We start from the raw sequence: 144,179 nt of genomic DNA on the forward strand, positions 1-144,179 counted from the left end.
TTTACCTAGAACTTGCCGTCACTGGAGACAGAGAAGGTGAAGCTCAATCCGGGGTGCTTCTGCGTGAACCTGCTTTGCACTTTTATGATTCTGTCGCACTTTAAAGGGAAATTTTGGTTTATTTCAACCTGTCTCCTATCGTCCTAAATTTGTTTCAAGTGACTAGTGACGAAAAATAATAGTTAGCATGTTAGCCGTTAGCCTAGATACAGCCGGGGCGCATTAGTAGCGTCAGACCTGTTAAAACGTAAGTGAATGGGCATCCCTTCAAGTGCAAAGTTAGTCCACTAAACAAGCTTTTTTTCCACAAAGACCGCCTCATATCATTAGGATAAATGTCAGAGAACATATAGAAAACGACATGTAAACGTGTTGTCTTACCTTACCGGTGTGCTGCCCATTCCTGCACCGCCTCTACCCCTTGCCTCCTTCCTCTCCCTGGTCTTCCTCCTCTCCCTCTCCCTCTTCCTCATCTCTCGGTGTCCTGTGGAAGAACACTCTGGAAACACATATATTATAATCATACCAACCTATATTTGCCGCACTGTGCCGTGACTATCACATAAAACGTGTTTTTTTTTTAGCATTATTGTGCTATTAATGTTTGCTCGTGTTACCAAAACAATTAGAGATAAAACACTCCTGACATATATCTCACACATAACCTATATCTCACTGGTAAGCTATAACATATTGTAACATGGTTTAGATTCCTAAATAAATATTCACCTCGTCGGTAGATACTCCTGAAAAACTCGAAAAACTCTGCTGTCTGCGCAAGGCTTTTTGTCCGACGAGGCCACCATCAGTTACCCGGATACTGATATGATACTGGCCTGTTTTTCATTTAGCTGTAGGGAATCCTAGAACTACCACACTGTCCCCTTGCTGGTCCCTGAACCACAGCTTGAGAAACATTGTGACAGCTATCCCGAGGAGGCTCAGCCTCTGGCATCAATTAAACCCTGTGACCAGCAGGTGGTGATCTGCAAGCCATCTACAAATACCCAGAGCAAAATTACAAGCAGAATCAACTGCTTTCAAAATAAAAGCACAGAAGAAATAAAAATAAGTAAAAATGCAACAGTGTGAAGTTGTTTTTAATAATGCCCATACACTAAAAAAACAAAAGTAAAATTAGTCACAACCAAAATAAAGAGGATCTGTCTTTTTATGGGATTACAATAGTATTACTGAAAGAGAAATGTTTGTATTTCTTGGAAAGGTGATAAATCAAACTGAGAACAATTTGGATTCATTGTCTGAGTGATGACTGCTGAAACAAGACTGGTTTTATACCACTTTGTACTGCACCTTGGGACTATATCCCTCCACCAAGAGGAGAAAGCTGAAATTCCCTGTACAAAGGGAGGGAGTCTTCATTTATTATTAATTATTTATTATTCATCTATTTCTGATTCTGATTCTGATTAAAATCTAGCCAATGATCAACTGGAACTATCTGGTGTTCAGGGACAACGGGTCAAGCTGTGACTCTTGAATCAGCCGACTAGACCATTTAACAACCCGGAGAGTTTCTGTTCTTTAAAGACAAGTTTCCAGACCATGAGACCAAAGAAACAGCAAAAATCAATTCAGTCAAAGAATGACAGAATTAGGTCATTAGGTCAGCTGGTACCCCTTTTTGAATATGGCTTCGCAATTTGCTTCAAATTTAAATTTTGAGTCAATAATTGTTCTGAGATATTTGTGAGCTTGCACACATTCCACTGTCTGAGTGTCATTTGAATATGTGCTGTTTGGGTGTGGCATGGAGGTCTGGCAGCATGTTATATCTGTTATGTGTGCGTGGAGCACACACCGGGCCCAGGGGTGTGTCCCATGCCACTGACTGCATGTCTGCTACCCTGAATGAGAAAACACAGCACAAGTAGAGGAACCAAGCAGAGGAACCGCTACAGTTGCCATTTAGCTATTTTAATATGTTGTAGCCTAGTATATTTGCTATATTGTAGATTGCTTCTGTTTTTTAAATAAAAAAACAATAAAGTCTGAAAATATGAGTTTTATGTCTCAGAATACTACATTTGTAGGTCTATATTATTATTATTATTATTCTTTTCATTCAGCTGGCACAGCTCAGTCTGTACAATCTGCATTAATTCTCCCGGTTGACCGGAAGTCAGTGGTCAACAAACACGGACAGCTCCTGCTAGGTGTGAAATACCACTGGTGTTTGACCGAAAATCTTTTATTTTGAAAAGCGCAGCAGGAAGCCCGTGTGATGTTGCAGGTGAGTTGTCGCTGAGCTGTCAGCTCATAATAAAGCTGAGGGTGTGTGAAGGGAGGTGCAGAACAGAGGACCGCAGTGAGACTGTAACATCACAGAGACAAACACACGCTTTGGACTTTAGGAGATTTTTATCATCCTGATTGCAGATTTCAACTTTTTTTTCCTTTTTGTTCTTTTTTTTTTTTTTTTTTTTTTTTTACATATTTATTTTTTTATATCTTGTGTTTCACGTGTGATGGCTAATGTGTCATCGGCTGATGTGGGAGTTTTGTTTCTCATCGTGGTGACAGCATCTTTGGCAAATGGTGAGTAGTGTTGGACTACTGGTTGGTCTTTTTATTCTGGGGTTTCAATACATGATGTTCACACTGATAGAGAAGAAAAGCAATAACAGTAAAACAGTAACAGTAAAATTGTGAAAGTCTGTTCAGTGTAACTGCAATGTTCAAAACTGAATAATCATTTAGTCTTTAGAAAATGTATAGTAACTAATGTCATGTCAACAAGAGCCCAAAGTGCCAGATCAAAGATGCACAGGTAGGATAGCTCATTCACAATTTACAATATTTCAACACAGAGTAGCAGCAAAGTATCACAGTGACCTGTCTGGTATCTCTAATGGTTAGATTTATTTAGTCAAACTGTCATCAGATGTCAAACCAATCAGCTAAGCGCTTTGCCTCTGGCAGAAATTGCAGCCAGTGTTGATGTTACAGCTACTGAGGTTGGATTGCCACTAATAATCTTAATTTATACTTAAAATTAATCTCATTATAATAAAGATTTGGCCATAACCGAAAAAGGTAGTATAGATCAGGGACTGGTGTAGATCTCCAATTCCTCTGCACCACCTACATTTCTATAAGTAAATATCCAGTGTTGGAGTAGTAAGTGACGTAATTAAATTACAAAATAAATGTAATTGTAAACAGTTACAGCTCCTGAAAAATATGTAATTAAATAACAATGCAGGTCACGACAAAGAGGTTACACCCATAAATTATTTTTGGTTAAAAAAAAAAAAAAAAAAAAAAAGTAGAATATTTGCATCATTTTGTGCAGGGATGCCTTCTTTTGGCGCAGCCTATTTCTGAACATTTTCCTGCTTTATTGCCTAGTTTAAAACATTTGCCAGAAAAGTAATCAAAAAGCAGTCAAGTATATTAAATTACATTAGCAACTTTGATAAAGTGATTAAAGCAGTCACATTACTTATTACATTTTAAAAGGGTAACTAGTAATCTGTAACTATTACATTTCAGAAGTAACCTTCCAAACACTACAGATACCCTACAGCATGGTATAGTGAACCCAGTGACTCCACAGACACACAATATGTCCCCTCAGGGTACAGCAGACATGTAGTAATGCTATTTCAGGCCAAAGATATTACAGGAGGTCGTCGAACACTTCTCATATTGCTGTGATCCAGCAGGTTCCTCATCGAGTAAAGATGTGAGCCAGAGGAGGGAGGTGGAAGCAGTTAAGATGAATGGGCTCCTGCCCCGCGGTGTGGACGGCCTCACCGGTGTCGCCTCTCAGGGCGAAGCTCAGCCGTGCTCAGCCTGTGACCCACAGGCGGCCAGGAAGCGTTCAAAGAGATGCACGTGTTACACTTACAAAGACAAGGAGTGTGTGTATTATTGCCACCTGGACATCATCTGGATCAACACACCAGAGTAAGATCCTCATCCTCACTGTGTCTCTGTTATTATTAGATCCAGTTTGGCTGCAGTGCTGTTACATAACTATCGTGCTTCTATAGGGATTTACAGAGTGTCAGTGCATGTCATGAATTTACTGTAATACTCATGTACTTCACTGCAGCTTGTCTTGTCATGTCATGATCTGTCCATTATTCGCTGTACTCATAACTCTGAATCATAGTTTGTGAGTTCCTGTTGAGACTTTATGATTCAGTGTCTCTTATTATTTGAACATTGTATTTGCTGGAAAGTTGTCAGCACATACAGGTTTACTGTAGGAGACACAAATATGCGAGTTATGGAGAAAGAGAGCCCTAAACTTTGACTTAAAGGAATACTTTTCATTTTTTAATAACTGCGAGGATTTGAGGGAAGCCCAGCCCCTCTCGTACAGTATATCAGTATTTATTTAGAAAGATTTGATGTAATCCAAAGAGGTCTAGACCCTGAGCTGTCAGGTATTTTAATCCCTCTACGGATTTCTTACAGTGGCCAAGAGGCAGCGGGGGGGTCCACCATCTGAGATGTTTTGAATGTTACTGAGTAGCCTTTGAAATTTAGAAGGGGGGGATTGGGGGACATGGCCTCCTCAACATGTGAACATAAATATTTGCTCCCCCCACCCTCACCCACCCATTAATATAATGAAAGGAGCAGAGGACCAGTGGTGTTTTGGAGAGTACAGGTACGCAGGGGAAAATCACCTCTTTTTCTGGCCGTTTGGCTGTTAACAGTTTTCCCACCTATCAGCCGAAAAGCCAGTGGATTATACCCACTTGATCTTCGGTAAACCTACCCATCTACCCACCCACCTCATCAACTACCACTTTTGACAGAACAGAGAAAACAAGACATTTACACCTTGGACTGATGCAAAAAAAGGCACAATTGGTGCATACAAATTCAGCAGAATGCAGGAAACCCACAAATCCCCTTCATATACATCCCCCTCAGTGTTTAAAATGAAAACTATGCCTTTGTAGCCAAGGGCACAATTTTCCTTAATCACACATTCAGCATTGTTGTTCCTGTAATTGCTTTTATTTCACATCATCTTCCTAATCTGGAAATCAGGTTGGAAACTTTAGCCCCTTTGAAGAAAATCTGAATATCTGGCATGAAAAAGACAACATCAAAAGCTCACCTGCACTGGAAGATGCCAACTCTTGGGGTGGGGTGGGGATGATATCAAGTCATCCATCTCCAATCAGTTCTTTAATTACAAAGCTTTTGATTGAGGTGCCTGAGGTGTGGCCACTTTTCAGCCTGCAGAGAGCACTGCAGCAACTGTTATCTGCTCTGACAAGCATGTGCAGAACTTCATTGGAAAGACCTTAAAATGAAGTGCCGGGCCAATTTCACTCACAATTATAAGCCATTTAGACATGTCAGTGATGCATGCAGCACACTTTGGTGCTGATGCACTCTATAAAAACCTGCACGTGTTTAACCATGCAAATCTCGTAAAGATCAAAGACAGTGTGTCTTATTAGTAACACATTGCAGATAAAACTGAAAATTGTCCCGTCACGACCTTCATTTATCTTCCTGTGGTACCCAGGGGTTACACCATGTGGACTGAATGCAGGCAGAAGGTCTGTCGTCTGTAATTCAGTTGGTGTCCAAATGCGTCACAGATATTGATCACTAATGTCTTACAGAGGGTCCATAGGTCCTGCTTCAACTTAGCATCAAGATGACTACATTTTTTGCAAAGTTGAATGTTGTTAGCATGGTAGACGGGGGGACCCTGAGCAGTATGGCGCAGCCCTTACGTTTACTGCACCTGTTCATGTTCACCTTTTAACCTGTTTGAGGTCTCAGCTTTCATCTGAGCTAAAATCCATATTGACACATCCACTTGAACATTTTTTTTTAAACATATGGCCTCAGTAATCATCCTTTGACGATAGGATTTGAGCTATATTTTCAAATATATCATTGACGATTGTCTGCAACCAATACTTTAAAGTTCAGCCTGGATCTATGGGAACAGCTGTTGCTAGTGATTGGTGTTTCACATGGGAGCCTGTGTTTAAAAAACCTGAACATATTTGTTAAGACTACAATGAATTACTTGAGACTTTACGTATCTTAAGGGACAGCTTCTGAAATACCTGCAGATGTTACAGGAAGTTGACTTTAGTCTGACTATTGAAGTTTGCACGGAAAAAGACAACGTGTTTTGATTTTCCATCGCTCGGTGCATTCATTTAGATTGTACCATGCAAGATGTACTACAATAACTGGTTTAGATTTTGTTACTAATGTCACTATTTTCATCACTGCAAGAGGAAGTTTCATTATCTTCACATTTGTTTCTAGGGCAATATAAGGTTAGGGGTGGTAACTTCCACCTCAGTCTGAAAAGTAAAGATCAAAACAGATGCAGACATATCTCAGGCATGTAGCTTACCAGCAGATGCTGATTGCAAACCTTCAATTGTGATTTGATAGTGTTGTTCGTTTAGGATGAACTAAAAATGATTTAGATTTGCTGCAGTGAAGACTCACAGCGCAACTTCCCCGAATACATCACAGTAAAGTGGCTTCACTTTTGTACTCCAGACATATAGATGGTCAGAAAGATTCTTGCCATGTCTCATTTCCTCATTTACAGCAATAAATCAATTGGAACAATTTTGGCATTGATAGTTGTCTTTTTAAGAGTGAACCTGAACCCATTCACTGTTCAGTGGAGGTTGAATAAGCGCTTGGCATTGTGCCTTGTACTGTCTGTGCAAGATAAGTGGTTTCTAGACATATATGAGTCTGTAACACTTTGATGACATCACCAGAGTTATCTTCTCAGACTTCAGAAATCTCCTCCAGACCCTCAGGCTGAGTAGAGCTGACCTTCATCTGTAAAATTGAGTTACAAATTACAACAGTTTTCATTCATTCATTTATTTCCGTAACTGCTTACCCTCTTTAGGGTCACGGGGGGGCTGGAGCCTATCCCAGCTGCCATTGGGCGAGAGGCAGGGTACAGCCTGAACAGGTCGCCAGACTATTGTAGGGCTGACACATAGAGACAGACAACCATTCACACTCACATTCACACCTGTGGCCAATATAGAGTCACCGGTTAACCTGCATGTCTTTGGATTGTGGGAGGAAGCGGGAGTGCCTGGAGAGAACCCACGCTGACACGGGGAGAACATGCAAACTCCACACAGAAGGGCTCCCTCCTTGGTGCGAACCAGGAACCCTCTTGCTGTGAGGCAGTGCCACGCTGCCCGCTACAACAGTTTTGATATGTAATAATATATGATGTATTTAAGCCAAGTACAAGGTCAGACATCTCTGTATCAGTGTGAAAAATGTTGTTGTCCAATGGGAGTTCAGGAGTATCAACTGTCATGCTGGATAAACAAGACCAGAGCCTTTTTTGAACCTGCCTCTAAATCCTTTAAGCTGAGAAGAGAACACTATTGCAGTGCACTCAAAAGAGAGTACAAGAGCACAGTGCATTCTTATGCAGAAGCCAGAAGTGACCATATTTGGGAGAGGCTGGCACTGTGGAGGAACGAGGGCTGGATCTGACTGAGAAGCCGATGGAGGTTGCCGCCCATGGGAACTGGAGGGTGGGCATTACCTCCTGCAACGACGATGACATTCAGTGGTAACTGGCATATAAGCGCAGTCCAGAGCAGTGGTATTAGCTAGCCAGTGGGATATGCACACAGGGACTCACATGCACTAACATGGCCCAACCGCCTGTCATAACAAAGAACAGAAAAGCTCGTATTACAACACACACACACACACACACACACACACACACACACACACACACACACACACACACACAGGCAGATTGACAGCTCAAGATGCCATTACTCTACTATGTCTTGACATAGTTGGTTGCTGGCGGTTGCTTCAATATGCTGATACAATTCTGAACAGCTCTGTGGTGGGTTAGAGGAGGGTATTACATTTCACTTACTTTCTTTCTTCTTGATGTCTGATGTTGGTGCCTTCCTTATTGCTGCCTACTGCTGAACTTAGAGAGGAGTAATAGGTGGTACATTTGAGATGCAAAGTGTGTAGGTGGTGCAATTAAGGTGCAAAGTATGTGGTGTAGTACACCATCCTTTGGGAGCAGACTGTATCTTCTTCAGCAAATCTGAGATCATAGAATCAAGGATTTGAAAGAGGAAAGGGTCAGCGCTCTGCTGAGTCTGTTTGTCATCGTGGAAGGAGGTGAGGTTGGCATAGTGCAATCTGAAGATCCTCAAACTCAATCAGCCAATCAAGCAATCAATCCACCAATCAATTTATCAAATGAAATTATATAAAATACACTTTCAATGAAATGTATTCCTGTTAGTTCCATTAGTTTGTGCATAAAAAAGGGATTGCAATAGTGTTATAAGATTTGGCAGTCTAGGCAGTGTCTTCATTTAACATTTGAACATTGTATGTGCTGGTACGCTAATATCACATTCAAGTGTATTGTAGGAGGCAAAAATATTTGAGTTATAGGGAAAGAAAAGCCCTCAACTTGCTTAAGTAAAAGCAAAAACAAAAGCCCAGTGTGCAGGATTTAGAGGCATCTATTGGCAGAACTGGTAATGCTCATAACTATGTTTTCATTAGCTTATAATTACTCGAACTATGAATCATTGTGTTTTGGTTGCCTTAGAATGAGCTGTTTATGTCTACATACAGAGCAGGTACTCTTTCATGGAGTCTGCCATGTTGTTTCTATAGTAGCCGAGAACGGACAAAGCCACTGGCTCGATAAGGCCATTCGCATTTCTGCATCCGCCACCATAGTTCACCACTAGATGCCACTAGATCCCACACACTAGACCTTTAAGCCATGAAACGATTTAGGGGAAGCACGCTTTTTTCTCATATCAGTATTTATTGAAACGATTTGGTGTTACGGTCTAGACCCTGAGTTGTCAGGTATTAAATTCCTTTGAGGATTTTGTTCTGTTCTTTATTCTGTTTCCATAACTAACACCCTCAGGTGGATTTGACACATTCAGCATTGTTGATCCTGTCATTGCTTTTATTTCAGATCATCCTCATAATCTGCAAACCTGAAATCTCAAAATCTTGCACGCGATTTACCACAGGTTGGAAACTTTAGCCTCTTAGAAGTAAATTTTGATCTCTGGCATGAAAAAGACAACAACATCGGAAGACGCCAACTGATGCCTTTCTGCAGCATCAAGCAAATTAGTAAATAACTTTAGTGCATAAATGTTGGAGTGACAGTGAGAGTGGGGTGGGGGTGGGGGTGATATTGAGTCTATCTAATATCAGTTATCTTATGAAAAAGCTTTTGACTAAGGTGTCTGAGGTGTGGCCAGTTTTCAGCCTGCAGAGAGCACTGCAGCAACTGTTTTCTGCTCCGACAAGCATGTGCAGAACTTCATTGGAAAGACCTCAAAAGTGCAGGTCCAATGGCACTTACTACTATAAGCCATTTAAACATGTTTGTGTCCTATTAGTCATGCATTGCAGATAAAGCTGTAACTTGGTCAGTCATAATCTTCTACATTGTCTGCCTTTGGTACCCAGGGGTTACATCATGTGGAGTAAATCAAGCTGCAGGCAGAAGGCCTCTGTCACCTGGTACAGTAATGTATCGCAGATATTGATCGCTAATGTCTCACAGAGAGTTGATAGGTCCTGCTTCGAATTAGCATGGAGAGGAGTGTATTTTTCTACTAAACTATTTTAAAAAGTTGAAAATGTAGTTGTTTGCATGGTGGATGGAGGGACCCTGAGCAGTATAGTGCAGCTCTCACATTTACTGCACCTGCTCCTGTTCACCTTTTAACAGCTTTCCTTTGAGCCATAGTTTTATATTTACGTGAACTGAACAATTTTTTAAACACATGGTCTTTGACAATAGGATTAGGGCTATATTTTCAAACAGAGTTTAGCTGGATCTATTGGAACAGCTGCAGCTAGTGATTGGTGGCTCACGTGGGAGTGTGTGTGTGAAAAGGTGAAAATATTTGGTAAGACTAAAATGAATTACCTGGATCCTTGGGGACATCTTCTACAATCCCTGCAGCTGTTACAGGAAGTTGACTTTAAGCTATATAAGTTTTCATGGTCCCTGATGTTGATGTCTTCTTTTCCATGGATGTGGAGACCACCTGGGATTATCTTAGCCAAGAGAGGAGTGATAAATGGTGCAACTGAGATGCAACGTGTGTGGTGTAGCACACCATCATTTAGGAAGTCTGGAAGAAAGGGTCAGTGCCCTGCTGAGTCTGTTTGTCATAGTGGAAGGAAGTGGGGTTGATGTGGTGTTCAGGATCAGCCTCAAGATCCTCCAATACCATAAAGATTTATGTGCTCATGTTGTTCAAGAGGACCAGTGGTATACCCTAAAGGCAATAGGTAGTGCTAAATTGTTTGAGTTCACTTGGAAGTTGAGGCATTTTTCCCCAATTCGGCTAGCTTGTTCTTCGTAGCAATTTAAAGCCATGTGGAAAGAAGATAATAAGAATGAAGGGGAAGGGACTGTGTGATGAGCTCACCACATGCATGCTGTTAGTGCAGCAAAGCACACAAGCTGCATGTCTGAAATTAAAGAAAAACTGTGGTTTTTAAAACTCTGGTATTATTTTTGTGGTTTTTGCTGTCAGTCCCTCCAGAAATAACAGCACTATTCTCACCAAGCTATCTGCTGAGATCTGAGAAGTTACAGATACAGAGAAAAAGCAGCCAGCCATTTGGGTTGTTAACAAATTCCCAAGTTCACACTTATTTGGAAGATAAAAAGAAAGGGATTGATAACACTATTACCCAGACAGTCCACTATAAACATTCATCAGAGTTTACTGACTGACTCATTGGAACATCTTTGACTTACCGTACTCACACTTGTGTTCAATTTCACCTCTGAAGAAAGGAATTTAAATCATTTGGCTGAACTGTTGACTTGTTTCTGATCGTCTGACTTGTGTCGTGTAGCAATGTGTTCCCAGGACGTGTGTTAGCTAAGCAGCAACCTCTGAGGTTGAAAAAGGATAAAGCAGTGCCAGAAACTGCAGTTCAGTGAATGGCCACTTGAGGCTGGCTCCAAAACAGAACGAATCCCCACGGACCCGCATGTTAAAATGCCCAACTTTACAGCAGAAATCAACATGTTTACAACCTGGTACAAAAACAGTTTTGGTCTTTATAGCTAATTTCAACTTTCATGTTGAAAATGCCAAAGTCAAGGCTTCAAAACGGCAGTCCACACACCAATGGATGACATCATGGTGGCTACATCTATTATTTTGTACAGTCTATGGTGTTGGCACTAGAGATGCACCGTGCCAATCCGATATACATGCATGTGCTGAATGATGGTTCATGTTGCAAACAGTTGCACAGGCAGTAACTGACTATGGTCTGAGCTGCTGCAACCTGTTCTTTAAAGCTGTAATTCTTTACATGGGTGCTGCACATGGTTTGAAAGCTACTGTGTTAAGCTAACCAGCAGATGGCGGTATAACACGCAAAACTATATTAATCATGGTGACAAATAGCTCAGGATGTAGCATAAAAAAGCTAACACTATCCTCTATTTATTTTCACTGAGATTTTTGTGGACACGTAATAAGACACTCATCTTTGATATTATTTGCCAATTTTTACTATTTCGAGCCAAGTTTCCAGTGGCTTTAAAGTTCCAAACAAGTTTGTGTATGCTGCCAATAAGGTCTATATTTCTTAGAAAGAAAGAAAATCAGCTTTGGCCAAAATCGATATCCACAGGTCTGGCTTTTAAAAATCTGGACTCGACATTGGCCAAGAAAATTGCAATCGGTACATCTCTAGTTAGCACAAAAAGTATTAACATATCATAACAGGTGTTGATGGCCAGAAATATGCAAATTAGACCCAAGTTGCAATAAAGTGAAATTATCCTTTAACCTGTTCAATAATGTCTAATTCTAGTTGACGTATTTTCTTGCATAGTTGTTGCTATAAAAGGAATTCTTCAAATTTTTCTGGGGATAGAAAAGTTTAAACCAACAGAGGTACATTTTATTGTTGACAATTATTACCTTTGTTGAAATACTCTCTATTTATACATGAAATGATTTTTTATGCTTTATGTCATGTCATCAGCCTACACTGTGGTCACAATGATGGACTTGACCGAAGTATTTCCCAGCCCAGTCGCCAGAAGATGTTTGTGTTGTCTGAAAACCACAAATACTTTAAATTTGTACGTTTCAAACGTATCCTATCAGTGTTTCTAAAACGACAGACATAGTAAATGAGCTGAATTTGTCATTGGCACTATTTGAGACCAACAAACAAACCTGATTGCTTTTTATTGAGTTACTGTGTTGTTTCCAGCGTCTTTTTAGCGGCCAAACGTTTGTGGCGACTCGTCGTTTATTCACCAAGAATAGTACCAGGGAAAGAGGTCGTTTTTACTGAGACGTCACTGCATTTCCTGCTGGGATAATGTCACAAAAATATATACATACATATATATATATATATATATTTTTTTTTTTTTACAGAGACATTACTGCATTTTCAGCCAATACGTTACCATGAAAGAAGATTACATCTAGTCTCATATCACAATATAGATATAATATTATATCTTAACCAGCCCTACATTCTAAAAAAGCTTATGCTTAATTGTTGTAGCCACTTTTTTTTTTTTTTACAGTGGATAAATAAGGTCATTTTGGAGGTTGCATTCTGTGGTGATGATGCTGTACTGGATTGTATTATCCTGAAAGATGTTTTTTATATTCTGTCCCCATCTTGTATCCAAATGTCTAAAGACAAAATATTAAAAACACTGCTCAGTATAATGCAGTCCATTATAGCACCACCACAGACAACAGCTTTAAAATCCCTATACAGTTAAATCTATTTCTCTGACACAGCGCCACCGCTACATACATGTGCATCACACCCTTTGTGTTGGACATTACGCACTGGAGGGCACCAGAGTAGCTAAGGATCATTAATCATAATCATAATATGAAGTATTTAAACTTAATAAAGCACCATGAGACCATTATAGGCAATATGATACATAATTGCATGACATAATAAAATGAACTATGTGTCAGAGTCATTAGGTTAAAAAAAAACACATCCTTTTGTCTTTGCAGCTCTTTTGTTGTTATTTTGTGGATTGCAACAGTGAAAGCAGTAGAATTTGGGTACAAAGTTATGTTACAACCCCGGCAAGCAAACAAGACTGAAACCGAAGTGATGTGTCATGTCTGTCTCAAAGCAAATACACATAGGGCACCCAAATGGCAGCCGCAATAGGAAACATGAACATTACGAGCCTTGTAAAAAGCTACGCCTCTGCCTTAGGGCTGAAGTGTAATGTCAGGTTCCTATATGACTTGTCACTCAACTCACTGTTTATGATGTGTCTTTTTTTTAGGCACACTGTACCATACGGTATGTCCAGTTACCAGGGTTCCCTGCGTGTGAGGCGCTCCACTGGAACAAAACAGGGGAGGAAGTGGGCAGTGGCCCAGCGCTGTGTGTGTGCACAGCAGACTGACTCTCACTGCAGCAGCTTCTGCATGAACAGGTAAGAGTACTACAGGGGAAAAATGCAATGTTGAGTAGATATTTCGACAAAAAATAAAATTTGTTAGAAGTAGTATAAGAATATTCTCTCTCAGCAGTGAACATGTACTCTTTTAATACCATAGTAACTGAAAACACACATATTGAACTGACATGCAGGTGCTCGTCAAAATTAAACCAGACACTGAAAATGCTAGTCTAAATCATGTGTATTTACCTGTTGGTAACCATAGCAACAATGCCCATCCTCCATTTCCAGTTAAAAGACAGGTTACGATGCAATACTACAGAGCCACTAATGTCCTGAAAGGTTTTATATATACATATACATACATATATATATATATATATATATATATATATATATATATATATATATATATATATATATAATAAAATATAAGTTGTTCCACTTTAGGAAATGTTAAAAAGTATTGGAGGAAAAGCCTTTGGTTTATGGTGGTCTTTGAACTATGACTCAATAAGCAGTACCTGATCACATGTGGCTTTAAGTGTCTCTGTGTGTATCTTTCCCAGCAGGCAAAGGAGGCCACCCCCTGCAGCGCCTGAAGTAGACAAGAGGACAGCATCCCTGGACAGTGGGCCTGTCACAAAATGAACATATCAGTGACATGCTCATAACCTGAGAGGTGGACATGCGTTGTCTTTACATATGGCATCCCCATATATGGTGCCTTGTCATCAGACTGATGGATGAGTAACAGCGGAGCTGCTTGTACAAAAACAAAAGATAGCAAAACTAAAGGTGGGGGAGCCTGCAGGAAAGCTGACGGAGTGCGAGCTCACAGCGCTCTCTGCCTGTGTCTGTGCGACAGGTGTGGACAGTGTTTTTTATTATCTCGTTACAACTGAGGACAGTTTACTTGGCCAGCTCATGTTGACAGCGAAGGACTTTGGTAGAGCTCACACATGTCTGTGCCACGTGATGAAGAGGAGGATGAGGACTGTTAAAATTTCACCACAAGTAACTTATCGCACAGCCGTGTTTTCTCCGCAGGGACGTTATTTAATCACAGCCAGTAACTCAGCATATTTGTTTTTAGAAAATAACAATTTGTCACAGGCACTGAAATGTCGAAAATGTTACTTTTTGGGAACACTTCATAATAATCATCATTAATAAATGGTAAATTGATTGTTGAAATTTACTGCTGCAAACACAATATTTTATATACTACATTAAGTATTTGTTAATGGTTAATAATAAGTTGTTAACAGTCTATAAATGTGATTTGGGTGGCCATTTTAAAGTTGTAATGCTTATAGATGCACTATACAGTGTTTATTAGCCATTTAACAAGGTATTATAATCTAAATAATGTTTATAGACCATTTACAAACAAATTATTAACCATTAACACGAATGTAATACAATACATAAACTGTTAAAATGTGTACAACAGTAACTGTTGAATTCTAGCATTAGTTCCAGCAGTGATTATTGAAAGCATGCAGTTCTCAACATTTCAGTGAATTCCTTTACTTTTCTGTGGGATTTATGGAGGTAGAGGAACTCGAAACAAAAAAAAGAAGCAAAACTCATTTTGCAGTATGTTTTTTTACAAAGCTGTATCTAAGTCTTGTGTATATGAAATGTGTGTCACTATATATAGGCTATAAATTATATTTTCGTACAGTACCTACATGTACAATAAAGGTGTATTATAAGATGTTGTATATAGAATTATATATATGTGAATATATCAGCTTGCTGTCTGTGGTAAAGAACACAGTCAAGTCAAAGTTGCAGTGGACCATACTGCAAATTTATGGTACACATTATTTATCATCTGTTTTTTCTTGTATGAATTGTGCCTCCAACTAATTCCCCAATAAACCGGCCATCTGTCCAGTGAAGGTGTTGATAAGAACGACACTGAGAATTAGTGGTTTGTTCTAAATTGGACACCTTGACCTATCGAGGGTTTCCGCTGCCCATTATTCGGTTTTTAGTCCAACAAAAGGAGGGCAATGATTCCTTGCTTAATGTTTGAAATATTATGATACATATCTGGTTTTTATTTAAGCATATTTAAAATGGAATTGTATCTATTTAATGTGCCTGGAAGAATGATGTATCTGATCAATCATTGAGTTAGTTTGATCAGAAGCCCCCTTTACATCCATACTGAGTTCATATCAGGAGACACTGAATTAGACTACAGCTGGTACAGTAAACCATGCTTGTTGCATTGCACAGTTCTTTCAGGCACATTTTATCCATAATGTTATCCTGCATGTCAGTAATTGCATACACAGATATGCAAGATAACCCTAACGATCTATAGTTCATATATTAAATCTGCTTATGATTTATGTCTCTACACTACACAAGGATCATTGTGTCACATGTTGATGCCTGCCTGCCAAGTTAACGTAACCACAGTATAGTAAGCAGTGGTGGAAAAACAGAAACGGTACTAAAGTGAAATTATTGTTACTTTAAAATGATATGGACTCAAGTAAAAGTCCTCATAAAAATAACCGCTGGAGTAAGGATGAAAAGGGATCTCGTAAAACTGCTCAAGTCGTGTGTAACTTCACTGGATGCAATTCACAGTGTTTCAGTGAATTACATTCAGAGTGGTCCTCAACAGGTAATAAGATGTCCACTGTTTAGGACTGGCATAGTAGGCAGTGCCTAATGTGACTGTTTATGACAGGATCATTTCTTTAATAGTCTACATATAAACTAGAGAGGCCACATATATAAAGGGCTTGGAATCATCAGCCAGCAGCATACTGTAGATCATTAGCTCGAGCCCATAAGCCAGAATTATACCACTTCATTTACAACAGCATGTTTGGTGATACCAGCCCTGTCAATTAAGTCCATCATACTGAGCCAAGTTGCCCTGTGTGTAGCTACGTTCATAGTGGGCAGCGCATCATGATTTCTGGTTAATGGCACTGTTCACTACCAATGCAGGAAGTAGTATAGTCTCTATGTGCTTTTTTATGTGCTATATTTTATGTCACTGTAACCACAGTATTTTACTCATCTAACCCTGATTGCCATGCTGTGGAGGATAGGGTGGTAAATTGGCATTTGTATCTTCCCACAATCCAACACTAAATGTTTGTTTTTGAAGTGTACCCAGTCTTAAACGTAAAGAGACAGTTCACCCCCCACAAATACACATTTTCCCTGTAGTGCTGTTTATCAATCTAGATTGCTTTGGTTTGAGTTGCAGAGTGCTGGATATACTGTATTGGCCATGGAGATGTCTGCCTTCTCTTGAATATAATGGAACTAGATGGCACTCAGCTTGTGGTGCTCAAAGTGCCAAAAAGATACATTTGAAAAACTCAACAGCAATGTCTCTTTCCAGAAATCATGACCCGGTTACTCAAGATAACCCACAGACCTTGTTGGGAGTAAACTACACCCACCAACCGCATCACGGTGCAGAAGGAAGCATGAATCTAATGCTAGCTCACCTAGCACCACTGAGCTAGCTAACATTACAGCCAAGGATGACACCATTAATGTTTACACCTAGCACTATCATGAGCAATAGTTCCTACATTTAACTGCTCACACCAAGGTCTGTGGATTATCTTGAGTATCACAGTGATGATTTCTGGAAAGAGACATTGCTGTTGAGTTTCTTATTTATTTATTTGGCACTTTGAGCACCACAAGCTGAGTGCCATCTAGTTCCATTATATTGGAGAGAAGGCAGACATCTCTACAACCAGTATCCTTAACACTCAGCAGCTGACACCAAAACAATCTAGACTGATAAATTGCACTTACAGGTAAGAGGAAAAATATGTTCATTTGATTTGGGGGTGAACTGTCTCTTTAACCAAGTGTTTGGTTGCCTCATCTTAATCAGAATCATAACCATAATATTAGCCATACTGTGGTTGGCATGTGCAGATGTTGAAGAAATTAATTATTTTACATATTTTGGCATTCATTCATTTCCCGTAACCGCTTATCCTGTTGGGGGGGTGGGGGGGGCAGGCAACCATTCACACTCACATTCACACCTACGGCCAATTTAGAGTCACCAATTAACCTGCATGTCTTTGGACTGTGGGAGGAAGCGGGAGTACCCAGAGAAAACCCATGCTGACACGGGGAGAACGTGCAAACACAGATGGGTTCCCCGACTCCAGGTTTCAATCAGGAACCCCCTTGCTGTGAGGAGACACTTCTAACCACTGCACCACTGTGCTGCCCAATATTTTTGCAATGGACATTAAGAAAAAAAAAACAAAACAAAACATTGCATGTTAACATAATCCACGACTTTGCAGAATTGTTCACTCTCAACGTTCTGTCTGGTGAGAGGTTTGCTGTTGTGTTCGGAATGGCAGAGGCAGTCAGTCTCATTTTCTGTTAGTATCACCCTAGGACTGTGCCGATTCAAGAATGTTCCTCATAAATTCTCAAGTGCCCACTTTGCCCACAAGCAGTTTTAATGACATAGCAGAGATGTCAGAGTAACAATGATCCTGATATTCCTGATATTCACTGAGGAACATCTAAAACCACACAACATGTTAAGACACCTGGGAAAAATGCTAGAGACAGTCCTGGATCAAATTTAATCAAGTTGAGAATCCTTGATCCTTTTCATTATGTTTTCAACTTCTAATAAGACTTGGTATGAATGCTGCTTTTGAAGATATAATAAAAGTGGGATTGTTTGTTGCTATGGTATAAACACAGATGCGATGCTCTTCAGGAAGCTCGTGCTGGGAATTTAACCACAATTATTTTTCAGTACGGACCAAGTTGTGTTTCCAATTATTGCTATATTAAAAACTATAAAGAGCTTAAAGCTGGTATGTGGTGCTCTGTCTGATTCTTAGAAATTACCTCCGCCAAGGAGGTTATGTTTTCGCCTGTCTGTCTGTCTGTTTATCTGCAAAATAACTCTAAAAGTTCTGAACGGAATTTGATGAAATTTTCAGGAAAGGTTGATAATGGGACAAGGAACAGATGGTAAAATTTTGGTGGTGATCGGTTGAAACGAAGTGGATAAAATAATAAAATGGCGGGAAATCCGAGCTGCTTGGCGGAGGTCTGCACTCTCCGAGTGCTCTAGTTCTTTGATAAGATTGCCCGACTTTGGTCATTGTGTGGTCTTATACAGTACAGTTATTTTATGGTTGTTCTCATAAAGACAACCCTTGATGCATTCAAGAAGTTTTGCTTATTCAGTAAATTCTTTGGAAAAAGGCATTTATACTCATTACACATTGGATAATATCCTGTTGGGCCCCAGCTAATGTTGAACCAACTGTCATTTGCGGGTTTGCAGTTACATAACATATACAGTACGATGAGCCTCTTCCATCATCTGTCAGTGCTGTTGTTTTTGGCTGGACAAACAGTTTCCATCAAAGCAATGGGTGATGACTGGAAGCAGCTGTTGAGGGATTTAAGCTGTCCACACAAAATGCTTCACCTGGAAAAACTCACATTACTGTATGTTCTTAACATAATGTATAAGCAGCTTAGAAACACATATTTCATAACTGACTTGTTGGTGATGTTAGGCACACCAGGGAATGACAATCATTATTTTTATCTGACTGTTTGCATAGATTTTTAAACCGGACCTTCCTTAGGAAATGAGACGCATGTGAACTGATCAACACAAAATGTCACATCTGGATTTTCTATCACAGAAGACATGGACTTCTATGCTTTAACCCTGTCTTGTCGTAGGCTGTCTGGGCCTTTTCCTCTGCTACTACCAAGAGCTTAGGCAGTTTCTCATTTGCCTCTGCCTGCATAGTGACATCTCTTAGAGATACATGGAAGAAAAATTAGGAAAAATGTGTAAGCTGTGAAAAGCCAAATGTTAGCAGAGAAATTTCACTTTTCATTTCTTAGTTTGCTATCAAGCAGTTGAGAATATTTTTTTTTTACTGAATGTTAAAAAACCCCAAAACAAAATGACTTGTTTAAAGTCACTGTATACAACATTCAGAACATAAGTATAGCAGCAAACCACTTGCTATGTAAACTTAAAATGGAGTACTGCTGTCCGGAGCAGAGAATGAAGTCATGCTACCTCTATGTGTTGTAATCTGAGCTTCTCTGTGGGTTGTTGTAGTAGACGGTCTGACCGGTTCTGACTGTGTGTGTGTGTTGTAAATGTGTGTGATATGATTGCTAATCGTAGCTGCTCTTCACTACTCTTCACTCATAAGGCAGTTACCATTCATAACATTATCATGGAAGCCTAACGCCCACCGATTGTTGTCCCCAAAGGTTAACAATGTTAGCTCAGTAAACACTGTTGCTGTTGTTGTGGCTGTTTATGCAGTTAGCACTTTTACGCTGCTTGCCAGCTTAGCTACCTCCATGTTGAGAACCACGTGCAGACAATCCTGCCCCAGACTCTGAATTACATCAATGTATTCTCAACACATTCTCAATCAGACCTCATCACATATTGACATTTGGTCATGGACTTTCCACATCCAGATACGATGTGAAAGGTACCCTGCTTGCGTCCATTTTCACAAGAAATTTACTGTTTACATACAGTCTCTTTCAAAATAAACGCACCAAAAACATGTGGTTAGGTTTGTTCAATATTTTCTTATCTTTAGACAAAAAAGTGTAGGAGATGTTTATTTTACCCACTTGACAGTTTCAACTGTGACTCCAGTCTTCCCCAGAAGTGTCATCCGACGTTTTGCTGACGTGTCATTTATCAGCTGGCCAGCCCAACAGACCCATCAGAATCTGTCAGGCTGTGTTAAGAGGCAATCGAAATCAGGAAGTGGGTGAGCGGCACCATCAACCGGGACGAGGGGGCATACACCCTCTCGCACACCTGGGATTCCCTCCTCCAGAGACCATCCAATGACGGGGGGTGTGGCTGGCCAGCTGATAAATGACACGTCAGCAACATGTTGGATGACACTTCTGAGGAAGACTGTCACTGTCGAGTCACTGTCGAAACCGTCAAGTAGGTAAAAGAAACATCTCCTACACTTTTTTGTCTGGAGATAAGAAAATATTGAACAATTCTAAAAAGAAGACAAAATGAACCTAATCAATCTATGTGGATAGGTTTACGAAAAAAGAACAGGGTTTGGCTTTATAATCTTACCAGACCCGAATGCCACTCTCCTAGGTGAAAGTTGGTGTTTGTTGGCCCCATCCACCACCGCTCCCACCTGCCCTACTTGGACTTTTGCCGTCTTAACTTACGTTCTTGTCCCGCCACGTTGCTCCCTGATGCCGCCAAGTGCCGTTAAATTATAACGGTGATCGGCTATAATGCTGACATTAAAGGATTTTTCGTCAGTGTCTGACACTGCAAGTCACTGTCCAAGTGCTGGATTTTGACAACTTTCGAATGACGTTACAGCCTCAACATAATGTTACATACCTTAAAATAATTCAAAGTTTACACAGTTCTGTACACAGGTCTCCTGGTTAAAGTCCTGTGTAGTGTGACTCATCCACTGCCCCAAACTGCCACCAAAGGAGGCCGTTCACTTCCTTCTTTACTCCTGTCAGCGCATTGGTCATGTGATCACTGCCTTCCAAATATGCGGGCTATGCACAAATAATTGGCTTACCATTAGGATGGATATGTACAAATTTTGATGCATTACTATTTGTAAGAAACATGTATGAACACTGCACGAGAACAACCTGATATGCAGGATATGCTTTGAATGTCCCATTCAGCTCCTTTAAATGGGGACATGACTGAAAAATGAACAGATGTCCAACATCTGCCGTGACCATTTCTGTTTGGGGGCACTGCATGACATAAAGACATGCAAGTTTATATAAGTTCCATTTATAGTTAAGCTGGATCTCAAAAAATGAGATCCTCCCTGAGTAAAAACCTGCTCACAGTTAAAAAGTTTACGTTTGTGGAGGTCATTGTATTAAGAACTAACGGAAATTGGATACCAGCAAAAGAACAGATCAGGGACACGAAGGCTCATGTGACTGGGCTGAACAACATGTGTTTGGCCATCAACATAATTAATACTGACATATGTGTATTTGAATTTTATGAGATTTCACACAGAGATTCCTGCTGTTGTGTCTCTGTAGTTAAGAGTTAGATCATTAAAATGTTCTTTTTTCAATTTCCCGTTCATCCCTGTGTACACACACTAGTCAGCCTCGGGAAATGTTTCCAATTAAAGTCACCGCCTTGGAGACTTAAAACAGACCTGAGGGTAAGAGGAAGTAAGGTGACATTTATTCACACAGCCCTATTGTTTCCATATTTGCAGATGCCTATATAATTTTAATGGCATCCAGTCATTCCCACCATATGTCAAAAGTTCTAGCTGTAGGTGTCTCAGATCTATTTTTTCCTTCTGTGTGACACACATCTGAAAAAATCCCTCATCAGTTGCCATGTGACCGCAGTCTGACCTGTCTGTTTCATATTGTAAAATGAGCAAGTGATTATAGTCTGTGGTGGCTGACAGGAAAAAGAGACTCTGGGAATCTAGCCGTGAATGTGACAAAGTTCACATCAGAATCACAGTATTTCATCTGAACAAGGAGCACCAAGTCTATCCTGGAGATTCAAGAAACTGTTTGCACTGTGGGAAATCTACCTTTGGAGCAAATTGTAAATAAATCAAACTGAAACTTCTCTTACAACCTGTAGGCTACTTTTACTGCTGGATATTGTCAGTTTTTATTATTTCAAACGTGTTGTCACAGGTCGCTACAAAGAATCATCCTTATGGAAATACTCCAACATTTTTGATAAATAAGTTTGCTTGCTGCCTTTGTTAAACATTTTCTGTTTTGGCACGTTGCCTTTATTGAACAGGAAAGCTCTAGAGTGAAAGTGGGAGACACAGAGGGGATGCAGCAAAAGCCCATAAGTTGGAATCAAACTTACAGATGGGGACATGTTTGAAAAATATTATAATATATAATTTCATTTCTGAGTGAGAATGGATTCAGGATGTGTTTGGCCTAGCTTTTAGCATGAAGACTGGAAACAGAAGATCCTAGCATCCAGCACAGGAGGCAAAGTACGCCTTTCAGCAGCTCTGAAATGGTCTCGTTAACATGTTGTTATTCATTTCAAATGTGTAAAGAAAATCACCTGGATTTTGAACCTCAAACTCTTTTTTTCTATTTCTACTCATTTAAAACACACACATATACACACAATGTATAAATAAGAGACACTGCATTTGTTTAACTATTTTCTAGTTCATATTTCTTTTATAGATCAACTATTTTACATAGATTTTATTTTCCAAAATTATTCATAAGACAGCAGGATGCCGTTGAACCACGACCCTGACATGACTTTCCGCTTGTCTGTGAAGAATAGTGGCTCTCTCTGCATGTGGACGTCCCAGCAGATACCATCTCATAGAGCAGAGAGGACAAAGATGTCTCAGTTTTTGGAATAATCCCTTCTCCATCTCTATCAGCTTCAGACTGCCTAAGATGAAAAGTGGAAAATGAGCACTTACTCAGCTACATCTGAAACAGCTGAGCCAGGTTTTGGACTGAAAGACTCTGTGTGTGTTGTGTACTCCTCACACCCAAGAAAGCCAGAGAGCAGAGTGGGAAACAGCCTCTGAGTGAGTCAGTTTTAGGAGAAAAGTATATAAACCCTGGAAACCAGATTAGTCATTAAAATTTAAGTGACTATTTAGTTTAGCATACACATGTTTACCATTGGAGGGTTGTTCAAAAGGGTTGGTTAAATTTGTGTGAACCCACGTTGCAACTTTCACTATTGGAAAGATTTTTTTTTTTCCTTAAAACTGGGCTGTCAATGCAGTGGAAAGATGCAAATACTTTTAACATTGCTGCTATATGACCAGAGAAAACTGTGCCACTGGGCTGTGGCATTTATTTTTGCTCAAAACCTACAACTACCAGCATAAACTGCACCAAACTGGACCAAGAAGCGCCTCCACTGGTGGGTGATATACTATAATGCAAGTTTGGTTCTTTTTTCCACAGAAAACAATATGTCTGCCAACTGCTAACAAACAATCTTGAATTACAGTTAAACAGTAAGCTGACATGTTTCTGAAAACATTTTAGGTGAGAAATGAGCAATGCAGTAACAGAATCTTGGTTCACATTTGATCAACGCTTCCTAGTTACCCATTTGATCTCAGTATTTTCAGCGGTCTCCATTTTCACAATGCAGGTAACAGTATGGCGCCAGCTTCCAGTTCACAAATTCTCATATTACAGCCAAACAGTGCACTAAAATATGTTTCTGAAGGTATTTTAATTGAAAAAAAGGCAATACAGTAACAGTAAACAGTAGAGAAAGAGAGAGAGAAAGAAAGAAAGAAAGAAAGAAAGAAAGAAAGAAAGACAGAAAGAAGGGTGGGTCTCTCTCTTGATACAGTCAGTGTTAGAGTGCATTAAGCCAGTTTGAACTGGTGGTTTTTGGGATGGGATATGAAGGATGTTATGCTGTCAGACTATTGAATGTTTGAAGATAGGGAGTTCCAGGGCCTGAGGGCATTGCAGCTGAAAGCCCTGGCACCCATGGTGCTGAGGCATGACATGGGAATTGTCAGGAGACCAGCAGAGGAAGAGCGCAGGGAGCAGGAGGGGGAGGGGGGTGTACTCCTGGAATTGATCAGGGAGGTAAGTGGGGGCTGGGTTGTGGAGGGCTTTGATGGTGTGCAGAAGGTGTTTGTAGTCAGTGCGGCACTGAACAGGGAGCCAGTTTTGTTGGATGAGGGTTAATGAGTTTGGTGGGAAGGCCAGAGAGAACTGTGTTACAGTAGTCAGTACAGGATGCAACAAGTGCGTAAACCAAGACTTCAGTGCATTGCCCACATACTGCCCACATTGTGATACAAAGCTTGTTGAAAATCTCCAAAGTATACCTTTAAATATCACAGCTGGGATTTGTTTATTTTAGCTCATTCTTTTGTTATTTTGAATGAGTACAAATCCCATTTCCTTTGCAACATTTTTGGTGTTCAGTTTATCACACCTTTGCATTTTTGTGATATATGACATTTGTTTTAAACATCTTACAGTATTCAGTTATAAGGAGTGCAGACTTAAAGAAAAATGACTTGAGCTGTTGTTTAGACTTTTGTCTGGTGCTTTAAGACAACACAGCTTCAATGTGGCCTCCCTGATCTCGATCTTACACCCACATCAAAGACATTCTTTTTTGAGTAATTCCACAGAGAGAGCTAAGGAGCCTGTGAATCCACATGTATATGTGTCTGTGTGTGAGCACTGGGAATATTACATAATAATACAATGTATTGTGGCATTTACATTATAAAGCATTTTTCGAGTAGGGGATCTCTTATTTCCTGCAATTCCCACGAGTTTTCCCTGCAGTGCCTGGCTGATTGTGGCTTTGGTTTGAAAACTGTTTATTTTGCTGAGAGGCTGACCACATTGTTATGAGATTAAGTGTCCAGAGCAGATTCTTCCAAGTAACACCACAAATCTGTGTGATAAAATCTCACCACGACTGCAGATGTGTTAAAGCAGACCCCTTTAAAAGCTGCAGTGCTTGATCTTTTGCCTGGAGGCAGGAGGTGTATTATAAATCCTGCCCTTTTTCTCAGGAGCTGGTGAAATCCCGCGGAACACCTGTTGCTCATGTCGATGACACTGCATCTGGCCTTGGGCTGAGGTAGATACTATAGATTTCCACAGGTGTTGAAAAGGCAGATGTTCATGGAATTTTTCACCATGATATTCTCAATGTTCCTCAGCATAGAAAAGTCTCCTGGATAAATTAACACTACTGGAGGGTTATGCTATGGTAATATGGAGCTATATTTGTGTCTTTATTACATGCGACAAAATAAATGATATGAGAGAAAAAGAAATATTTGAGAGAAAAAGTTTTCACACTGATAGCACAAAATAATAATATTTGAGACTAAAAAAAGTTTTGAGAGAAAGTATTTTGTCATAGAATATAAAAAAATAATAATTTGAGATTTAAAAAATGATTTCCAAGAAAAAAACTCTCTCAAAAAACTTTTTTTTACTTTCAAATATTATTTTTTGCTATCAGTGTGAAAACATTTTCTCTCTCAAAAAAATTCTTTCTCTCAAAACATTTTTCTTCTCTCTCTCAAAACCTCAAAGTCTTTGCTGTCGTGTCAGGATTTTGCTCTCTCTGTGAAAATAATGTCATGGACAGGGCCACGTTCCTATTGGCCAGTCTCAATTGAATTGACAACTAGGTGAGGATCGTCTTGGGAGTCGAATTCAACTGAATCATTCATCCACCATGGTGGATTCACCGACATAGATGCGCTGCGTTATCTGGGAGCAGAGACTCCAATGTTTGGGTAAGATGGTGACACACACAATTGATGGGTAGCTAGTTGAGCAAGTTGGTTATCAAAATCATTCCTATAAAGAATCCCTTTTCTCACCTAATGTTATTTTACCACGATTGTGTTATTAACTGCACTAGCCAGCTAGTGTTAACTTTACATCTAGCTAGGTTATCCCATTAACGTTACTTACTACGGTGCTTTTCTCTTCCAACATTCCATGTGTGGCAGGGTGAGCGCTGCTACACCTCCGCCCTTAATTGGCATCAGCTGGGCCTAATTTCCAGTTGTCGGAGCCTAATTGCGCAGTGGTGGCACCTGCATTATTTGGTCTTCCCCTCACGGGCGTGCTCACTTCTACCTGGAGTTTACCTGGTGAGGGCTGTGTGTGGCGTGCTCCAGTTGGCGTGCTTTGTGTGTGTCGTGCTCCGGTTTCTGTACCCAAACTTGGGACTTATAAGATGGGTGCTGCAATGTTTGTGTACTGTTTAAATGTATTATGGTGTCACAGCTGCCGTGACTCTTCGTTTTACAGCGGTGTTGGCCGTTCCTGTTGTGTGCAGCTTCGGAGGGGACTTTGAAAAGTGTGGTGTCTGCTCTTCCTCAGTGCGAGATGGTGACTGGGTTTGAGCTGTGCGTTAAGCTCCCTTCGCTCCGGTAAGCTCGCTCTGTTTTTTTATTTCTACTTCTGCTAGTTCTGTTAACTTTATGCTAACAGGTTGTCCTGCTCTCTGTTCTGCTGTAGCTGAGGCCACAGCTTGTGGCTTCTTCTCCTCCCCTGTGCACTGTGTGGGGCTGTACTCCGTAGCCCGGTGACGCTGGGCATCCAGCTGGGCATCCAGCTGGGCATCCAGCTGGGCATCCTGAAGGACGGCTATCCACGGCCTCCAGCCCCTGTGCGGCCGCTCCGTTTCCCACTGCTGTTCTGCTGGTTTTCCACAGACTAATTAAAGCACACTGTAACACGGCTGTACATTCATACGGCTTTGGACCTCTGTGTTATATTTGAAAGTCTGTCTCCTGTCCCCATTTTTGCCAGTGTACAAATCTGTGTGACCTTCTGTTGTTAAGAGTAGTCTACAGGTTTGAGTGTATTCCCTGGGGTGCAATTCCACAGGTGGTGTTGTCGGTTCATTTCCCTCTCCTCTCCATCTGGCCACACATGCATAACGTTAATGTATGCATATCCGCTCCCAAATAACACAGTGCATCTATGCCGGTGAATCCACCATGGTGGATGAATGATTCAGTTGAACTCGACTCCCAAGACGATCCTCACCTAGCTGTCAATTCGATTGAGACTGGCCAATAGGAACGTGGCCCTGCCCATGACATTATTTTCACAGAGAGAGCAAAATCTTGACACGAGAGCAAAGACTTAGGTTTTGAGAGAGAGAAGAAAAATGTTTTGAGAGAAACTTTTTTTTGAGAGAGAGAAAATGTTTTCACACTGATAGCAAAAAATAATATTATATTATTTTATTAAAAATAAAATTATTTTTTTTATATATTCTATGACAAAATACTTTCTCTCAAAACTTTTTTTAGTCTCAAGTATTATTATTTTTTGCTATCAGTGTGAAAACTTTTTTTCATGCAACAACATTTTAAACACTGAATATTTTCTATCCAAATGCCTTTTCACAGCACCAGGATCAGCTAGTGTTGTGCTAGGTATAAGTTATATGTGTAAAACTCTATACTGTGTAACAATATGATAAACAACATGTATCATTCCATAAGTTGTGGATTCACAAAGTATGCAAATACAATATTTCCTCATCCAAAACTCAGAGGGCTCAGCAGAGACACAGTGGATTTGTTGTTGATTAAAATAATAGACTATGCAGAAATTTAACTTTAATAAGGATCAGAAAGTTTCTGTGATCCAACCAAACTTTTTCCACTTTTGCTTCAGGGAAGACGATTTTTCAAAGGCCTTTCTGAGGTTAAATAAATCAGATATAATCAAAATCAGTGACATGGATTTCATTTTCAGGAATTGTTCATGCTTTGATGTTTTAGTGCATAACATAAACATAGTAAAATCATTAAAAAATAAAAGTCAATATTGAAAAATAAATCAAAAACATGAAATATTTATATAAATATAAATATGTAATCAAATTAGATTACAATAAAAATATGGGGAAAAGAATACCGTAAAAAACAAAGTTTGTATAAGTGGTAGTTTTGGCAGAAATTGTCTAAGGAATCAGGAGAGGTTTGCAGCACAAAGCATAAAAAGAATATGCATCCCAAAGATGTGCATTAATGTAACGCATATAGATGTGAAGATGTTAAAGTGGAACGACGCCCATTTTTACAATTCATACATATCATTCCTATGGTCTAAGGCAGTCCAAAAGCATCAATAAACATGAGCAACTTTTCCCCAAATCCAAAAACTAGGGTGCCAAAGCACAAATTTGTGATGTCAAAAAATGTAAATTCTGGAGCTGCTACTTGGGTTGTGTTCGGAAATACTCACTCCGAGTGCTGGAGCGCACTCTGGCCCAAAGTGCACCATTTGTAAATTCAGAACGCTGTTTGAAGAGCTGTTTGTGAGAATGAGATTGGATTCACGAGCGCCCCATAGATAGTGAATTGGAAAGATGTTATAGAAGACACTGAGAGCACCTAGGAAAATGTTCTGAGTGTGTGGATATACCACATCCTGTGGTGGATGTGATGGTGACAGCCCCTACGGCCCTAGAACCAATCAGGATTGAGACTTCTGTTTAATGTTTTCTCCGTATTTACTCTTGGTAGGGACTGACAGTCAACAGACAGAAGCAGCAATGGAACAAACAAAGTAATGGTTGGGCCACATAAGGTTGATACAGTGGCGTCTTACTGCTTTCCTCCATCATTGTTGCTATGACTTGTTTGTGTTATTGTGGTGGCTACAAGCTTGTCCTTGAAGTGAAGAAGAAGTGGCCACTGTGAGGATAATGAAAACACAAACACACAGTGAACAGTTCAGTACAAAATGATTTACATTAGTCAAAGAGGAATTTACAGAAATTGCTCTGTGCTTATGTTTTGCAATTATTGCAATGTGCATACACTTTAGTTTGTTAAAAACACTGGACCCACAGGAATTTTCTGACCCTCAATATGGATTTACCTGCCAAGAGAAGTTAGGAACCTTTGGCAGCCCTGCCACTATAATTGAACATGCACAAATATATGGAAACCATTGCTTTTCTCATCTGTTTTTAGTGCTGAAACTCACCTCCATTACATGATTATCATTCTCTAGGCAGAACACTAGCCCAGAGGGACCACAGCCTCGTATCATACCACCATATCACATTATGTTGAGACACTTGAGGTTGTGACCCCGATGTCAGTATGCTCTGTCTTCAAATGTCATAAAAGGTGAGCAAAGGATCCTTTGTAACTCTTTGAAGTTGTGATAAATGTCTGCACTGCTGTTTCAAAGCATGTACACCTCAGTCAGTTAGTTTATTATATTCAATCCACACAGTGATGACAACACCAATAGCCTGTGCATTAGACAGGTGAACTGTTTGATTTTAACATAGTCTTATAATCACATTAAATGTGTGCAAACACCGAAGATTACATGTTAGGGACAGAAATTATGACTCTCAGCCCATGGCAAGTTAAGACAACTAAAATGTTGGTGGCTGTCAGACATCTGAGTCATTGGGCACTAGTTTCGCAGACCGGGCGAGGCGGGGGCGCAGCGCACCTGTGCTTCGCCAACTGGGTGTGGCCAGGCAGATTTTGCAAGTTTGGCACACTGTGCGCACTGGCGCAGCTACTCCTCTTTCCCACCTCCGTCCCTCCTACCTGCGCAAGTCAGAAAGAGGGAGGAGAGAAGGCGTGGAGTGGGTTTTACACACATCACACCAATCAAATGAGCCCCTCTCCTCACCCTTAAATGCGCTGCGCAAAGGCGTAATGAGAGTTTACTCAATTCGCCATGGCAGAAGAGAGCAGCAGCTTCAGATGGCCAGACTTCTCCCAGGAGGAAACTGATGTTTTGGTCCGGGAGGTCCAAGCTCGCAGTGTCCGAATATATGGAACTGCGAGCAGACCTCCACGGGCTGATGATGCAAAGGTAGCCTGGGAGGAGGTTTCTCTCGTGCGCGCGTGCTCTCTCTTTCTCTCTCACAGTCTCACTCTGTTTCTTTTCTTTTGACTTTTCTAAGATGACAGATGCTGAATATATACTCCCTATCTGATGCTGTGGCTGTTTGTGGTTGGCTGAGAGGGAGGTGAACTCATTAGTTTGTGTTAATCAAATCAGGTTGGGTTTCCATTATGCGTGCCTAACGTGCCAAGTGGTGCCAATCCCCTTTGATCTGACATCAGATGTGACGGGACAGTTAATATAGAGATACATTTATGTGCTGATTGCAGATAGTTGCATTGAATAGTGGTTTTTGTGGCTATTTATTGCATCGTTAATGTGCCTGACATTCTGGAAACCTGCCTGTGAGGTTTTGGTGATGTGTGCGCACTGTCCGCCGGACAGCCAAACTTCCACTGACACCGGCTGCGCTCCGCCTGCACTTGCAGTAGACCTGGTTTCAGCTGGCGAGCTTTTAGCGCACATTCGGCGAAGCCTTTTGGCACGAAACTGTCACTGCGCCAAGCTGGATCTGTTGACACCTCCCCCTGCTGCACCGCCACACCCATCTCAGCGCACCTCGGTCTGCCAAACTACCAAACTGAGTGTGCCTCGGGTTGTGCTGCTCGAAACTAGCTCGGATTTGCCACCCTGCGCCACCCTGCGCCACGCCGGGAAACTAGAGGCCATTAACTTAAACTTAGGCTGAGGACTTTAAAATAGTTCAATTTGAAAACATCTGGCTAAATGTTAAAATCACAGGCAGTAAACGTTGTCTTTGAAGAGTTTATCCCCATTCACCATCCTGACCTATTTCCATTCATCATCTGGACATCTGTGCCCTTATGTTGTTTACAAGGTATGTCTTTGTTAAACTATGACCTGTTCCTTGAGTCCTTCCTGCTCCATATCATCCTCCTATATTCTGACCGTGTAATGCTCCGTAAGTAAGAATGAGAATTTTGACTGGATCCTATACTCAACAGGGAGCCAGTGAAGGGATTTTAGTATAGGGGTAATATGAGAGCGTCTGTTTGATCTAGTTAGTAGTCTTGCAGCAGTGTTCTAGATTGTTTGTAGTTGAGCAATTTGGTCAGGTGCTTCACATGGGTATCAAATGATGTTGACTGATCAAATAGTACCCCCAGCTTACCAGATTTGAGTGATCAGCACAGGAAAGAGGCTCAATACTTTGCATAATAAGGGGGACAAACTTTTCTGGAGCAACAACCAGAACCTCCGTCTTATCAGCATTGAGCTGTAAAAAATGTCAGCGGTCCAGACCTTAATTGCATTAAGGTAGTCAAGGAACCTAAATAACATGAAAGACTCACTATGTTTGAATGAGAAGTGGAGCTGGATATCATCTGCGTATAAATGATATGCAATGTTATACTATATCTGTTTATTATTTATCCCAATGGCAGCAAATACAGAGAGAATAAGAGAGGCCCAAGAACCAAGCCCTGTGGGACACCACAACACAGTGGAGAGGAATCAGATTCAAAGTCACCAATAGAGATGGACAAAATCCCGTCAGAGAGATATGAAGCAAACCAGTCCAATGCTTTGCCTAATATACCAACGCAATTGCGGAACCTGTTATTGAGAATTTGATGGTCTATTTGCTGAAAGCAGAACTGAAGTCCAGAAGTACTAACACAGAACAGTCACCTCCATGAGAGGACATTAAAATATCTTTTCTGTCACAGGCTAGATGCTTTTCAAATGATAATTTACAGGAAAGTTTGAGTTTATTGCCCCAATTATTTTATATAACTGTCAGCAAATTTCATTTAGTCTGTATCCTGGGAAACAAAGAGAATTATTATGGTCCATAAAGCTCGAACAACAACCAAAAAACGTAATGAAAAAATGAGTTTGATTCAAGTAAAAATAACCAGCTGCTATTTCCTACCAAGACAGCGCAGATGGTGCATGGAAGGTGAATTTGATAGACCTCATGCTATCCTGTTTATTTCTCTCTAATTTGTTCTAGTCATTATCTGGTTGTTTTCACTGCATTTTTCAAAGCAAAGTCTAACAGAGGAGGTCTGTCTCAGTGCAGGGTCTGTGTTATGTTGATTAGTACTGTAGATGAGGTTTCATGACCTTTTGCTTGTTTTACATTGTCACAGAATCACCATGCAATTCTCATTCTGCCAGAGATACATAACCAATTTATTATTCATTCCATTCAATCAGTCAGCATTTCTGTGTTGTCTTAAAGTGATACACATTCCTGCTGCTGGCATGACTTAAAAGCATTAATAATACAATAAAAATTGCAACCAGAGTCTGTGACAGATTATTCCTCCTGTTTTCTGTGACTTTTTGTTTTGGGCCCTGAACAGGCTACACCACAGCTTTCCAATTAAAGGTCAAAGAGTCAGCGATTTTGGAGAGAGGTCGCAAATATTTGAACTCAGCACCCAAACAAATACACCTATCGTGTCAGGCCCTTCAGAAGCTTGGTTTTTATTGCCCCCTCTGCTCCCACTGCCTTTATCTTTGTACATCCATCGACATTCCCTCTGTCCTGTGCACCAGCATGAACGAGTAGTGTTGTGTGGCTCGAGCTAAGCCACTTTGTTTCCCATTCACAGAGCCTGGGCTGTGTATTACCACCAAATTTCTTTGACAGACACACAGAGCAGACAGCTAGTGGATTGTTTGGGATATGTTCACTTAACTTACAAAAAGCAGTCCTCAGACCCAGACAAGCTCATCAGTCGTTAATTCCTACCCCATTATTGTCTTACCTAAACAACAGAATAGGTTTTATATGATCGTTAACGGTCACAGTTCTAAACATGTGGTTAACGTTGTGAAACAGGCATAGTTGCACCAAAACTATTTCATTCGGTTTAGGAAACGAAAATATTTGGATGGGTTTAGAAAAAACATGGCCTGGGTTAAAATACATATGTTTGTTATTAACATATGATACAAAACTGTTGCTTTGAGGAACTGTCTTTTTTTCACCATTCTTGCATCCATGACTTTGCCCAGGAGACTGTGGTTTGACCCTGTCTGTTAGACGAATGAGTTCCTTTGGAGACCCAAAGCAGTCATTTGTCCAAACATAAGACTCAAAGTGGTCAGGTCTGGTTTCATCAGCCTCAAACATAACTTTATAAACAATCACAATGTGAGCAGCAGTTTTGGGCAGCATTATATTAATAACATTGCTTTTCCCAGAAATGAGAAGTGTAACAAATTACTAATAAAATTTCAGTAATAATGTTAGTTACCCCAAAACAAATAACTTATCATAACCTTACTTCTGTTGTCACCCCTATGTCAAAGAGAAGGGTTGTCTGACGGCAAGGTAAAGAGGTGAAGATATTCTCAATATAGGGTCCGTCCCAAGTCTCTTAAATTACTGCTAGTTATCTTACCTAGCTGACTTTGCTAGCTGTTTAGCCCCTCCCACCTAGGAAAAAATGCGAGGCGCTAGCGCTAGGAGCGATGAGCGAGCATTGTCGGTTTAAGAGACATGAGATATCCTTTCCACTGAAGCGTCACATGAAGCGACGTCCATTCATGATGACGGCGGCACTGCTAGATCTGCTCTGTAAAGCAGCCAGTGTCTGGCGTTACTATGGGTACATCCCAAGTCTCATTATATTCGCTGACCAAAACAGTAACCCCCACCCCCCACCGTCATGACTCTGGTCACACACTTTTGCATGTATTACCATTGTTACTGAGTCATTTGTCGAAGTTTGTGCAATTACAGAATGGTCTGTAGCCCTGCTATTCCACTGTCACTGTGATGAGCACTGTCATTCAATTAACTCACCATCATTCAACATAGTCAGCGATTCATTGCAAAGAATGCATGTAATGGGTACTTACTCTTGTACTGTTTCTCCACCATCTCGTTCAAATGAGCCAGATGTAGGGGGCAGGGATTTACACGTCATGGCATTCAGCTGAAAAACCCTTCCGGATAGGAAGCTCTCGACCATCCTAGCTCGTAGCTGCTTAAAGCTTGCCGCTAGCTCCTCGCTGCACAAATAAGAGACTTGGGACGGCCTAGAAGATGGTGGACCTCGAACGACTTCCGGTTCAAGCGAGGAGCTAGCAGTAGCACTTTAAAAATAAGAGACTTGGGACGGACTCCTAGAATCCACAGAGACTGATATTGATTTGGTTTGGTAGTTGACTGCCATCTTCTGTATGTAATACACTGACTATGGACGAGCCCCACTTCAAAAAATCCAAACTATCCCTTTTAAGGTGAGAAACATAATCTTAAAATCGACACAGTATTTAACAGGAAGCCAGTGAAGTTGCTGAAAGACAGGAGTGATATAATTCATGGAGGAAGTTCTAGTAATGATATGAGAACTGAATTCTGGACCAACTGAAGTTTATGGAGACCCCCAAAGTTAACAATGTTTCCAAAGTCAGGATGGCATAACTAGCAGTAATCACTCAATGCGCTGCCAGCTAGCTCCCACCAGACCCAGGTGATGTGAAGTGTGCAGCAAACTGAGAGGTTAAATTAACCTATAGACTGACATCCCATGCATAACAGGTGAGAAATATTCTCAGCAGTTAACCGATTAATGTTTAACTCCCCAGCAGTGGGTGTAACGGATCAAATGCTACCATAGCACTTACTGACAGCAAATTCGTGTTACCGGACCAGATTACTGGAACTCTATGTTTGAACAACTGCTCTGAGTCTCCAAAGGAACTCATTCGTCTAACCGACCATAAGCAAGCCACAGTCTCTTGGGCAAAGTGTTAAGTGTATGCTTTCTGTGCTTTAGATGTCAGTGGATTTATTTGTCTTTACATTCGAGATATGCAGTGGTTTTCCATATGGGAGGGTAAGCAAAAGGTCAGCACATGAGAGTCAGTGCATAGTGTGCATGTCATCAGTGCATTTATCCTCCCATTGAGGTGCTTTCAATGCATAATGGGAGCAATTCTAAATTTAAACATACTGAGGAAAACATCATCCCATATGTCGTTGAAACTAACCACCATCTGCCGTGAGTGAAAAGAAAATGTCTCATTAGGTACAAAAAGAATAAATAAGAATGTGAAAACAAGTTCAGCCTGGGACTGGAAAAATACACATTGGGTTAAGAAGGGAAAAAAATGGATGGGGAAGCCGAAGCCAGTGTGTGCCAGCATCCTCCCGACATGAACCACACACAACATAAGGAGAGAAGTCGAGATACAGTCACGTGTGTTTTGTGTCTTCATCAGGACTCTCTTCTCCATTATTTACAACTGTATCATCTGTCATCATGTATCATCATTCTATCAAGCTGAATACTGTATTGCGTGGCAGTGTCAGACATGTTACTTGAAAAATACAATCAATTACTCAAAAACTAATACACTATGCATCACTAAGGTCAGCTCTGTCAAATGTGCCTTTAACAAGTCGAAAGCCTCCTTGTTAACAAGTCAGATCTCTGTTATTTTGTGGTTTAAAGTCTGTGTTATGCTCACATTGTGAATGAATTTAAAATTATGTTTGAGGTTGATGAGGCCAGACCAGATTACTGGGACTCTATGTTTGGCCAAAAGACTGCTCTGGGTCTCCAAAGGAATCTCTTTGACTGACAGACCATCACATGTGCAGCAAGCCACAGTCTGCTGTTAAGTGTGTGTTTTCTGTGGTTTAGATGTCAGCGTAGTTGTTTTCCTTTACATTTGAGAAGGGCTGTGTTTTTCCATATGGGAGGGTGAGCAAAAGGTCAGCACAAAAAAGTCAATGCATATAGCGTGCACATGACCAGTGTGTATGTCCTCCCATCGAGGTGCTTTTCATGTTTAACGTGTGAAATGCTAAATGTTATCTGTGGTTTAGCTAAATTTGAGATAAACCACATTTCATATGACGTTGAAACTAACCAGCGTCCCCCATGAGCTGAAAGAAAATGTTGCATCAGGTACAAAAAGAATAAATACCAATGTGAGAAAAATTTTGTCAAGGATTTTTTTCTCCTTTTGTCCACACACGACTCAGATGTATGATTTGACAAGCTGCTTTCAAGTTAATGGTGTATGTGTGGAGGTGAATAATGCTTCTAATGCTTAAATTTGAAATGAAATTTAAAATGAACCTCCTGCTCCATCATCACCTATATATATCATCATTTTCACATTTTCACAATGCCACAAAGATCTTCTTGTTTTCATCGGTAAATAAATGCATGTGAGTTTTAAGCATAAAATGACAGAATATATTATGATGAAATCAAGCAAGACGTTTGACAGCTACTAAGCAACACCTCATGAGGTCACAAACTCTGACCAGTCTTTAAACAACTGCATGTTTATGTGGTGTAAAATGTAAATTGTTGTTATTACTATTACTATTATTATTATTATTATTATTATTTTATTCTTATTATTTGTAAATATAGACTTGGTCTGAATTTGATGCCTGCAATCTGCTCTGAAAAAGTTAGAACAGCTTCACATTTACCACTGTGTTACATCACCTTTAATTTTAACAACAGTCAGGAAGTGTTTGTGAACCGAGGACACTAATTGTTTAAGTTTTGAAAGTGAAATTCTTTCTGATTCTTGCTTGATATATGACTTAAGGGTCTCCATTGTCGTATTTTGTGCTTCATAATGCGCCACACATTTTTATAATGGCAGACAAATCTGGAGGTACTGGACTGAGAGGACTGCACCTGCACTCTTTTACTGTGAAGTCACACTTCTTACAGGTGCAGACTGTGTCTCATTGTCTTGTTGGAATAAGCAGGGATGTACCTGAAATAGACATCATCTGGATGGCAGCATATGTTGCTCCAAAACCTGTATGTGCCTTTCAGCATTCATGGTGCCTTCACAGATGTGAAGTTACCCATGATGCCATGGGCACTAACACACCCCCATACCATCACAGATGCTGGCTTTTATATTTGAGCTGGTAAAATTCTGGATGGTCCTTCTTCCTCTTCAGCCTGGAGGATATGATGTCTATGATTTCCAAAAACTATCTGAAGCGTGGACTCATCAGACCACAGCACACCTCTCCATTTTGTGTCAGTCCATCTCATATGAGCTCAGGCTAAGAGAAGTCAGCGATGTCTCTGGATGGCTTTCCAGAGAAAATGGCTTTCATTTTGCATGGAAGAGTCTTAACTTGCATTTGTAGATGCAGCAACACCTGACAATGGTTTTCCAAAGTGTTCCTGAGCCCCTTTTGGTTCTTAAAGCCCCTACAAGGAACTTTCATTTTGAGTTGATTTTGGCAACCCTGTGGACAGAAGCGGTAGTGTTTTGCCGGAATGAAGCCTACATTTCCCATGAGCTCTAGAGTGTATTGTCGTATAGACGCTTACCTGGCTCGCGCATGTGTTTGTTTTAGGGATGAATGAAACAACAAGACGGGAAAACTTTGCCCCCTCTCCTATCGGGGATCCCAGCTCATCTCTGCCGTGCTCCAGCTCCAACTCTCCGGTGTAAGCGCCACCGCTGCCAGGGTAAACGCAGCGGTTGGCTGGTAAGGATGAAAGCCTGTTTGGCGAGCACTTCCACGGCTTCTTGGAGTATGGAGCGGTGCCTCGCCTCTTTATTTCTCGGCACTCGCTGGACCCTGTCGACACCTGGCTGGTACCTGTCGTCGGCCCAGATGAGGTGTTCCAGCCCCGCGGCCCCGGCTCTCCTCGTCCCCGCTGGTGTGGGGTGAATCTGCGCAACCTGCGGCCTCTGTGTGTGGCTCCCCGGACAGCTAATGCTGTGGACCCTGCGGCTCCTGCCAGGATTGGGCTGGTAAATGCTGCATCGCTAGCGAACAAAGCGTTTATCCTGAAGGATTTCCTGACTTCCCGAGGATTGGGTTTTCTCTGTGTGACTGAGACGTGGCTGACTTTTACTCGATGATTGCTGCTATTTTAACTCCCCGCAGACATCGGGTCAAGGAGGAGGAATAGCGACTATTTATAAGAGTCACTATAAATGTAAGCAGCTAGGTAAGATGACATGTGCCGTCTGAGTGCTGTAAATCGCTTCGTCCTGGAAGCGACCTGGTGTGGACCCGGAGACAGTTTCCTAAAGGTATGGATATACACTATATAGATATAGCTTATCTTCACACCGATGGTCTCATTTGCTGTTGTAGGTCACGCACAGACATCAGCAGAAACAAGAGACTTTTGCATATCCAGTTAAAAGTTCCTTGTAGCGGCTTTAATGCAGTGCACCCTGAGGGGTCAAAGGTCATGGGCATTCAGGATTGGTTTTCAGCCCTGTCCATAAACACATCAAATAAAATTTCTCCAAACACGTTTCTTGTTATTTTAGGTAGTTATTATCATGCTAATGTATGTTCAAGTGTCCATTTCCCCCGATAAGTTGGTTTTAATTCGTTATTTGATTCTATAAACAGTCTGACCATCTCAAGCTTTTATTTTGGTACTTCCGGTGACCGGCAGTGTGAATTTGCATATTAGCGAAATATTTAGTTTCACCCAAAACATTTAGATTTAACATTTAGATTTAGATTTAGATTTAGATTTAATATTTAGATTTAACATTTATATTTATATTTATATTTAGCATTTAGATTTAACATTTAGATTTAGATTTAGATTTAGATTTAGCATTTAGATTTAGATTTAATATTTAGATTTAACATTTAGATTTAGATTTAGATTTAATATTTAGATTTAACATTTAACATTTAGGTGCCACATTTAATATTTAGATTTAACTATTTAATATATTTCTAAGTTAACAAATATTGCTGTAAATGTGGTAAAAGGTGACGTTAAAAAAATCACAATACTTTTTTAAACATTGTTTGAAGCTAAATGTGGCAAAATGTTGATGTTATTTTCAGCGTGAGACACTTTACAAACGGCACCCCATAATCAGCTCCTCTGCTGAGAATACAGTATTGTTATTTGTTGCTAGTTACAGTATCAATCGCAACTTCACCATTAACATGTAACAGACATCAATATCAATAAGGTTATGTTGAGCTTTTATTGAGTATTTTCATTTTAGGAGATCAATAAAATCAGATAAGAAGAAACTTTATCAACGTATCCTCATACAACAGTTAGTATATCCTGTGAATTAACATCCCATGAATGGGGTTATACACCCATCAGCCAAAACACTAAAACCACTGACAGGTGAAGTGAATAACTTTGATTATTTTGTTCCAGTGCATTGTTCTGCTGGGAAACCTTTGGTTCTGGCATTCATGTGGATACCACCTGACATGCTCCACCCACTCAAATCAACATCAACACAGACAGAAATGTCTATTTAGGAGCTTAATGTATATAAAAAAATACTTCTAAAAAACCTAAATTGATAAGAAAGACTGTTTTTCCCCTTAGAGCAACATAGGAGGCATAGTGACAGAAAATGTAGGTCTATACTTCACTCTACAAAACTTTTCTACATTATATCTGATGACCTGATTGACCTGATGTCAATTGACTGCTGTGTTAAGTATGGCATCTACTCATCAAAGAAGTAATTGACCTATGGCTAAGCCACACACCCCTCCACTCACTCGGACAAAATATCAACATTCAGTGACTGGCGCTATGGCAGGTGTCACAGTACGAGGCATTTTGCAGGAGGCAGTTGATGATTTTTGGGGACATAACGATCAGATGTCATTGAGAAGTAACCAAAAGGGCCTAAACTACACATTGGCGGGATATATTAATCATTTTAGTGTTGAGAAGGTCAATGACAAGCTTAAATTACAAGCCAAATTTTACAGGTCCCAGTGTAAGCTATGCATTATTTGTGAGCAAGCCTTTGGAAACTGGAAATTTTGGTGCATCAAAGTGCCACTGAAGTTAAGGTTTTTGGCTCAGAATATGAGTGTCTCTCCGTTAGTTTGGTGCTACAGTATTTACATTGAATCATTCAGCATAATGTTTGCCAACCTTTGTTATCTCTGCAATTACAGATAAGTTAACTCTATGAGCCCTAGGCCTTTTTGGGGTATTTTTACTGCCTTTTACTACTTTTAAGCTCATATCACAGTCATTCTAAATGCTACATACACATGCTATATCTTGTTTGGTTTTTTTTTCAAGACAATCTGGGCTAACCAGATTTGCCATCATTACATGTCCTCCTATGTGCCTGTATTTTATATTAATTTTTATATCAATGAAAAAAACAAATCTGTGTGACTAAATTCTTACATTTTTACATGTATCTCACCATAGCAAGTTGGAAAATGACATATTCTGCCATATCTGAAGAGGGGAGACTCTCTGGAATCTGGCAATATAAGAACCATGATGGTGGGACATTCTGTAACTTCACATTTGTCCAAAACATGTGGTTTGTGCAGGCGGACATGATTGCCAGTATTTTTTCATTATTGCAAGAAATTCCATTGACTCATTCACAAGTCAAAAATGTGTTTTATCTGAAAGAAAAATGCAATATTTACATCTAAGATCATAGAAAAATAGTCAACCAAGTGCAATGATGTTCTCCAAGATAATATTTGCTTTTCATTTTCAGTTATATATTGGGGGGACATTTTGGGCATTGGTGGGGGGGCACATGTCCCCCTCAATGTATACGGTGACTACGGCCCTGTCAGTATGCATAATTAGGCTACAGTTGTCTGGGTGCGCAAAGGTGAAGTGGCTGGTCTTGTCATACAAAGTTTGATGGAGTGTCAACTGGACAATATGGAGATAGTTGCATCTTGAAAGCCAGACTACAAATGTGGATAGACAGGGAGAAACACACACAAGCCTAAGACGTGGTAAGATACAATATTCCTCACTATATGAAGTGACTGATAACAAGATCTGTATAATGAGTTGTAAAGAAATTCGTCAGGTTTTTATTTTGTAGACAATTGATCTGTATTTATAGCGTGATGGGATGACAGCACAATGATGTGAGTGGTATCACATGAAAGCTCTGCTCCCGCACTTTCATGTGATATGCGTGGCATTTCTGTGCGAGTCTGCATTCGCGAGTAATCCATCCAAGAGTAATGTGTGTGCAGAGCTGTATGAAAGCTCTGTTATACATAATTTTAGTGTAACTTTATCATTTTTTTTTCGCTGTGAAAACATTGGACTACCGACAAGTAGTCTTGTCTTGGTCTTCTCGGAAAGCTACGATTCCACTGTTTCACGTGATATGCGTGGCTTCTCGCTATGATGAATGGTTGCGGAGAAAATCCATAGAGAAGAACAGGTGTGAATTTGGACACACTATGAGTTGTTCAGGCCCATAGGGTTAATGAAGCTAAGCTCCAGAAGTTAACGTTAGCTTAACTAGAGCCCTTTGGACAACAGCTAACAATGATGTACGATCACCAAAGTACAAAACTAGAACAAAATAGGCTAATGAACTCCCAGCAAACAAGGTGACATGATGAACGGGATCATCCCTATGATTCCAGGGTTCTATGTTTCCCAGGTTCTATGTTCCCCGCTTACACAAAAACAGTTCTATCTTTCCCGCATGGTTGAGCGGGCAACATAGAACCTTTTTTGTGTAAGCGGGGAACATAGAACCTTTTTTGCAGGGTGAAGTGGGGAACATAGAACCCGGGAAACATAGAACCCTGGAAACAAAGATACGCTCCAAGTTGATGTTGTGGTCTACCACACAACTTTATCCAAAGGAGACACTTTTCTCGGTTGAGATGTGGTTTAGGAAAGGGTAAAAGATACACCCCGTTGCCCAGCCTCTCAGGATACCTTGTGTCGGAGTTGCATGTACCCCATACACACCGTTTGACCATTTTAAACTTCAAATCTCAGAAAAAGCTCATAAAACCGAACAAAACCGACTTTCTGTAATGCATTTCAATGGACGTCCAGGCAGAGAATGTCCAAGTGTATGGGAATGGCTATACGCACTGTGATTGGCTCATCGCGTTTGAGGGCGGTGCTTAGCCATTGGTCAATTGCAAATGCCTTTAGGAGCACTATATGAGGAGGCAGGGGAACATAATTTTTATTTGCAGATCATCTTTTTATTTTTGTATTATAGTTATAGATTTTCCACCTTTTGAGCAAAAGTTAATGCCACAGCCTTTGTTTTCTCTGGTCACGTAGCACCAATTTCAGTAAGTACAGTATTTGCTTCTTTCTACTATAGCAGCCCAGATTTATGAAAAGACCATCTTTCCAGCAGTGAAATATATAAGGCTGACAATAACACCAACAACTGCTGTACATCAATTTACGTATGACATAAAAAATACACTTAAGTTATATCAGGAGATGATGACACTTACTATTGGATGAACTGAAGGAATTTACAGAAAGTGTCTCTGTGCCTTACATACACAAAATGTCTATTCTTTGTACAGCACTGGATGATATCCCCAGCTGAAGGACAGCTTTGAAAGAAAGAGCTTCCAAGATTGTCACTTCATTCCTTTGCTTTTAAACATCTTTATTCTGTAATCCTGGATCCTGAAATTGGTGCCTGCCTGCCTCCACCTTTTTCCTGTTTACCTTTGGACTTTCAATGGTGCACTTTAGTTTTGACCTTATACAGTACCCAGCCATTAGGCCGATGTATGTACGCCTTTTTAATGAATCCCTGGACTTTTTCTGTCTGCCTAGTCTGTCTGCGCTTGGACTCTCCTCCCTTTGTTGCCGGAATCCTCTGGACGTGACAGTTTGGGCAGGAAGTGTTATACAAAACAGCCTTGCATCATCTCATTCTAATTAGGTGTGTACATATTTGTCTAAATGTGTTGGAAACTGCCGAAAAGGTCACAGGGGTTAGTCAGAAACAGACTGAACCTAAAAGCTGTCTGCAAAAGAGAAAGAGACTTTAAAAGTCATAAGTGGGAGTGAGGGACTGTTACGGGACTGTTTCTGATTTACTCGTAACACCAGCAGTGTGGTTTTATCACAGCTGTCAAAAGCCTGCTGGGTTGCCAAAGAATGTGAAGCACCTACCACACACAGACAACACTGGCCTGAAGACAAGAAACTAATCTGACATAAATGTCAAATGTCATGAAGTTCAGCTACTTCCTGTATTAAACTGCTGTATCTGATAACACTGGCAAGTCTGATTCTGTCACATTAATTAGCCTTATCTACTAATTAAAAAATGTTATCAGGTCAGTTCCACATCACAATAGGACTGGAGTAAACTTTTCATAGTTCTAGGAACCCCCCTTTTTTTCTTCTTCTTTTCCTTAGTCTTTTGAGGGACTTTTTAACTCCTATTTCAGAGTACTCCCAACACAAGAGGAACCTTGAGTTATGGAAGTGTACGGCAATTGGTTTAACACATGAGCCAATGCAGCAACCACAATTTTTAAAAACCTGTCAACCGTGTAGACAACAGATAACAAAAAACGCAAACAACAGCTTGACACACTGCCATGCTTACATCGCTTCAGTGTTTTTTGGTGGTGCGTATGTTAACCCCCCCAAAAAATGCCTTTGAAGGTATGTAGTTCTCAGGGGAGCTCCCCAGTGGGCAGTTCTCGTCAGGGAATCCCCAGAACTGTTCAAAAACACTTCAAATACAGTGACGTCTGGTGATAACTGAAAGTCATGGGAAACTGTTTCCGAAAAAAGTCAGTGTCATTTTGAGTGAATGTCATTTTTCACAAACAGAATTCACCTCCATTGTACTGAGACGGTGGCAGAAGTAGGGCTAATGCGGTACCATGTTTTCCGGTCAATAACGACACAAAATTATCTTTGAGACCTTTTGACAAACCCTTTTTTGTTGTTTTCATTTTGCAGAACATGTCAAACTTATCTGGTACACAAGCAGACACACAATACCCTGAATAATACAATCCAAAGTTCTTTACCACAAGCTGAAATCACACATTATATCCTGATAAAGTTGATATGGTGAAACCTGTAAGCAAAGATTTGCCTGTTTACACATTCAGCAGACATGGATATTAGCATCTTATGATATTTAAGTCTAAATCTCTCCTTTTAACTCTGTTTTGGTTTCCACCAACTCCTAAGATAGCTAGTTAGCCGCTATATGCTTCACTATATTTACCAGCTACTCCCTGACCTTGCAGGCTGTTTGGTGCCAGGCAGGTAGTGTACAGCTTATCAGAATTTTTTTCACTGAAAACAGCTGCTGGGATCAAAGCTGTGACAGTGAGTGAGTGTGACCCAAACCGTCAAGCTGTGGGCCATACAACCACATTAACAAGCTGAATGATGCTGTAAAGCTCTACTACGAGTCACACCTTTAACATTACTCGTTCTTTTGATTAATTGTTCATAGACAAATATTGATAAGATCAGCTTCACAAATCACACACTTTTGATTAAAGTGACTATAATCAGTATTTTTTAATGTATACATGACAGTGTGGGGTCCTCGCTTTGATGAACTTACAGATGATTATAATTGTTTTATAGAGCTCTATTGTGAGTTCAGGCCATAGACTATAAAAATAATAGGCATAGCCACTGTGACGTCACCCATTGGTTTGTGGACTCCAATTCTGAAGCTTTAAGTTCAGCATTTCAGTTGTCTCCATCTTGTTTTTTGGAGCCAGAAGTGACCATATTTGGGTGAGAGGCTGGAGCTGTGGGGGAGAGAGGGATGGATCTGACTGAGAAGCCAAGGACACTATCCGCAGACAGCCCGTCACTCAGTGTGGCCACGCAGTTAATATGGATAGCTTTAAGCCTTAATAATATGTGAATAGGTGAGTGATAAAAAAATTCACAGGAAAATTAGCTATAGAGACCAAAACCGTTTTTTCTACCAGGCTGTAAACATGTTTGTTTTGGCTGTAAAGTTGGGGATTTTAACATGGTGGTCTATGGGGATTGGCTGGCTTCTGGAGTCAGCCTCAAGTGGCCATTAGAGGAACTACAGTTTTTGATACCTCTATGTTGGACTGATTTTTTTCAGCCCTGGAGGCTGCTTCTTGGTTTGGGCTCATTATTTAGCTGTCCAACCCACAACTTACTCTACTGTTTTGGCTCACTCCCACCGCTCTCATGGTGCCGTGTTGAACCACAAGCAGCAGTTTTCAGAGGAAAAGCTTTTAAAACCTTATATAAAACCAGCTGGTGAATGCACAGACATGTAGTAGTTAGCTGCTGGTGAACATAGTGGAACATTTAGCATAAGAGACAAATATTTTGCAGAGTTGGTAAAGACCAAAAACAGCATTAAAAGACAGTTATTATTGGTCTTTCATTGATCAGGTGGTGGAAATATGACTCCAGATGAAGGATAATGTTAATGCTTGTTAACTGCTGGATGTGTAAAAACAACTGTTTGCCAACAACTTTGCTATCTCAACTTGAAAGGCGATAATATGGTATGGTTGCGTTCACAATTACTTTCTGCTGACCCAAGTGGCCAAAAAAATCACTTACTGCAGGTTTAAAGAATATGCTAAGAGAAGTAAATGAATCTGGTCAAGCAGACAATATTTGTGCTACGTGCACATGCACCTGTGTGAGAGGAAATAACTCTCCATAGCAGCAAGTGGTGGTAGTCTGCATTTGTCATTCAAAAAGGGAAACCAGAAGAAGCGCTAGTGAACAATAACACAACAATAATGAACAGTTTTTGCGAAAGAGTTCAATCGCTAAATAAATCACCTTACCTAACAAAACAAGTTTGTTTGATCTCACTCCCTCTTGACTTCACTTGTTTGTTTGCCTCCTCACTTCTGTTTCTCATGTGTGCTAAGCTGAACTGTCAGTCAGTGACAGGCTCTGTTGTCTCCAATGCTGACTGCTGAATCGGTCAAAAAACGGCTGATGCAGATCGACGAGGGCTAAAGGTGCGGAACGTACCACAAAAACTAGGGCAACAGATGCTTACTAATGGCCCACCATTGACCATTAGCTTGGTGTGACAGGGAGTGTGAGCGGAAACATTTTTAGTTATTTGGATGGACCAACACTTCACCTGAACTGCTGAGAATTCAGACTGACATTATTGGGAGCAGCAAGAAATACAGCACTCCAGGACAAATTGTTTTAACCAGCTTTCTAACTTCACACCCTCTCACTAACTAATGAGAATGAATGTCTCCAGCCAAGTCTGTCAAAATAAGTATATCTGCCCCACACATGAAACTGATCCCCTGACTTATTTCATCAAGATCTGACTCCTCATTTACATCTGCAGCTCTGTGACAGCACATATTGTGAGGTTTCTGCACGCACTCACAAACAACTTCCAGTAAATCTAGTTCTGCAAATTACAATGACAGCTAAATTAGAGCTTTTTTTTTTCTAGGAAGCCAAAATACATTTCAGCCTCACAGCAGGAAGGAACATAGTCACACACACACTCTGCAAACATACCAAGAACTCAAAAGCCCTCCAAGCGAGTAGTTAAGAACTTTAGTAATTAATGCTCATAGATTTTCTCCCAGAGTGGCAGCTGTTGGATATGTTCAATAAATATCTTGGTAATACAACTGTTGCAGCTTTATAGAAAACATGCTGGTGACTGGCCTTCATGCTGTGATTAATGTCGGCAGTGTTTAAGCACACGTTTGGCCTTTGATACATATCCACGCTGTCAAACCCACTATAATTACTCATAGTTTATGGATTCATTTTTATTGCTCTTGTGTGAATAATTAGCTATTGTAGTCTAGCAGAGGCAAACATGTCTAATCAATCATCAGTGTGTACTTTCACAGGTGGGGGACAAATGCTGTGCATCAGTGAGTCATTTTCTTAACATAGCACTGTTGCGTGCCTTGTTGGGTATAATTGTCTAACAATTGAGATGATCAGCAGGTTCCCATCCTTTGACTCATAAATTCATCACTCTTAGACAGTTCCAGGTCTGAGAGCTGTGGCACGCAACCAAAGTCTGAGGAGAGAGTGAAACCAAACCACCACCACCTCCGCACACACAATCATACCTACACTGTGACTGCTGTTTCTTTCTCCCGTCACCCGAGGCTATCCGTGTCTTCTCATGCTCAACGGCCTGTCGGACAGGGGAATTACACGAAATACACAGGACAGCACACTGGTTGTTTATCACTCACGCTGTTTACTCAGTGTGTTTGGTATGTCTCAGTCAGAGAGAAAAAAAAAGAGAAAACAAAAACACATACTGAAGGCAAAGTGATTAACTGTGAGGTCTGAAAAATACAAATCATGCACAATCATTAACATATTGAATATATATATTTTTTTACATTGCTTTGCTCTATACTCAATTCCGGCTGATCAATTACTGTGTAGTACATTCGGTGACATCTGAATACGAGGTTTCTGACACTTTTTTTTTTATCTTAACAAATTCCACACATTTCTAGACTCAAAATTCCAGACTTCTCTGGAACTGATTTTTCAGATCATATTTGACATCTAAGCACAAATAGCTAGACTGTTTTTATGTGAATAAATGGTTTTAGAATCCAACTGTTATGTTACATGACTACACTCACCAGCCATTTTATGAGATACACCTTGCTAGTACTTGGTTGTACCCCTTCTGCCTTCAGAACTACCTTGATTTTTTGAGGCACAGATGCAACAAGGTGCTGGAAACATTCCTCGGAGATTTTGGTCCATATTGACATGATAGCATCACTCAGTTGCTGCAGATTTGTCAGCTGTGCATCCATGAAGTGAATCTCCCGTTCCATCAATAGATCTGGGGATCTGGTGACTGTGGAGGCCATTGGAGTACAGTGAACTCATTGTCATGTTCAAAAGACCAGTTTGAGATGATTTGAGTTTTGTGACATGACGCGTTATCCTGCTGGAGGTAGCCATCAGAAGATGGGTACACTGTGGTCATAAAGGGATGGACATGGTCAGCAACAATACTCAGGTAGGCTGTGGTGTTTAAACCATGCTCAGTTGGAACTAAGGGGCCCAAAGTGTGCCAAGTAAATATCCCCCACACCATTACACCACCACCAGCAGCCTGAACCTTTGATACAAGGCAGGACAGATCCATGCTTTCATGTTATTTACACCAAATTCTGACCCTACCATCTGAATGTTGCAGCAGAAATTGAGACTCATCACACCAGGCAGTGTTTTTACAATCTTCTATTGTCCAATTTTGGTGAGACCATATGAACTGTAGCCTCAGTTTCCTGTTGTTAGCTGACAGGAGTGGCGTCTAATGCTTCGACGTGTTGTTGGGTCAGAGATGGTCTTCTGCAGACCTTGGTTGTAACCAGTGGTTATTTGAGTTCCTGTTGCCTTTCTGTCATCTTGAACCAGTCTGGCCATTCACCTCTGACCTCTGGCATCAACAAGGCATTTTCACCCAGAGAACTCCTGCTCTCTGGATATTTTCTCTGTAAACCCTAGAGATGGTTGTGCGTGAAAATCCCAGTAGATCAGCAGTTTCTGAAATACTCAGACCAGCCCGTCTGGCACCAACAACCATGCTACATCCAAAGTCACTTAAATCACCTTTCCTCTCCATTCTGATGCTCAGTTTGAACTTCAGCGGGTCACCGATGTCCAGATTTGGTGCAATTACAAGGCACTCAGGGTGGAGGTGTTTTGCAGGATGACGTACAGGCGTAGAAGCCGCTCTGCAAAGGACTGTGTGTAGTTGCACATCATACCTCTTGCCTTGCTTTCGACAACAGCAAGCTCGCTCAGGCCAGCACGCTCTCACACAGTGTTTAACTCTTTGGCTGTGCTGCCTGCTCCAAACACCATGAAAAACACTCTGCTTATATGATTCATTTATTTTATTTTATTTTTTTTAGAAATTCTGAATTTCATATTAAAAAACAGAATAGGGGCAATAGTCTGAAAATACAAATATTCATACAATTCTTTTTTCCATAGTTATTCAGACCTTGAAATTAATTAAGTTTTCCATGCTGCATAGGAGCCCTGCGAATAGCAGACTGTTGCTATGGAAGCAGTTCTGACGATAGACAGGAAGCAGAAGCAACAAAAACTTTCAAATGAATATTTTGTCTCAAATGACTGATTTTTTAGTAATAAGCAAGGATATAACAAGTGGGTCATTACTGCAAAATAAACACCTTCATGGTGATAAAAGACCCCTCCTCCATCACCGTGGTGAGATTTTTTTTCACAATAATGACCTGCTCACTGTACAGTGTCCCTTACTTACTCATAGACAAGATGGTTAAGAAAGGACATAAAAAGTTAAACAATATGAAAACAAACATTTCACATTATGCATAGGTAAACACGCTGAAAAAAAAAAATCAAACTTCCAAGAACCAAGTCTGTGTTACATAGCCTTTTATACTGCAGTGCTGCATTAGTGCCGGGGTATCTGAAGGTTGGTTGTGAGGCTGGGGAGGCAGCATGTGAATCAAACCTCCGTCCTTCTGTTGTACACTTGCACCGCACTGCCACCTTGTGGCCATTTACCAACCACACTGGTTTTACTGAGTTCCTACTCAGACACTACAGGAGGTCATATCAAACAGTCCTTGTGTCCAATCTCACAGAACAATCTGCATTTATGTAATTACTAAAGATCGTTTAAAGGAGAGCTGTAGGTTATGACAACTTGGGTTTTATCTTCATACCACAGCCTCTGGGTAGAGGCGGTTTTAAAGCAGACAGCTCATCAAGGGGGCTGAAAAATGTCAGAGTGGAACTTTAACGAGAAAAAAGAGGGAAGGGCAAAATACACTTTCTGTCTTGACTTTGCTTTTTGAAGATTTAAGACCTAGAATGCAATGTTTGGCAAGAATTTCTAAAATGCCCTTAAGGTGGGTGATGAAGATGTCCTTTACATCCATGTCGTAAATCATCCAGTGGGCTAATGTGTCATCGGGTCATCCAGAAGTTAGCATGTTACAGTACCATCTGCTGTTGCAGGCAAGGCTCTTCAGCACCTTGTCAACATGTTGTCTTTGCACTTATGTCCTTACGAGTAGTTAGCAATTAGTAGATCTGATGTCATCTCTTTAAGAGGCTGTTAACAGCTTTGAGTTCATCAGTTGACAGTGGAGAAAGATTGTAGCCTCTCAGCTCAGGTTTCCCTGCAAACGAAAAAAAACACACATCACGCACACTGCTGGGAAGACATTTAGTGTGAGGCAGACCAGCTCTCACTTCAGCTATTATGAAGTCCTAAAGAGATATTGTTGTTGTTTTTTTAAAAGATTTTTTTGGGGGGCTTTTTGGCCTTTAATTGATAGGACAGACTAGTGTGAAAGGGGGAGAGAGAGAGGGAGTGACATGCAGCAAAAGGCCAAAGACTGGAGTCGAACCCAGGCCGCTGCGGCAACAGCCCTGTACATGGGGTGCCTGCTCTACCACTAAGCCACCACTGGGAGACAGTCAGAGTTCAAGGACATGTCAGCATCTATGAGAAATTGAACAGAAATTACTGGAGACATTCTGCCAGAGTGTGAGTGACTGCAGACATATTTTTAGAGATCATAACATATGTTTTCTATTTCTGTTTTCCTATAATAGTATTGCTGCCTATTAAAAGCTTTAATTAGAAGCATTTCCAAACAACTTCCCTCCAGATCTTACCTCATATCCCTTCTGTTGATTTGGGCCCTAATCAATTCATGTGCAGAGGTCCCATTAGCATATTACGAACTGTGCTCCCAATGCATTCCTGCATTTAGCTAACGGGTGCAGCCTTCGCCACCAGCATCAGTGGAAGTGAACTGACTTCTAACACAGCAAAGAATAAACAACAGTGTTGTAACAGAAACACCTTTACTAAGGATGCACCAAATATTCGGTAACCGAATATATTCGGCCAAATATCGCAAAAAAACACGCAATCAAACGGCGTGCCGTGACGGGCGGAATAAAATGTTGGTAGTGTGGCGGTCTGTCCGTCATGGCACTCGCATTTGCAACTAAAAATAGTTTTGAGCGAGCGAAATAGGCTTAAATCATTCAGCACGCTGTGTGAGCAGCCTACAGATTTCAACCAGCAGCAGAAACGAAAGGCGAATCCCATCGGTTGTGGGTTGAACAGGGGTCACAGACACAGACAGTAACGTTAATGTATTCCTGTCAAATACGGCGGCCGTCGGCTTACTGCAACGGAGAAGTTGGCTCCAATAATATCCTCTTCTTGGTGTCATGACTGCCCAGAAGTACCTGAACAGCCGAGCCAGCCGAACACAGGTATGTGACGTGTCAGAGGAGAAACGAGCCGCTCACGGCCCACAAACCTCACCGCACTTTAGGGACTGTTCTTTACTTATGAAGGGACTTGTCAGGGGAGGAGGGTGGCTGGTTGATTTTTATTTTATTTATTTATTTTATTTTGATCCCCCCTATGTTAATCACTTATTGATGCTGTTTTTGAAGTATGAATAAGTCAGTAAGTAATTTATTCTATTGAAATATCATTGATGTATTATGGAAAAGTGATTTATCTTTTTATAAATGACAAAAGGCACATCTGCCTCATTTTCGCTGTGGTATCGTGATACTACTCAGAACCATGATATTTTTATTGGTATCGCACAGTGGGTCCCAATTTTGGTACCGTGACAACACTAATCTGGAGGAGGTTCATCTGCAAAAACTAATAAAAAACTAAACAATGATATTCGGTATTCGGTACTCGGTATTCGGCCAAGTGTTTAATAATATTCGGCTTCGGCCACAAATTTTCATTTCAGTGCATCCCTAACCTTTACAACATATTATGGCCTAATTTAACCCCACAAACATCTACAGCCTTCAAAATGAATCAATGCCCCTCCGACAGTCTAACGAAAAGCTAAACATGTTCAAGAAGAAGCACTTACTGTAAAGCTGTGGGACTGCAGCAGACTGTACAGGTGTTCATGGTGTAATATAAAAGTAGCCTACTAACATTGGCTGTTACATTATAGCTTTGCACCCCAATCCTGAACCAAATAGTTTGATATTTGGGATACACTTTTTCACAGTTTATCCATATCTGTTTTTACACCGTCGATTAGTCCGTTCAGTAGTGACAGGCGGATATGATTGAAAAAATCTTTTTGAACAGCTCTTTTTAGTTTTAGACTCAAATTTCTGAGTGCTCATGAATCCCCAACTTTTGCCAAGCTTTTTGGTGAGTAACGAATAAACTAGATTTGAGTCCAAACAGCCTGGAAGCTACTCTTGGTCTGACAAGACCGAATCAAAGTGGGGCATCTGTTGCTTGTCCCTAAAAAGAACGACAGATTCTTGATCAGTAACATTTCTGTAACATTGTATTGAGCTTACATAGCCTACCTACGTGCAAGTGGGATGTGGAATCGATGCTTTAAAACTTATATTCTATTTTTATTTATTTAAGTTTGATGACTTTAGTGCACTGAAGAGACGTTTTATCAGGCAGGTGGCAACAGCTGTTGAACATGCATGTAATATAACAGAGTGTCGCGGGGAAACTGGCAACATATCTTTGCAGAAAGTATCAAAACTTGAAAAGTTCAATACATTTACATTTTATCAACTTGAAGGAACTGACACTGAAAACAACTGCTCCTCCCATTACTACTACTACCACTGTGCAGCGTCTCTGCTGGTTGCCCGACTGCATCACAGTGACAACACAGTGGCAGTGACTATGGGAAGCCACCGTGTCTGGTTGTTGTTGTTGTAGATGCTCCTTGCAACAGCTCACAAAATCACAGTGTTGTTTTCACATAGTAAATGTACAATAAAACAGAAAGATACAATTGGTAATGAGCTTCCAGTCTAATGCTTAACTAACTGCCTCCTCCTCCAACACACGAGTATCAATCTTCTCAGCAAGAAGCACAGAAGTGTATTTCCCAAAATGTCAAACTATCTCTTTAAATGAGCACGCTGCAGTGGTCCAACTGATCAACTGAAATGTTCTTCATACCTTGTATCTCATTTAGACGATTGACTTTTGCTTTCAGTCCTTTGCGAAGGTCGTTTATCTCCTTGTCCAGCTGCTCTTGATCTGCAGATGACAAAGTCACAGAGACAGAATGATCTCATATGCAGCTACAACATGTGTACAACAAATCTATTTATATTCAAATTTATGTTGAAAATATATCCAGTGAATTTAGATTTTATTAACTGGATTATTTTTTACCTTTCTGAATCATATCTCTTGTCTTCGATTTGGGAAATTTGATGAACATATTTCCGAAACAAACCTTAACTTTCTCTGCAAATGAGAACAGTGTTTAGTCAACAGCCTGTAGTACAACTACACACCATATGGCTCACACCCATTGTGAAATCACTGGGAGAATTGTTTTCACAATCTAAGCCAATGTGTCCATGGTGTTACTGTTTGAATGTCAGAGCCACGATGTGCATGAATACACTGACACTTCACATAACAAAGTCTTTTCTCTGAAAACATTCTGTCACGAGGGGTCACTCACCTGAATCTGGTATTTCATGTTTCAGTGCATTAAGTGCCTCTCTGTTCCTGTTTCTCTTTGTGTCCAGGTCCACTATCTGAAACATCAACAGAGAGAACATTCATTCTCAGCATTACACAGTAGGTAATGCTGCAACATCAATTTGGGTTTTAATTACGGAGTGTGGGGAAGTCAAAGCAAGCTAATATTAATCGTTAACTAGTGGACTTGAAGACTAAAACAGAATCAGAATCATAGTTGGTTATGTTGATTAGTTATACAGAGGTTTTGTATCATAAATATGCAATATCCTACAGTGTTTATGGGGGAGAAAATGACTGTAATACTGCCATGGGGCATTTGTCAGGTGCCATTATTTTAAATGTCTGTTACTGTTGTATTGCAATGTACTGAATAACCATCAAAACAGAAACTCATGTACTGTACATCACACACAGTACAACATTCCTGTTTTAAACACCACCGCAATTAAGCACTGTGTCGAGGTTTTAGGTTAGGTTTTTTTCTGCGACAGACAATGAACTGTAAATGTAGCTGCAGCTAAACAGAATGTGAACCAGGAGTTAGCCTAGCTGCTAACAGCTAGCTAGCTTCTCAGTAGCATTAGCTGATATATGGGTCCTCCAGATGGCCCCTCTCTGCTTATTATTATCAACAACTTATTGTTGCCATGTAATTATTTAGTTACCTGCTGTTTAGTGGTGAGAACATCCTCAGCTGCCTCCTCTACTTCTGTCAAATAATCCAAAACACGCTGAGATTCAGCGTCCATGGTGGCTGTCTCGCTATGAAAAATACTTTCGGTCTGAAACAACGACCGGAAATGGAAAGTTCCGCTTAAATAATCCCCTATGTTTCGTGTACCCTCCGTCCAAAGATGTTTTCAGCTTTTAATAACAGTTAATCTCATCTGTAATTACTTTACATCTTAGTTTAATAGGTTTTCCCTTTAGGTCATTACAATAAGCCTTGAATTGAGTAATGATGTAGTTACATCAACAGATAGATAGATAGATAGATTATTTATTTATTTATGTTCTGGATATGATGTTATAACTATTGGTGCTGCTATACATTTTGTACTGCTGCCTCTATCATTTGCTATGCATCACATGAAAAAAGTGAGATGACATCCTGTACTGACACACAGTAGGCTGATAGCACCATCTTCTGTTCATCTATGTTATTGTTCATCTGTCTTTGTACTGTACCCTCCAAGAAACACATCGGATTCTCACAATGAACAGTGTTAGTAGCCAGGGAAAAAAGACAGTGGGCAGGTAAGTGTATGCCATGATTTCAATAGTTTATTTATTCATTAATTAATCAGTTATTCAATCAATTTTATGCCTGTTGGCAGTCACAGTACATTCAATTTCTCATTTCATAACAGTGTAGACAAATCACACAAAATATCACATCTCATACAAAATCTAAACTTATCTTTTATAAAACATTTAGACATCTGTGGGGTTTTTTTTCTTTATTTTATTTTAAATACAGTATTCTATTTTTTTAACGGCATAAAACTCACTGAGAAAGATGAAAACATCTGTTAAAATACATATATATTATTTATTTTGTCATTACAGTATTTAAAATAGCTTCATTTACCACAACTAAATGCACAGTAATACTTCTGCCACTGAGGGAAAGAAGGGGGAGGATGGAAGAATAACATCCACAGCTATACATCCCTCTGAAGTCCCAGCAGGTTCACCCTATATTTCTCTCCTCACTGCCTTTACCTTTGCTTGTACTCAGTAACAGGTGAAAAGGGTTAAATGGTCACAACACAATTCTTCCATCAGCGTCATTCACTTTGAGAGGTAGAAAAATCTTTCAGGGGCCATTTAACTTTCACTGACATTCGTCACTTCACTCAAACACAAACTCTCGACTGCAATGGAGGGCTTTGGGGGTTCACTGCCTGGCTTACGAGCAATTTGGACGCACTCTGCTTTTGAGGGTCAAATCAACAACTCTCTGGTTACTGATTAGCTTCTCTACCTCTGTCTTCCTTAACAATATCAATGTATCATTCATCTGCTCAATTCTGTGGATTGGATTCTATCGTCTAGGGTGCAAAACCAAAGGCAACTGTAGACACGCGATATATTTCTTGAAGATATTTTAGCTCTTATCTGAAAGACTTCCTCAGTTCTGACAAACTTGTTGGGAGTGCCACACATTGAACCTCTGCTGGGGTTACAGTCTTCCTAATCTTATCAAAATCCAACCATGTTTTCTTTCTGTAAAAATGTGCTTATATTATCTAGTACCAACCAATTATATCATGACATCCACCCATCAACAATCTGCAAGATTACGTTAGCTAGCAAAAACGTGGTACATCAATGTGTCATTGTTTCACAAATAAAGTTTCTCCAAAAATGGTCATGGGGCCGCTGCTCTAGCATTTATTCACTCTGAGCGAGGTGGTATCTGTGACAGCTTTAGATTATGTGCAAAACATTTTAGAGTGGACTGCTTCAGCAAAGAACATTACACCGAGCAAACGATGGACTTCGTTTATCTCCCCCCGATGGATACTGCTATAAAATCGGCAGTACACCGTTGCAGCGTCACTGTTATGACACGCCTACTTTTCAACCATCAAGGCAATTCCTTCCAACATTATATTCCACCTGCCTATCCTGAAATATGTCACAGTACTGACACTAGATACTCTGGGAATGTTGTTTGAACTGGGCTTTAATTCAGGTCCCCAGGAAGTTGGCCAAGCTCTGAAGTAAATTATCCTAGTGGCCAAAAAGTGTAATTACAACTGTCGTCTGACGCTGCTATGTGGCCCATAAGACTTTTTTACGTTGATTTAAACGGCAAAGGAGATGACTATATACATTTTCTTGAGCATCACACACCCACAAAATGACTTGTTTGATTGGTACAATAACATTTGGAAGGTCTAGAGGAAACCCATGATAAATCACCTTATCTTTATTCAAGTTAGCTGATCCCTAACCTGGAAGTAGCTGACTTTGCAGGCATGGCTGCTCTTTAGACTGCACACAGTGGAATTAGTGCTGATCGTCTGGATAATTTTATATGCAGCAGTTGAACCTTTTTGGCTTCATACGCCACTGAGCAACCTTCATCGGAATGAAGTGAGCCGTGCCTCCAATGCTCTATCTCTTACTCTTTATACTCTTTATACTTTATACATACTTTGTAATTCTTCTTTGTATTCAAACATATATCAGAGGACAGTCTTTCCTCTGATATCCCCATTGGAACTATTATCGCATCTTTTCTCTCCCTATGACTGCACGCTACTTTTGAGTGTGGTTGTTCAGAATAGCTTTTGCCCTCAGATGTGGTTAGACAACATAACAACTGAAGCAGTTTGTTTCAACCTTACCCCCGACTTACTTCCCACAAGTCTGAACTGAGGAAGCATTTTAGATGGAAGACTAAATGCCTTCAAAGCCACTTCTGGATATCATATGACCTGGATGACTGAGAATATTCATAGATATACTGGGGATGGAGAGGGAGTAAAGGCAGATTACGGAGAGACAGAGAGCAGTTTAGCCACAAGTCCCCATCACTATTGTGTCTGCACATTGTTTTATCTTCTGTAGCATACAGTAAGCATAACCTCTGGGCTCAGTCACAAGGGAACTGTGAAGGACAATAAATATGTAAGATTTCACTTCTGCAGATACTTTCTATGCTTTCTAAGTTATACTGTAGCCTATGTGCTGTAATACACTGTCTATTATGGTCCAACAGCCGAAAGCTGCTTCCTGGCAATAGGTGTAGTAGAGCTGTGCAAAATATAAGGGGTAGTGGTGAGTTCTACTGAAAGTAGTTTGCTACCAGAAAGTACTTGTAGGACATACTTTCCCAGTTTAGGGTTAAGGGGTTTGGGTACAATATAGGGTCATATTTTGGAGCCATGTAAGGTAAGAAACAAAGGGAAGGGAGCAGGCTTCAGAGGACACTTCTGGTTTGTGCAAATAGGAGACTAAGAATACACACACTCATGGTGAGTTATTTACACACACAAAGCAACTGCCTCCTAACACGTTGGCTACACTAGATCAAATATAGATTCTTCACAAGCCGAAAATATCATGCACATTTTACTAAGGCAACTTCAAAAACTGGAGTGAAAGTCAGCTCTTAACACTGTTTGGAACAAAACCCCACACTGAGTTGAAACACAGGGGCACTGTAGCAAGGCAAACCTGTCGACATGAATTCATTTTACAACAGAGTTTTGTATGATGGAGTCAGATTTGATGGTACCTTCAATGTTTGCTTCATGTGAACAGAATTACTGCAAATGAACAGTGTGTTGCTACTTCTCCAGTGTTCAGACTACTTGTGTATGTACAACTTCAAGACTGCAGGGTGACATAGCACACACCTAGCTGCTATATTGGTGACTCTTTTGACAGGGATCTACTAATTTCATCACGGATAAATCCTTTAAATTGTTTAAATAATGTCAGTTTCTTAGCTAGCTGGCAGAGCCTGGTAGCTAGTGATTTGTTTGAAGAGAGATATTCGCACATCCAACTGTCTCAGTAGCAGGTGCGTTGGAAAATATCACTTGAGTCTTTGAACAGAAAATCCTGCACACTGCTCTTGCTCAGCTTCATAATTTATAAGTAACACTAACGTTTCGATCCTACTGGACCTTTGTCAAGAGCGTTCCTGGAAACTAACCATCATAACCTCCAGCTGGCAGCCTCATGATGTCCAAAATGTCCATCCCAATTGCCAGAATACATGCTGCAATTGTATGTTTCTGCAAACCACAAATATGTTCCATTTGTCTGTATTATGTAGTGGATACAATGAAAACTATGTTTTAACAACACTGTGGTTAACGTGTGGTTAGGTTTAGACACAAAAACCACTTTGTTATAGTTAGGAAAAGTATCACTGGCACAATCCTGGCTGGATACGCAGCTATATCCCTGTATATATCACTTTATCTTTATGCGGCACTATCCCCAATGGAAACACAGCGACAGGTTGCTAAAAATCAACCACATTTGGTGGCTAAAAAGCCACTGGAAACACAGCAATGAGTCGCTAAAAAAGGTTCTGTTGTTTGTTGGTCTCGAACAGTGGTCTGCAGCTTGGCAGGTGTCTCGCTGTGTCACACCATTCCCTGTACCCTCCAGCTCCCGATGACAAAGTCATATACTACGTCATTTTAGAAACATTGATATGATACAAATGAAATGTATAAATGTAACATATCAGTGGCTTGCAGAAACCTACAATGCCAACATTTTCTTTTGGTGACTGGGCTGACATTTTACTGCTTAAGTAGCCTGTTAACTCATTTATAGCTAACAAAGACATAAATTGTTTAAATGCTCACACTCTTTGTTATTTAGCATTCAAGGCCCTAGCCACCATTACCATGCTCCTTCTGTGAATTTGAAGGGTTACAGCAACCTGACGGAACTTTTGGCATTTTATAAGCTGGTATTGTGTGTTTAAATGTGCCCAAAATAATAGAATATTTAGCATTTCTCCCACTGAGTTTTGTCCTGGCATAACCTTTGAATCACCATTTAGACTTTAAGGTGAGGACACATATAGCACTACTTAACAGTTCATTGAGAAAAAAAAATAGAAACCTTTTCTTTGGTTTCTGGTCATATTTTTCTAAAGAGCTGCCATGGCTGCATTTGAAGAATTTATGACCTCAGAATTTCTTAAATTTTGAGCTGGGAGGACATTTTACAATTTGGAGGTGCCACAACAAAATCAGAGAGTGTACCTTTAAGCTACATTTTGGTGTAGAGACAAGCTTAAAATTTAGTAGCACAAACATTCAGCAAAATTTGGAAACAAGTTGACGTCATTAGACTTTACGACCTCCACTGACACCTCACCCCTTACGTCTGTACTCCTGTGATTATATTTAATGGTTCCACATATGGTAGCTACCTTAAATGGCTAGAGCCCTGGGTGTGCTCTGAATGGAAATTATACAAGTTTGCGTATATGTGTACATTATAGAAGAGCAGCTTTACTTAGGAGCCTAATGGTTGAGATCTTGGCTTGAAATGCCTGATGTTGTCAGCGGGATACTTACAAATCTCTGGTGTGTGCAGCTAAGTAATGGCAGCATGTTCAGTGTCGCTGATTGTGCAAATGTGTGCAAGCATGTACTGCATGCGTGTGGAGGAAGATTATATCTCATCTCAGTCATTTCAAGTGCAGTACAAGTTTGTATCCAGGAACCCTGTGTGTCTCCATGGTCAGCTGCCTTAGAAATGAGCGTGTGCACATGAGTTTGCGTGTACATGCAGGTGTGTGCACACAGGTGAGCATGCTTGTGAGTGTGCTGAGCTGTGGTCTGAAAAGGCAGCTCCTCTTCTCTGTCTCTCTCTGATCCTCCTCTGTGACCTCTAGAAGATGCTTTGTCTGCGGTTCTTTCCTCGACCTGAAGAGAGACAAATTGAGATTGTACACTTCAAATGATGATTATTCAGTGTTAACAGACACCAACTGCAACTGATGACACAGTAATGGGAAGCAGTGACTCATGCTTTTATCTCAAAGAGGCCTTTATGCTCATTTTCAAGTCCATACTTGTATTTAAAAGGGTGCTTCACCAATTTTCAACCAGCTTTGTATCAACAATGTGACTAGTATGTGTAAATGCACTATGGAAAGCTTCCCTCCACTGAACCTGGTTCTTCCTGCTTATCTTTCAACAAAACACAATTTTCATATTGCCCACCACCCATGCGTCCACCACGGACACAGAGTATAGAAGTGGGTCAAGAGACGGATGTTCCTTGGAAACATATTTAGTGCCCTGTTTATCTGTAATAGCAAGAGTTTGTGAACAGGAAGTGAACGCCATACTGTTTCCTGCACAGTATAAAACAAAGGCTGAAAAATGCGATCCCAAACGGTAAAACTGTCCTCAATTTTAAACCAAGATTCTCTTACTGTGTTGCCTTTTTCTTTACTCAAATGTTTTCATTGACATGTTTTAGCTTACTGTGTGACTGTAATACACCATAGTTTGTTACCAGCCAGCCACCATTGTGTCAATCTGATGAGCTGACATTACGTCAACCACCAGTACGGATGTTTATTGGTCCTGTGTCGGTCAGTGCACTCTGGTAGTTGCATGTTGTTGTTTTTTTACCTCTTGGGCAAAAGCAGTGTCCTTTTTCTCCTTTTTCCACAGTCTAGTTCTATAAAAAGCCTTTCTTTCCAGTGGTGAAATACTTCTCTAAGGTTTCTACTAGAATATGTTTACATGTTAACAAATCAAAACACTTTCTTTTCCTCAAACTGTCTGTGCTAGAACACCTGTATTCACCCTCTGCCTGAAACGCTCTTTTTTAGCGCCTTTTTCATAACCGTTAGCATGTAGCTTCATTTAGCAGTGATGGCTATGAAATGTAAACAGTCACAGTAGCATGCCTGGAGCAGATGACTATGTAACATCATGACATCATACTATAGCCTGAGTAGAAAAAACTGGTGGAAACAAGACAGACTACAGAGAAGCATAACAGGTCCCCTTTAAAAAACTTACTCTCAATGTCACCTTCATCAGTTGGATGCTACTTCCTAGCATAAGTTTAGAAGTTTGGTCTTAAAGAGTTATATGAGCCTAATTAGGGGAAAATCAAGTGAAACTTCTCAGGTAAGAGCTTATTAGAGTACATACATGGGTGACAGTACTCTGCATTAAATTTATGGACAACTCAACTGTTTATTTTCATTTTCTTTTCAGTTCCTCTGAGACTCTTCTCTGTGGTATTTTTATTTGTGTCACAATAAACAAAGTCAGCGAGCTGGCTTCTTACAGGGCTTTGCTAATTAGCAAAATACATCTACAGACACGTCAGTATTTCACATGATGTAGTCAGGAACAAAACAGAGCTGGATTTAGTTCTGTTTCTTTTAGACATTTCAGGAAACTTGCAGTGATAGTGTCTAAACCACAATTATTATTAAAGTCACAAAACTTTTAATTATAATGAGTTCTGTAAAACTATTGAATATAAGAATATAAGGAAAAACAAATGTGAATACTCAGCGTACTGCTGCAAACAACCTCCTGCACACTGTTTTACTTGCACAGACACTTTTATTTGCGACATATCGGTGCTACTGTTTTATCACCTTTATCACTGACCTTGACATTTGACCTTCAGTCAACAAATTCTAACCAGTTTATTTTTCAGTTTAAGTTGATGTTTGTGTCAGATTTGAAGAAATCCCCTGAAGGTGTTCTTGAGATATTGTGTTCACAAGAATGAGACAAACAAGGTCACAGTGACCTTGACCTTTGACCACCAAATTCTAATCAGTTCATTGTTGAGTCCAAGTGAACATTTCCGCCAAATACAAAGAAATTCCTTCAAGGTATTCTTGAGATATTGCATTCAAAAGAATGAGACAGACAAGGTCACAGTGACCCTGACCTTTGACCAGCAAAATCATATCAGTTCATCCTTGAGTCCAAGTGAACATTTGTGCTAAGTTTGAAAAAAAATTTCCATTGGGTGTTCCTGAGATATCACATTCATGAGAATGAGACAGATGAGGCCACAGTAACCTTAACCTTAGATCTTCGACCACCAAAAACTATTTAGTTCTTCGTCCAGTCCAAGTGGACATTTGTGCCAAATTTGAAGAAATTTCTTCCAGGCATTCTTGAGATATCGCATTCACAAGAATGGGATGGACGGATGGATATACCCGTAAACATAATGCCTCTGGCCATGGGTATCACTGGTGTGGAGGTATAAAAATGCACACAGAAAACAATGTACTGAAAATATAGAAAATATTCAACATAAGGGCTCACAAGAAAAAGTAATTCATCATTCAGTCCCTTAGGAGCCTACGTATGAAGAGTTTGAATCCAGTACACTTGACGCTGTTTGAATAGTTTGTTATGGTCACCACCCCTGGGTGGTTGGGTGACCTTTCAATACCTCAGACACTTCATGAGGAGATGTCATGGGAGCTATGGGATAATCCCAATCGTTTCTGTGTATTGTGTTTTTGTGCTCACTGATCCTTTGTTTCAGTTTTCTGGAGGTTTTCCCACAGGTACAGTGTGTGTGGATGCACAAGTAATGACTCTGTTGATGGGAAACATTTTACCTGTGTGGGGATGGCAGAAATGATTATGTTTTCATGGTGTTATTGCACTGCCACAGCAGTAGTTGCCCTTGGGAAGAGGGTGCGATGTTCAGTCCATCCACAAATGTAACCTGCTAACTATGTGCATTTCTCGAGTGAAACTACCTCCTGGGGCCTGTAGGATCTATTTATAGTGAGCTACTCAATTTAATGTATGCAGTCTTGATAGGTTAGAGGTAAATTTGATTATTGTTACTTAACATATGATGTAATGTTTGCCCACTGGAATTTTGTGCGGTATTTAGTATGAGGGTTTCTATTTATTTATTTATTTATTGCTACTGATTTTCACTTGCTATGTAAATGTATTGCTACAGGCTCATCTACACATGTAACCTGCATATTTGAGAATGGATCTTTTGAGAATGCAGTTTAGCCTTTGGGGGCTTTACACATTCATTTTATAGGAATCCACCCCTTTAATGTAACTACTCTGGGAAAAATTGTGTATGGAGTGCTTTACTTTTCAAGCTCCACGTATAATACTGGAGATGATCATAATAGTAAATTAATGTTTAGTATTTAAGGCTTCATATTGATGTGGGAATGTGATTTGCTGCAGACTTAAAGCCTATTTTAAGATGGCTTTTTATTGTCAGAAACCACTTGCCTGATGGAGGTCAAGCACTAAAACATCCAGATAAATATATTTTTGCAAGTTTGACAGTATGAGGGAATTAGTCAGATGTCTGTCTGATTAAATAGTTTAAAGAGAGCAAATTGCTCCTCTATTCTAATGCACTGCATACACTCAGGCAACGTATCCTCATAGAATGGTTCATATGAAGTTGAATCTGGCTTGTGACCTTTCTGCATGTCATCCTCCCACTCACTCCCTCTCTCTCCCTCTGCCCATATCACCCTGTCTCTGTCCATTGAAGGCAAAAAGCCCTGAAAAAAAAAACTTTAAAAAAAATTAGCACTTCTTCTTGTTAGATTTAAAAAAGGAATCATGGTTGGGCATCACGTTATGTACTTAATGTAAGGTTATGTACTTAATATAACGTGACAGCGTATTTTAAAATAACATAAAGTGACTTGGTTTTATACGGGACACAAACACCCATCTCCTGGGGGAATGTCTGTGTTTGAGTGACCCGTTCACCACCCCAACCTACCTCCTTGTGTGTACTTTCACTCTTATACTACTTTCTTCTACTATTTTTTTCACCCCTGTCAGCGTATTGGTCACATGATTGCAGCCTTCATGATTACGTGAGTTATACAAATTCTGATGCATGACTTTCTGTAGGTATACATATGAACACTGCATGAGAACAGCTTGATCCAGGATACGCATCTTGTGCACCACATTCTAGTGACCAGGTCTAAAGCTGTACCCACATCATGTGCAGAACATTCATAGCTCCCCACTATGTGGAGAAATGAATGGCATTCAGTAATGGTAGTACAGTCACACCATGTTGTGAGATTGTGTGGCAGGAACCTTACTTAAAGGCTGAAACACTGAGCTGCGATGGCCTGGGTCCTTCTGGAGCTGCACCTCCCTGAGGGAAAACACCGAAGCAGCTAAAAAAAGGGGGGAGAGAGAGAACAACTTAGAGGCATAGAAAAAAGATAGATAAACAAAATATCTGTAATTGAACAGAGATTGTTTCCCCCTGCTTTCTTCATGATTGCTAGTATTTTAATAGTAATACAAGAAAAGCACTCGGAGAGCGCAGACTTCCGCCAAGCAGCACGGATTTCCCACCATTTTATTATTTTATCCACTTCGCTTCAACTGATCAGCACCAAAATTTTATCATCTGTTCCTTGTCCCATTTCATCAAAATCCGTTCAGAACTTTTTGAGTTATTTTGCAGACAAACAGACAAACAGACCAACGCCGGCGAAAACATAACCTCCTTGCTGGAGGTAACTACATGCAGGCTGCATGCAAATTATGGGAACTTTTGAACACTTAAATAAGGCAAATAATTAGCCACATGCAAGGTTGTAAGGGCTGTCCATGCTGGCACAATATATAGTAAGAGCAGTGGTGAGATCAGCTCTTTAATTCATTACAAACAGTGATCAGTGTGTTCTAACCATTTCTGGGCCTTTTTCTTTGTTAGGAGTGTGCACATGTTGTGCAGTTTTTGACTTAAGTGTGCAAATTGCCCAGACATTACATGATTCAACTCTGGATTTTAGAAATGCATGGCTGAGATAGCTGAGTAGCACAGTTAGAGTATAAGTAAAGTGTGCTGTTCACAGCCACAGCTGCCAAAAGCTTTAGACCTAAAATACACCCAGGAGGCTTGTAAGGTGTGCTCACACTGTATGTGTGTGTGTATGTGTGTGTCTTAGGTTGCATTAACACCAAATCCGGTGTTGTAGTGACTAGCCACAGGGCTGTGTGGTGGTGTAAGAGTTACATTTAAATGGCCCATTTGTGGGGGAGTGAAGGAGTATTTTTTTCTCTAGTAACTTTGTTTGTGTTGACTTAAAAGATCTGTAGAATTCCTTTTGTAGTATCTTTACTGCCACAAAATACACATGTGCATGCATACAAAAACAAAGAGAGTGCTCTCCTTTGTAAGATAGGAGGACTTTGAACAACATAGTTTGTCCAGCCCCACTGCTACAGCCTAGATGCACTAGCCCCATTCAAATAAAAGGTAGGACGGTGTGAATGTGGCCTTACTGTCTGACAAATTGTGTATGTTATCCCCCAGACTCAGGAAGTAGGGATGATGTAGAGCGGCTTCGGAGGAGATTCTGCTCCTGGTGTCATACTGCGAACACAACACAAAAGCAGCATGTTAGACCGTCTCTGAAATCACTGTTCCATACTGTCTCATATCCAGGTATGTGAAGGTCATTGTACTGTGTTCTCATACCAGCAGCAGAGCAGACAGCAGGTCGATCCCCTCTGTGTCCAACCTGATGTAGAAAAAAAACCCATTTGTGTTATAACAAAATTGTTTAGGGAAAAATTACACACTGATACTGATAATAAAAGCAAATACAGAGGGTGTGCTTTGCTTTAATTGTTATTCTTTCTCAAATGACCCCCAATATGGTCTGCATTTTTTTAGTAAAAGCAATATTCAGTGTAACTGCTAATCTAAATGGAGCAGAAAACAGCTAATATTTCTCAGCTCTTTAATAGAACTGAATACAACTTAATGATCCCCCAGAATGGTAATTGGTCTCTAGTTCACCAAAACATAAAAGCGTCATTATAGCGTGCAACTTAATATACAAGATTTATGGCTCAGTTTTTTTTAGGTTTTAATATAAAATGTATATTTGGTTGCTGAAGGCAACTTATAGAGCCTCTATGTGTTAAATAAAAGCAGTGTCTGTCAGAGTGATCATTTATTTTATCTCTTGTTCTGAACATGTACATAAAATCTGGAGCTTTCAAATTATTATATCAACCATACCACGTATTCTAGGTAGCTTAATACGAAGTCTACAGTTCAGGTTACCAAACCATTATGAGAATTATAATGTTAAAACACTCTCAATCACAGGTTTGTAAACTATTTCTAAGACTGACTCACTAAATTTACAACGGTTGGGTGTCCTAAGAAGATAAAGCCATTGTGTGTAATACTGGAAAATAAACAGTTCTGAGCAGCCAATTGAGATTCTCTGAAAATACGAAGACCTTTGAAACTTTCAACAGTTTCAAGTAGGTCAGTCGGGCCAAATAGTCTGCTTCACTGTTTTTTAAAGAAGGCCAACTAAAGCCATGTCATCAGAACACTTTAACAACAGGTTTGCTCATTAATCATGATTCCATTTGTGTAGAAGTACAACAGCACAGGAAAACTAGAGACCATCTTATTTTTGGCACTCCAGGGCCTTGGTGGAGCACCAGTAACATCTTCTCACCTCAATTATTGCAACTCCCTATATTTTGGGATCATCCAGTCCGGTTAATCCTGTCTCCAGCTAGTTCAAAAAGGATCCCCTCCTACACTGGCTGAAAATCCTTATGTTTGTTTGCAAGGTGTTAAATGGTTTTGTTCCATCTTAAATTACATTACAGAGCTCCTGTAAGTGTTGTGGGGACAAGGCCTTCTCTATATCTGCACCAAAACTATGGAATTCTCTTCCTCCCACCATCCATTTCTCCCCGACTATTGAGAGCTTCAAGAGTAATCTTAAAACACACTTCGACTCATTATAATTTAACCATGCATAACTTAACAGTGTATCCTCAAACAACAGTTTATCATATCTAACAAATTAGCGCCCAATGAATAGTGTTGTCATGTTACGTATTTAGTGTACACTTACATAGGTTAGGTTTAGGCAAGCAAAGTTACATGGGCTAGGTTTAGGAAAAGAATCACAGTTGGGCATCATCACGTTAAGTACTTAACGTAAAGTTAAGTATTTAGTCAAGAGTTATGTGGGATAGATTTAGGAAAGGAAACATGATTGGGTGTCATCACTTTATGCACATAACATAAAGTTACCTATTAGCCCAGTGATACGTGGGATAGGTTAGAGAGAAGAAACATGATTGGGCAATGTTACTTTGCGTACTTAATGTCAAGTTACTTAGTTAGCCTAGAGTTATGTGGGTTATGTTTAGGAAAAGAAACATGATTGGGCATTGTCAATTTACGTACCTAATGTTATGTACTTAGCTTAGATTTAAGTGGGTTAGTTTCAGGAAAAGAATCATGTTTGGGCGTTGTCACTTTATGTACTTAATGTAAACTTACGTTGGGTAGGTTTAGGAAAAGAAACATGATTGTGCATTGTCACTTTGTGTACTTAAAGTAAAGTTATGTACTTCGTCTAGAGTTACATGGGTTAGGTTCAGGAAAAGAATCATGTTTGGGCGTTGTCACTTTACATACTTAACGTAAACTTACATAAGGTAGGGTTAGGAGAAGACACATGGTGGTAATCTACCTTGAAATAAATAAATTCACATGGGACATGAACACTAGTTTCCTGAGGAAAAGGTTTTTTTATTTTTTTTTTTTCCCATCCACCACCAAACCTGCGTCCATACACAAACTTTTGCTTTATAGAACTTCCTTCTTTACTCCTGTCAGCACATTGGTCATGTGATCACAACTTTCCCGATTACGTGGGTTATAAATTAATTGTGATGCATTATTTTCATAGATATATGTACAAACAGTACATGGGAACAGCTTGAAATGAACCAGCTCAGGTATTTCCCCTGAAGTCTCTGTAGGTCTGTGTTGTTACTATGGGCTCAGTGTTACCATGTGCTTTTACACTTGGGACCGACTTTGTTATGTGTAAAGTGGCATAAATAAAGCTGAGTTGAGTTAAACCTGTTGGTATTACCTGGGCACATGGTTGATGAGAGCTTGAGGTCTATATTGAGGAAAGAGGTAAGAGCGAAACTCGTCATTACTGCTGATACCAGGCCAAGTCTCTTCTGTTGCAGTGCCTGGAAGACAAAGAAACAAAGAAATGTATGGCTGCCCACTGTCACTATTCTTACTTAATATATTAGTGCTGTGTTACTATCTTACCCAGAAGCCTAAAAATTAAGTGTAGCTCCTCTTTCACTGTGGCGCCAGGAAACATGGGACGACCTGTTGCCATCTCATACAAGATACAACCCACACCCCTGGAAGAGGAGGGAGGAGATACAGTGACGACGAGCAAACAACAAAAGTCCTTAAACATTATGGAACTCTAGGTGCGGCCATGTTCAACACACACACACACACACACACACACACACACACACACACACACACACTTCAAAGAGCACTGATCAGAAGTGCAAACATGTGTAGAGTGAGTGGGCACAGTGCAGCCTTTTGTTCCACCCAGGGCGTCGTGTTGAAGAGGTGCCCAGTGGTCTGATAAGAGGACATGTAGCTAGGTGATGCTAGAGAGCCACATTTATTCTTCAGTGAATTGTGTGGGTTTTCTCACCATGGCAGACTGCTAATGAGCAAAAATACATAGGGAAAGTGAATTCTCATCTCCTGGCTAATAACCGGGGAGATTTTAATAGACATGTATTATTCATAGAAGTCCTGGACAATTCTAAAGTAAGACATTCATCTGATTCACCAAGTAAACAGCAGTGCTCAGTACCAGGGTTGACACCAGAGTCTTGGGGACATATAATATGCTTTGGGGTTCTCTGAAAGAGTTCAGCTTTGTTCAGATCCAGATCAAGGATGAGACGGCAGTCAGATTACACAAAAATATCCCAAACCAAGTAAAAATTGGTGTAGTTTACAGTATTTTTTGCTTTCAACCAATTTGGTCTTGGCGTTACTGGGTCAGATGAGATGATTAGTAGAGTCAAAAATGTCGAACTTCGACACATATGGATTTTAAGATCTTAGTTCTCAACTTGCAAACTAATATGGTATTACAAAAGCATCAGTATGACAGAGTAAGTCCTGCAATACAAAAATTATATTTGTGGCAACAATTAGCCCTGACCCTCATCACTAAGTGGCTGATAAAATCAGTAAATGGATTGTATTAAATACTGTTAAAATACAAACTCACAGGACGGTAGGGCAGTTTCTAAGACTTATAGAATTATACTCTCCAACCAAGAAAGTTTTCTTCTTTTGCACTGTTGATCAGCACACTGTGTTGGTAACAAGCTGCAGCCTCTAGAGCTGAAAAAATGAGGAAGTGCAGTTCCTTTACTGGCCACTTGGGGCTGATTCTAAAGGTGAGTCAATCCCCATAGACCCCCATGTTAAAATGCCCAACTTTACAGCAGAAATAAACGAAATGTTTTTGATGCAAAAAAAAAAAAAGGTTTTAGGAAATTTCCCTGTCATGGCAATTGTACAGTGGGTAAATTTATCTATAACTCACCCGTTTATATTTTAGGCTAATAGTTATGCATAATTAAGGGTGTGGTAGCTCTGAGCAACAAGCTGTCTGTGAGGCATCACCACAGTCTGAGTCAGATCCACCCCACACTCCTCCACAGCTCCACCCTGTCCAAATTTGGCCACTTCTCCAATAATCCAAAATGGCAACAGCCAAAATGCCAAACTCAAGGTATCGAAACATGAGTTTACAGACCAATGGGTGATGTCAAGGTGGCTATGTCTATTATTTTATACCGTCTATGGCTGGGAGGCAAGTACATACATATCTATATTGCACTACTCACCACATATCAATGGGTGTGGAGTATTCTGTTGAGCCCAGCAGCACGTCAGGGGGCCGATACCATAGGGTTACCACCTCATTGGAGTAGGTCTTAGTGGGGACAGACTTGGCCCTCGCCAGACCTGGACAACACAGCACAGTCGGGGTTCAATGATGTGAGACCTCAGTAACAACTGTTTTTCTCAGACTATTGAAGCAAGCCTGCTTTTTGTGGAAATATTGATTCTCTGTCACATTGATAGCGCCTTTGTACTGAAATTCCCTCAAAATAACAAGTATTGTGTGTCTCCACAGGTGTAATGTGACACAGTACGATGCAGTAAGTCACATATAGCAGGGTAAAACTGTATCAGAGCATCGGTCTCTTTTGAAGTTTGGTCAGTTACAAGCATCTTGGCTCTAACATTGTGTTCTCATAAAAACTTTAGAATAGCCCCTCTGTTACTTCATGTGCTGTCTATAGTTAAAATTATTAAAAATAGTCAGGGAATCCTTGTGGCGTTTTATACTCACTTCTAGCACAAAATTGAGAAAACTCAGAGAAAGGGGCACAGTTGCTAGGATACAGCAAGTAAGAATGCTAAAGTAATCAGGACAGAAGATCTCCAAGTGGCAGTAAAATATAATTGAAAAGCAATCGTGGCAGGAAACGTGCTATCTTATACCCAAGTGCTTGTGTCTTTACGACCACATTTGCATTTGTTGACATTCATGTATGCTGTATGTGAGCGTGCTGTTTTTCCTACCAAAGTCAGCCAGTTTGAGCTCGCCCTTGTCATTGATGAGCAGGTTCTGAGGTTTTAGGTCTCTGTGGAGGATTTTCCTCTTGTGACAGTAGGATAGACCGCGCAGCAGCTGGAACATGAAGATCTGTAGGAGAAAAATTAAAATAAGGAGGATTAAAAAATAGACATCTGTATGATAACAATGGAATATGGATCATAAAACTACTGCATGACCTTTACCAACATTCATCAAGAAATTAATATAATTTGCCTCCCCCTTTTCAAGTCTCTCCTCACTCCTCTAAAAGACTGTTCACAGAAAGAACCAAAGTGATGTGAGCATCCATACTGATGAGCAATATTGTTCTGTAAACAGTGGTGCTAAACACACACTGCATGCTCCAGCTGCTTAGGGAATGATTGGCTGTCAGGGTTTCTGTTGTTCATAAAATCACTCAGTGACTCTTCCAACCATTAGGATAGGAAAAAGTTTTTGACCAGGTTCTTATTTTTCAGGAAATCACATGCTTAGCTGTGTGACTAACAATTTGTAATACACATTAAACATTTGCTGTCAGATTTCTGCTCTGATTCTCTGAATAACTCCTCTGTTAAGAGTGTGAATTAATTTCATTGTTTCAATTCCAGGCCTCCATGGCTCCATACCACAAATAATTCTGATTAATTAGTTGCTTTTTGACTTGAAAACAAGCAGCTGCAAACCCTTAAGCTGCGTATGCATGGTGGAGCACTTGAGGATGTTTGTTATGTGAGTAAAACAGATGTATAATATGGGTTATTTTATGTATTTGTACAGATGTAAATTAATACAAGTCCCTCTCTAGTCAGTAGTGTTGTTGCTGCTGCTGCTGAGTCATTTTCATGCATCTGGCTCACCTTGACGTTATGCATGCTCATGAGATTCCCGCAGTTGTCCAGGTACTGTTTAAGGTCACTGTCCTGGAAGACACAACAGCCACAGAGTCAGATGTATCTAGGTCAACACCTTGTGAACATCTGCACGCTGAACTGTCAATGTACTCACTAGATACTCAAACACCAGAGTGAGGCAGCGGTCGGTGTGGATGATGTCGTGCAGCGTGACGATGTTGGCGTGTTTCAGGTTCTTCAGCAGAGAAACTGAGTTGAAAGAAGAAGGAGAGATGAGTTGTGCTGTTTTCTGCAGGAGCCTAAAATGTGACTCCAGCACAATGACAACAACAGTAGACACTAACAGCCTGGAGCTGCTGCTCTGACAATAGCTACGACTTCAGGTTAAATACAGCTTTAAATTTGTGTTGTCTGAGAAAAATAATCACCTGGTCTCTTAAACTTATAGTTGTGTCCTCAAGAAGCTGCAGTTTAAACTCTGTGGTTCAGTCTAAACTCAGGTGCTGTGTCCTGGAGAAATCACCTTACTGCCACTGGAGGTCACTGTTTCTGAGGTTGAACTTAATCCTATTGCAGATACTATGTCTCAATTTCACAGTATAGGCCTACTAACCCTGTACAGTATATACTAATCTTTATGGTACAGTCAATGTCAGAACATTGTATATTATTATACAGTGTGTAATAGCAACTGTGTAATTACATGTAAGAGGTGTCACATCTGCATAATTTGTGATTTTAGACAAAGGATTAACCATGTATTAATTAACGCAGCTCATAATGCAGCAGTAATTAAGCTATATCTGTGTGAAAATTGGAGATTAAATTATGATTCACTCACTTCCTTGTAGTAGGGCTTTACCTAAAATAGAATTATTATCCACCTGAGGGCAACCCACCTAAACTGGAAAATGTGTGTGTGTGTGTGTGTGTTTGTGTTTGCTGATGTGTCTGTACCCTCTCTGATAGCAGTGCAAGGTGCTCCCTCCTCGTGCTCCAGCCGAATCTCCTTTAATGCCACCAGGTTCTCCGTTAGTTTGCTTCGCCCTTTGAACACTGTGGCATACGTCCCCTATTAAAACACACACACACACACACACACACACACACTGCTATCACAGTCCAGTCGCTGATGTTGGCATTTTACATTTCTTGAAATCACGAATATGTTATATTTGTACATTTCATACATATCACATCAAATTTTTAACTAAGTAATGTATTTGTTTTTTTTAAGTGAGTCATCACTGCATTTTTTGTGTCTTTTTAAGCCACCATACGTGAGAGTGTTTTAGGGACCTGTTGATATTTTTTCACTGGGAAGAGTACCGCCAAAAGTGGTTGTTCTTTAATGAGACATCTCTGCGTTTCCTGGCAGTTTCAACATATCCCCTACATACTAACATACAAATGTAATGTATCCGCGGTGTGCACAAACATGCAATGCCAACATTTATTCTGGTGATTGGGTTGATTAGCAGCCTCAGATCATAACATGGATGCTTCTCAAACAGGCTTTGACTTAATCCATTAATTCAATGCTTATTTATTTCACTGAGGGCTGATAATTTCTAATTACTGACTATAACAGCTGAGGTGATTATCCTTCATATACCCTGCAGTAGCTTTTAACTGGTTAAAATCCTTCTATCATTATGCAGTTGACTGTAGGTGTCCTAATAACTACTAAGGGTGCAAAACTTTTCAGATATTAATAAAAGGAACAGCAGCAAATGACATACTTTTATGATGGCCAAATGTGGAAACCTTTCACTGCCTATAAACCAACCATGCCTTTGTGAATCACAAGTTATTTTAATTGACTACAAGAGCCGCTCTATTCAATCCCTCATCACTGCTGTTATCTGCTGCTGAGCCTTGTGACTGAGACTAAGGCAGACAGCTTCCGCCACTAATCATTCCTAACTCCTTCAGGCAATAGCCGTTCTCAGATAAATGGTGTGGGATTTAGGTGCACTGGCCATGTCATGCAATCTGTACAGTCCTCCTCAACCAAACGTGACACTACAGAGTACCATATATCTGAGTACATGGTAGGACTGCAGTTTTAATACTTGCCAGGCTGCGCCAGCCAAGCAGTTTTTCTTGTTCAGCAATATAAACCAACCTGTATGTGTTGTACCCACTTTGAGAGGCCCTTGGGGCTTGGGGCACAGCCTGCCTGATAACTATAATTAAGATTCGCAGACAACTTGTGGTCAGCGTGGTCGACATTATACACTAGAGAGATGGTCCATCGTGTTTGATAAATGTCTGTCTAGCTTCCAGTTATTGCTGCAGTAGGTGTAGCAGTCGTACACTCACCTCTCACTGGGCTGCATGTCAGCTGTTTCCATCAACCCTCTGAAAACTGTTCAAAGGTGAATGTGTGAGTAATTGGTAGAGACTTACCTCACCCAGTTTGCCGAGTTTCACGTATGTCTCCAATTTCCCAAAGCCTATATCAGACTGGAGGCAAGAAGAAAAAGGCAGACTGATCTCATAGTGTTCACTGTTATGATTCTCTCCTCTGATTAAACCACGGAGCTGTCAAAAGATCATATTTCCAAACACTGCTTAATTATTTCTAAAGTTAATTAAGTACAAATCCTTTCTTACTCTGTCAACTTGGTATGAAAAACAAACACCTCTTAATGGAGAACTGGAATGGGAAATAGCAAAGAAAATAAGAGACTAATTATGGTGACACTTTATTTGATTAGTCCGCCTGCAGATATTTGTAACATTAGTATTTGTAAAATTTCAACAGTTTATTGAGATTCAACAAGCTTTGTCTGTAGATGTGATAATTCATGTACAAAATCCAATAAAAAGATCCATCACAGTATGATATTAAATTGACTCTCAGATTCTCAGAATGACATTAATGCTCTTTGCAGATGACGTGGTTCTGTTGGCTTCATCACACTGTGACTTCCAGCATGCACCAGGGCGGTTTGCGGTTTGCAGTTTGAGTGCGAAATGGTTGGGATGAGAGTCAGTACCCTCAAGTCTGAGAGAGTTACTGCCGCAAGCTAAGGAATTCAAGTATCTCAGGTCTTGTTTCCGTGTGAGGGTAAAGTGGAGTGCGAGATGGATCGGTGGTTTGGCAAGGTGTCTGCAGTGATGTGCAGCATCCTTTACCTCACCTATGGTATGAGCTTTGGGTAGTGACTGAAAGAATGAGATTGCTGATACAAGCAGCCGAAATGAGTTTCCTCCATAGGGTGGCTGGGCTCAGCCCTAGAGACAGGGTGAGGAGCTCAGACATCCAGAGGGAGCTCGGAGTAAACTTGCTGCTGCTTTGCGTCGAAAGGGGCCAGTAGAGGTGGTTCTGGCATCTGTTTAGGATGATTCCTGGGGGCCTCCTGTTAGAGATGTTCCAGGTATGTCCAAATGGTAGAAGGCCCCGGAGCAGACCCAGAAAATGCTGCAGGGATTATATATCTTAATCTGGCCGGGGAACGCCTTGGCATGCCCCAGGAGGAGCTGGAAAGTGTCGCTGGGGAGAGGGACATTTAGAGTACTTTGCTTAGCTTGCTGCCCCTGTAATCCAGCCCCAAATAAGATGAAAATGGATGAATGCACAATGATACAGCTGACATCACAAAGTTTGCCATGATACAACTTTGATTCGATCTACTGACAAAGTGATACAGTTGAATTGTTGAATCTCAACTAATAAGCTGTTAAAATGTTACAGATACTCTTTAACCTACCTGTAGGTGGATTATTAAAATAAAGTGTTACCTAATAATACAGAAGGACCAAAATAATAATAATAGCAGAAAAGCAAGATAAGAGGACTAGTAATTTGTGGAGAGAAAATATGCTTTGAGACATTCACTGGTTCAAAGAGACCACAGATTTTAAAATAAACAAGGAGCCAATATGGTTGCTAAAATTAGATTTACAGTTAGTTAGATTAGATCAACAAACAGTCTTACAGTGGTTATTTGAATATTATAATATATTTTTGATAGATCGATAAGTATGGAGTAATAAAAAGCACTAACCAGTGAAGCACGTCGAGACATGCGACTGAGAGGTTTGCAGAGTGGTGAGTTTTCACTCTCCAGCTGCAGTTTCTTGAGAAACTCTGGGGGCAGGCGGATGTCCATGGGCAGAGACATGCGCTTACTGACGTCCTGCAGGATTGTGGGTGTAGAGTTTAGCCACCTTTACAGACTATACATCTCTAGACAACCAAATCATGACATATGGCCAAGAACTAGCTTTCCCTCTACATGCACATAAATACAGGTACTGACAGTCATTGACATGTCAGTGTACGCAGGCATCTGTTGGAACACATACGCTCCTATTTTAATCAATACAGCTGTTTGCAGTAACTGCTTGTGTTTCACTTTACAAGTCTTTCATTTCATGTCTGCACCTACTATGTTTGTGTAATGGGTTCTGAGCACTGCCAAAATGTGAATGACCTACACTAAACACAGTGCCTGGAGGCATCTTGCGTAGACACAGACTGTTCTACTAACAAGCTGCTTTCACTACCAAGCCTGTGCAGACATTGTGTTAAAGTCCAGCTAAAATCCCTTTAGGTAATTTCTCTTTGTAGTCAAAAATAAGGGCAGTCTTTAAAAATGTATTATTACCTGTTTTTGTATTATTAAAATGAAGACAAAAGGTATTTGAAGAAATAATCAGACATGCTCCTTTTTGTCTTAGCTGGCAACGCAGTCTCACTCCCAACTCGTCAAAAACTGATGCTTGGTCAGTGGTCCTCTGCATCTAAGACCGATGCACCAAGGCACCCTTTAGTGGTGGTATGAGATGCACCAGGTGGCAAGATCAGTTGCTTGGGCTCCAAGCAACTGGCATATTAAGAAAGTCCTCATGGAGCAGGCAGGCAGGATGGTGTATGGGTCAAACAAGCAGTGGACTTTCACCCGAAAGACCACTGTTGACACGCTGTCCATGATCATCCAAAACTGATGCAGTAGAGGTTCCTTAAGCATCATACCTTGACCTGTAGGGGCACTGACCGAGCGTTGGTATTTGACAAGTTGGTAGTAAGACTGTGTTGACATGTTAGCCTGGTTCCAGACCATAGACCCCGCCCACTCAACTGAGTAGACTTGCATCTCTGGTCTGGCATACTGCAATGAATTTGCGATTTATCTCGTCCAAACGATCAAAGGACCAATGAACGCTGGGGGTGGGGGCAGGTCTAGCGATTAGCCAATCAGCGCCACGCTGATGTCAAGCTGTGCGTTGGTGGGTAACTGGTGAGGACAGCAACAATAGCGACCGCTACAGATCCTACAGACCACATTAACGATGCTATCGAGGTATTTCGCCACTACTCGCGTTAATGGAGGACCAAATTAAGGAAGCTGCTAAATTGGATTTAACGGCGATGCAGCTGGGCATGCACAACGACGGAGACATTTTAAACGGGCAATACTTGCTTGTTTTCGGCACCCCGAGGCATGGATACTAATGACGTCAGATTCTGGGTGAGTCGTTGATCTCTACTGATTGGTTAGGGAAAAATCTAATTCCCTCCCCCTTGTAAATCACCTTCAATGGAGGTGAGCTTCAGTCTGACACTCAGGCTATTGACATGTGACAATCTGTTCACACCACAGTCTGGAAACGAGGCTAGTCAGTCAAAAGTGAAATCACCTGTGTGGGTGTACCATGGATGTGCAGGGCCTTTAAATGTTAAGGAGTCATTAATTAATGAAGGGCTCTTCCATTTGCCTAATAAGTCAAGTCTGGGCTTGTAAATGTTAATGAGTTAATAAACCCATTTTGGTCTTAATGCTCTGTGGCTCTTTTCCAGAAGATAAATGGTTGAACTGTCCATTGGAAAGGTCGTCCTGATGAATTAGCAAAAGCTCTAGCTGAAAAGACAACGTTATAAACACCAGCTTAAGAGATTTTTCACATCCTGGCAAGCATAAAATTGTCCTTATTAATGGATTACTGATTTGTAACACATAAATTAATCATACAGCTGTAGTTACAACTTGTAAACTCTTTAATAGAAAGAGGTACATACTGTACATATCCTATGCCTGCTGAATAAAGCCATCCAGATAGTCTAGCTCCCAGACCTCTCACTGTTGCAACATTATTTCTGTCATCACAGTACCACGTCCTTCCTGAGCACTCACTTCCCTCTGGCATAGCTTCACTTGACTGTCTGCTACGAGTTGTGTAGAGCATGAGACAGACTCGAAGTGAATCACACTCACTCCACAGGGACTTTTTCTGAAAAGGTGGAACTGTGAACTCTCTCACATTTCCAATAAAAAGTCTGGTGCTTTGGCGAGAGAACAAAAGCCTCGGAGGTTACTCATCTCATGGAGCTGGCAGAGGTGGAAATGAAGAAATGACTCCTGGGGAAGAGTTTAAACAGAAGAACAAACTACACAGGCCACTGCTGAGATCTATGTTAAACTTTCTTTTAATGCTTTAAATGTGCAGTTGAACCATGACAGTTTCTAATTAGTGCTTAATTGACAACACACAAATTACTGTGGAAGAAAAACTTGTCAGCATGTAACTCCAGCATGACCGAAAACCAAGGGGAACACTTCAGCTGTTAACCTGTTCATCTGTGATATAAACCCGTGTCCTCCTACAGTTGCTCCTTGAGCCTCTGCTACTTACCTCCATGGAGAAACGTCTGTGCTGGGCCTTGCTGTGGAAGTGGAGGTGGGACGGAGACTGAGCTCCCGGTGTTGTTGGCTCAGGGCTTGAAGGACTGGCATCATGAGATGGAGGGCCCAGCCTGTCTGGAGTCAGGCCTGACAGAGCAGAAACATTATCACTTAACATTTGCACATGTACAGATGGGTGACAAAGGTAAACCCACCTGTGTGTGTTCCAGAACAGCTAAAATAAACAGTAAATTTTCCCTGCAGAACACAGGAGCTGCTGGTCTACTGCTGCCTCAGTCAGTTAGTTAGCTTGTGTTATTGTGTGACTTTGTTGTTTTAAAGGGTTAGTTCAGATTCACGCTCAAGTCACACAATGGCTTGGCAGTGGTAGAACAGCGGCTCCCGTGGTCTACAAGGTAAAATTGTGTTTTTTGTCAATAGCATGTGGCTTTGAAGAGAGCGAAATGACGGTTTCAGTTAGATGCTCGAAAGGGCTATCTGACAGCAAGGTAAAGCCATGGAAATATTCTAAATATAGCATACACCTAAACTGATACAGATCTTCTTTTAGGTGGAACTTTTCTTTGATGGCTAAAATATGTTTTGCTGCATCTGTCCACACAACCCTGTCTCCTGGAAATTCTGTTTGCATGTTACTAAACTGCCTCCTTAATCATTTTCTTTTGGCTGAGTAATTTCTGCCTGGATTATGTTCAGAGACAAAGTTTCTTTCAGGTAATGAAACACTAGGTTAATGTGTCGTACAGGCATTTGAAAGAGGTTGTTGGGGAGAATGGCGGGCATAAAAGAGCACGACCTAAGCACCTGAACTACGTTTGTGTCCAGACTCATATCTTAGGTTTAGGCAAGAAAAGCACTTTGTTCAAGGCTAGGAAAGATAGTACTTTTGGTGAAATATTAAAAAATAATGCCGTGGTCACTACGAGTGGATACTGTATTGCTAGATTGCATTACACTTTTATTATTACATTATATTATTATATTATATTACATTAGATTACTCTTTATGTCAATAGGAAATTCTCTTGACATTACATCTCCCTTATAAATGTATTTGCTGTTTCAAATTAGTTGTATATAAACATAATTTTAGAGATAAGGGGCTCATCCACAATAGTACATTGCTTAGCTTCTGTGGTGGTACTCTGCCTGCTTCTCCGAACCGGCATTGCCTGACTGACATCTAGTGTATGTAATACACTGACTATGGATAAGTACCTCATGCAACCCTACTTCAAAAGATCCAAACCAACCCCTTATGGGGTAGCCTCTGTAGTTGACATGCCCCTTTTATAGAGACAATTACACTACATGTCTCCAGTAGAGCCACCTGGAGACTGCAAGAACTGTGACGGGTCAGTTTTGGCTGCATGCTTTTTTGTCTACAAAGTGCTGTTTGAGATTGCTGATTGTTGGAATGGACTTTGAGCTTCTTGTTTTCAGAGACGAGGTTCATCAAGACTATAGAGGAGATTATTGTTAAGCCAGCTGAAGCAAACATAACACACTATTATACTCTGTGAGCACACCAGCATTTCAGTGTGACAGCTATCCAGCCACTGTAATGGGAAGAATGGACTTTGATCCTCATAATACAGCACTGACTGTGATGTGTGTTTGATGCCTGGTCGGCGTCTTTTGAATGCTACCTGCTGTGAGGATTCAGCTGCAGTTTGATCTCCAGTTTCAATACTGAGTGTTGGCCGCCTCACCAGTACGGCAAGTGTGGGGTGTTAGGTGGACATGTGTCCCCAATTTATCGGCAGCTTTCAGGTGTGCATATGTCTGTGTTACAACTGTTCCCTGCTGGGGTGAAGCACAAAGCTCTTTAACTCCTTGTTTCCATGGGGATGATGGCTAACAAGGGAAGCGGGTCTCAGTGTTAAGGGGTAAATCTCCTATACTGTATCTCCGTAAAGCCCCCCCCCCCCATAATGCACACTTTTATTTATATACATGAACATGAATATTAACTGCATGACCTCCACACACATACATGTACAATACATAACCTATAACAAGCAATGACAAAAAAATATAAAGGAAGCAGACAAATAGAGGCCAAGGTGGCTGTCAGATTTTAAAATGCTTGGATGAGTTTAACAAGGCGTTTGTAACAGTGCTACAGAGAGGCTTCTAACAGGCCACTTGGCATGAGATTGATTGACAGTCTAAATGGGCTGGGAGGATGAGATGACAACCTGTTTGCTAGTCATTTGAATATCACAGCTACAGCACTCCTTTGATCTCCAGACGCTAATTAGGGTCAGTGAATGCGACACTGATATGAGCTTACACACACACAGTGTCTGATTGCTGAGATATGGATGAATGCCTGTTAGACATCTTATTAGGAGTAAAAAGCAATCCAATATCGTATGCGGCATGATGTTTTTGTAGCGTATCCATCTGGAGCTGTGGTCACAGGGAGCGGGAAACAGAGGTAGAGAGGACTCAGAAATAACTGTGGAATTGTGTTGGGAAATAACCTTCACAAATATTGGCAGAATTAACACCCAGTCTGTTTGAACCGACAAGCTGGTCAATGCCGTTAATGAGCCTTCGTCAAGGACAGACATTTTCCAAACACTATAAAACTCATGTTACAAACCTTGATGAAAAATCCTGAGAGTACTTAACAAGACTAGGAGTCTACAGCCATGCTACTGTGTCGCTCTGCCTGTACTGGAGTTTTTGGCTAAATGCTAACACTGGCATGCTAACAGGTTCACAACAACAATACTAACATGCTCATGTTTAGTGTGCCCATCCCCTAGTTGTCAAATACCCACGCTTTGTCACTACCTTTGGCGTGTGGTAAAGGCGCCAAAGGCACTCTAGCATATTTATGAGATGTGCAGGGCTTTCAGCTTATCCAGTGTAAACCCATCCACAGCCATATTTGACACTGTGACCAACTGACTCAGTATAAAGAGCACAGTAAAAGCAGCAGCACATTTACATCGTGTTATGTTATCGTTACGTAACAAACGTATCTTAACCAAAACATAATCTTTTTTCTACACCTTATCAAGTAGTTTTGTTGCCTAAATCTAACCGAGACCCTTTCACAACATTAACCCATGTTACAATGTGTTTCAGCTGTGCGTCACATAGAGACACTGGAGGGTGCCCTGTGTGTCGCTATCAGACGCTGAACGCCATGACAAAGCGTCAGCATCTGACGACTTGAGAATAAGGACATGTTAGTTTAGCTGGTGTAATGTTTACTATGATCACCACTGCAGTTTGGTGTGATAGCATGCTAACATTTGCTAATTAGCATTTAACACATAGAACAGCTGAGGGTGATGGGAAATTATTTGTAAACCAAAGTATTAGATACAATAAGGAGACTTTAATAAAACAAAAGGGATCACCAAAGTTACTTCCAAGTTAGTGACAAGCTAGTGAATGAAGTGGAGTATTTAGCTGCTAAAGAGATTTTTCAGGAGTTGGTAGAGACAAAAACAGAGCTAAAAAAAGATGATTGGACTTTGGACTGGATTGACCAGAAACAGGACTTCACATAAAAGCTAATTTTGATGTGTGTCTGCTGGATGTAGTCATCTGTTTGCTAACACTTTGACCATAACAGCTTTACAAGATGCATTGTATACTGCTTATATCTTGCTACGTTGCTCACATCTGACAAAGACAAAAAAAAAAAATAAAATAAATCTGATTATTCATAAGAAAACTCTGTAGAGTAGCTTTAACTGAGGCAAAGCTAAAACTGTCATGTGGTCAACAGGTTATGCGGTAGGTTTATGGGAACAGTAGCTAATGGTGTTTTTCCTGTAAAATCAAATGGCAGTGTGTTTTGGCCAACAGCCAGTCAACATAACCAAGATAAGAGAATCTCACCTGCTTGGTAATAAAGGTTATTTTTTCTGCCACTGTGTGCCAGAGGGTTCTATAATTTAAAATGGCTTAATGAAAACCAACAAAGTCAACACTGGTGCTACTTTTATTTAATTTAATTATCATTTGGCTATTTTATCCACTTATGTTGTTTAACTATATTGTATATGCTTAGCTTGTATATGTTTAACTGTATTGTGTGTATGTCTTTTTACCACGTTTTTAACTATTGCAGCATACATATTGAATTAATTCATAAAATATCAGGCAAAGGAACTGCCAATTAAACCCTAGCCTTTCAGCAAACAGGTGCATTTGTTTGAATGTCGATTAATCTACATTGTATCTTTTTAAATAAAACATAAATTAAATCGATTCAATTGAAGACTCAACCAACCCATTGTCACGTGTTAGCGATTCAAATCAACAGACTTTAATAACTGATTTGTTATCCCTTTAATCAGGATTTGTTTCTTCTCTGCAGAGAATTTTTGGTATCAACTGTGATGAAGAAAAATCTCTCATCAGAGCGCTGATGTGTCACCGTGGCATATGTGATTACTCTCATGTTCATATTGGAGCTCAGTAAAACAGCTTAATGGACTAATATATGGAAAGCAAACAAGGGGATTGAGCCTAATGTGAAATATTAGCAGTTAGTCAGGCAGGAAGTCCTGGCTACCTCTAACACGGACTGATACACAGACACACACACATTCACATATACACTTTGAAGCTAGAGCAGCTTATTTTTGTGTTCATGTGTCGCTGTATCTTACGTGTGTATCTCTGTGTGCCTAAGGGAATGCTCATTAGTTCATCGGGCTCATTGATCTGAGACTGATTGACTTTCTTTGTTTGTCAGCGTCTTCCAGCTGCTCGTGTTTTTAAATGTGAGAGATGATATGAGAGAATCCAGTAATCTGATGAGTGAAGTTAAAGTCACTCGAGCATGAGCTGCATATTTAATAAGATTTGTTTGCACAGTTGTGAACAATTTTCTGTAAAAGCAGGGGAAACAGGTAGCCTGGCTCAAAAATCAGCCTACCTGCCTCTCTAAAACTCGCTAACTAACACGTTGTATCTGGTTTGTTTAAGCCTCACACAAACAAAAATGTAAAGATGATTACCAACTCTCTGCAATCGGGAACTGCCCATTGGTTCGACATCCCATTGTTCCGACCACATTAAACTCATTGTTCCGAAGTCCGTTCCGAAATCATCATAATGCCCTGTGGTTAAGGTCTGGTTAGGTTTAGGCACAAAAACCACTTGGTTAGGGTCAGGAAAAGATCATGGTGTGGGTTAAAATGAAAAAGAAAGTGACAAACACATAAGCCGTGAGCCTGCTCTGCCTCAAGCCGGTCGCGGCGCACCATACGCCCGCCGCGAGCCGTTCAGCACCGCGGACGGTCGGACTAATGGGATGTCGAACCAATGGGCTGTCGAACCAATGACATGGACCCCTGCAATCAAGCCAATTAGCATATTTCCAGAAATGTCAAATGACAGCCTGTTCTCATTCCCAGGTTGTCAAACAGCAATTCTTTGTCTCGCCCCTTGGCGTTTGATATTGACACTATAGGCACACTTCAATCTTGATGAGACGCATTGGGTTGCAATTAACTCCACTGTAGACTTATCCATAGCAAATAGCTAATGCTGAGAGCAACCGACATAGTATAAGGAGCAAGAAAGTCTGTATAGCATGGGAGGGAGAGGAGGTGGATGGGTCAAACAAACCAGTATGTCACCCTGGAGACTGTAGTTCATGTCCCATGTGAAAGCAAAAGTCAGTGTTAATGGTGTACACATGCTCCAAATAATGCCTTTACCAAACATTAGCCTCAATATTCACTGGATCTGACAAAACATGCATGGACCACATGTTGTGTTCAGATCATTATATCCTTGCAAAAATGTCAGAGGATGTTTTCCATTTAAACAGCAGTATGATGTAAGCAGCATGATATAATCCCTCACATGGGACAGAAGAGTGCAAGACAGAAAAGAGAAATGAACAGGAAAAAGGTGAGTGTAAACATCAGCTGGATTTAGGTCAAATGCTCTGTCTTTCTTTGTGTCTCCTTAATGTCTCTTCACTCAGTTGTTTACCTCCATGTCTTTGTCCTCTTCCCCCCTTTCTCTCTCTCTCTCTGCCTGTCTGTCTGTCTCTGTCTGGTTACCTCTTTCCTGACCTTCAGGAGCAGACAGTGATGCAGACAGATGTACTCTGGGGGGTTAAACTACATATCCAGCTGCTTCTCTCTGCCAGGCAGCCGAATAACAGCCTCACTTTACAGAACTCTATGTTCACACAAGAGGCAGAGGCTTTAATTGCCTGATTATGATTCGTTGATGTGATAAACAAACAGGTCTGATGAAACCACAGTACATAGTGCTTACTTTAATGCTTGTGCGCTGGTCTTGGCATAAAATCTAATCGTTATTTTCCAGCTTAAAGCATTTAAAGAACAATGCACAGTGATGACATCATGCAAGATGAAGCGGTTAAACATCGTAGTAGCTCTGCAATCTAATGCTGCATATGTATTAATGCAATTCATTCATGTTATTCCATCTCATTGTACTATCTTCACAGTCAAACTTTGCATCATAAAGCAGAGACACTCAAAGAACCTAATTCTGAGTGCACTCAGTTCCTTTGCATTATCTACCACCACTTATCCCACCATAACCCTCATTTCCCTTTGAAGCCTGCTGATCCTCTGTAACTAAGCTTCGGTGGTGGTACCAGTCGTAGCTGGAAATACCCCAGTTAATCTGCGAGGGTCCGCTACAGACACGGAAGGAAGGGAGGCTTTTGTATTTGGCATTAAAAACCAGAATGAGATTGCAGTTGTGCGCTATTATTAGACATGAGCTGTTCATTCACACAGGGACCAAAAGACACAAGGAAATAGAGGAGCTCAGGGTTCAGGACTTTGAACATGCTTAATTAACCAATGGTTTATTGGTTACAAAATTGTTTTCTTAGCCACTGTGGCCAACCTGTCAAACACTGAAGTCCCTTTCACTGAAATGGAGTTACAAAAACATTTCTATATGGTATCCTACACAACCAAAATACCTGCAAACTGTAACAGGAGAGACATTCTGTGGGCTTAAAGGGATACTCTGTTGAATTTCAACCAGCTTTGTGTCATAATAATCTGGGTCATAAGTGTAAATGAACTGTTTCCTCTATCATGCCAGAGTCCCTATCTTTTTTTTTACTAATTTGGCAGCAAAAATCTGCCCGAAGACGGATTTTGCTTCACTCAGAAAATAAATAACTATATTCTGTCAAAGTTACAGTTTTAATTGAAGTTTAAATTCTGAATACAATTACTGTCTTTAAAAATACTTAAAGGGATGACTTTCTTTGTTCTGTTTCACTGGTTCTAACACCATGTCCTCACCGAATGCAACATGAGCGAGCATCAGTTTGATGACAATGTTTTCTACTGGAATGTTCTAACTGGCTGCAAGCGACACAGTGCTGCTGGTTTGAGCTGAACTTTTGTCGCCCTGTTTCTATTTATTCCTGTTGCCAGTTTTTAAAGCTCCACAGTGGATAAAGAATTTACGCAACATCTCCTCATTTAACTACAAAAACCTAAATGAGGTGGCAACAGACTGAACAAAGATCGCCAAAGAGCTGTAAATGACCAGTGCTAAGAACAACCTACTTACTGCTGGCTATATTGTTTGTCATTTCCAGTAAATCCCAATAGAAAAAGAGTCTTCTGTCCAAAAAGTGCAAATGTAGAGAGATAAAAAGCTCTCACTCTCCATTTCTATAGTCTTTGTGTCTGTGGTGACGGCAGGCATACAAAAATGAGTGAGAACAATCTATAGTTCAAGCAACAGCCCAGGTTTTAATTTAAACTTTAACTAGACCTTAACCATTGTACTAACAACCCAACACAGTTTAATGTCAAACTTTAAAAACAATTTGGAGGAATTTCTTTAAATTTGGGACCCACACAGTATATCATTAAGGTTACCAAGAGGTCCCCCATGGCTGAATGACACTTAAGTTAGTGACATGCAGGTTCTTACCCTGAGTGTGCTGTATGTTGAGCTGGTTTATCTGCTCAGTGAACTCATTCTCCTCAATGGTCTCAGTGCGAGGAACAGAAAGAGAAAAACGCCTCTTAAAGTTCTTCATCTTGTGCATGTTGCTGAGGAACAGACTCTGGGAGAAGACAGAGACAAAAAGAGTGACATTCATCAAAAGGTGTACTATTAATTCACCAATCCATCAATTCATGCAGCATATGCATCAAAACAGTCTTTGATGCTTTTCTCAAAGAAAAATATGAAAGGTGCAATATTTGTTTTATATATATATATATATATATATATATATATATATTTATACAACAGTTAGTTCCAGCCCTGCAATCTGATTGGTCGAGAGACAGTAAAACCGTGATGATATTGGAGTACAACATCACAGTTATTTCACTGTGTATGTATCACAGCTGATTACAATCAACCATCAAATCAAAACTGACGGTTAGTGTCAGTTAGGTCAGCAGTTGTGTTGTAGGCTAATTAATTCATCCACTGTCAAACAGCCAAAAATATGGATTTATTTCCTAAAATAAGTTTTGAATTCAACTATGAGTGGTCATCAGAGGAAGATGAGGGAGAGGAGAAGCTGAATCCATCTGAGCACACATCCAGGTTTATCAGTGTTTCATCAGCGGAGCTCAATGACTTGGAGAAAAGCAACATACTGTCAGATCAGAAGGCAGATTTGGCTGTGCCTGTGAAGCCACAGTCCACCATGCAGTCACCAGAGACTTACTTCACCGGCTGCACAATTAATGGAAACGTGCAGATAAATGTGTATAAAGAGTAAGTGCCTGGTGCACCATGTCTGCGTTACATAGCAACGGTGACAGCGGAGTCCTGAGGGAACTATTTTTGTTGGCGGAAGACAAATAAAATGCTTAAATTATCTATTTTGTCCACATTTTTCAACATTTCTTAATCAGCCTTGCTTATTTAACTGTTGAACTGTTGTATAAAAGCAATATCACAGTCGACCTCGTGATGTTGTACTGTGATAGAAGTCGATCTATCTGATGAAGTGTTTTGTCCAGCCTTCCCATCATCTGCACTGGAGCAAATGTTACGCTACATCGCTATAGATGTGTGTGGGAATGTACCACATTAGTGATACAATTATGCGCAGTACTTGCAATCTCGTACTTGGAAGGCAACATTTATTATTTATCAAGGCAAACATTTTCAGCCAGAGTGAAGGGAGCTGACTGGGTTGACATGCCAAAAATTTTAGTTTAAAAAAATCCCTAATTTACCCAGAATTCATTGCAAATCAGTCCTCCTTAAAAGAACTAGACAGCTTTGAACCACAGACGAATTAAGACATCTATCTGAAGTGTGACTGTAAGTTAGATAACAGGGAGGTTTCCTTTGTGGGAAATTGAACATTTTCTCACCATTGCATTTGTGATTCATCCAGTGTCAGGAAACAATAATAACCGTCAGTGTATTAAACCATGAGCTGTATTTTAAAATCCCATTACTTGACAATGCTGTATTATGTTTCCAGTTGTATTATGGAGTGGGTTGGAAGGTTACTGTCGCTAGTGGCAGCTACTGGGTATCGTTAGGATGGTTTATCATTGCAGATCTAGAGGCTGCACACAGACACTTTGCAGTATTTTGATTTCATTTGTTTCCACCCTGTATTTGTGCATACTGTATGTGTATGACATGTTCCTGATAGGGCTCAGGCAGCCATCTGACTTGCACTGTGCAGGTATCACCGCAGAAAGGGTCATCTGATATGAATACACTGGGATTGCTCAGACATAGTAATATCCTGATGGGTTATTGAGGCCTAAAAATAACAGTAGCGAATGTGCAGTCTTGCTGTAATTGAACCAACCACAGACATCTCTTCGGGCTTTCACAATAATGAGCAGAAGCACACACACATATGCACACATTTGTGTCAGTAACAGAATCATGGAGGCCCCGTGAAACCCCCCTTTGTATCAGACAGACCAGAGAAAAAGAGAACAAAAAGATGAGTTGGAAAAAGAGTGCAGTAGAATGATAACTGGCTGGCTGTCGTTATGTAACCTACTGGGGGGAGAGAGCATATTGATCAGCTGCTTTCCTGCTGTTTTCTGCCTCATTATCAGAAACACAAGACTGTCTTTGGTTAAGCTGCAAATAAAGGTCCATCACAGAGGCACAACATGGTCTGCAGCTCGTGTCATGTAGGCAGTGAACTGGGGAGTGTTTACACTTTAGTTTCTTTAATTTGTGGTGTATGCTCTGTACATGAGGAAAAGTTCAGAAGTATTTTTCTGAATGCTTCGCATACAGGATATATATATATGTATATATATATATATATATATATATATATATATATGTTTAAGCAATATCACACGAGAGGGAGTGATGTTGTACTGTGATATCGTCACGGCTGTGATTCGGTCGTAGCCACGAGGCTGCAGGGTGTCTTAATTTGTCTGTGGTACAAAGCTGTCTAGTTCTTTTAAGGAGGACTGATTTGCAAAAACTAAAATTTTTGGCATGTCAACCCAGTCAGCTCCCTTCACTCTGGCTGAAAATGTTTGCCTTGATAAATAATAAATGTTGCCTTCTAAGTACGAGATTGCAAGTACTGCGCATAATTGTAACACTTAAAATGTGGTACATTCCCACACACATCTATAGCGATGTAGCGTAACATTTGCTCCAGTGCAGATGATGGGAAGGCTGGACAAAACACTTCATCAGATAGATCGACTTCTGCCCTGGACAACACAACCAGCCCTCAGAAAGCGTGCCAAACTTAACATAGCCAGTTTGACATAGTGGTTAAATCATGTAACTACACCATCTAGGCCAGTCTTGTGATACCACTGGGCCCCAGAGGACTTTTTCCCATAGACTTAATTTGGGAAAGACATGTCTGTAAATTGCATTAATTTTGTGAGGGCCACAACCTCCAGGAAATTACTTGTTTTACTATCAAGGTTTGATCCATTTGGTCAAAGAACATTTTGAAAGTCTAGAAGAGACGCACAATTGAACTTTTTTTATCTCCATTCAAGTTAGCAGATCGCTAAACCTGAAGTTAGCCACTTAGCCAGTGGAAGTCTCTAGTGCGCTTGCTCTATGGGCCAAATGATTCAGAAGATCCAGGTCATTTTATATCTGGAAAGTCAAACTTTTTTGGCTTTAAACGCCACTGAGAAACTTTTGTATGAATGAATGGGGCCCCACCTCCAATGCTGTTCTCTTTATACATTCATGCAACACGCCTGGTGCGTCTCTCCCTCTCTCTGCAAGGCTACGTGCCCCCTCTGCTGTTGCAGCATCTCTTGCTAGCATATACAGATATGTGTCAATGGCATGAAGTCAAAGGCATGCAAGCCTGATGGCCACTGCAGGACTCAAAAGGACAGGTACAAATGGCAGTGTCAGTGATGTCAGTGCTGTCAGTGGTAATTCTAACGATCCTCAGACAGTAACATTACTAAAGCAAAGCAGCAGTCCAAAGACACGTCTCAGGCTAACTGGCTCAGAATATATCCATGACTGGAACTTAATGATGGTGAAATGAGCTGCTTGATTTGTGAATGTCCCCTGCTGCGCCTTTTACCAGCAGTTGTTACACAGTCAACTCTAGCTCACCACTCAGATGACTAAGGACAATGCTGCAGCTCAATGACATGAGGAGAAAAAGACAATAAATTGCAGTGCTGTAGAGAATCCTGAGGACAGTGACAACATGCAACCTAAAGTAAGAATAAGACAAGGTAGCAGTAAGTGCAGCACCTCAGCATGTATATGAAACATTTCTGGAATTCTCCCCCATTTTGAAAAACCAATTTCAGTCACTGAAGAGTTCACCAGTAACAAGGATAAATTACTGGGAAAATTCAGCAGGCGATGACAGTCAATATTCCCACAGACAGTTTCCTTAGGCAAACAGAGATGACTGACAGTGTCCTCACTGCTCCATATTTCCAAGGTCTCTCCCCTCATATTGCTTGCTTCACAACCCTATTACCAAGCCACAAATCATGAGACATATCTTCCTCTTTTTTTGTCATTTGGTGCCCCTGGTCAGCAGGTGTCACTTGCCGTTACCATGGAAGCAAGGCTCTTAGTTCAGAGTTAGCCTGGAGGTAGAGTGGCTAACTGTAGGCTTAAATAAGTCCTGCAAATCAGATATTTCTGTCCATGTGCTTGCTATTTTGAGTGCATAAGTGCATTTACACTTTGAAGTATAGCAAAATAAAGCGCATTCATAGACTATACAAATAATGGAAGTGATGTCATCTATTGGACTGCTGTTCTGAAGCACTGAGTTTGGGAATTCAGCCATGGCCATCTTGGTTTTCGGTGCCAGAATTGACCATATTTGGATGAGAGGGTGGAGCTGTTTTGGCAGTTTTTGGCTCTTCCACATAGGCTTCATTTTCAGCCTTGGAGGTTGCTGCTTGAATGATCAGAAAGTTGAATGTGGAACATAACACACTTCTCACCCTCAATGGTTGCCATTTTGCCTACGTCACAGAGGAAGCAAGACCATAAACCCATTTCAAACTTGTGAACTGTCGGCCAATGACCATGGACAACACTGTAGCATAGTGCAAATACATGTGTACTTTTTACTGCCACTATACTGTTCTCAGGTATAAAGCTATGTACTAATATTATATATTTGGAGACAGGACATCAGTCTGTTTATTGGGTTAATTCTGTAATAATTTGGTATCACAAAAAAAATTATACAAACGCTAACGCTAGCTTGCTATTTAGCTAATAGTGGCACATTTCTTGATCAGGCACTGACGTTACATGTGTTCTGGCGCAGGCAAAATGGGCATAGTGTGGTTTGGTGCTTAAGCATGTTAAATTGCAAGTGAAGATTTTAGTGTTAGATTATCATATACTGTCATAAACTTGGTAGATCATCTGGGGCCTCATTTATAAAAGAGTGCTTAGGATTCATACTAAAAGTTGATGTGCGCCCAAAAGCTGAAAATGGCATGCGCCAAAAAATAATCTGATTTATAAAACCGTGCGCACGCACACTTGCACGCAATGTTCTCTTTATAAATCACAGACCTCCTGGAGTTGTGCGCACCCAGATCCGCCTCATATTTTGCCCTCTACACGCCCTAGTTCAACCATAAATGGTCATGCAAATCACCTCATGAATGCGATCTGCATATAAATAAGCCGGCATGCGAGTGTTCTCTCGTTGTGTGAGTCAAGGCGATGAGTGAGAAACGAACCAAAAAATGGAATTTCTCTGAGACTGAGCTAGAGACCCTTTAACGAGAGGTGGAGGACTGAAGAAAGATTTTATTTGGTGGCCACAGCAGCGGGATCACTAATAAAAGAAAGCGGAAAAAAGTGGCAACACATCAATACTGCTGATGCTGTCAGCTGTGTCTGTGGGACTGCATGACAGTGACAGAACAAAAAAAAAGTGGTCTGATCTAAAGGTAGACCAAATATTTCTGCTCCTTTACCAACATGTAGCTAATGTGTTGCTTTTAAATTTGAGGATGTTTGACATTGATGTGCGACATAAAGAATCACATTTATTAAAGGTGGAGGCAAAAAGGAGTATGTGCCAGTGCCATCTTGCGCAATTACGCACGAGGGTCACCGCAGTATTTACTGTATATGTTCATGGCAATTAGTCTGAATTACAGCATGAACCAGTGGTATCCCTGTCCCAAAATACAACGTGTAATTTGAAATACAATTCAAAGATGAAAGTGTAATAGGCGAACACGTTTCTTCATGCCGGTTTTGTCATGAACAGCACGTCTAAGTAGGGCTGATGAAATGAGTGTAACGGTTGTGCTTAATGGCTGGATTTCGAGACATGATAAATGCACTGGAAATATTTAGCTAAATAAATAAATATATTCCATGCAGTCGCGCCGTCCTCTCCCCCTGCTGCACTGACAGAGTGGACAATGAGACGTTAGAGGCAGTGCGGATTAAATACGTATTTAGAAAGAATTTCAATTCAGGATTTGAGTTAGATTTTACAATGTTTTTATGAAACAATTATCACTCACTCCACTGACTCCACTTCTCCACCTCGCCGTCTGCGTCGCCACTTCCCAGTGTCTTCCAAAATGTGCGCACGTATGACTCAGAGTTTGCTTACAGGTGCGCACATTCTCCCGCCAAGTTTATTTTTATAAATCACAACCTTTGTGTGGTAAGTGGCGTGTGCCACTTTCAAGCCCCGTATTGTGTGTAAGCAAGCTTTATAAATGAGGCCCCTGGTGACAGAGCCAGCCAGTACAGGACATTCATAGACATAGAAACGTGCCATGAAGGCTTTTTAATTGTTAATACAATAATTTAATAAATAGACCTACAGAGGAAGTCCAGTGAGCACACAAGCAGATACAGCAAACACAGACTGCAAACAACCTGACTGAAATTTGCCAAGCACAAGAAAAAAGTCTTTTAAATCTTGTGATCATCATTTCCGTTATGCATCAGCCGTATTTAATTTGAGACAACACTACTCTATCAAAATCTATTTCTAGTGAACTGAGACAGTTTCCGTTTAAGCTAATAATACATTGTGGCATTGTGGCTGCAAGCACATCAATGAATTTGTAACCCTTCATTTGGAAAAAACATTTTTTTTTTTAACAGAAAAGAAGTGAATGAATAGCATGAGCTGGATGAAAGGAGGGAGTCAAACAGAGTCTGGATTAAAAAAGCAAAGGGAAAAGTTTTCAAAGTTATTGTTTTAATGGCTCTGAAACTAAGTAAGACAGCAATTTGATTTGCGGTCTCCTCAGCACAGCCGGTCAGCTCTGGTTGAATGATTCTGTGTCATTTTACAACCAAAGAGCTTTACAGGTTCCCTGTGGGAGGCCGAATCTCCAGTAGTCCTAAGGAGCGGTTTTTCTCTGAGTGGGTCCCCATTTTGTTTATCTCACGCACAGGATGCATATGCATGTAAGCGGCTGATGCAGTACACCATCCTGCCAATCGTTTCACACTACAGTATTTTACTGAACAGTGCTGGATTTAGAATACTCACAAACTGGCTTTGAAATGTCTTATGAGAAAGGAAAAACACTCAACGTCAAGGATACACACAGTGTGTTTTGGTGAGTAACACAGACTGTAATAACCCCACCTTTAATCAATGAAAGGTTTTGTTACAAAACCCTTTTAGATTTTACTACAGGTGGTTTAATTGAAAAGGTTAAATAATAGTGACTTATATTATGGAACCAAATTAATAATGCACTTTTATTTCTAGAGGTGAAATCTACATATATAAATGTGTTAGATATGCACAAAGGCCCGGGAGTTCAGGGAAAATACCAAAGGCATCCTCACAGTCAGAAAAGTGTGGGTGGCAGCCATAAATTGAACAGCGAGCGGAGGAGGCAGCTCAAAAGGCGATGGTGGAAGCAGATAATCCCCAGATCAGTACAGAGAAAAGGAGGATTTCTAATTCTGAAAAGGAGAAGCCTTTAGAGATCAATCAAATTCAGCTCATGTGATTCCTCAGTGGCAGGGAAACATGCTTTTGGTAGAAAAAAAGCAGCTGCTACACAACACTACTAAAAGTGTATGGCAACCTTTTAGTGTTGTTAATAACACACAATCATGGCCCAGTAATGACCAGTTTCATCCATCACGACAATAAAGGTACCGCTAACATTTATATCGAATATAAAGCTATCTTAACAGCAATAATTTACTGCAGCATGCAGTTTTCTTTCGGCTCACTGCGGATATTCTGGTAATGATACTATGTGATAAAAGCCAGAGTGAATATAAAAACCTGACCTCAGTTAACTGCGTCAGACAAAATATACAATATCAGCCTGTAAGTTTAGGGAACTGGTAGCCTAAAAAGCAATCAGATAAAGCAGAATTACACGTTGAGAATGGAGGAGGAAAGAGGCTTACTGTGCAGAGAGAAATCAATACTATTAGGCTGGCTAAAGGGCTGTTGTGTTTGTGGCTGATGTTTTTCCCTTTGAGAATGTCTCAGCTGGATATCGCTATACTGTAGGAAGGGGGTACTTCCAGCACACATTTAAGAGCTGAAATGAACAATAGTACACTGCATTTGACACCGGTCTAAAACAGACATGTAATCCACTCAAGCAAATTGGCTTCTGCATTGAAAAACGACAATACAAAGACCTCTTTGTGCCGCAAGCTGAGTAACAGTGCTGGGTCCTTTTACTATTTTGGTTTGTTGTGATCTGTTAGAGGAGGACTGTGTTTGTTATGGTGAGGATGAAAAGTGACCTCTACTCCTCTGTTCCAGCATCTTTTCACCAGTGCTGTGCTTTATTTTCTATTCAGTGCTCTCAGTCAAATAGCAGTTCTTGAATCTGAGGGTGCTTTTGCACCTGTAGTTTGGTTCATTTGGTCGCACCAGAGGGAAAAAATGACACATTGTTGCATTTCAGTTCTGGGCCTCTTCCTGTTAACGCTGATTTTATGCAAACAAACAAAGTTCTGACTCGGTAATTGGACAGTTTTGGTGCTTGTCATCCTGCATCATCAGGACCCACGTGGAGAAATCATGGCGACTGACAGTCATTTATGCAGCAGCACTTTAATAGTTCTTAAGTGTTTATATTTATGTTTGGTTTCACAAAGAGTTCATAGAGAAATAACTGATTGTAAGCATTATAGGCTATCATTAGACTGTAAATCAATCGCATGTTATGAATGATGACTAAAATAAAGAAAGGATGAAAAGGAGGCGTCTTGGACAGTAATGACTCAGGTCTTAACACTGTGGGATCACTGTCACACATGTTTGAATGGACTAAATGAACAGACAAAGTACACAAAGTCGGATACAATGATGGCAGCTTCAATAGCTTTTAAATCGGGGAAAATACCCTCACTGACGTGCATATGTGTTACCATGGTTACAGGTGCTGTAACCAGTCAAAAGTTTGGACACACTTTTTCATTCAAGTGAATGGGAAAGTGTGTCCAAACTTACGACTGGTACAGTACTGTATGCATTGGCATAAATACTGTAGGTTATGGGATGTACGAGACCTTTATCAGGATCAGTTATGAGATCATGGACAGATTTCTTATCAGCAGATGAATTTATAATCAGTGTGGCTCTGAAATCATGCTAAAATCACATATCTGCTATCATAAAATTCTGTGGTTGGTTTGTTTTCTTTCACACAACAAACAAACCACACCAGAATCCATTTGGAAGCTGGCCGAGACGTACCTTTTTGAGCGATAAAGGTTCGGTTGTTTGGTCCGCACCAGGGTTCAACTGACAGCTTTCACACCAGCCAGAACGAACTGCACTAACCACACAAATGGACCGGTTGAACCAAACAAGTTCAGGTGTGAAAGCACCCTGAGTTTATAATTTCATAGACAGCTGTAGATGTGTAAATGGCCATACCATGAAAGCTCTGTCAATGTGCAGAGCTAAGAAATCACATTGATATACTTTATCCTATTTAACAGATAATGTTGCTAATTATCTGATAAGCATAGACTAATATGGATACAGTAAACATCTGGAGTTCCACAACAATCTTGTTTTAATGTGGTAGGGATTCATTGTTCCTTAGAGAGGCTGGTCGTCCTTTTCTTTACAAAGACAACTATACAGCTTTATTTGGAAGGAGTACACTGATTGTGAGGACCACCACATTTACTGGAAACAAGTGTACTCAAGTTTAGGGGAGACTCGTGGCTACTGGAAGAACCCATTTTCATTAGAATATCTTGAGGTGAGGGTTCAAGGGAATTCTTTCAAAAAGGTCATGACAGTTATTCACACACCAAAATTTACCCTAAGTTTGGACCATTATTCAGCCCCCTTCACCACAAGCTATATCGACATGGTTGGTACCAATGGATGCCTTAGGTTGTCTGGTTTCAAAACACTGGACACTAACACTAAACACCTGATGATGAGAGGAGTCTGCCATCAGACAGCACTTGTGATTTTTGGACCCTGAAATGTATTTTGGATTTACACAGAGAAAAGATCACCACCAATTTATACTTTAACTTCATTAACAAATAATCCAGTGACAAATACAGTCAACCACAGGATTCACTATGGTTAACAAGGGATCTTTATAAAAGCACCACTGAAACATAGGGGTGTAGTGCTATTTGTTTAAGTGATGGAACGCACCTATGACAAACACATGGATGACTCAGTTTAAAGCTTATGTAACCACTGTTCCTACAGTGGCAAATATACAAACATAAGTCAGCTATAAACCTTAAAATGAAAGGATATTTTGCTGCTTTTTCATCTTTGCTAGTAAACAGTTGGCTGGTAATAGACTGAGATAAAGACATGATGTTGTGAATCATCAAACACACCTTAAATGTCAACAGCATATGCTTGAGTGATGATTGGATCTTCAAGCGCTTTTATAAAAAAAAGTCCACGGATTTCAACCGGATAATTTAAACTGTGACTATTCTATTTCCTCACTTGGAGAAAAAAGGTGGCAGAGCATCGTTCCGGTGTGCTCCTGCAGCACTACACCCCTGCTGAGAGTTTAGTACTAAACACTGAGACTAAATGCTTAAAAAAAAAAAGCAGCAATTTTTCATGCACTTATACACTTGGTTTCGCTAAAAGACAGCTGCATTAATATGGGAGAATAAGCAATAAAGCTTTCCTTGCAGCCTTGCATGAGTGCAGTGAAAACACAGGGCCTACTTGCATATCTAAAATAACTTCATTCCCAAATATTTGTCAGTCATGACTGAAAAATTACTTAAATGTAGCGACTTACAGTGTGCAGACAGTCCTTCCTGTTTACAGTTCATACTCAAGTCATGGCCAAGAATGTAATCCACACAGAGTCTTCCAAACCTATTCTTTCTTTTTAATAGATTAGTCCAACTGCACTCAGACCTGTAAACCACATGCAACATGTCAGCTGTTTGCAGTGTGTCACCCAGGAGAGAGACTACATTCTCTTTTTACACTGACTGTTTCCTAACTTGCTTTCTCTTCTCTCCTCTTCTCTCATCTGTCGCTCTGCTCTGGTGTTTGAAACAGGATCTAAAGTTCCTCTTTTCTAAATGGGATACAGAGAAATGCAGCAGCCCTCGCTCTGATTGGGAGCCTGTCTTTATTCACTTTGCCCTCTTGAACAACTTAATTGGTAGGGTCGTGAGTGAGGAAACTGATTGCAATAGACAGCGTGTGTGTGTGTAAAACTGGCGGTGTGATTCATTTATCTTGTAGACAACAGACTCCTCTGTTTGGAGGAGGGTGCGCTTTTACGGTCGAGATGCTCGCAAACAATTAGGAGTATTTGGCATCATTCTCAGAACTACTCTGTGAAAGGAGGGGAAGTTGGTCTTGGGTTGAGGGACACTGTCTGACCACACATAGAACACACACACACACACACACACACACACACACACACACACACAATCTCAAAAGTGCACTTAGGGACAGACTGGCAACAAAAAAGCAGCCTGGGAATTTGCTGTCAAGTGGCTCAAACTTGACAAACCAAATTTGAAGTGACACAACATGTTAGCAGGAAACTCATTAACAGGAAAAAGAAATCGATGTAATGATCACCTGACGCCTATTGTGACTTCAATTGAAAAACTGTGTTCAAACACAGAACTAAATTACAACGTGCAGACCTTACTCACAGGAGCACGCTATGCTCACACTGCATATTCACACACATCACACTTAATGTACACTGAGTATGTGTTTAACAATTCCCTTTTTTATTTTTTAAATGTTGCTCATGGTGTCTGTGAGTGCTTGGTCGCCTGCAGGGAACCAATGAATCGCCTGCAGGGCACGTTCTAAAAATAACTGCGGTCCAGCCGGCCGTCACTCACATCTTAGAGGTCAAATCAGTAGACGTTACAACTGTAGCCCACCACCCATATACTGACACTCATTGTAAATGCATTCGGCCCAGATCGAGCTGATGAGGAGAGCCAGTGACGGACTTGGCGAAGTTAGCGGAAGGATACACGTGGTTTATAAAACAGTGTGATAACACAGGATTTATAATGTCGAGGCTGGGGTTGAAGAAAGACCAGACCTCATATGACCTCACAAATTTTTGAACTTCTGGCCAGTTTGCGCCTGAACGCACTTCATGCTAATATAGTGCACACTCTCCTCTTTTTTTAAAATTGCTGTTCCTCTCTGGTCTCTGCTCGTCTTTCTCAGCTGTTATCATCTTCTCATGGATCATCATGAAGGTTAATATCTTTTATGTTTGTGGTTTCATAAATGTTGTTGGGATGTAACTTTCATTTCTTTTTTCCTAAATTTGAGACTACAACCCTCCAAAATAGTCAGTCGACAGTGGGCCATTCATGAGCCAATGTCGGTAATATCAGACGATGCATAGGCCTACAGTCTTTTTCAAAATAAACTTATAACTGTGTTAAAACACCTAATTTTCACCTTTATTTTTTTGTGCAACAAAAACATGTGGTTAGGTTTAGAAAAAAACAATATGGTTTGGGTCAACATTCATTACGCTTTTACCTGCGACATTTCAAACTGACATCGTCCAGGTGGTTTTACACACTGACGCCACCCTGTGGTGTATCATACTGGCATGAAAGGTGCCTTTTTGCTTCTGTCTGACACTGAAATCACTGACAAAGCAGCAGTATTTGACCAGTTAGGGCAGTGCATACCTGCAGCACAACCGACACTAATGTCATCCTCGGCCTCTCTGTAATTAGTCTCGCTCACTAGACCTTTCTCAAGAAAAGAAAGGTCTGGCTGGGCTGACCCTCACTTTAAGATTGGAGAAAAATACGCCCCGGCTTTTTTTATTTCTTTCAACCAATCATAATCATTGTTGGCGGTGCCACAGCAACGGTACGCTTGCAAAATTATTACTTATTGTTTTGTAATAAATGAAAGCACAGTCCCACCAAACTGTTTACATGTCCTGTAAACTTAATTGGCATGGTTACTAAAAGAAATCAGTATAAGCGGGGATATGTTTGTACATGCATTGCAGTGACCTAAGTATAAAGGGACTACACCCAGTGCAAATTGGTGAACTAATGTAGCTGGAGAGCTAACGACTAACACACTTGAAAGCCACATGCTAACGCTAGTCTGTCATCCCAATTTCCAAAGGAATCCCAATTTCTTTCCAGTTACTTTGTACTGCACCGTTTACTCCCCAATATTTTGTACTCTGACCTGTACATTTAATTAAATAAAGAGTTAGTAAAAGGGAAACATAAAGTTCTCAAAAACAAAAAGCAGCTCATTTGCTAACCATACAATACAATAAGTTCCCACAGACGATTCAAGAGATGTATTTGTACCATCAACTCCTGTCTTGTACATGTCTAAAACCCCCTTTTTAGGAGTTTACACGCCAGCAGAGGAGATTAAATAAAAGTGGATGGTGCAACACTTGCTAGTTTTCCTTCATTTTTGACTCTGGCTTTCTGTTCTTTCCAGGCGGTTAACTTAGCTTCGTATTAGTCAATGGAACAAACATGGTTGTTCTCATTAAGTGTTCATATGTTTTCCTATGAAAAGTAATGCACCTAAATGTGTACAAACCCTTTCTAATCATGTACCAGTAATTCTTGCATAACCCACGTTCTTTTGAAGGCTGTGATCACGTGACTGTTGCGCTGACGGAAGTAAACATGGAAGCAGATTTGGTCTCTCCCAAGGTTGACTCCATGGCTACAGCCTTGCAGGATACGCATGTTCGAAACTATGTGAAGTCTTTTTAAGGTACATTCCCAACAGTTTTCTTTTCCTAACCCAACCTCCATGACTTAAGGTTATGTAAATTTATGCTAAGGATGTAACGCAGTTCGTGAGGTGCAAATTCGTAGGATACAAACTGTTTTGTGTGCATTTTCATAGGATATCATAAGCTACTAAGCGTTGTCAAGCGTTACAAATGTTTGCTGATGTGACTTTAACTGTTCAGCCACTAAAACTGACTCATTTGGACTTACTATGATTGATTAGTTTGAGTTTTAGTCACATTCATTATTTAACTTAATCATTATGTCACAGCATTATTTTCCTGTCTTTGTCAAACACACACCAGGTTTCTCATTTCTGATGTAAAAGAAGTCATATTATTGCTGAAATCCAACAGTTACATAAGTACATGTAAACACAACTTAGAGCTGTTGCAGTGGGAGGAATGCTTAAAAACATGAGCTGTCCTATGCAAACAAAACATTGTCCTTTTGGCCAGTGACCAAACCCACTGGAGCAGTTCAGTGGCGGTTGCCTCTGAGGGGTGGAGGAGGAGTATGTTTGATTCAGCAAAAAGCCATATGTCATCAGTCCAGTGACCCATGCAGCTCCGGCTAAATGAATATACACAACTCCCCTCATGTGTACTCATTTAGAATGGGGCCAGCTGATGGAAGAGATGCGGGGCTTGTGTAGATGGGCTTCATTGTTTTATGCAGGTCAGTGGGCACAGTCATCAGAAAATATGACACACTCAACAATCTATTTGCATATAAGGCATACAGCACGGGCATGGGGATACACAACTGTGACTCACACTGGGTAATGAGTTCACACGTGCACATGCTCACATGTAAAACCACAGGCTTTCTCTTTCACTTTTTTTCCACCGTCCAGTTAGTTGAAACTGAATGAATGAATGACCCCGAGAGCCCATTAAAGAAAAGGAAGCTCTGGCACAGCGTCAGAGCAGACCATTAGCCCGCTAACAGTGAGACCACAGCTTCATCTGACCGCTGTGTTTCTCCAGTGAAACCTGGCACAGCTGCTTCCAGTTCTTGACAGTCCGACAGGCTGCCAACACAAGCTGTGATCTCTCGAAGGGTCAGGAGGGAGGGGGCAACGACAGAGATGCAGAGAGCAACTAAGGCCACATCCACACTAATATGCTTTCATTCTGAACCTGTGTTTTAAAATGATAATGACCCCCATGTACTTAGGAGTGTTTTTAGAAATAATCTCTCTCCATTCTAACATGCCTGAAAACACATATCACACGACCATTCACATAGGCTACACTGCATGCCTGTGCAGATGTAAACAGGAAGCAGTTTGTCTACTCTGCCATTAGTGTCCTGTTACTGAAAGTAACAAGTACAAGGCGGCCAAGCTGGCAGATTAGGGCTGCAACTAACCGTTATTTTCATTGTCAACTAATCTGTTGATTATTTCTTAGATTAGTCGACTAATCATTTTATTGAAAAATGTGTTAAAATGTTGAAAAATCTCGGTCTGTCTCTCCCAAACCCCAAAATTATGTCATCTAATGTCTTGTTTCGTACTCGCGCCATGGGAGAGTGTGTAAAGCTGCCAATATTTGAAAGCTGCAGTAAGAGAATTTTGGGGTACTTTTATAATACTTTTCTATGAAAAATGACTCAAACCGATTAGTCGGCTACTAAAATAGTCACCGATTATTTTAATAGTCGATTAGTCATCGATTCGTCGACTAATTGTTGCAGCTCTATGGCAGACAGAAATGGGAGCAGCTGCAAAGCAAATGTGGCAACATATTAGAGCAATACCGGTTACACTGTCCATTTTCAAAGTCTCATTAACAGCCCTTTTCCATCAAAATTTGCACGTGTATGTGGGTTGTTTAAACGCAGAGACACCAGCTTAAAATAGCTGATAGACTCATTTCTCATTGCCAGTAGACTAGAACCATGGACAGGGCTGTAGTCGAGGGATATGCCTTCTGTTTTTTTTGTTTTTGTGTTTTTTTTACTGATGTGTCATGTTAGACATCACGGATACACGGACGGGCTGGAAAACAGGTTAGTAAACAGTAAAGCAGCATTGAGACCAGTGAAAATGCTATGGTTACTCTTTTTTTTATATCGCTTACTTATTTACACACTATTTCAAACTCGGTGGCGACTAAATTTGGATAGAGTTTCGAGCACTGTTTGGCAGAGATTGACAATATTTTATGGCAGTGTCTCATTGCACCACACTGCTAAAGAGGCTAAAATTAGTGTGTCCACCCGGGTGTTGTATTCAGAGCTGGAGCTGATAAATACTGTGACTACGGCAGAGTCATTAAACCCAGGAGTGAATGCTGATTGTAACCTTTCCCATTAAATACAAAAGCCAGATGTTAGCGGTTGTTAATGTTTTTCTTTTGTGCAGTGGTAGAAGGGACATAGTAGTAAAAACCTTAAGGCACTTATATTGGTGATTTAAATGACATTTCAGTGGGACCTAGCATCACAGTATACTATAAAGTAAACTATAAAGTAACATTTTCACGATAGAAATGGATGGTTAGGCTATACTGTACCTACACAGAGACATGACGGAAGGAGGCAATACATCCAAATGTTACATGTGATAATCTTACTGCTGTTTTATGAGCAAATTGGCCTTCAGGAGATGAAAAATTAACCGAGAAGACAGACGGTGCTTCAGTTACATCACTCAGAAATTAATTCAACACAAATAATGTGAGAAAATCCCCCTGACATTGCTTTGTTTATTCATTTTTCTCATACCTTGCCACTTTTCCATACTGTTAGACAGTGTGTGTGTGTGTAGCAGAGAGAGATACAGAAGCACATGCACACATCTATGTGTGTCATCTGTGTATGTGTGCAATGGGTCATATGGGCTAAAACTGACCTTGGGCCTGAGGTTACATTACTGTGTGCTCCAGTAGTTCATGTAGACTGAAAATACAGCTGTGCTTGTACAACTGTGCGCATACACACATGCAAACACACATACACATACAGGCACACACACACACATTCTCCCTAAAGGAGATGAATGGTGGTGACAGTGCTCTTCACAGAAACCAGAGTGTAAGAGAGAATCACTGTTAAACAGCTGGTGTGTTTGGTCTGTAAGGCAACTAATCCAATTTTCGCTGCCATTATCCAGCCACGTTCCAATAACAACACGCACATACGATGGAAACAAGTCTTTGCACCAGTTTAGTGTTTGCAGAAATCCATTGCATAATGGGACCTTATATTATATATTGACATGGCCTGAATTCATACAGTATTTACACATTACATCAGCAGGTGAACTGTGAATCTAGAGCTGCCGTCCACCTGTTTCTGTGAGTGACTGAATAGTCTCACAGCTGTTTGAATTGTGAAGTACAAGGCTGAATTTGCATTTGCCCCAGATCTTTTAACAATTCTGTCTAAACGAAACTATTTAGTACATTAAAATCAAAAATACAGTTTAAAATCTGTTTACATTAGTGAAACCTGTTCCATAAAACTACTATCTAAGTTTCTACCTCATTGACAGTAAGACAAAAGTTTCATTGCCCTTTTCTCTGTTTTCAGATATAAAGGTTGTGGGGAAACTATTTTGGGAAATGTGCTGGCAAGATTAACTTAACATTAAGCTGAGAGGAAGGCGCTAATCAACCTAGGTGCAAACATAAACGTAAGCATGTACTTGGGGAAACATATGTGTATGTGGGAGTGGGAATATGTGAATATAATGAATGGAATAATGAATAGGAAGAAATTCTAATACTAAACCAGACCCATCCAGCAAAGTTTGCCTGAAATGCATTCATACCCAAATAGAACATGCCCTACATTTATTCACAGCTAGTACGTCCATACTGTCAGTATGTGCACACACTAGTTGGTGAAATGGATTAAAAAAAAGAGAGGCAGGAGCAAATACTTACTGGCGCTATGAAGTGTGTTTGTAAGTGAAATTTCAAGGTGCTGTTACCATTGGTCAGAGCCCGGCTGGCTGTTTCCCCTGCTTCCAGTTAAGCAAATGCTAGCTTCACACTTAATGCACAGACACCAGAGTTATATTGATTCTCTCATCTTGCTCTTTGCAAGAAAGTGAATAAGCCTATCTTCTAAACCTTTATGGCTAACCTGTTAGGAAACAATGTCCTATTTTAACATCCAACAGACTTGGTGCAACATTAGTATTCATATTGAGACATGTCTGGACACCTGATGAATTTAAAGACCAAGTGACCCTGCGTATTGATCATTTATCTGCTGTTATATGCCAAATAAATCTGTACATCAAAATCCACGTCTTACCTCTTTCTGTAAGGTTAACAGTTTGAAATGCTTGATCACTCATTCTGCACTCGGGGAATCAAATGAGACTTGATCAGCTAACTAGCCACACCGGTCTTATGAAGCCATACATCACCGGTTGTGGTTTGTAATGGTTAACAGAGCACTATGGTGAGAGGTAGGAAGAGATGTGTGTTTGGCAAAACCTTCCTTTTCATTTCCAAAACAATGAAGCAGACAGACTGTCTGCTGATAGTCTCCTCGGCTTCTCAGTCAGATCCACCCCTCGCTCCTCCACAGCTCCAGCCTCCCACCCAGACATGATCACGTCTGGCTCTAAAAAGCCAAGATGGCGATGGCCAAAATGCTAAACTCAAGGCCTCAAAACACCAGTCCACAAACCAATGGTTGCCGTCACAGTAACTACATCCATTGTTTTTACAGTCCATTGCTGTGTCTCAAATCGTGTACTTCTGTACTTACATTCAATATTTTGAGTGCATACGTGCATTCACACTGAGAAGTATGGACAAATGCAGTGCACTATGAGTACCCGGATGGTGCACTCAAAACGGTCAAGAAGTTGAGTGTGGAACTATGGACACTTCTCGCCCTCAATGGTCGCCATCTTGGCTATGGAGCGGAAGGGGAGGGACCACTTTTCAAACTGGAAATAGTGGCCGAGGACTGTGCGACCGTGAACATCGCTGCATTGTACAAATTGTGTTTTTGCACTAAGCACCACTATACTGTTGTCGGGTATAATCCAGCAGTATGTTTATTGGGTTAATTAAGCAGTCTGTAATGATTTGGAACCGAGAACGATAACGTGAATGCTAATGCTAGTCTGCTAACTAGCTAATTTGCAGTCGTCATTTCCGGTGAGCGCACAATGGCCATGTTTGGTTTGAGACAACACTACCCTGTCGAAATTCGCACACTACGCCAATAAGTACATAGTGCACATAGTATACTACATAGAAGTATACTAACGGAAGTATACGATTTGAGACACAGCATACGACTCTACTGAAGCTCCATATTGCGCTAAACTCCAAGCTTGCCCATATTTAAGTAGTCCAATCAAATGTGAAGGGTTTGATTTAAATCCCTCTTGTAACTGTACATTGCTCAAATATTCCATTTCACTGGGAAATATGTCACAGTACAGATGCTAAAGATGCTTTAACTACTGTTTCACTGGGACTCAGTGTTCAGTTTTCTTTTAGCTCTGTTTTGGTCAATACCAACTCCTGAGAAAAATATCTGTCTGTTAGCTGCTAAATGCTCCACTGTGTTCAACAGCTAGTTTCTAAATGTGCCTTTTTGCTGTTTGGTGATGGGCAGGTAGTGTAGAGCAGGTGAATCTGAGCTTTTTCTCTGAGAACAGCTGCCTGCACCTGCTGGTTGATGGCAGCAGCAACTCCCCCAGCTCTATAGACCCTTTTAGCAAGGGATGCTAAAAGGGTCTGTAGAGCTGGGGGAAACTGCAGGGTGGGGTGATAATTACATGTGAGTTTGTCACTCCAAGCAACACCTTTCACATCACACATCATCGTCTGGAAGCAATCATTTTCTTCATTAGACAGGATTTTTGTGCAGGAGAGGTCATCGAAACTTAAGACCCATAAAGCCTGAGTATTAGCCGAGTCTGTGGATGATCATATCTGGGTGTAGTCCATAATACACAGAGCTTGGTGTAGCCTGCTCAGATCAACAGATTATATTCTCATGAACTCCAAACAAAGCTTGAAGAGAGACTCTGCTTTCAACAGAGCCATTGTTGCCTGAAACAACCTTGTCTGACGTAATAGGACGTTGAGATAGACTAAAGCCAGTTTTGGGCTCCTTGCCTTTACTTCCTAACAAGCTGCAGTGAGCGCCAGTTTCACCCTCACCACTACTCTTAAAATGCATGTTACAGACTTGGCTTCAGCCCTGTCTGCAACAAGTGCGATGATTTAAGAGATAAAAGAAACCCAAAGGATTTTCTCCATGTTGTCCCACAGTGATAGTCACCTCTGCCAGACATCTCTCTCTGTGCAGTGTTGTGGAGGAAAACGTTAAGCCTTGACAGACAGTAACAAACTTTAAGCTTGCGTCCATGTCCCTCTAATCAATTATGAAAAATCCAGCATACTTGACATCTTTTTGTCACACAGAGCATGCAGTCAGAAAGATGATGTCACGTTCTCCTCTTTCTCTCTTTGTGTCCTGCTGTAGCTGTAAGATGACCTTTTGTTTCCTTCCATCCCATCTTTTTTTGGAGTCAGGCCCCGCTAGACAACAATCACTACGTTATTTGCTCTGTTATATGGCCATACATCACACTCGGCTTTTCTCTGCCTGGCATTTTTCTTCTCTTGTTTATCTCTTATTGTACTTGGCTCCTCGTCCGACTCATTTCTCCTCAGAATTTTGCTCAGAATAGTTTCAGAGAGGTGCCTGTAATGGAGCTGTCACTAGCAGAAAAATTGAGTGTTGACAATAACAATAAAACCCTCTGTCTTCCGCTCTGTGTCTGTCTGCATGTCACCCCATGCCCCCATGGAAACAGTAGGACTAGTGTGTCCAGTGGCTCTGAGTGAATAACAACAGTGCTGGGGTCAACATCAGACTGGCCTGTTGTATCACAGGCCACCATGGTTTGTGCAACAGGCCATACATGACGTGGTGGTTCTTTTGTTGGAAGATCCACAGACATTTATACACATCTTTAGTAAGAAATTGTCCCATGTGCTTGACACATGATGAATCCCAATTATCCATTCATGCATCTGTTTACTGCTACTTCTAAGGGTCTGGATTAAACCCAGAACCCCAGAGAAAATGTTGGCATTGTCTCTTTATGCAAACCACGGATACAGATACATAACATGTTTTTACCTCCCTATGACAGTCAGCTCAATTACTACATCACCTTAGAAATGTTAACATGATACATATGTTGTATTAAAAGCAAAAATGTAACATATTCATGGTTTGATAAAACATGCAATGCCAGAATTTTCTTTTGGCAACTGGACTGGACCAGACACAGCTTGGCATTAAAAATGCAAGGGACTGTATTAGTTGGAACTGGTAGGTGCTTTAAGTACTGGTGAGATAATGAAAACCAGTTTCAGTAATACATCTTATCAGACACCAAACCATTGCATATTTTATGATATTAAGATGGAGAATGTCAGTGCTCTGGAAGGATATGACTCTTCTTCTGCTTGGGGTAAACAGTAGAAATATGGCTTTCATGTTACAAAGTAATCTACCAGGAATGTGCAGTTGCACTGGATGATGTCTCCTCACATTCCAGCAAAAGTTGAGCCAGGCTCAAGATTTTCTGGACTAACCTGCTTTTATTTTGCCAGGTACCAATGCTGTTGACTATCTGCACAGGACCACAGGAGGTATCCCAGAGATCCTTCTCCTTAGCTATTTCCTGTTTAGACTTTTTTCTTCCAACCACCATGCCCAACATCCCCAACCACCACTGCCTGTGGGTACCACACTCTCCAAACCTTGGAGGTTTTATCAGTGCAAACTGGAAACAGAATCAGTGACTTGACAGAACCCTGGAGAGACCCAACACCCACTGAAAATGGACGCATATCACAATCTGGTTATATAAAAATGGCTTGTAGTGACAACCCCCGCACTGCCATTACAAGCCCCCTCACACGACCAATTAGTTCTGCGACCAAAAAGATCCACAACCTGACCAAATTTAGCTATGCAGCACAATTAAAGTGATCATTTCATTGGGACATTTCATACATGTGGAACTACATTTTAAAGTCAAGGTAATTCATGAAATGCAATATATGCTAATATTATTTGCTCTCACCTAAAGTCAGCAGTCACAGGATTAAAACTATACAGCAGTCATTTAAATTACTATTACATTCATTTTATTTGAATATATTTATTATCCAACACCTGCATTCCAACCCACATGTACTTTATTTAACCCAGAGACCTGAACCCAGAAATAAAACAAACAAAATACCACCCGCAAATCAACTGTGTAGCAGGTCACACACCGGATACCAAACCCGATGCAGGACTTGGTGGTCATAAACCTGCATGTCCACAAAGCACATGTAGACTGGCACTCTAACCAAAGGTCTAAAACTCAACACAAAGCTCCTGTACAATTACAAGGACAAAGTCTAGATAGTATCTGTGACCCTGCAATATGTCTGTTTGGAGAAGTATAAGTAGAGATAGGTGGGACAGAAGTACAACTGTGTAATAGCATGAGCAGCAAAAGCCTGAAAAATCAGAGGGACTGACATGTATGATGAGTGCAGTGAAAAAATACCACACACACATTGGTACTTATCAGGAAACATGAAGAATAAGAGAATCTTGCCTGACAGGTTGCTAACATTTCATTGGTGTTGCCACACATATTTTTGCCTGGGTATCTGCTGCATCCACACACATCTTGCAAGTATGTCCATAAAGTGGGAGTTTTATGTGGGTATGTGTGTACTTCCATGTTTGTACTATATAGGGCCTAAACATATAAAGGCATAAAAAAATCTAAGATGAGAGTTTTCTGGTGACAGCTGAAGCAGTCTTAAGCATGTTCTGAAAATAGAGCACCTGCAGAGCTCTACGCTCCATGGTGAAGCTTGAAACTGGGCTGACTAGTACATGTTCAGGCAGACACATTAACAGGATAAGTTGTCTAATCCATTTTACAAATAAAGAAAATGCAGTGTGTTTGAATGTTTGCTGATGCTTTGGTTTACTCACTCAGGGGCGAGACAGGATGCTAGCGCTCAGATATGTTACCACACCATGTGAGGCATGTCTCAGTTTAAAAAACGTCTCTGCTGATGATTAAGCTGCCAAATAAAACTAGACACAAAAAAAGCTAATTGTTCTCACTGGGATGAGAAGAGCAGGGGTGGAAGAGGGAAAAGGTTCAGGGATGAAGGAGAAGAGAAGAAAGGGAATAAAAGAGAGGGAGTGAGCAGACACAAAAAGAAAGAGATTGAGGGGGATTTATTTATTTATTTTGGAGGAGATAGCAGCAACACAGATGGTTATCATCCCCAGACAGGCTCAGTCTAATGGATGGCCATTGTGACTGAAAGCATGAAATTGCTTGAGCGAGGCCAAAAGGCCAAACTGTAAAATTAGATTGGGGAACTTCCTGCTGACAGAAAGAAATATTAAGTTCAGCCAGAGCTTTCTGAACTTATTCTAGAACAGTTTTAACTTTCTTCGTCGGAAACACCGAATATTAGAAGCATCTGTTTTTGTGGACTTAACCAAGGGCTTAGCAGTCAGACCAGCCATGTACAACTCTTGATAATATCACTTCCTGCTAACTCACCTCTTCCCTGATATATATCAAGGCAGCCACATTAGTGCTTTAGAGGCATTCATGTGTGTTCCATTTATTCACATCTCTTCCCCTTTCAGGCAAATTGATAAATATCTAGACACATGGTTCACATTCAGGTACAGTAAGTACAACATCAGAAACGCCCCCAGATAAAGGCTGTCGCACCAACATTCAGTGATGATTAACTTTCTATACTAAGGCGGATTCATTTTTCCACTAAAATGTTGCAACTTGAAATATTAACTTCCATAAATGTCATATTTTCAATGTTACATGGTTACTTGTCCTTGGAAATAAACAAGCTCAAGGCCTCAGATATTGCCATCAACTTGTTGGAGTCTGGGCTTTGGAGGAAGTGTTAGCAGTTATTGTTAGCATTAGATGTCTTGGACTGATTTCTCCTGCTGGAAAGGTTACCATCAGCGAGCATTACAGCATCCTAAAATAGCAGCAGGGCTTGTGGTTATTTTGCAGGCTGTAAATATAATGTAATTGCAGACCATCCTCCCACATGTGAACAAAAAAAACAAAAAACAAATCTTTTTACTATTAAAAATGCGTACAATCTTGTTTTATTGTAGAGCTGAGTGCAGCTGTCCTCACCCTGCTGTCTCTCTTCCTATCTCTGTTTATCATGAGACTGTGCTGCAGGAGTGTGAGCTCCGAGCCGGGACAGTTGGTGAGAGACTGCCTGAGCACACACACAGTGACGTAGCTGACTGTTAGCATCACACAGCTAACGTTACCTAACGGTCAATAACTAGTTTGAGTTTGTTGGAACTGTTAAGCATCTTTGTGTCAGATGTTAGCTGGTGTTGCTGTGTTAGCATGTGCTAACCAGACAGATGTTAAACTGATCAGCATCTAAGAGACGGTCCTTCAGCACTGTGTCTAGCCTATGTGACGGCAGCAACAGAAAGTTGGCTGATTTTTCTTATGTTAAATTTGAATTTATGGATCAATAGGCTGGTTGTTCAATGAGTAAATTTCAAATTGCACTTGTTTTCCATTGTTGGCCAATTTACGTTCCTATTCATACGTCGCATTGTTTTGTTTGTTTGTTTGTTTGAGAGTACCCATATACTGAAATTGAATGCAGGTACTCACTCAGAAACATAAATTAAAAAGCCTACCCCACATTTCTTTACAAAGTGGGTGGCATGATAAGGTGTCTGTGGTTATGTATTTATGGAGATCTTCACAACCTTTATGTGTTGCAAACACAAACAGTACACCTGCACAAGATTTACTATATGAAGCTAACACCTGAGTGGTTGGGAGATGTTTCATTTATTTGTGTCTTAGAGATGACGATAGACATTTACCAGTGAAGTCCTATTACTGACCTGTCTGGGTGCTGACATCCTTTGTCTTCATTCGCCAGTCCCATTACTGATCATTAGGTCTTTGTTACATGGTTATTTACTTAAAAATATATTAAATAACCCCTCAGAATTACACATTAATTATTTAAGTAAGCAGACAACACAAACCTTGACCATGGAATTAGTTACACATGACTTAATAGCAGATAAAAATCTCTTTCAGTTTAATGTCAGAAATGTGCGTCAGAGTTTTAGACCTTTGCATCTGTCAGATCGCTTTACGTCACATTATGTGTGTGTGATTATTCTGATGTGTTAGTTGTTTGGACTTTTCCTTCAGGTTTTGGCTTGCGGTCCTGTCTCTGACAGGAGCAGCTCTGTGACTCACAGCTTACCTTACACCACTTGCACACAACACATTATACATTTCCCAAGGTGGCTTCTGCCTGTGTCAGTGTGTGAGCCAACTTCTAATAAGCCATCACAGCTGCAGTGCTAGACTAGCAACTTGGGAGGAAGAGGGCTGTAATTATGTAAAGCGCCTAAACACAGCCCTCAGCCCAACGGTTAAAAGAACACACTGGCTACCCTCCTGCTCAGAGACTTGAATCTTTGACTTCAGGATGCTCAACCAATCAGCAAACAGCTTCTCTCCTCCAGAGACAGTGCCTGTCACAACATTTGTGTCCATCCTGTGCTCCCTAAAAACAACATCACTTTACAATATAAAGTAACCACAGAGAGGGTGGATGTTTTTAAATTAGCTGGATGGCTCTGCTGTGAGTACACTGCCCTCCCACCTGTGAAGAGCTTTTGAAGCGGAATGGGCGTGAGTGAGGAGAGCATGCCCAGCAACACTTTAGGCCCTTTAGATCTTTTTTAGTAATTCAATGTGACCCTGGCAGCAGCATTGGCACAGGATGGAGTATGTGGCTTCTGCATACAGAGACAGTATCCAATCATGTTCTGGTGCTTTAGCTGAAACTTGACCATGACAAACAATGTATTACATGTACCAATGGTGAGTCCTTGTGATGTTCCATTGCTATGATGTGACCACTGAAATTCTCCATTCTCTGAATAAACACTGTGAGATGGGGCTGAAAGCTGTAATAGGTGGTAAGCTGACATTGAGAAAAGTGAACTTTGTTACTTATTTCTATGATCCTTTCTCAGAAAAATTATAGAAATGCCAACACAAGCATCATGCTTTAAGCATATCAGTTCAAACCTTTAAGGCCATATAGCATCTGATGTGTTGGATTTTGGTAATCACATAAAAAGCTAGCGAGAAACTCAATACTAACATGCTATTTAGTATGGCCCTGGGGATGTCTGTCGGTCACTCCACCACTTTGATCCAGACTGAAATATCTCAAAAACTATTTGGCTGGTGTGCCATGAAATTGGGTACACACATAAGCATTAAACCTGCTAAACATCAGCTGTTGGCATAAAAAAAAAACTCAAGAGGTCCATCATGCTTGCAGATGCCGGTGGAGTTGTAGTTGGCAATGATTACCATGGTTATGTCTTCCAGTCGGCAGGGAGGCTCTCAGCAAGTGGCTTGGTATATAGCTCAGTGCATCAGAAAAGACATGCTACTGTTTATGTGCACAAAAGTATGCTGATATATATATATTGACTATGAAGTACCTAGACTGCGATTTTGGACACAGCAATGTTCTGCTCAGATTTTGCGACTTTCTTTATGTTCACTTGTATTAATGTTCTCCCAGATATCTAAACACTGATCTTCTGCAGTAGCTATGACATTCACTGTAAAGCACCCCTGTTTAAAGGTATCCTTTAGATAGTTTTGAGTTTCAGCTACCAGTGGCACTATGGATAGTATTTTCATTTGTGGTTCCCTGTTTTGTTTCTACCAGGTATGTGCACCGGGATACACATGCAGAAACATTCAGATTGCCACAGGTCTTATGCATCCCGCTGATCAACAGTTGGCTGTACTAACGTGCAAAGAAGTGCAGCAATGAGCTGACAAGGACAGGGAAGAAAGCTGCAAACTAATAAACCATGCAGCATTCAAGATTGGCTTTGCAAATATGTTATGAGGAAAGATCAGCATTCACACTCAGAGTGTTAACTGAATGTAAATATAACTTTGTATATTTACAAGAAAAGTCTTCAGGGCATCCTGTAAGACTGAAGAGTGTGTGCCAGTTTGTTTCGACTGAGTTGTGTGCACATACCACTTTATCAATGTTTACTGAACTTCACTGAGTTTATTCAACTGTAAATTACCTGTGAAGTATTATCCAATGAAAACAGAACAGTAATGTAATGACATAGCTAATGTGCTTCTTTTGTTTTGCAAATAAAGAGTAGAGAGTTGAAAGTAACAAGAGCACACTGTTCCTTCCTTTCCTCCTGCTGGAAATACAACATGCTGGCATCTCAAAATGGCAACAATAAGAGAAACACTGCTTCACCTAGACACTCTGTAGTGTCAGTGACCTGCAAATAGCACACTACCCACTCAGTTCACTCTTCACAGAAAAACACTAAAGTGGTGAGTGAGCCGAGATATCTCATGTTAGTGATCTTTGAGTTGTTTGGGAAACAGGCTCCGCTACTTGAATACAGCCAGGCCAGTATCATTTAGACACACTGGAACCATGGAGTCTCTGGTGTTAGATTTACTTTTATGAAAGGTGCTTGCCTTCTGAAGCATTTAACCTTTCACTGTGTTTCATCACAGTAGCCGGTAGACTTGTTGTTGTGTGAAAGAAGAACTGCCCTCCATTTGCTGTGTTTGACCAAATGTTTGCATGTGTTTGTTCATGTGTGAGTGGGGTTTAGTGCTGGTGCCTGGGCTATTGTTAAATATGGTAGGGTCTATCTTCACATTATCATGGCTGAGTGGGCCCAGGGCTGCGCGATGAATCAGGGACTCAATAATAAGCTGCTTATGTAAACATCACCATTGTGCTTCAGCTGCAGCATGTTAAGACAAAAAATTGCTACTTTGGACTTAAATTACAGTATCAACTTTACTCAGAGGCAAAAGGCTGACTGTTCAGGAACATAACTGTATTATTATCATCATGTGAGGCAGGTACATGTAGACACTGCTGGTGTCATAAGGATAACTGGAATTATGGTTATGACCAATTTGAAAAACCAATAAATACAGAGGGCAGCCAAAGACTGACAGAATACTAAAAAGGACAGGGAAAATGTGTATTAACATTATGGCTATGTTTGGCATGTTACATTCATTTCGTATTAATCCTAAGGCATGTAGATGAGGCCAAATTCACTGATCTGCAACTTGCTCAACTTGCAGCACCAGTTAGGAAACACAACATTTGAAAGAAACCCAATCACAGTCACTCCTTTATTTTGGAAACTACAAATTTCAAAGTTTGTTTTGTTCAATTTACTAACAAATTTTGCTTCGCCACATTCCATCTTTTCAGCCTTCAGCTCCTAAGTCGTGTTCCACTCACTGTCACTACACCTGGCAAACTATGCATTCAATTTTGAAATTTTGAAATAGTGGGTTCTTGATTTTAGGTGAAGTAAACAAAAACAGCATGTTGTTTTTCAGAGCAAACCAATGACTTTGGAAAAAGTAATTCTATCTCAGATGATGAGTTTGGCGAAGGTTGAAGTTAGAGCAAAACTTTGCCAAATCCAGCAAAGAGGAGAACAGAGCTACTTACGTTTGCCTAAACTCTGTTGCAGCCATACTGGCTACCACACAGGAAAAATGTAAGTCTTGAATTTTTGGTCAGCAACAAGAATTTTAGCACTGATATGTTGGTCTTGAATTTTTCGGGTGGTAACCTCCAGGGCTGAAAAGTGAAGCCAACATGGAAGTACCAAATACTGCAGTTCCTTGAATGGCCAGTTGAGGCTGGCTCCAAGAGTGACTTAATCCCTATAGATCCTCATGTTGAAATGCCCAACTTTACTGCAGAAATAAACATGTTTACAGCCTGGTGCAAAAAACGGTTTTCATCTCTATAGCTTATTTCAACCATCATGACAACTGTACAGGGGGGACTTTTTATACAATTCACCCAATTACATTTTATCATTGCTTAAAGTTATGCATATTTAGGGGTGGGGCCACTTGAGTGACAGGCTGTCTGCCTTAAAGTCAGATCTACCCCTCACTCCTCCACAGCTCCACCCGCTTGTCCAAATATGGTCACATCAAGCTCCAAATAACCAAGATGGCGATGGCTGAAATGCCAGACTCAAGGCTTCTAAACAGGAGTCCACAAACCAATAGGTGACATCATGGTAGCTACGTCCATTATATGTCCAGTCTATGGAATCTTTTTTGATGTAACCTGTAGTCCCACAAAATAGTAGTTAGCCATTGCTTTGGACACAATCGTAGGTTACTACTGTAGGCAGTAAGGTTGTTAGCAATTTATGCTTACCTTAACTCTTTGTGCCAGGGCAGATAAAACACGCTGTTCAATCCATTCCTTATAACTTTGCTTGTTTAGATCACGGAAAGGTGAGAAAAATTGCCACAACCCTACAAACACCTTAGATACTGGATATTACTCTTATAAAGCCTTATGCACACTGCTCCAGCATGTTCAGAAGGCTAAAGCTTGACAGACCTACAATGCTTAGTTATTTGCTATGTCATGACCAGACAATTGCTTTTTGGAAGAGTCATTTATCAAATGGTCAATTTAAGAATCTGCCAATGTAACTAACAAATGCCATAACTGCATTATAGAAGAACTTAAGTCAAAATAAACCGGCATGCTGTAACAAGAAAAACTACAATAATATCTCCAATAGGGAATATTGATGCTTTTGAAGACCCTAAAACATTATTAAAATAATGACTTCATACATTAATACAGTTTTGCTTGTGTGCACTTTCAACCCTAAGAGCATTTTCTTAGTAATATGTTAGATTCAGTTATTTTTGTGATAGCTGCAAAAAAGGTCCAGTCTAAACTCTGCATGATTCACCATCGCATGGCAATCATGTGGAAAAAGGAACCAGTTTTGCTTGTGCGCACACGCACGCGCACACACACACACACACACACACACACACACACACACCAGACACCCAATTCCAAACACCCACAGGCCCTTATAGGTAAACAGTGCTGTGTGCACATTGGATATGGACAGTCTTCTGTTTATTTGAGTGGCTGCTTCTACATTACTACTGTTAAGAGTCGGTTTACATGTAAGTACTAATACATGAGGCTCATCAGAGAGACAAGAGGTGGATGAGTGAGTGGATGAGTGAGTGGGTGGGTGGGTGGCTGTGTTGGTTTCAGATATCCTGAGATGTTCTTATGGCACAGGAGCAACAGTTACATTTCAAACACGTCAAATTAAGACACTAAAGGACGACCGCCTCATTCTAATCATGTACCACACTCTTGAACTGTACAGTGTGTACTGTTATTACAAGCAACAAGTTTTAACTACAGCGTGACCATATGTTTGTGGTTCCCTTCAGTCACAGAACTAATAGTTTTGCATGGAACAACATGTGCTGTCTCCATTAAAAGGCAACAGTGTGATACAATTTACATCCGTTTGATAATTTATACAGCAACCTAACCTTGGAATTTCATCACACACTGACTGCCATTAAAGTTGTAACTAAAGACAGAGTTTCAGACCAAGGAGAGTTAGTAACCAATTAGTAACCAATTAGTAGACCCGAGTGAAGCGCAGGAAGCCCCCCTGAGATGTCCAGTGAGCTAATGAGGAAATCATTATAGAAAAATAATGAACAAAAGCACAAGTTCAGCCTCAAATCAGCAACATGTACACCTGTCTCTTCCTCCCCTGACCCCTGACCCATGCTGTACGGTCAATATGTCTGAATGACAAACATGAGTGGATGTGGCTGCGGCAGAGCTACTTACAGAGGTGCACAGGTCATCCACACACACAGGAGGGACGGAGGGGGAAAGCAGACTCCTGCCTATCCACTCAGGGCTCCCTTGCCTTCCCAGGTGTCACTCACACTGAGATAAATCCACAAAATGCAGGCAGCTCTATCAGTGTGATGGACAGATGGCTCAGCAGGAAGACAGGGAAAATGGACAGACCTGTCCACTGCTCCTTCTGACAGCTCACCCTTCCACCCTCCCTCTGTCCTCCGCACAGACTGCGAGCTGTCTCACTGGCCAGACAACACGACAGACTAAATAAAGCCGGTTACACTGGAGACAGCTCAGGAGAAGAGAAAGTGTTGCTCAGATGGCTTTTATAATCAGCCTACAGCTCCTCCCTCACAAGTCTCTAACCTGGCCCTCCCTCGTTGCTATGGCAATGACCAATCACCACTCAGCATAGCAGAAGCCTCCTCCTCTCCCCTCTCCTCCTCCTCTACTTCAGCCAGCCTCTGCTGTTGACAGGATTGTCACACACCAGGGAGAACTATGAAAGCATATGTGTATGTTTGTGCATGTGACAGAGTGTGTATAAAATGTTTAGGTGAGTGTCTGTGCACATTTCAGCACGTGTATCTGTATAAGTGTGTGCATATAATTGTGTGTATGTGTATTCTGTGTATGTGTGTGTTTGTGCATTAAGTGTGAGGACGTTCTTGCACATATGGTACTAGTGTATGTGTGAGTTTGTGTATATGCTCGTGTGTCCTTAATTAGCACTACCGCATTTCTCCATCTGTTGTATATACCTTGTGTGATATGAGTGTTCCTGTTGGTCATTCCATTAGCATGAGTAAGTGCAAAAGTCTGATAGCATGAAATACATAAAGATAAGTTGGAGTAGCAGTGTAGGACATGCAGCCAATTCATGTCCGGCTAAATATTATGTTGTACAAAAGATCCTGGACATCAAATGCACATAGCAGCAGCACAGCAACAGTTCTGGGAATTAACACTTTTTGTTTTGCTTGATAGGGTAGCAGTTTGAGCCATTTCTATTTTATTTTATTTATTTATTTTTTTTTTTGAGGGTGGGATGACAGCAAAAGTTCTAAAGTTTGACTGTGTAGGATTTTACCGACACCCAGCTATTACCTTCACCTGCTGTCGTAGCACCACACCAGAACTACATGGATGTGTCATGCATTATTCGTACACTGTTTATTCAGTATTAACCTGACAATTAGACTGAAAGTTGCTAAAATATGCAGACATATGAGATGTTATTTCTACTAGACTCAGATGTTGCAGGCAGTGATGGCGTAGCAGAAGATGGAGGGTCCATTCTGTGATTCCTTTCCCCAGCAGCAGAGTCGCTGGGCTGTGCAGTGTTAGGCTGTGGCTGTCCCACATATTCTCTAAAGGCATCTAGAAAATTATGTAATCAATAGATCTTTGCCAAAATAAGCATAAATGCATGCATATACACTAGACGCCCACAAACACTGGCTGCCTGCACAACATATTCCTATAATATCTCACAGTATATAACCATAGTGTGGTCTGTGCACGAGATGATGTCCTTTGCTAAGGAGAGAGTCAAACCGATAATACCAGCATCTCACTATGCTAGCTTAGTTATTATATTTCTTCACACTGTGACTGTGACTGAAGCAGCAACCTGCCGCAGCTGCTGCAACCTGGCCCAAGGTAGACATCTGCTTGGCTGCGATGGGTTATTGGCTGCCCGCGGTATGAGGCAGGTTATTAGCTACCTACTAGCTGAGCTTTAATAGCTAATGTTAGCTTTGCTTATAAATGATAATGGTGCCATTACACTTATCCTAACTCTGTTTTTTGCCTTTTTTTCATCGTCTCTCTTCTTCTGCTTTCTCCCTGTTTACTGCTTCATCATCAATAAATAAGAAGAAAAGAATAACGTAGGAATTCTGTTGATACGACCGCTTATCTTATAGTTCAAACAAAGATGATTTGAACTGTCTCTGCATGGCTCAAAGTTTTAGTGGATCTGCAGACGGGGGCACCCATAATTATAAAGTTTCTTGGTGGCGTGGCGCCCCTCCACATGTTGGCTCCCTAGGCAGCTGCCTACATTGCCTATGCTAAGAACCAGTCTTGATTGGCCAAAGGGGGCAGCTACCATTAGAGGTCAATGCGATGAGGATGTCTGCATCAGTTGTGGGGATTTGCATATTAACTTTATAAAGGTTTAACTGGAGTCTAACATGAGCAGTATTTTTTCTAGGTTTGCACTTTTAATTGTGACTCATGGGTGAATTTGGAGGCTAATTGGTAGGGCAGCCTTGGGCCCCAGGATTTTTGTGGGGTATTTTTACTGCCTTTACTTTTAAACTCATATCACAGTCATTATAAAGGCTACATACACATGCTATATCTTATATTCAGGATCAGAAAAATATGGGCTATCCAGATTTGCCATCCTTCCATGTCCTTCTATGTGTCTGTATTTTATATTAATTTTTATATCAATGAAAAAAATATGAATGACATATTCTGCCATATATGAAGAGGGGAGACTCTCTGGAATCTGGCAATATAAGAACCATGATGGTGGGACATCCTATGCCAGGCGGACATGATTGCCCGTATTTTTTCATTATTGCAAGAAATTCCATTGACTCATTCACAAGTCAAAAATATGTTTTATTTGAAAGAAACATTTACATCTAAGATCATAGAAAAATAGTAATAATATTATTCTTCACGATATGAAGTGACTGATAACAAGATCTGTATAATGGATTGTAAAAAAATTCGTCAGGTTATTTTGTAGACAATTGATCTACAGTACAGGCCAAAAGTTTGGACACACCTTCTCATTCAATGCATTTTCTTTATTTTCATGACTATTTACATTGTAGATTCTCACTGAAGGCATCAAAACTATGAATGAACACATGTGGAGTTATGTACTTAACAAAAAAAGGTGAAATAACTGAAAACATGTTTTATATTCTAGTTTCTTCAAAATAGCCACCCTTTGCTCTGATTACTGCTTTGCACACTCTTGGCATTCTCTCCATGAGCTTCAAGAGGTAGTCACCTGAAATGGTTTCCACTTCACAGGTGTGCCTTATCAGGGTTAATTAGTGGAATTTCTTGCTTTATCAATGGGGTTGGGACCATCAGTTGTGTTGTGCAGAAGTCAGGTTAATACACAGCCAACAGCCCTATTGGACAACTGTTAAAATTCATATTATGGCAAGAACCAATCAGCTAACTAAAGAAAAACGAGTGGCCATCATTACTTTAAGAAATGAAGGTCAGTCAGTCCGGAAAATTGCAAAAACTTTAAATGTGTCCCCAAGTGGAGTCGCAAAAACCATCAAGCGCTACAACGAAACTGGCACACATGAGGACCGATCCAGGAAAGGAAGACCAAGAGTCACCTCTGCTTCTGAGGATAAGTTCATCCGAGTCACCAGCCTCAGAAATCGCAAGTTAACAGCAGCTCAGATCAGGGACCAGATGAATGCCACACAGAGTTCTAGCAGCAGACCCATCTCTAGAACAACTGTTAAGAGGAGACTGCGCGAATCAGGCCTTCATGGTCAAATAGCTGCTAGGAAACCACTGCTAAGGAGAAGCAACAAGCAGAAGAGATTTGTTTGGGCCAAGAAACACAAGGAATGGACATTAGACCAGTGGAAATCTGTGCTTTGGTCTGATGAGTCCAAATTTGAGATCTTTGGTTCCAACCGCCGTGTCTTTGTGAGACGCAGAAAAGGTGAACGGATGGATTCCACATGCCTGGTTCCCACTGTGAAGCATGGAGGAGGAGGTGTGATGGTGTGGGGGTGTTTTGCTGGTGACACTGTTGGGGATTTATTCAAAATTGAAGGCACACTGAGCCAGCATGGCTACCACAGCATCCTGCAGCGACATGCCATCCCATCCGGTTTGCGTTTAGTTGGACGATCATTTATTTTTCAACAGGACAATGACCCCAAACACACCTCCAGGCTGTGTAAGGGCTATTTGACCAAGAAGGAGAGTGCTGTGGCAGATGACCTGGCCTCCACAGTCACCGGACCTGAACCCAATGGAGATGGTTTGGGGTGAGCTGGACCGCAGAGTGAAGGCAAAGGGGCCAACAAGTGCTAAACACCTCTGGGAACTCCTTCAAGACTGTTGGAAAACCATTTCAGGTGACTACCTCTTGAAGCTCATGGAGAGAATGCCAAGAGTGTGCAAAGCAGTAATCAGAGCAAAGGGTGGCTATTTTGAAGAAACTAGAATATAAAACATGTTTTCAGTTATTTCACCTTTTTTTGTTAAGTACATAACTCCACATGTGTTCATTCATAGTTGTGATGCCTTCAGTGAGAATCTACAATGTAAATAGTCATGAAAATAAAGAAAACGCATTGAATGAGAAGGTGTGTCCAAACTTTTGGCCTGTACTGTATATTTATATCATGATGGGATGACAGCACAATGATGTGTTTGGTATCATCGGAAAGCTCTGTTCCTGCGCTTTCATGTGATATGCGTGGCATTTCTGTGCGAGCCTGCATTCGCAAGTAATCCATCCAAGAGTAATGTGTGTGCAAAGCTGTATGAAAGCTCTGTTATACATCATTTTAGTGTAAATTCATCTTTTTTTTCATTGTGAAATCACTGGACTACCGACAAGTACTTGGTGTTGTTGGAAAGTTGCGGTTCCGCCACTGATGGACTCAGAAGGGGGTCACCCCCCCTTGTGCCGCCTCGGTTGAAAACACCACACTAAAGTGTCCTCTTGAGCGGCGAAAATGAGAGGATGTGCCCTATCAGCTGCCCTCTTGAATGATGAAAACGAGCGGATGTGCCCTTTTGGCTGCCCTCTTGTCCCCATGTCATGCAGTAGGTGCCCTTTTTTCCTTTTCACCCCTGCCCTTCAAACATCCTGAGTCCGTCACTGGGTTCCGCTGTTTCACGTGATATGAGTGGCTTCTCGCTATGATGAACTTTTGCGGAGGTAATCCATAGAGAAGAACAGGTATGAATTTGGACGCACTTTGCGTCGTTCGGGCCCATAGGGTTAATCCAGATGGTGGTAGCTAGTTTTGTGTTTTATTCATAAGGCCAGTTTAACTACCACCAGCAGATAATTTGAGGAGGGGCACCATCTCCTTTGTTAACCTGCCATTCCTCTCCATCCCCAGGTCACAGATGTCTTCATATCTGGACCCAGACATATACAGAAACATTATTAAGAATTATTACATTTTGATGGAGTGCATTTGTAGCGCTGGTTAGCGGACCACAGCACGCATTAAATCATCTCATGTGATTCTACTCAGCCAATCAAATCTGTGCTTTCCAATAAGCTTTGCGACTCAAGCCTGTGAGATACATGTACACACAGGGGAAAAACAACAGTCAGGGAAATAAGGGAGTCAGAGATAAATCATATTATATAACATGTTCCACAAAGAGAGAGTAGATGGCAAAAAGAGAGCTCTGACATGTCCCATAGGTAGTTCACCTGTACCTCTCATTTTATGTTCCGAGACCATGGCAATTATTAAAAGAAGAAAACAAGTCCATAAAAAGAAGAATAAACAAAGCACTGTGATCATTTCTAGTTTGTCTTATAATTGCAGATTTAAGATTAGTCCGTCAGACAACTGTGTGGTTTGAAAAAACTAGGAAAATATGTGTATGTAAAGTAGAAAAACTCCTAACTCTTCTGGGTCTATGGTAAATTGAAGCAAAAGGAAAAACTGTTTAGCAATTAAATAGATCTGTCAGCTGAGGTTCACTGAGGTCACATGTATGCCTGTTAAAGTACAGATACCAAATAAGATTAAACGTCTTCTTCACTAATGAACTGATGTTTTTATTGCTGTAACATCAGCAAAGCTCCAGTCAACATAAAACATTACATGTCAGTTAAAACTTATCTTTAATATGTGGGTAAGTAAAAGCACAGTCTTTTTTTAACCTTTGACAGAATGTTCTTCTGCACTCAGTTACCAGTTTATTAGGCACACCTGGCTAAAACAAAAGCAGTCTAATGCAACAGTCTTACTTTCAAAAATGTAGAAGATGTGGTCATGGATCTGTGGGGTGGTTTACAGTTGGTTTAAGGTTAGACTGCGTTGGAGTCACCACTCACCTGCACACCTGCCAACTATCAGCAATCAAGCCATCTCCACTCCACTCTGTATGAACACCCCAGTCCAGTTCACATCTCTTCAGCAGATTGTCTGCTTACTTGCGTGGTAGCGTGCTTTGGCTCATAGTTCTTTGTCTTTTGAACTTTAGCTCTCTGGATTTTGACTGTCTGCCTCTTAGATTGTTCCTGTCTTGCTGCACTCAGCCTCAGCCAGCCTCATACCACCACAGCCATACCCACCTGGATCCTTCTGGACATTCTCTGGACTCCTCAGACTCTGTAACCCCCCCGCTCCAGCTCCGCCCCTCTGTATTTACAATAAAAAAAACTTTCTTCATCTACCAGCAGCTTTTCTGAGTCTTATGATACTACCTTGTAGACGAGCCATGTGTCAAAATCTAGTTTTAAGACTTTTGCTTCATTTTAGATTGAGCTCACATGGTGCATATTCCTCAATTCAGTTATTTAATCATCTTGCTGAGTGACAGTGACTGACACACATTAGGAGTATTAATAGCTGGGTCTCTGTGTACACTGACAAGCAGAACAGTGAACAGCAAAGTTTATTTGGTCAAAAAACAAGGCAGAGGCAACCAAGACCAAAAGAGCATAAGCAAGCAGGCCAAAAAGGCAGGCAGTGGATCAACAAGACTAGATGGAAACCTAGTCTATGGCTGGACCTTGTATAGTCAGTGTGCTAACCCTTCTAGGTCTGCACCCTTTGCACTCTGTGCAGCAATAAAAGCTAAACAAGCTTGACACCTCATTCAACTTTATACTCTTTCCTATATGTGCTAGGCTCCTCTGTGTTGAAAAGAAAACCACATTTTAAAGATGGTTAAAAGATTTCACTGGGGGACTGTCACAGTCTTCATGGACACATTACATATACATATTCAGGGGTGCACATACATTTTTTAGTGAGTTACTCAGGTGAGTAACTCACTAGATATGTGGTACTCACCCCATACATAACGAGGTCTTAATAAGTGCAGTCCCCCTCCGTGTCTCCTTCACTGTCCTCTACTTCAGCTTACCACATGGTAGATGATAAGGATGCTGCAGATGCATGTCTCTGTCCTGGTTGAGCCCCCTATTAGCTGACTCCATCCACAAATCAACTGCTGGCTTTGGATCAAATGTCTCTGTAGTCGTCCTTGACAGGTAAGTATGCATCAAGGCTGAGAGACGAGCATGTGACAGACGAGATCTGTATTCGTTTGAGATGTGAGAATCCCCTCTCACATGTAATAAGTGACCATTTAACCATTTTGATAATGTTGGCGTAAGCATCTGGATAGCTTGTATTTATTATTTGGACCAAGTCATACACTGAAGAGGCTGCCAAGCATTTTTCTGCTTGCTTTAAGAGCATCCATTCTCTCAGAGTGGCATCTTTGTCAAAATGCAAGATGGCCTCATATTTCTTGAGAATGGCGCAGTGTTGTGTTGCCAAAATGGTGGAGGTCTTGTATTTCCTGAGGCCAAGTTGAAGGATCAAACACTAAGAAAGGATCACATGACTTAATGGAGTCATATCTGATTTCAAACTCCTCAGTTAACCTCCTGAGTAAGATTGTCTTGTCCTGGTCAGCATCAGCATTAGAAACAGTGTGTGTCCTGTGATGACCTTCAGCATCAAGCAGAAGTGTGAACTGTCCATTTGCCACCATGAGTTCATCCTTACATTCTCCAATAGTCAACTTTTCCCTCTGAAGAGCAATAGGTGTTGTCTTTAAAAGAAATTCATGTTATCGTAAAAATATGACAACATATTTTTACGATTACATGAATTTTTGTTAGCCAGAGAGAAGATCAAAACTAACAATGTGTCCTAAGTGTGACTGTCAGACTGTCGCCCCGCATTGCATTACATCGGATGCTCTCTGTCCACTACCGTATGGAACTCCATCACATCAGGTAAACAAACTACTTACCTAGCAGCTGTGCGCTCAGTAACCACTGAAAAAATGGATTACATACTTCCTTGTTATTTATACTACTAAGCTAGCTTGCTAGCATCACACGCAGTTCTTACCTGAAATGTCATCTTCCTGACAATCTCCCTCCAGCCAGATGCCAACTTATTTAGGTTTGTGGTGAAATAAGGAGGTATCCTCTAGGTAACTCCTCATTTAAACCTTGTGAATCAGCCGTTCCTCGTCCTTTCAAAGCGCATTGCATCGCATGATGTTGCATCAATTGCGAGCAGGTAGGCCAGTCTACTACAAAATAAAATACAATCAAACTGATTTTGTTGTTGACGCTCCAGTATCATGCTCCTTTGTTTAACTTATCTCTACAATGCCACATACCACCCCAAAGTAACTAACGTAACTTTCTGTAGTATAGAGAGACTAGCGTTAGGTCAGTACCATTGTCTGTTGTTAGAAATAGCATGTATTGTAATAACAGTACTACATGCATTGGAAATAAAATGGACAACCACCGTTCCTTGCCTCAACAATTTCCAACGTGATATCAGGAACTGTAATACCATCTGATCCACCAAAACTTGGTTACATCCTGGACTGCGCATTTCAAACAGTTAAATCTTTTTCTATATGCAAATCCAACAGAGCAGAAGACTCTGGAAGAGAAAGAGAGGAGGCGCATGCTATATGGTGAATAAGGACTGGTGTGATAATGGGAATATGAGATACTGTCCCAGTCCTGCTGTGGGTCACTGCCATACACCATTCAAAGTTGGCTGCAGAGCAATGCCGCGCTTGGCAATAAGCAACCATGCAGCCATCCTGTTGGGGTCAGGATGCATGGACGGGTAAATTATTCCACAACCAGAAGCTATGGATTACCAGAACCATCCAGAAACATGGAAAATAATTACACAGCAGTCAAAAATGTAAGAAGACAAAAAAAAGGACAAAATTACAGTTCACAAGTTAAAGGAGTTGAAAAGATCACATTTCGGGGTGTTGGTAGTGTGATGGATAGTGCTGGCGCCCCATGTACAGAGGTGATGCCTCATTGCAGTGGTCACAAGTTAGATTCCAGCTTGTAACCCTTTTCTGCATGTCATCCCCCCACTCTCTCTCTCTCTCTCTCTCTCTCTCCCCATTCCAGACTGTCCTGTCAATTAAAGGCAAAAAGCCCAAAAAATAATCTTTTTAAAAAAAAAAGAAAGATCACATTTCACTGGAGTTGTATATTGTATAATTCATGACAAATAAATAATTGTTTGATTGATAATAAATACAAGGCATACTTTATTGATCCGCAGAAGAGGAAAACAGGACACGCAGGCCTACCCCGATGTTGACTAAGTCTAACCGGAGATCTAATAAACAGCATCCAGCTAAGCAGAGCGGCCATCACCATGTTTCTTTTTGTCAAGCTTGTTCAACTTAGCAACAGTAACTAAGGAGGCCAGGACTTAGGATCTGTCAACTGTGGCTATAAAAGCCACCTGAGAACATTACTAAGGACCGTTTGTGCCTATTTTGTTTGAGAGCCCATTGTCCAACACTCAACTGATCAATGGTGTAACATCAACTCACTCAGTGAGTCAGTGACAGACTTTTGTGTTTATTGCGCCAGCCCTGCTTTGCTGTCAGCCGAACACACAGAACAACAAGGCGAGAAGTTGATGAGGGTATTGGGAGCAGGTGTGCTGGTGGCATTGAGATCAGGTGATGGTGAAAGGAGAGAATACCCTGGGGACTACTGCAGGAAAAAAAGGGAACTGCATTCTCAACTGACTGGAGAGGTAAGTTACAGGTAGACTGGTAACAGTGCTAATAAGGTGAAAAGGTCACCATGGCACACAAACCTGAAGTGCGAGATAAGATGGTGGGTAGAAGGGGAGTTCGTAGGGATTCAATAACAATTTTTTGACCCTAGGCAGGTTTACAGGCTAATCTGGTCGCTGTTATGCCTCAGCACCAACAATAGCTGTGGCCAGAGGCAATATGTTTTCGGATTGTCTGTCTGTTCGTCTATCCCCCCTTCCCTCTGTCCCTCCCATTCTCATAAGCGAGAGGTCTCAAAAACATCTTCAGGAAATTTCTTCTACTTTGGCACAAATGTCAACTTGGACTCAAACAAAAACATATTAGATATTGGTGGTCATAGGTCAAAGTTCAATCTGTCTCATTCTTGTGAAAGCAATATCTCAAGAATACCATGAGGGATGTTTTTCAAATTTGGTACACACGTTCCCTCGGACTCAAGGATCAACTGAATAGACTTTGGTGGTCAAAGGGCAAAAGTCAAGGTCAACGTGACCTTGCATCTACCTCATTCTTGTGAACAAGGTATCTCAATAACACTTTGGCACAACTTTGGCACAAACATCTGTTTGGATTCAGGGTTGAACTGATAGGACTTTGGTGGTCGAAGGTCACTGTGACCTTGCATCAGTCACCTTCTCATTTTGTGAATTTCATGATATCTCAAGAAGGCCTTGAGAGAAATTCCTCAAATCTGACACAAACTCAACTCCATAACTCAGGAACAGCAGGAAAGATATTTGATCCGATACTGTGTTGGTCACACTAATCTTTTGTATCCAAGATGCTGACTGTATAAATCCTCTGTGCTGCCCGGGGCAAGATGTGTGAGAAATATCAATATTTGCACAGTCATGTATGTAAACTGTAAATGCAACTTGACAGGTTTGCAGAGGCATACAACCACAAAGTGGTAATTCTAGTTCACACTGATTTTTTACAAACCATTCATGTAGGCTGACCAAATGTCCTCTTTTGCTTGGAGATGTCCACTTTTCACGTCCTGTCCGGGACATTCAGGGGGTGTTTATAAATTGATGATAATGTCCGGTTTTCCTTGTGTGTGTGTGTGTGTGTGTGTGTGTGTGTGTGTGTGTGTGCGTAATCCCCGAGAGGCTGCCTTATCGGCGGATCTCCAACACTCACAATGAGGAAGCAGCAGACACCGGCGGCACAGCATTATTCTAAGCTTCCAAGATGCCGAAGCGCAAGTGCTGCTTTATAGATGAACTGCAGAAAAAAATCCCAACTTACGGTCCCGACCCGGTCAGGATATATGGGAGGCTGAGTGCACCGTGTGCAAAGCTGGCACATATGATTCTGTGTCTAATAAAGGTGCCGGGGAGCTCAAAGTTGGATTGTCTAATACAGAAGAGGTATTATTTAGAACATTATTTCATATTATTTATTTATTATTTGTCCAGTAAGACTTGAAAAGATAGCTATTATTTTACAAGTTGATTTTTCTAATACAGAAGAGACATTATTTCTATCATTATTTCATTCCAGAGATTTTACATTTATTTTACATTTATATTTATTTTTGTACAATTGAAACTTGTAAAAAGATTATTATTTTAGGCATAATAAAAGCAAGTTGAGTAACCTCTCAGAAGCCTATCTGAATTTCTGACTTTGTGAGATATTATTTTATTATATAACTGAATTTTCTATCCATACATATAAACTTTAAATATATTAAAATTATAAGGCATCTTTGAGTAAACTACGAGTATCATTTAAGTAGTAAGTCTCGTGGCCAGGGCGAGTGTCCTCTTTTTTGGAAATCTAAATATGGTCACCCTAATTCATGAGTTCTGACCATGAAGTTACATGGGCTGTCATGTAAGCATTTATTGGACCGTGTTAGTGACCCAAACAAAAGGGAAAAATCAATCATGTTTTTAATGTGATTACCAACAAAGTCATGCAGCACCTCAGTGCACAGATAGACTTATTTATCTTCTCTTGTGGTCTTGATAAGCTCACAAAACTCACAAAAAGTTGATAAGAGGAGAATAGACTGCATCAGCCAAATAATATTGACATTTCACATGAAGTCTGATATTGTGATGACAGTGTCACGTTTTCCCTGTGCTGCAATGAGAAACTGCACCAGAGTTCACCTCAGTGGACCTTTCAGGTGTTGATATCACCACCTAATAGCTGGGAAGTGTTGCTTTGGGTATGACTGTGATATTTGAGTGAAATATTTCACTTGACAGAATATAGCAGCAACAACTGTAATGATATGCACAGGAAAATTAGAAACTACAAATCACTTCCCCTCTCTCTTTTTTTTTTCTTTTAGCAAGAAAACAAGTTAACACACACACACACACACACACACACACACACCACTTAATATACAACAATGAACAGGGTACGCCTGGCCAAGAACATTCTTCAGTGTGATTAGATTGCCCTTGCCCTTCAGTACAGGGCAAGTCCAAATCCACCCCCTCTCTCTCACACACACATGCACGCACACACTGAGGGACACAGTGTACAAGCATTACTGAAAATTAAAATCTATCCTGGGGAGCTGCTGGCACCAAGGAGGCTGTTTCATATTTGATGAGCGAACACGGAGCTCTCTCTCTCAGTCTGTCTCTGAAAGGTATTAAACATCACATCATTTTTGCTGTTTTACCAAAGACATCTGAGCTGGACAGTCTTCAAAAAAGCAGTTAACTGAATCTGAAAAGCATTAGTGATGAAACTTACTTTTCGGTGTCGCATGGAAACTGAAAACATCGGAAATGATCTCTACAGGAGGGAGAATGCAGACTACTGTTACCCTCTGTTGAATAATTTTCTTCTCTGAAACACATCCAACTAATTAGTGAAGCAAAATGAGACACTGTTACAGAGATACAGCAGGTAACTAACATCCTCACATTGGAGAGATGTATGCCTCAGGTATAACACATGGCTATGGTTGTTTCTGCATGCAGTAATGAGTGTGTTTTTTTGAACGTGTTTTTCATTTTTCATGTTTCATTTACTCAGTTCTTTCGGCACAGAAGCAAACCTTCAGAGTGAGGAAAAATAAATGAGTATGATTTGTAAATACTGTAAATTTTGGTGAACACAAAATATTGCGGCTTCCAAAACAGACCTTTTAGCCGCTGAGAGTGTGAGGTTGGGTCTTCAGATTTGCAGATTTGTGACGTGCTAGGATATGGGGTGCCGTTTGTAAAGTGTCTCACGCTGAAAATAACATCAACATTTTGCCACATTTGGCTTCAAACAATGTTTAAAAAAGTATTGTGAATTTTTTAACGTCACCTTTTACCACATTTACAGCAATATTTGTTAACTTAGAAATATATTAAATAGTTAAATCTAAATATTAAATGTGGCACCTAAATGTTAAATGTTAAATGTAAATATTAAATCTAAATCTAAATGCTAAATCTAAATTTAAATGTAAATGTTAAATCTAAATATTAAATCTAAATCTAAATCTAAATGTTAAATCTAAATGCTAAATAAAAAAATAAATATAAATGTTAAATCTAAATATTAAATCTAAATCTAAATCTAAATGTTAAATCTAAATGTTCTGGGTGAAACTAAATATTTAGCTAATATGCAAATTCACACTGCCGGTCACCGGAAGTACCAAAATAAAAGCTCGAGATGGTCAGACTTTATAGAATCAAATAACGAATTAAAACCAACTTATCAGGGGAAATGAACACTTGAACATACATTAGCGTGATAATAACTACCTAAAATAACAAGAAACGTGTTTGGAGAAATTTTATTTGACGTGTACTTTGAGTTGTTAGTGTCCCTTCGGAGGGATTAACAACCTAAGCTAAACTAACAACCGTCAGCTCTTAGCCCCGTTAGCAGTGTCTGTAATGACTCATTAACTCTTAAACGGTCCGTGAAAAAAATATTTTTTCCAGCGGATGTCTTAGTTACAACATGATTGATCTAGCAAAGCAGTTTTGTGTTGCGATGTGTGGTATTTATTCAGTTTTGGGAAATCACGATGTCTAGAAAGCATCAGTGGCTGCAGCAGCAGCAGCAAAGCTATCAGGACGTCATCTGTTAAATGTCTCCCGTTGTCGGATACGACATGAAACTACTCCAGTTAGCTCAATCATGTTGTAACTAAGACATCCGCTGGAAAAAATATTTTCTTCACGGACCGTTTAGAGTTAATGAGTCATTACAGACACCACTAACGTGGCTAACAGCTAACAGTTAGCCCCGCTAATCTACGATAACCATGTTATTAATTTCAGAACGTGATAGTAATGTTTGTTCAATCATTGTGTTTATAGACTTTACAAACACCAGATTAGTCTAAACGGTGATACAGTGACGTGAAAAACGTGAGATGTGCATATATATATGTTGCTAAACTCCGCTGGTTTTCTACCCGGAAGTATTTGTAAACAACAAGGTGATTCCCTCCGAAGGGACACTAACAACTCAAAGTACACATCAAATAAAATTTCTCCAAACACGTTTCTTGTTATTTTAGGTAGTTATTATCACGCTAATGTATGTTCAAGTGTTCATTTCCCCTGATAAGTTGGTTTTAATTCGTTATTTGATTCTATAAACAGTCTGACCATCTCGAGCTTTTATTTTGGTACTTCCGGTGACCGGCAGTGTAAATTTGCATATTAGCTAAATATTTCGTTTCACCCAAAACATTTAGATTTAACATTTAGATTTAGATTTAATATTTAGATTTAACATTTATATTTATATTTATATTTAGCATTTAGATTTAACATTTAGATTTAGATTTAATATTTAGATTTAGATTTAGCATTTAGATTTAGATTTAATATTTAGATTTAACATTTAACATTTAGGTGCCACATTTAATATTTAGATTTAGCATTTAGATTTAGATTTAATATTTAGATTTAACATTTAACATTTAGGTGCCACATTTAATATTTAGATTTAGCATTTAGATTTAGATTTAATATTTAGATTTAACATTTAACATTTAGGTGCCACATTTAATATTTAGATTTAACTATTTAATATATTTCTAAGTTAACAAATATTGCTGTAAATGTGGTAAAAGGTGACATTAAAAAAATCACAATACTTTTTTAAACATTGTTTGAAGCTAAATGTGGCAAAATGTTGATGTTATTTTCAGCGTGAGACACTTTACAAATGGCACCCCATACTAGGACGCTATGATGACAGATACACTGAGATCCAAAGATGCTTTTGGCGCATTTATTATGAAGAAACTGCGCAGAGCTGTCACAGCGTAGCAAAGATGGATGAATGGACAAATGAAAACCAATGGATTAAACAGATAAAAAAGTAATGAATGAATGAATGGGTAGCGGTCAACAAAAATTACGGCTATCCAACCCTGACTCTCTCATCTGTATCACAGGTGAGTGCGCACCTTTACACACACACTTCCGCACGTGACCACGCCTACTCCCACGTGAACCACCACCTCTGCAACACACACACACACACACACACACACACACTCAAGCACACCGTGCTCCTCATCCTCAACCTGTATGTCTCCTACACACCAGCCCCTAATTATTAGATCTCGCATAATAATTCACATTTCAAAACACAATAGGAGACACAATAAATCGTCATATCAATTTCAAAATGCAAAAATAAATTGCTCAAGTCCATGAATAAACCATTACACGAATATTCCTTCTTCTGGTCATCTCTGTGACCGACTAGTGCAAAGTCCAGCTCAAGTCTGGAACAACAAAGTCCCTACGGAGGTCAGCAACGTCCTCATGTTGCCTCCTCTTTCTTCAGCAACAAACACACCTTGGATATGGGTCTGTCCAAGCAACTGGTTCTAGTCTTAATCCGAATTTGACGAACAAATCCCTTGCGATCCAGAAAGGTTCGCAAGACATGTCCCATAATCCAGGAATTACGAGGTGTGGTACTGTCCATAAGCAAAACTAGATCTCCTGCGACAAGGTTTCTCTGGACCCCAGTCCATCTCTGTCGTTCCTGTAACAGAGGCAGGTACTCCTTCGTCCAGCGTTTCCAGAAAAGATCAGATATATACTGAACCTGTCTCCATCTTCCCCTCTTCTCCGTGCGTACAGGTCTGCTGCTTGGAACTCTCCAGGTGGTAATGAAGGCTGGTTTTTAAGCAGTAACAGATGGTTCGGTGTCAGTGCTTCCAGGTTGTTAGGATCCGTGGAGGCCTTGGTGATGGGCATGCTGTTAATAATGGCTTCCACTTCACAGAGAAGTCCCTCCTCATCCAAGCATTGTACCTTGAGGGTGGAGTTCAGGACTTTCCTCACCGATCTGATCAGCCTTTCCCATGCTCCTCCATGATGTGATCCAGCAGGGGGATTGAACGTCCACTTGATGCCCTTTTGGAGTAACACATCACGCACCTGTGCCTGGTTCCACTGCGCAATTGCTGTTTTTAGCTCACGTTCTGCTCCCACAAAATCCGTCCCATTGTCAGAGCGCAGCTCGCGGACCTGTCCTCTTCTGGATACAAAACGCCGCAGTGCATTTATGAAGGAGTCAGTATCAAGAGAAGGTGCCACCTCAATATGAATAGCTCTCAATACAAGACAGGTAAATATGACACCATACCTTTTCATTGTACTCCTCCTGCTCCTCACTTCCAAGGGTCCAAAATAGTCAACTACCACATAGGTGAATGGAGGTTCATCAGGCTTGAGTCGTTCAGTGGGCAGATCTGCCATCTGCTGGTAAACTGGAGTGCCGTTAAGTCTTCTGCAAATGGTGCACTTAGACAGAACTCTCCTAATGGCAGTGCTCACTCCTGTCATCCAGTATTTCTCCCTGAGCTCGGACAACATGTGGTTGCGGCCGCTGTGTCCAACCTTTTGATGTATATTTCTCAGCAGCAGGGTAGAAATATGAAGGTCTTTTGACAGAATGATAGGATGCTTAGACTCCAAGGCCAGTGCTGCTTTACTGAGCCGTCCTCCCACACGCAAGACTCCATCCTCCAGCCTTGGACAAAACTTGTACAGGTGACTACTTTTCTTGACACTTTGTCCCTTTTCCAGACACGAGAGCTCCTCTGAAAACTTTCTCCTCTGGCAAAACTGAATTATGGCCAGCTCAGCCTTGTCAATGTCCTCCACTGTAAGAACTCCCAGGACAGCTGTGCTTTTAAATGTGCACCTTTCCTGCTCCATCATTCTCTGTTGTTGCATGCTCTCTTCACTCTGATTAGCTGTTAGCCTTTTTCTCTTCCTTTTGAGGGACCCCAACCATTCCTTGTATTTCAGCCACCATGCCACAGCTTCCTTTAATCGGATCCACGAGGAATAATGATGGATCAGGTGTGTAGTGGGATCCTCTCCAGTTTGTACAGCATTGACAACGACACTTTTCTTCACCTCGGGATCGTCCTGGGAGAGATGGCTCACAGGCTCAGGGTTCACAGGCCATTCTGTTTCCGGTTGGCAAAGAAACGGAGGTCCTGTTAACCAGAGTCTGTCATTCAGAAATCCCTCCACTTTGACCCCTCTGGATGATGCGTCTGCTGGATTTGAAGCTGTATCCACGTACCTCCACTGAGCGGGGTGAGATGATTTCAGTATCTCTGAAACACGATTGGCAACAAACACCTTGAATCTGGAGCTTTTGTTGTTAATGTATTTCAGCACAGAAGCACTATCAGTCCAAAACACAGATTCCTGAAGACTCATGTGCAGCTCTTTCTTCCACAGCAAGTCCATGCGGCTGGCCATTGTTGCAGCAATCAGTTCCATTCTTGGAATTGTAACTGTCTTCAGTGGGGCGACACGAGCTTTTCCCATAATGAAAGCACTGTGCATTTGGAGGTGCTCATTCTGTAACAGCAGGTAAGTGACTGTACCATAGCCTTCCTCACAAGCATCGCCAAAGTGGTGTAGTCGTGCAGTAATAACATCTCCAAACTCCAGAGGTTTTAGACATCTGGGTAGCTCAAAGTTGTCCAGCAGGTGGAGCCCTTGCATCCGCTTAAGCCACTCTTTGGAGACCGTCTCTGGTATGGGGTCATCCCAACCAACTCCTCTTCTGCACAAATCCCTCAAGATCTTTTTTGCTGTCAGAACAAGGGGACTTAACATACCCAGAGGGTCGTAAATAGAGCTTACAGTAGAAAGGATGCCTCTGCGGTTGAGTGGCCTATCCTTCCATACAATTTTAAATTTAAAGTTGTCTGACTTGATACACCACTCCACACCCAGCACTCTTTCAATGGGGCTCCAGGTCCAACTGCCTCATGCCTTTAGCTCTGTGGGGCTCTGGGATGGCCTCGAGCACTTCAGATCTGTTACTTTGCCACTTGGTCAAACAGAATCCCCCTTTAGCACACAGAGACATGAGCTCATGACAGAGGGTCAGTGCTTCCTCCTCTGTTGCAACTGACAGCAAACAGTCATCCACATAAAAGCAGTGCTGCAGCTTGTCCACCGTCTCCTCCCTGTGCTCATGTCCAAAATCCTCTACACATTTCCTGAGGGCGAAGTTGGCACAGCTAGGGGAGGATGTAGCTCCAAAAAGGTGTACCTTCATTCTATATTCACATGGTGCTCAGCTCGTGAAACATAGCTTCTATGTCGGCCATGATGACCACAGGTTCCCTCCTAAACCTGGTCACAACTCCAATTAGTGAGCTGGTTAGATCGGGACCTTGCAACAGCTCTTCATTCAGAGATTGTCCCTTGTAACTGGCACCGCAATCAAACACAACTCGGAGTTTTCCTTTTGTCGGGTGGTGGACACCATGGTGCATAGCCATGGTATGCACCATGGCAGAAAGAGGCTGTACTCCTGGAGGGCTCTCACATCCTCTGTTTTAAGAGTATGCTGTATGCTGCTGCCACCTTTTGCTCATTTCCATAGTGCTCTTTCAATAGAGCCTTCGCCTTCACATATCCTCTGTCCGACTGAAAGTGCTGACAACTCCTCACCAGCTCTTTTGCATGCCCTTTGGTGTACTGTTCAAGGAAGTAGAGTCTGTCGCAATTGTTATTGGTGTTTCTCTCAACTCCATTTTCAAAGGCTTTAATAAACGAATGGTATTTGAGTGGGTTACCATCGAAAATGAGAATTTCCCTTTTTGGGAGTGCTGAGAGGCATTGTTGCTGAATTAGGAGTGTTGTAATTTCATTTTGTTTTCTCATTATGCCCAGCACACTGTCATTTTGTGAGGCGTCAGTTTGTGTAACAGCATAGTACCAAACCCTGCCATCACTTCTTTCCAGCTCTGCATCAGGAACTCTTTCAGCATAGCCTTTACCAAGGAGATCATTAATAAAAGCATTATACTCCCTGTAAAACACTGGATCCCTCTGGAGCCTCCTCTTCAGATGGTATAGACGCTGTTCCACTACTTTCCTGTTATTTGGCATGCTGATGTTTGAGTTTTTCAAAGGCAAGGCGACCTAGTAGTGACCACTGATGTGTTTGGCTGACTTTGTGACCATGTCCATGAATCTCAGGTCTTCTCTGGACAGACCAACTTGTTCCTCCACAGTGGATTCTGGAAAGTCCATCTTAAATTGCTGTTGCCACAGTTCATCCAAATTTACAATGGACACACGGTTCACAGTTACTGGCTGCTCACAGTAATTGGCCTCTCCACCATTTTCTGTTAGTGGTCCATTTATGGTCCAGCCCAGCGCCGTCCTTACAGCGTAGGGTCCATTATGCTCACTGCGGATGACTTCCAGCGGTTCCATGGCTCGTGGGACATTTGTTCCAATCAGCAACTCAATTCCAGCCTCAATCTGTGGTAAGGAGATGTGTTTTCAATATGGCCACCTTGTCAGATCCTTATTTGTGGGTATGTATGCTTTGTGGACTGGCATTGACAACTGAGTGTATGCCTTTGGCAACTCAATGAAGACGTCATCTTCAAGTGCCGCCACCTCCAGCTCTGGCACGATGCAACTACTGACCACCTTCTCCTGCCCCATGGTCCTGAGAAGAATGTTGGCTCTCTTCCCAGATAAATTGAGCTTCTGCATCAGACTCTCAGAACAAAAGACTGCAGTACTTCCCCGGTCCAAAAAGGCATATGTGTGAATGATTTTATTGCCCTTCTTCGCCTTTACTTGGACCGGCACTATAAGCTTGCAATCCATCTCACCAGCCCCTGTAAGCCCACTGGAAACCAAGGTGCTGTCTGCTGTAACCTGGACGCTTCTCTCAGCTGGTGGTGCAGTCGCCACACTGTCCTTATGGAGCACAGTCGGGTGTTTTTGGCCACACTTCGAGCAGGAAATCTTCCTTTGGCAATTTTTGCTGAGGTGTCCTATACACAGACAGCGAAAACAAACACCTTTTTCCTTCAGGAAGTCAATTTTCTCCTTGTGTGCCATTTTTTCCAACAGTGCACACACATCCAATGTGTGTCCTCCAGTGCAGCAGGGACAGATCTTCTTGGCTGGTGGTTTTATGTCCTTGGCTTTGTTCACAGGTTGGGCTATTCTCTCCACACAATTCACTGTGGTAGCGAAGCTGGTTCCTCTGATGCTGGAGCGAGGATGAGGTTTGTGTTTCATTTGTTTGGTTGATGTAGCAATGTCCTGGATGTTTCCAAACACAGGGTCTGTCAAGATTTTCACCTGCTTTTCTACAAAGTTGGCAATGTCCATAAACCTTACTCTTCTGTTGTACCTTTCCTGCAGGTCAGAGGCGTGGCACCTCCAGCGGTCTCGGAGTTTGTAGGGCAGTTTTTTGATGATTTCCAACATGTTTATGGGCATGTCCAGATCATTTAAATACTGCACATCCTCCATAGCATTGCAGCATCCACGCAGAAAGAGGCTGTACTCCTGGAGGGCTCTCACATCCTCTGTTTTAAGAGTATGCTGTATGCTGCTGCCACCTTTTGCTCATTTCCATAGTGCTCTTTCAATAGAGCCTTCGCCTTCACATATCCTCTGTCCGACTGAAAGTGCTGACAACTCCTCACCAGCTCTTTTGCATGCCCTTTGGTGTACTGTTCAAAGAAGTAGAGTCTGTCGCAAATTGTTATTGGTGTTTCTCTCAATTCCATTTTCAAAGGCTTTAATAAACGAATGGTATTTGAGTGGGTTACCATCGAAAATGAGAATTTCCCTTTTTGGGAGTGCTGAGAGGCATTGTTGCTGAATTAGGAGTGTTGTAATTTCATTTTGTTTTCTCATTATGCCCAGCACACTGTCATTTTGTGAGGCGTCAGTTTGTGTAACATTGATCACAGGATCTTCAGGAGCCATTAGATAACGTTGGAGCATGTAAGGAGGACCTGGGAGATGTTTTATGTCAGGTAAGTGAGTGGCTTTAGGCTTCACAGCTGTCTGTGTGTTTTCAATTGCATTGGGTTTTAGTTTAACTGGCAGTGATGGTACAAATTCAGTGGCATTGACATTAAATTGTTGTTTTGAGCGTGTCTTTTCATAGTATGAGTTCATCCCATCTGAAACCTTTGACTTCGATTTACTGCCAACACTGCTTTGTGATTTTATAACACTTAGTTTTGCCATTTCCTCAGCGATTTCATTCTCCAGTAAAAGCTGTTCTCTTCTTTTGCGTAGCTTTAACTCCTCTTCATCCAATGCATGTTTTTCCTTTAATGCCTTTTGTTTTGCTGCCAAAATTGCAAGATTTGTTTCAGTTTTTAAGTGAGCAGATGAGTGTGAAGCTGATGATGAGGAATGATGTGAGCGGGATCTCTTTGTTGCATTTGAGATGCTGTCGCAGGGCCGAAGTTCATCCTGAGGATCTTGTACGGTGGAAACAGGTACTGGAGGGTCTGCAGCAGACAAATCCTTGCTTTTTTCGACAAGAAAAGCCTTTGGTGGTTGATCAGTATTTGTCTGAAATGGTGATTCATTTGAGTTTTCATGTAGCCTTTCCTGTATCCATTTTTTCACTTGTTCTCTGAATGCATCACTGTAGTCCATAATGCTGGAAAACCACTCATTTTGTTTTTTATCTTCATCATCAGGAAGTAGTGGCAGTAATTCATTGTGCAGGTCGGTGCATTCAAGTTGTTCAGTTGTGAGGGAATTTCAGTTACATTTTCTTTTGATTTCATGTGCACTTTTATTTGCGGAATAAGCGCTTTGATTTTATTAACGGCACTTTTGCGCTCATGCTGGAGCCGTTCGATTTTAACTTCCAAAGCTTTGGCCGTCAGTTTAATTTCCCTTTTTTCATTTTCCATGTTTGAACATTCAGCGACAGCGTTTATTTGACTCATTTACGTTAGATTGAATTTTGTATAAAGCAACGCAATCACAGTTCATCGAGAGCGCATTCAAAATCCATCCATAGACATTGCATTTAAATCATTCGATCCAAGCAGATTCGATCCGAGCATTCCAACAAGCAATAGGCCTTTAGACAACATCAGCCGCCACGTATTTATGCCACAAGATCCCGACATCACAATCAAATAAAGCACGGAGAGGTTTCGCCACCATCAATGCGCAAATGCAACCAGCGTAACATCCATTTAATACATTGTCCTCATTTGACACACTGCATTCCAATCGAAGTGGATTCCTTAATCCACAAACACAGGTTCAGGCCTACCTGTTCCCAGGTGAATGGATGGCGTGGTGTGGCACTTAGCTGTGACTCCTTTGTTCTCAGGCTAATCGTTGCGTGATGACTTGGTTCTTTGGCGCGACTTGATGATCTTCATTAAACGCCTTTTTTGTTGACAAAATATTGCGGCTTCGAAAACAGACCTTTTAGCCACTGAGAGTGTGAGGTTGGGTCTTCAGATTCGCAGATTTGTGACGCGCTAGGACGCTATGATGACAGATACGCTGAGGTCCAAAGATGCTTTTGGCGCATTTATTATGAAGAAACTGCGCAGAGCTGTCACAGCATAGCAAAGATGGATGAATGGACAAATGAAAACCAACGGATTAAACAGATAAAAAAGTAATGAATGAATGAATGGGTAGCGGTCAACAAAAATTACGGCTACCCAACCCTGACTCTCTCATCTGTATCACAGGTGAGTGCGCACCTTTACACACACACTTCCGCACGTGACCACGCCTACTCCCACGTGAACCACCACCTCTGCAACACACACACACACACACACACACACACACACACACACTCAAGCACACCGTGCTCCTCATCCTCAACCTGTATGTCTCCTACACAAAGGTTAGATTCAACACTTTTACAATAACAGTGGACCACATGGATAAAAAGGGTCACTCATAATGACAAATCATTCTGACCAGACAGTGCGGTTTTCCGGTGCTCTTGTGTTTATGAAGTCTTTCAGCTCATTGTTTTGGTTTTCTGGCTCGCGACTTTGCTGCTTTGGTTCAAATGTTAGCAAAGCCACATGTGAGACTGACAAAGGAATCGAATTAAGTGGTTAAAAAACAGTGAAACACCAAATCTTACAATGTGTTAGTCAGTCTCTCAGCACTTTCAGTACTGCAGGTAACATCTTTTGTTATGCTATTTCATTCATTCATTCATTTTTGTAACCGCTTACCCTCTTGAGGGTCACAGGGGGGCTGGAGCCTATTCCAGCTGACATTGGGCGAGAGGCAGGGTACACTACGGACAGGTCGCCAGACTATCGCAGGGCTGACACATAGAGACAGACAACCATTCACACTCACATTCACACCTACGGACAATTTAGAGTTATCAATTAACCTGCATGTCTTTGGACTGTGGGAGGAAGCTGGAGTACCCTGCAAATGCTTCACAGGAGGGCTCCCTCCAGGGTTTGAATCAGGAACCCTCGTTCTGTTAGGCAACAGTACTAACCACTATACTGCCATTATGGTATTTATTAAATATAAATGAAATATAGCCACATATGTGCAACTCACATGTCCATCTATTTGTTTATTACTGCTTATCCTCAAGGCCTTTCACACTGGGGATGAACGAAAAACAAACCAATAATACGGAATATTCTTTGACATTTTTTGTGTTTAAACTAGGGCTGTCAAGCAGTTTAATAAATAATTATTAAATTGGGAAGTCAGTAAGGTAAAATGCTTCCACTGCTGCTAATTATAATTGTTAAAATTAATTGATGTAGGCTCCTGCTTATCCTATATGGTCAGGTTTTATAGTACAGGCTACCTTTATCAATGACTCCATGTGATTTCTGACATGTATAATGTCCACAGCAGAACATCAGATAATGCACTTTAAATGACTGGTTTTCTATCTTGACAACAACGTATGTTTACTCTTCTTTTGTTACTCACCATCACAAGCAAGTTCAGCAGCTACATTTCCCCAGATGATCTCCTTATGTTCATTGTCTTTGTTGTCTTCATTTTATTTGTCAAAGGGGACACTATTTTGCGAGATCAGTATCCATATTGTTGTGTGATGGTACTCTGTGAAGAGAACTATGACAGTGACGTCCATGATCAAGTGAAAAGTTTGGGATGTCAGCTGGTTGTGATAGAAGTGTCGCTATGGAAACATGCTCCACCAAGCTCTTCAGTCCATATGGACATAAACTCTTGGATCTCATCTTAAGCACTTTTTGAAAATACTCTTTGTAAATGAAATGTAAATCAATGTGTGTGATCTTCAATAAACTGTCCTGTAAAATGTCCCAACAGTGTCACAGACAATATGTAAACAGTTGTGCTCTGAAAGCTAAGGCTTCTGTCTTCCCTGTTATCACGTCATGACCTTATATTACCTTACCTTACCGCTTGGGGTGCAAATGTAGTATTTTGTCATAATTTCCCAGTAATCGCTGCCTTAGATCATTGTTTGCATAATCCATATTGATCTAATTAAAAACCATAACAGCTAGAACATTCTTCTTTTTGCACCAGAAAGCTAGGCTTCTGCCTTCCATGTCATCACATTGTACACTTGTCATTGAGCTACGAAAACTTGTTGGTGCCAAAGGAACAATGCCTTTTGCACTCTGCAAATCGTAAAATGAGCATATCTCGAAAACTAATAAATGCATAGTCAACATAAATTATGAAATGTTAAGATTTGTTTTTACATTTAAATGTACTGTATTTTGGATCAATCTGTTTTTGTGTTTTTTTTAATATTCTGAAAAAAATGTCAAAGTTTTGTATTTCTTTATTTTTTTGTGACACAAATCCAATACTTTTATCAGTTATTATTGTTTATTGCTTTCATAACCTTTTAGCTTAGGTTGTACAAATTTAAGGGATAGAAGGGATTTGAAGATACTCTAAGGCATGACATTACAATAAGCAACAATACCAATGTAGGCACTGGGCGACCATTTCACACACTGAGCCAGCAAGAGTTCCATTTTTTTCTTTTTTTTACTGTCTAACATTTAACCACCTTCATTTACAATTATTATCACATGACACACCTTCTATTATAATGTAGAACATCTTATAAACACATTTTATATCAGTCTCCTACAATATATTCACGGCTACTCTCATTGCAGTCTGTGCTGCTAGTGTCTGCTGTGCCTTACAGCTGTACTCACAATGTTAGTCTTAGTATTATTTATGTTTCAAAGAAGTTGTAAGTAGTAAGTAGTACATTTTATATTCTTTTTCAGCCATGTATAAAAGTCTGTTAATTAGATTAATGACTGAAATATACATGATACAGACACATGAAATAACTTAATGTGATATGATAAAAACATTAGGTTGAAACAGTATTTCACATACAGCACCAGCCTGTCAGCACATAGATAAATGTTCCAAGTATGCAACCTAATTCAGACTCTCTCATCTGCATCTATAAATAGTGAATTATGACCATTTCAGCTCTGTTCAGTGTATGTGTCTTCAAGTCTGAACATCAGTGCAACATAAGCATGGACATTCAGAGTTTAATAAGCAACCTCTGTTACTGATACTGTCTCTATTGAACAGGTCAGGATGGGAGGTTCTCAAGCAGAGCTCTTACACATTTAATATGTGAGACTGAGTCAAAATGAGCTGGTGGTGATAGGGAACATGTCACCCACGGCAAGAATAGTTGTAGACAACAATGGAGGTTTGTAAGACACAAAATCTATATCAGGCTTTGGCTGCATGGGCATTACTCAGTGGAATCACTTTATTTTTTGGTAATTATGGTCTTTTCACAGGATTTGTTGACAATAATAATATAGATTATCACCAGCCAGCAGCTGTATGCTTTGAAAACTGGCCACTGCCAACAACACCAAACACACAAACACAGAGTAATTCACATAGCAGACCATGGCAGAGGCAGGAGTCCATCTCAGAAGGTCTTTCAATAATTAACAGCAGAGAGCAGGGTATTCCCATCAGCTTGCTACCGTATAGGAACAGTATGTGCCTTTGTGTACATTTACACACACACACACACACACAGGTAGACATGCACATGTTACCCACCATCGCATGAAGTTCACTGGCTGCCATGCTCACTGAGGCCGTGTCATTTAGCCAAATGAGATTCTCCCTGCATGGAAACAGATGGGGGAGTTTCCCCTTTGGACTGAACAGCGCAGTGAGAGATGTAGTGCTGCAGAGTAGCTCTGCTCTCAGCAGGAGGATAAATACACCTCCTCCTGCCTTTCAGCCCTGCTGAGACCTCTATTCTCTTTCAACAGCTGCACCACCTCCGATACAGACAGCAGAGATATTTTCAGTAACAGTGGCTGTCTTCTGCATCTCTGGTATTTTCTCTGGCTGGGGGAGAAATTAAAGTGGCAAACGTGTAGGTAACCCTTTACTTTAACACCATGTCTAACTGCCACCTGTGAAAGGTCACAATAAAACTATATGTGTGCTGTTCGCTGACTTCTGATGTGAACAAAGACATCAGAATATGCAATGCTGGTAACACTGAGTATGCACTATGTGGAGATATTACAGGCACTACGCTAAGACCAGTTGCACCACCTTACCTGACATAAAGCATGCTTCAGTTAACATTAGCAGAAACCTCTATGTGGACCAACACATTAAGCCTCAGGGATAATATGCATTGGTGTTACATCATGCTACAAATGCCAATTGATGGGATTGCTTAAACCACCAGGGAACTAAATTGATCACTAGACAAGATACAGCATAGTTTGTCCAGTTCAGCACAGCAGGTGGAATTTATTGACTCAACTACAGTGTTTGCTTTGCTGAAATTAATCAGAGCTGCACAAAAGAGGAAACAGAAAAGCTTGAGATTTTACAAAGTAGAGACAAACAGCTGTAGTCAGGTGGGGATGTGTGAGAGAATAAAAGTCACCACTATGCTACCAGTCACACAACAGGATAAAATAAGAGTAGTCTGACAATCACCAAATAGACACATTTTACTTAATGGTCTACATCAAGTTTAAGTTGCTTTAAAGTGTGTATTGACTGGTCTAGAGCTGGGCCATCTCTCCTGAGAGTTATTTGAAACTTACATTAATTATTTTTTTGGCCACATGGGGGAAGCGCAACAATGTGAAAACACAACCTTGACATATTGTTACTTTGTAAAGTTGACTGAGTAAATGAGGGGTCATCACATTGTTAACCAACTGTGTTTCTGCAAGAAGGAAGTGCTCCAACACACAGGCAATAAGATGTGTTGCATTGTGTAGGTTGACAACTGCTGCCTGTGTTCACCTTGTGCCCACATTTTATCAAATATCTGACCAGTTTTATAATCTAACATACAATGTGAAGAACTGACAAGGTTTGAAGACAATGAGAAATATTGTTTCATGTCAATCCACTTAACACTAATCACTGTTTACATGCAGCACTAATTAAATCACTTCTCCTGCACAGCTGTGAGGTCAGCTGGTCATGTTACTGCAGTCATGATGACTGTACAGAATGTGTTGATATTTGTGTTTTAGTATGTGTTTGTAACAACATGATGTCATGACAGATGTTGTCTGGTGACCGTTCAAAAACATGAATTCAAAAATGTTTATCAATACAGTATTTTTTGATCCGAAACACAGCCACAGTGGAGACTCACCTGGTTAGTTACAAAATTACACTGCACAGAGCTGTGTAACTGTGTAACTAATTTTTCCAAAATCATATCATTAATAAAATAAATGTTATATTATATAGGGGAACAGTTTTAGTTCATGTTGATAAA

The 144,179-nt window shown here is 40.7% G+C and overlaps 3 protein-coding genes across 5 annotated transcripts; 1 reads left to right on the top strand and 2 right to left on the bottom strand.

Moving 5' to 3' along the window:
* The first annotated feature begins 2,448 nt into the window (after nucleotides 1-2,448).
* On the top strand, nucleotides 2,449-15,363 carry LOC125890859 (endothelin-3). 3 transcript variants are annotated; one of them, XM_049579726.1, is made up of 4 exons: nucleotides 2,449-2,559; nucleotides 3,690-3,933; nucleotides 13,355-13,507; nucleotides 14,044-15,363. In XM_049579726.1, the coding sequence occupies exons 1-4, from the start codon at nucleotides 2,490-2,492 to the stop codon at nucleotides 14,123-14,125; spliced, it is 549 nt and encodes a 182-aa protein (XP_049435683.1). In that variant the 5' UTR covers nucleotides 2,449-2,489; the 3' UTR covers nucleotides 14,126-15,363. The 3 variants fall into 3 exon arrangements, with proteins under 3 accessions (XP_049435683.1, XP_049435674.1, XP_049435693.1); XM_049579717.1 differs by having other exon boundaries at nucleotides 2,454-2,559; nucleotides 3,687-3,933; XM_049579736.1 differs by having other exon boundaries at nucleotides 2,454-2,559; nucleotides 3,687-3,933; nucleotides 14,047-15,363.
* A 33,182-nt stretch (nucleotides 15,364-48,545) lies between these two features.
* pdrg1 (p53 and DNA-damage regulated 1) lies at nucleotides 48,546-54,014 on the bottom strand. The gene is made up of 5 exons (XM_049585987.1): nucleotides 53,872-54,014; nucleotides 53,184-53,259; nucleotides 52,886-52,960; nucleotides 52,667-52,747; nucleotides 48,546-49,844 (listed from the first exon to the last, which is right to left on the bottom strand). Exons 1-5 carry the CDS (start codon nucleotides 53,953-53,955, stop codon nucleotides 49,762-49,764), a joined length of 399 nt encoding a protein of 132 aa, XP_049441944.1. The 5' UTR covers nucleotides 53,956-54,014; the 3' UTR covers nucleotides 48,546-49,761.
* A 465-nt stretch (nucleotides 54,015-54,479) lies between these two features.
* On the bottom strand, nucleotides 54,480-116,545 carry cdk18 (cyclin dependent kinase 18). The gene is made up of 16 exons (XM_049583338.1): nucleotides 116,253-116,545; nucleotides 85,669-85,804; nucleotides 77,729-77,865; nucleotides 75,100-75,231; nucleotides 73,496-73,552; nucleotides 72,041-72,155; nucleotides 71,238-71,332; nucleotides 71,090-71,152; nucleotides 70,214-70,337; nucleotides 69,469-69,589; nucleotides 67,841-67,938; nucleotides 67,650-67,755; nucleotides 65,204-65,246; nucleotides 65,008-65,098; nucleotides 63,810-63,887; nucleotides 54,480-59,622 (listed from the first exon to the last, which is right to left on the bottom strand). Exons 2-16 carry the CDS (start codon nucleotides 85,784-85,786, stop codon nucleotides 59,588-59,590), a joined length of 1,413 nt encoding a protein of 470 aa, XP_049439295.1. The 5' UTR covers nucleotides 85,787-85,804; nucleotides 116,253-116,545; the 3' UTR covers nucleotides 54,480-59,587.
* Nucleotides 116,546-144,179: the final 27,634 nt, after the last annotated feature.

This window comes from Epinephelus fuscoguttatus, linkage group LG1 (genome assembly GCF_011397635.1).
Source record: "Epinephelus fuscoguttatus linkage group LG1, E.fuscoguttatus.final_Chr_v1".
Taxonomy (NCBI): domain Eukaryota; kingdom Metazoa; phylum Chordata; class Actinopteri; order Perciformes; family Serranidae; genus Epinephelus; species Epinephelus fuscoguttatus.

Excerpts from the sequence above, each read along its gene's own strand:
- LOC125890859 (XM_049579717.1), top strand. The coding sequence starts at position 2,490 with ATGGCTAATGTGTCATCGGCTGATGTGGGAGTTTTGTTTCTCATCGTG. Across the intron at positions 3,934-13,354 it reads ATCTGGATCAACACACCAGA|GCACACTGTACCATACGGTA; the intron begins GTAAGATCCTCA and ends TCTTTTTTTTAG. Across the intron at positions 13,508-14,043 it reads AGCAGCTTCTGCATGAACAG|CAGGCAAAGGAGGCCACCCC; the intron begins GTAAGAGTACTA and ends TATCTTTCCCAG.
- pdrg1 (XM_049585987.1), bottom strand. The coding sequence starts at position 53,955 with ATGGACGCTGAATCTCAGCGTGTTTTGGATTATTTGACAGAAGTAGAG. Across the intron at positions 53,260-53,871 it reads TTCTCACCACTAAACAGCAG|ATAGTGGACCTGGACACAAA; the intron begins GTAACTAAATAA and ends TTGATGTTTCAG. Across the intron at positions 49,845-52,666 it reads TCGTCTAAATGAGATACAAG|GGAAACCTGAGCTGAGAGGC; the intron begins GTATGAAGAACA and ends TTTCGTTTGCAG.
- cdk18 (XM_049583338.1), bottom strand. The coding sequence starts at position 85,786 with ATGCACAAGATGAAGAACTTTAAGAGGCGTTTTTCTCTTTCTGTTCCT. Across the intron at positions 75,232-77,728 it reads ACAGACGTTTCTCCATGGAG|GACGTCAGTAAGCGCATGTC; the intron begins GTAAGTAGCAGA and ends ACAATCCTGCAG. Across the intron at positions 70,338-71,089 it reads TGAGCATGCATAACGTCAAG|ATCTTCATGTTCCAGCTGCT; the intron begins GTGAGCCAGATG and ends TTTCTCCTACAG.